The sequence below is a fragment of the Anoplopoma fimbria genome, chromosome 19 (assembly GCF_027596085.1).
Source record: "Anoplopoma fimbria isolate UVic2021 breed Golden Eagle Sablefish chromosome 19, Afim_UVic_2022, whole genome shotgun sequence".
NCBI lineage: Eukaryota > Metazoa > Chordata > Actinopteri > Perciformes > Anoplopomatidae > Anoplopoma > Anoplopoma fimbria.
In genome coordinates this window covers 17,050,577-17,194,755 of record NC_072467.1, presented here as the reverse complement: position 1 = coordinate 17,194,755, position 144,179 = coordinate 17,050,577, and the positions used below count along the sequence as shown (strand labels likewise).

The 144,179-nt window shown below is 40.3% G+C and overlaps 4 protein-coding genes across 5 annotated transcripts; 2 read left to right on the top strand and 2 right to left on the bottom strand.

Moving 5' to 3' along the window:
- The first annotated feature begins 4,687 nt into the window (after window positions 1-4,687).
- On the top strand, window positions 4,688-37,056 carry LOC129108368 (synaptic vesicle glycoprotein 2B-like). The gene is made up of 14 exons (XM_054620153.1): window positions 4,688-4,923; window positions 11,190-11,416; window positions 14,195-14,375; window positions 15,999-16,150; window positions 23,065-23,198; window positions 23,535-23,624; window positions 26,689-26,802; window positions 27,792-27,880; window positions 28,157-28,232; window positions 28,369-28,457; window positions 30,116-30,249; window positions 35,251-35,451; window positions 36,509-36,668; window positions 36,873-37,056. The coding sequence occupies exons 1-14, from the start codon at window positions 4,688-4,690 to the stop codon at window positions 37,054-37,056; spliced, it is 2,067 nt and encodes a 688-aa protein (XP_054476128.1).
- A 4,780-nt stretch (window positions 37,057-41,836) lies between these two features.
- Window positions 41,837-75,433, bottom strand: LOC129108755 (aminopeptidase Ey-like). Its single transcript, XM_054620664.1, has 23 exons — window positions 75,291-75,433; window positions 73,824-73,921; window positions 70,862-70,978; window positions 69,389-69,575; window positions 69,133-69,275; window positions 63,324-63,460; window positions 61,585-61,711; window positions 59,291-59,445; window positions 59,080-59,193; window positions 58,806-58,949; window positions 58,564-58,629; window positions 58,378-58,443; window positions 57,310-57,482; window positions 57,105-57,184; window positions 56,818-56,948; window positions 56,634-56,689; window positions 53,981-54,128; window positions 53,762-53,853; window positions 49,345-49,455; window positions 49,097-49,264; window positions 46,625-46,765; window positions 42,521-42,602; window positions 41,837-42,445 (listed from the first exon to the last, which is right to left on the bottom strand). The coding sequence occupies exons 1-23, from the start codon at window positions 75,431-75,433 to the stop codon at window positions 42,290-42,292; spliced, it is 2,835 nt and encodes a 944-aa protein (XP_054476639.1). The 3' UTR covers window positions 41,837-42,289.
- Window positions 75,434-85,329: 9,896 nt separating this feature from the next.
- Window positions 85,330-104,259, bottom strand: LOC129108756 (aminopeptidase N-like). 2 transcript variants are annotated; one of them, XM_054620666.1, is made up of 22 exons: window positions 103,959-104,244; window positions 101,772-102,078; window positions 101,085-101,227; window positions 100,707-100,843; window positions 98,445-98,571; window positions 97,636-97,790; window positions 97,229-97,342; window positions 96,977-97,120; window positions 96,816-96,881; window positions 96,285-96,350; window positions 95,985-96,157; window positions 95,520-95,596; window positions 93,882-93,895; window positions 92,922-93,041; window positions 92,752-92,807; window positions 92,421-92,568; window positions 92,207-92,298; window positions 91,277-91,384; window positions 89,588-89,755; window positions 89,335-89,475; window positions 86,924-87,005; window positions 85,330-86,012 (listed from the first exon to the last, which is right to left on the bottom strand). In XM_054620666.1, exons 1-22 carry the CDS (start codon window positions 104,242-104,244, stop codon window positions 85,866-85,868), a joined length of 2,871 nt encoding a protein of 956 aa, XP_054476641.1. In that variant the 3' UTR covers window positions 85,330-85,865. The 2 variants fall into 2 exon arrangements, with proteins under 2 accessions (XP_054476641.1, XP_054476640.1); XM_054620665.1 differs by lacking the exon at window positions 93,882-93,895 and having other exon boundaries at window positions 92,922-93,055; window positions 103,959-104,259.
- An 8,717-nt stretch (window positions 104,260-112,976) lies between these two features.
- Window positions 112,977-132,035, top strand: dnaaf4 (dynein axonemal assembly factor 4). The gene is made up of 9 exons (XM_054620735.1): window positions 112,977-113,222; window positions 114,718-114,865; window positions 128,092-128,222; window positions 128,348-128,531; window positions 128,613-128,758; window positions 130,835-130,944; window positions 131,029-131,182; window positions 131,533-131,638; window positions 131,875-132,035. The coding sequence occupies exons 1-9, from the start codon at window positions 113,100-113,102 to the stop codon at window positions 131,991-131,993; spliced, it is 1,221 nt and encodes a 406-aa protein (XP_054476710.1). The 5' UTR covers window positions 112,977-113,099; the 3' UTR covers window positions 131,994-132,035.
- The last annotated feature ends 12,144 nt before the right edge of the window (window positions 132,036-144,179 follow it).

Below are 144,179 nucleotides of genomic sequence, written 5' to 3'. Positions count from 1 at the left end.
TCTGTGGTTCACCGTGTCAAACGCCGCTGACAGGTCCAGGAGAATCAGGACAGAGGAGAGAGAGTTCGCTCTCGCAGCGTGAAGCGACTCTGTCACCGCAAGGAGGGCCGTCTCTGACGAGTGACCCACCTTGAACTGGACTGGTGGGGGTCCAAGAGGTTGTTCTGGTGGAGGTAGGAAGACAGTTGTTTAGAGACAGCGCGTTCAAGTGTTTTGGATAGAAAGGGTAGAAGAGAAACCGGTCTGAAGTTCTTGACATCAGAGGGGTCAAGTGATGGTTTTTTCAGAAGGGGGTGACTCTGGCAGTCTTGAAAGCCGAGGGAAAGCATCCCGAGACGAGAGATGTGTTGATGAGGTGGGTGAGGAAAGGAAGGAGTTCAGTGGCAATAGACTGAAGAAGAGGGGAGGGGATCGGGTCAAGGGAGCACGTGGTGGGGCGGTTAGATGTAACAAGGTCGAGGACCTCGTTAGGGGAGAGGGGAGCAAAATGGGGTAAGATTGGGTGTGGAGAGGGAAGGGGGAGCTGAGGGGGAAGAGCTGTAGAGGGTAGAGAGGGAGAGGGTGGACAGGGAGAGGGGGGCTGAGAGAAGGAGGATCTGATATCGTTTACCTTCTTGTCAAAGAAGTTGGCGAAATCATCAGGGAGAAGGGAGGAAGTAGGAGGAGGGGGTGGGGGTTGGAGGAGTGAAGAGAAAGTTTCAAAGAGTTTTTTAGGATTGGAAGCAGAGGTTAGGATTTTCGAGCGGAAAAAAGCCGCTTTAGCAGTAGCTAGAGAGGAGGAAAAAGTGGAAAGGAGAGATTGGAAGTTAAGAAGGTCCTCCGGGAGTTTGCCTGTTCTCCATTTACGCTCAGCCGCTCTTAGGCTCCGTCTATCAGTACGCACTGAGTCTGACAGCCACGGGGCAGGAGGAGTTGGCCATGCAGGGCTGGAGGTGAAGGGACAGAGGTTGTCCAAAGAGGAGGAAAGGGTGGAGAGGAGAAGATCAGTAGCAGTATCGGGGGATAGGAGAGAGAAGGATTCAGGGTCAGGGAGGGCAGAGGTAACGGAAGAGGAAAGATCAGCGGGGGAGAGGGAGCGGAGGTGACTACGGGTAGAAACCATGTGGGTAGGTGGAGGAAGTAAGGGGGAGAGGAGAGGGAGAGGGAGTAGGACATGAAGTAGTGGTCCGAGTGCTGGAGGGGAGTGACAGAGAGGTTAGCAGTAGAACAGTGTCTAGTGAAGATAAGATCCAGCTGGTTGCCGGCCTTGTGGGTAGGAGGAGAGGGAGAGCGATAGAGGTCAAAGGAGGAGAGGAAGGAAAGCAGAGGTTCTAACTTATCAGTCTGGATGTTGAAGTCGCCGAGCATGATGAGCGCGGAGCCATCGTCATGGAAGTGCGAGACTAGTGTGTCAAGCTCCTCCAGGAACTCACCAAGAGGGCCTGGTGGGCGGTACACAACAGCAATGGTGAGCTTGACTGGATAAGTGACAGTAACAGCATGAAATTCAAAAGAGGAAGGGGAGAACTGTGGAACAGAGACAAGAGAGTATTTCCATTTTGGGGAAATTAGCAGAAAGTGAGAAAGCAAAAAGGACTTCAGGGTGGAAGCAAAGCTAATATGTGTAATGGTACAGGTAATAGTAATAGTAATGTGACTAATAATAATAATGATAGTAGAAGTTGGCGTCAGCAGGGCCACAGCAGGAGGCAGGACCACAGTCCAGGTCCAGCCATGATTTATGGAAACCTGCGAGGCGAGAAAGCACAAAGACTCCAGGGTAGAAGCAAAGCCAATAAGCGTAATAGTACAGGGAATAATAATAGTAATGTGACTAATAATAATGATAGTGGTAGTAGCAGTGGGTGTCAGCAAGGCCACAGCAGATGGCACGATGACAGTCCAGATATAACCCCGATTCATGGGAACCCACGAGGCGAGAAAGCACAAGGCGTTGGAAAAACGTTGGACTCCCGCCTGCTGCTAACAGGTAGAGCTCAACCATTTAGTAGTTGTAATTAGTGCTGATAGGGTGCTTTACAAACTGTTATCAATGGGACTGGGCTCCGGTAGTGGCCGATGGCTGCACAGCCAGCACCAATCAACACAAGTGACACACACACACGGTCCTGTTGTTCTAATGAGCACAGACCCTAAAAAGGAGCTTGACATTTACATAGGCTATTATGTTGAAAACTTTGCTTTGACCTAGACGTTCATTTTAACAGTTATCCAGCTTGTACAGTGTATAATTTACTGATGGGTACTATGGTGTCAGGACTGGCTGCAGTGATATCTCGTGCCCACACCCAGAAGTGTATCGAGGAAATGTTTGATTGGCTGTATTGAAAATGGACTTTCCTGATTGTTAAACTTAAATGCTTTAATAAGATAAAAGATTTTAGTCATCTGACATCAGTTTAGATCTTGAGTTTTATGTTGACTGGCGGACAGCTTTGACCGCTACTAGCTTACAAAGCCGGTCGAGTTTTATTGACTTCTATTGTAGATCTTAAGCTTTTATCACTTTTATGGACGTTCATGGACTGCAAATATGATGTCTGAGTATGGATATTGCCACCTTACCATCTCAAAACTAAATAAAAGCGTTGCTGGAAGCCAAGCTCAGAGAGAATGATAAGCTCATTGTGGAGTGTTCCATCGTCATTAGGGCCCAAGCACATGAATAAATGTGTCTTGATCGAGTGGTCAGTGCATTCGCGCTTTTAATATTTTGGTCACTCTCTTTGGTGAAGACACAAACACATAAACATCTCTTAAATTATACAAACCCTTTTAGATATGTTTTGCTTGGTATCCACTTTTACTAGTTTTTAACTGGCTGACATGTGATCACCCATAGAAAAAGGAACTTATTACCGCATCAATGACAGTGTGGCAAAATTAAGATTAATCAACACATTAGTAGCCTGTACAGGCAGCCTTTCCTTTACCCTGGTGACTCTTTACAGCCATTGGAAGTCAGCGGATATTGCAGTGCGATTGTCATCGAAGTGATAATGTGCACGACACATCCACAAGCTTCAGACTGTCGTTACATAACCACAGAAACCTTTGTAACTATGTGCATGTGAAACGGTCATTAGAATTAATTGTTCTACAGTTCTCCTGTAAATCAAAAGGTGTGTTGGAGACAAATGCATTGAAAACAGTTCACATAGTTCCATTAATAAATATAGATAAATTCAAACTTGAACTCCAGTGATTGTCCGCTCCACCCAACCCTCAAACAGTGTCACCATACACAACAGCAGATAACCAGGGAGAACAACATCTACAGTGATATTGAATTTTAGATGATTATTGAATTGATCATTTGTTAGGCTTTTTTCCACCCTGTGCTTGTTTGGTGTTACATGATTTAGTTAGTTATTGTAGTTTCGATTATGGATTGGTGTGGCAGGAAAGCCCTGCTAGTACCCATTTTAAAAGTTATCACTGGTTATCAGTAAGATTCTAGTGCCAAACTCCTGCCACATTCTGAACGTGGAAATAGACGTTGTGAACTGGAAAAAAAACCCACTCAGGTTTTGCAAAAGATTGTGGTTTTGGTTAAAATATGTACTTAAGTACTTAATATGTACTGCTGGTTACTTGACTTGGCGTTTCTGAAGTAGACAAGGTAGGTAACAAAATTACGTTAAATTAAATCAACTCACAGTGGTCCCTGGGTGAAAATCCTGTTTGTTTGGTGGTCTTTGTTATCTTCTTGTATTCCTATTGGTGATTAACCATGTGAATAGATGATAATGGCCTTCTGAACTTCTAATAGGTGTAGCAGGCTCCCCCTTATCGATATCTATGAGACTAAAGACAGCTGAAATGCTCATTCTATCAGCCGATAACATTCAAGTCAGAAGTCAGACCCATAAAATACACACAGGCTAATCTTTATGAGGTTAATAACTAATTGACAATTCATAAAGGCCAGAAGGTCTACAACAGGAGTACATTTTTACTCCATTTTACTGTCCTACCTAGAATCAATGATAAAATCTCCCACGCTGCTCTCCCATAAAACAAATAAAAACAAATACACATTTAAACAAATACACATTTAAACAATTACACATTAAACTACATTAAACTAATTGTTTTAAGAAAATATACTTAACTTGCAAGGCTGGCAAATTTCCCCTTAAGTTTCCCCCAACCATCCCCTTGCAATAGGTGTCTACGTGTATGCTACAATTTGCAATGAAGACAAATTCATCCTGACTTTTTCTGTTTTCAGGAATGAAAATTGAAGATTCGATTTGACTGGACTCTGGAGTCAGCACCAGCACCACCACATCAACTAAGACCAGGAGCTGAGACAGATACACATCACAAATAACAGATACATTCCATCCTGTGCTAATTTACACAGAATATCTGCTCTTCTCTAGCAAATATTAACTGAATAAGCTATACCGGACAGCAAAGTGGGTGAATTAGTGAACACCATTATTCACTATTAACTTTAAAAGCCAGTGAAATGAAAACAGTTGCTGAGACCTATGACTGTGACACTGAATGTTTAGCATAATTGCCAACTTTATCTCATCATGTTAATTAAAGAGCAGGTTTATCTCTCAATCACTTATTTCTGAAATTTAACAACAGAAAAAACATTAATAATAAGCCAAACAAAAGCCCAAACTTGCTGTAAAATTAGCTGTTGGCCAAGCAAGCCTAGTAAGCCAAGATGGCTGACCCCTATCAAAACAACATTTACCACCAAGAAGGGGTTGACAGATATGGGACTTACGGAGAAGGTGGTGGCCATGATGGATATGGTTACCAGGAAGACTTCCCTCCCCAGGAAGAGGATGCAGCGAGCGATGAAACCGAAGGACATGATGAAGAGGATCAGATGTACGAAGGAGAATATCAGGGGATACCGCATCCTGACGAGCTGAAGGCTGCACAGAAAGCCGCACGGTGAGACTTAGCATATTTGTTCTTTTTGTTCTTGTGTAAATGTACCAGAAAATGTGCAGCAATTTAGCTGCAGATGTACCAATTTTAAGTAGCTTTTGAATTTGTAGTGTATTCACTCTGGAAAAGTAAAAAATATTACGCATTAGATTAAGGAAATAAAGGTGATACTCACAACTGCAAAAAGTGAATTGAAGAAATCCAAAAGTTATTAAAGCTGCAAGCAGAACACACACTAATTTTAAGTCATTCATTTAATGTCATATCATGTATACACCACACCAATTCATATAAATCAGATGATCTTTGTCACATAAGGCTAACTTCCTGTTGTCAGCAGAAAGCACTATGACTATAACTCAGTTTGGGCGTGTTGATCTTTTCAGGCCTGGACTCTAATCCTGACTTGTATCCTGAGATTTAGGTCAGATTTGACATTGTAAATTCAAGTTACAACAGCTTCCTGTGCCATGGCAAAACACTCAAATTCCCTCAACAGGACAACGGCATTCCACAAAACAATAAAAGCTTTGTGAAGGTCTTTAAACTCTACTGATCATATTTGAGATGGATCTGTTAAAAATAAATGCACAAAATATATATATTCCATATCCATTAACCCCACGAGACCCGGCAGACATTATAGTTTGAAAGAGGTTGTAGCAGGCTCTTGGGCGTCTCACAGAGCGTGGCCATGGCGCCACTGTGCTCTGAAATCCAGTACTTTAAAATCCTCCTGGCTTTTTACTGCGTGGCAAAAAGGAGCATCAGTCCTAATTCTAGAGTGAAGGTACTGGTATCACATGGAACTAGACCAAATTCATCCATTTGTGCCTTGTCGGCTAGCTTGTTGCGAAGGAGTCTGAGTAACACTCCAATATTAGGTTACATTCTTGGTGAGGGAAAAACTGGCATGGCCACATTCACTAGGAGTCCCTCAACCTCTCACTCAAGATATGTGAATGACAATAGATTCTAGGGTACCCACATGTCTCCCCTAAACAGACATGCCCACTAAATGATAATCCATGCATTTTGGGGTTGAAAACTAGCAGTTACATTTTTGCCTATTCTAAAAATGCTGCATTTTAATATTTCTGAATAGTGGGGTCACTTAACAGTCTTGGAATTGCATAATTAAGATATGACTGAAAAACTTTGATACTTGTGGATTCAATGAGCCAGATTTTAAGTCAAGTAAATTTTTTTGTCTACAGCCCAATAACACAAATCACAAATTTGCCACAGGAGGCTCTAACATCTGTACAGCATATGACGGCCTCTGTCCATTATAAACCCCTCAGTGGTTAAAGCCCATTATTGACTGTATATAAGAAGTGGATCACCAATTGGTTTATGGACAGCGGTTTTGAAGGCTCGAGTTCTGCATTTCGACCTTTGTCATCTTTGTGTTTTGCAACCAATGAATGGAAGTAACATAATTTGGACTGCATAGGACTGACGTAGAGACACCATATATGGCTCTGGTAGCAATTCATAGTTTTCAGTCACGTGACCTGCGTGGCGACGTGGAGGGCAAAAGAACGGGCCAAAATGGCGGCTAACACTGGATTCTCCATAGAGACGCAGCACAAGCCAGTCAATTTTCCTCCTGTTTCAATCCACAAATGTTTGAATTCCCTTTCCACTGAAGAAAAACAAAGATATCAGATCAAACTGCTTGTTTTGGGAACTTGCGATCTATAGACAGCAACTGTCGCCGTATTTCATATGTTTGAGGAGGTTTATTCAACACAGGACGCACACTTTCTGAAATATATACATGACTATTTTCAGCAGATATGATAGCTGATAATTACCTGCTTCTCATAACCAATACTGATAAGGTAAACGATAATTATACATTCCTGCATTATAAAAATAAGTAGACATAACCTGTAGCTTCTGCACACCTCTGGGTAGGAAAGGCTCAGATGTACTTAGCAAAGATGGATGATTTAATATTCCAAGGCTCCAACTGAATCAAATCTGACATCATTGTCGATTGTCTGAGGCAAATTTGTAATTTGTGATTCTGGGCTATACAAAATGAACTGAATTGAATTGAATTGAAAGGTTTGATATCATTTCTGCACACTGGTTAAAACCTATCTCCCTTAATACAACTGCTGATAACTCTTCAGACTGGTAGTTAACCTTTACTATTACTTTTATTATATTACAACCTCAATTCCCAAAAAGTTGAGTTGCTGTGTTAATGAAAGAACAAAAAGTCTCTATTTTTACACAAAAAAAAGTTCATCAGTCTGAGCATTAGCTTAACATTGTGTTTGTACTCTATTCAGTTGAAAATAGGTACTAAAGGATTTGCAAATCATTGCATTGTGAGTTTATTTACGTCTTAACAGAGCATCCCAACTCTCTAGCTAACGTTAGCTAACAGTCAGTGTAGCTCATCAAGGCCACTGGAGTTGGTTGCCTCGGTTTACGACAGCAACCAACTGGTGGGCAGCGGAGGACAGCAATGTTTTGCCCTCCAAAGGGCGTTCCCCTAAGGATTTGACGTCATGTGAAAACTATGAATAGGGACCTGTCAATCACGAGGTAGCCGAGCCAATCACAGGGCCCAAGTTCCATAATTGCATCAAAGTTCATTAGTGGGGCACACCTATTTCATAAGGACTTCCTGTGGTTCTCGCAATACACTTACCTCTCTAGTGGAGTCTGGGGGAATGGTCCCCCCAAGAAAAGTTTTTCCATCTAATGGTTATAAAGCAAAATTTATAGGCTAAAAGAACTGTATGAAGAACATTGTGCTCAATATGAATGGTGACGACACGGCACAAAAGTTACACCCACAAGCATGGTAAACGAGGAGGTCCACTTTTGAAGACGAGTCGGGTGGGTTGGCGACTGGTGCTGGGAGAGAGTGCAAAGCGAGCGCCAAGTCCACAGCGTCATTTTTATCGCTTTTGCTTTGTCACCAAAAGATATGGTCATTAAGTGGCGTAGTGAAGGATCAGACTGAAAACTCGAAGTCAAGCTTAACCAGCAGCTTTAACTAGTATCAACAGTTGCTGACTGAAATTAAATTTAAGATGTCAGAAGGGTATGGATTTACAAAGATTTAAAGATTAGCCTATATGGGTATTAGATTTTTGGGCATACAGGCTTGTGTCGGCGGCTGTGGCGTAGTGGAGAGCAAGGTAGTTCTCCATTCAGAGGATCGGTGGTTCAATACCCGGCTTCAGCAGTCGATGTGTCCTTGGGCAAGACACTTAACCCCAAGTTGTTCCCGAAGGCTTGCCATCGGTGTGGACTGGATGTTGTATGAATGTTAGTTAGAGTCTGATGGTGGCACCTTGCATGGTAGCCTGTCATCAGTGTGTGAATGGGTGAATGATATGTAATATACTACTGATTGTAAGTCGCTTTGGATAAAAGCGTCTGCTAAATGACTGTAATGTAATGTAATGTGTCATGCATGATGGGTGAAGAAAGCCTTTGCGTTGAACCAAAGTTCTGAAGCCCTGGTTTTGTTTACCAGACACATAAACTAACGTATGTTACTGTAAAATTATTGAGAATAGGTGTTACACTGTAGGTATTTACAGATAGCAAGGCCCAGAGTCTATGTTCGGAGGAGCAGTTTATAACTTGGAAATAACAGACCACAGACCAAGGAGTACGTTTGAACTGCCGGCTTATTTATGTAGCAAATAGTAGTAGACATACACATAAATTGGCACCAAATCACATACCCCATATACACAAATAGGAATTGTGCATTTAAATACCTTGAAACCATCCAAAGTGAAACCCCAAATCTCAGAAAATAAATATTTCTCCCTGATTTATCTCACTTTAAAACCTATTTGACTTCAAGGGAAAAATTTAAACTTAGGTTTTCCTTGAAGTTGTTATTTAGTTACTCATTTCTCTTTGAGTTTACTCAGTTCTAAGTTCTCATATTATCTTAGTTAGGCCTATTTAACTGTTTAGTTCTACCTTCTCATTATTTCACTTAACCAGTATATTAAGATTAGAATTCACAAGGTTGGTCTGATAGAAGAAGACGCATATCCAACGAGATTTTTCCCATGGGTGGCTCGCCATCTTCATTTCTAGGCTTCGGTTCTCGGCTTCAGTTCTATTTCATCCTTAATGACTGCCAGAGGCAGTGCTTAACACTGAATATCTTCCGTCTCGCACACACGCAGGTCAAGTCTTTATATCAACAAAGTCACGTGTGACCCCGGATGACCCCAGCCGGGTATAAATTCCGGTGTCATCCCTGAGCAGTCCTTTTTCATCTTCTCACTTACGCAGGCAAACTACCATGGTAGCATCAGCCTAAGCCAAGATTCAATTAAGATTTCTCAAGCTCGTTGCTTGTAGCCTTGTGACCACTGGTCGGAGTTGCAGATCTCTCGCCCTCCAAAGGCTGCGACAAGCCGTCCCTCTTAGGAGGTAACGGTGCGTTCGCCGCTCGGACCATTGAGCCCCGGACCGATGGATGCTCCTATCTTCGGTCATCACCAGTGTGATATGACCAACTTCAACTGGCAGCCATGCAGGATGCGGCAAAATTTGGCCTTGACTGTATTTTTGCTATTGCTTCCCTCATAGTTTCCCCTGAGGAGACTCTTAAGACCTTGAATACACTTCCTGTAAGTCGCTTTGGATAAAAGCGTCTGCTAAATGACTGTAATGTAATGTAATGTAATGATGCCAGGTGCCCTCTCCCCCAATGTCGGGCCACAGATTACCTGCTTTCCAGGGCTTATGACATAGCAGCGCATGGGTTGTATCGGCGATTCCCTCTCTCACCTCATGCTTGCCCTCTCAGTTTCTCTGCAGCAGGCTACTTTCAACACTTCGTCTACCAGCCTCAGCGATGCTTCATTGCAGGCGTTTGCGCTCATGTCAAGGAACTTGGGCGTCTTATGTCCACTCTGGTTCAGACTCGCCGCCAGGTTTAGCTGGCGCAGTCACCCCTGTCGGAGACAAGTAGGAGGACCCTCCGTACTCTTCGCCTGGACATGCCCCCACCACGCAGGCCTAGAGGTCCCACCTAGGGACGTGTCCCGTCGGCACTCCGGCCGACTTCTGCACCACCTGTCCCGTCCTGCTCCTGTTCCTGCTGGGCCGCAGCGTCCCCCTGCTCCTGTTCCCGCGTCGCCAGAGCCCCAGGTCCTAGAGCCCCTTGCCCGACCTCCAGAGAGGATCTGTCCGCCTGGTCGTTCCTGTGCCCGTCGTTCTGTGCCCGTCCTCCTGAGCGGCTCCGTCCGCCTGGTCGTCCCGTTGCCCGTCCTCCTGAGCTGTTCCAACCGCCTGGTCGTCCTCCTGTTCGCTCCAAAGAGGGGATCTGCCTGTCCACCTTGCCTCAGCCTTCGAGGAATTCAAACATTTCTCACTACAGGCTGCAACTGAACTCTTGTAGTACTTTTACTGCATTTATAGTACCTCAGTACTCTACTGAGACATCAGATTTCTCATATCATCTCCACCATGGAAGTGGATTATTTTCAGATTAAGGGTGCCCCAGCTAAAAGTGCATCTAGTTTTGTGGCAAGAGATAATGAAGTCTGTTTGGAAACAGAATGAGCATCTGGGACAGCTCACCATGAGCTGAAGACATGCACGGTAGCTCTGGCTTTTTGGATATACGTCTATGTGTGTTGCTGCATTATTACCTGTGTGATTGTCTTTCACAGTTTACTTATTACATATAAATACTGTTTAACTGCAAGTAATGATGTTTTGCTTTTTGATTGTGGCTCTTTTGAACAGTTTCAGCACAACAGACAATATACCCATCAATAACGTAAATGTCACTGAAATCTGAAAGTACTTTATGAATGCATATTGATTACAATTTAATGTAACGTTATAAAAGCCAAAGGCGATCCATGGTGCAGTGCATAACTAGATTAAACAGGGGCAATGATGATATGATTTTACGCAAAGAACCGAAGACCTTGTTTTATAAAAAATAAAAAAAATAAGGATAATGGAATTGTGAATGTAATACAGAGGTTAACTATCACCCTCCAGATTCTGTTCTTTAAGCCTAGACTTTGCAATGGTTAGATTCTCAGTATGTGATCCCTCAGAGCAAACACAATCCGATGATCTTCCTGTTTAAGGGTTTGAAATCCCTTGATCTGACTAACAACACCAGAAACAGACATCTTTCAACTAGAGAAACGCAGAAGTGTAAAAGGAATCTGATTTAGTGTTACAAACTCAAACACATTTTCTTGCCATCGGTATGATATCTTATTTTCTGTCTCTTTTTGTGTCAGGGCTAAAGCTCGAACAGCCGGCAGTGCAGTCTCTGAACTAGAAGAGTTATCTGAACAATACGAGGACATCATGGAGGACTGTGGCCACGGAAAGTTCCAGTGGACGCTCTTTATGGTACTTGGCCTGGCTCTGATGGCTGATGGAGTGGAATGCTTTGTGGTAGCATTCGTTCTTCCATCTGCAGAGAAGGATCTGTGTCTCTCCAACGGAGAGAAAGGAATGTTGGGTAAATACAGACTTTCTTGTTGATACCAGTGTGTTTTAGTGGTCTGTGCTGTGTTTGTCTCATTACAGTGATGTGTTGACTGAAGTACAAAGCTGCCTCTATATATTCTTCTGAAGGTCTGACTGAGAAACACAAGTTATTGTATGTTTCTATGTGAAGGAACTTGAAGAAATATATATATATACAGTATATATACGCATGCATTCTCAAATAGTGGCTTTGTTCACCTTACAGCTATAGTAGAAACATGCCTTTATGTTTTTATTTTCTAATTTTCTGATTTTGATACTGTTTCCTGTTCACGCTAACTAAATGCTTCCTCCATGTTTAACTGTTGTCTTGATACCAAACAATTACATTGCTATAGTACTGCTATTATGTCTACATATTATCTTAACTATGTGAAACCCTCTCTTATCGGACCATTACCTAATAACTTTAGAATTTTCCCAGTAAGTATGGAAGTTTATTTTGAAAAGACACTATGGCATTTAACAAGCTGAAACTCACAGCCCATCCTGACCCGTCCAAAAGTGACACTCGAGGATTACGAAGAGCGTCGGAGTTTGAAGCGTAGGAGCACTGGCCAAGCATCGCTATTTGATCAGTTGGGAGTGAAAATGTGTTGGTTAATGTGAGTGTGTCATTGATATTACTAATTATTAACATTTTAAGTTCTATACTGTATGTGTGTACTTTCCAATACTGAAATCATGTGAAAGGTAATGTCATTTAAAGAGGGGGCCTTTAGTGACCAGAAGAAACTTCGAGATATCATACATTCCACTAAACAAAATTCACATCTGGCACTGGACAGTCCCTGTGTGTTTATCTCTCCCTCGCTACATCTGGCTGTAGCAGAGAGACAACATCAATCTTGTCTCACTCCTAACCTGGGTTTGGTCCAGCGCAGGGTTTAGTTTGAGTCATCAGAGCAGAGTTTCGCAAAGTGATCGATATTTTCTGTCCTGACCTTGGGAAGAGCTATACTGCATTTCTGTGATGTTTCATCTCTCCCCTGTTGCATGGCATCTGCAAACTTGGGTGTTATGTTGCCAGGGTGCCAGTCTCTGGCACCAGTTGGGGTTAGGCCCTGTACTTGGCTGAGGCAGAAGCTCTTCAAGCTCTTGAAATTTTAAGGCCAAAATGAGCCGAGTCACACACCCTCATTGTAGGATAGTCAACCTGACTGTCTGAAAGAAATAGGACAGAATGGTTGATTAAGTTTGGTCCAGTCACACACTGTGGGTGGGGGTCCCCTTTGCAATTGTGTCTATAGTGCCCTTTTCAGATTGCGTTTTTAAATGGTACAACACAATGCTTAATGTAAACACTGTCAGGTGGAAAAACTACCAAACTAGACACTTAAGTAAGCAAAAGCCATTTTAATTAGCTTGATTCTCACCCCCTTAACATAGCATTATTATAGCAGCAAAGATATCTTCTATGTAAAGAAAGATATAGAGGATGAGGTGTGTGTTGTTATCAGAGCTACTCCGTGAATTGTTCACATAGCCGGTCGGCAGCTAGCCTTTTAGTGCATGTTAGTGCATGTGACAAGTCCCACTGGTGACTGATGACCTTTGTTAAGGTTTGGGAAACATTGTGGTTTGGATTAAAATGACTACTCATGGGTAATGTTTTTGATCAAACAATGTTGAATGTCTATTGGAGGTGAGAAACAAACGGTATCCTGAGTTCACATCTAAGGTTTGTTGACAGACATTACTTCTTTGATTCTGTTTTAATCACTACAGTCAGTAAAAGGCTTTGTCTCTGGAGCGTTAATGTATGTATGACGTTTTTTTTAAATAAATAATTTCAATGGCTTTCTAAGGCTCTAAGCAAAGACAATTTGGACATTTATTTAACAAACAAAACAACAGATTCATAATTATTTGTTTGTAGCTTGCTGAACCACTTCACAATTTGACATTCTGGTTCCCATAGTGCCTGGCATTTCCAAGCCTATCAACCTCATTACTGTGCATTGTACAAAACCCAAGCCAAGATCTGGAACTTTTTCTAATGATATCTGAGAGCCACCCAAACATTTTGTGTAATCGCCATTTTACAATAACTTAAAAGATTTCCACTTGTCCCATTGAGGTCTCAGTAAGATTTATGTAATATCCGAGTAGACAGAATGAAACATATTTTACGGTTCTGGCTTTACTCAATGTCAACATGAACCTTTCCAACACCTGAGTGAAGCTAAACCCCTCTCCCTGGTAGCCGTTTGTCTTTGCTTCTAATTTGAATTGTATTATGATTACTATTGCTACCATTCACATGTTAAACTGTTGTCTGTAGATTGCTCATTTGCACCGATTCCTTAGCTAGTACTTCAGAACCTCATACTGAGGCACTCTGTGAACTATGTCCTGTGGTTTGTTGTTGCTGTTTTTTTTGGCGATAAATGAGCTCATGAGATGTCGTCTTGGCTGTACAAGATTATGTTAATAACAGCTTGTAGTGGGCAACACAGTGGCCAACAGCAGAATAAGGTTTATACTGGATCATATGTGGACTAATATGATGCAGGATGAAATTGAAAGAATCCTCTGGTGGTAGCAGAAGAGGAACCTTCTACCTTCATTACCATCAAGTCAATAGCAATAAGTAAGCAGCTGAAGACTAACTCTTGACCTTGTTTAGGCACATCTTCATTAATTCTCTACAGAACTCTAAAAAATGTTTGTGTTAAGATTGCCATGACCATCTAATCATTTTGTTACTTCAGGTGACTAATGTGTCTTTTTCTCTCCATCTGTGCAGGTCTCACTGTCTTTCTGAGCATGATGGTAGGAGCGTTCCTGTGGGGCGGTCTGGCAGACAAAGTTGGCCGTCGGCGCTGTCTGATGGTGGCATTAGAAATAAACTGTGTCTTTGGCTTCCTGTCTTCGTTTGCCCAGGGCTACGGTTTCTTCATCTTCTTCAGGCTGCTGTCAGGCGTTGGGTAACATTTGCAAAAACACACTTTTCCCTTTATTTAGGTGATGAATGTATTGTTTCCACTTCCAACCGTTTGTGGATGGACCGCAGCAAAGAGAAGCTAGCGGTATAAAAGTGAGAGTCTGTCCCTTGGTTACACCGTTGGTAATGGTTGTTGCTATTTCATAATGAATAGGTATTACAGTGTATCTGTTCTGCTGTTTATTTACCTAAACTTCCGACTGATTTGTTGACCTATTGTACTGTTAATACAAATGCATTTAAAATATTTTTGTGCTTTTTCTGAAAAATTCTGTAACTTGCCTGCTTCCAATCCAGTACTTCAAATTTTTTAACTGTTTGGCTGAGACTTTAACATACATCCACCCAGAGAGACTGAAAAAGTGGACGAAAATGTACATAGTGCTAATTAGTTATGCTAATAATCGTTTTCTATTTTAGGAAATACAGTAATGTATATAATTATTGTTGTTCAATTTCATTCATGTTGCCCAATATTACAGTCACAAATTTGCCCCAAGGGAGCATTACAAGCTGTACAGTATAAGACACCCTCACATCAGAAAAGGAAAACCAACTTCAACAGGGAAAAGACGAAAGAAACTAGGAGAGACTCCGTTCTAATCAAGTCTTGTAAACACATGTTATCATGAACCTTACGTACCATAAGAAAAGGAATCTATTTATACAATATAACAAAATGCATTTTTGTAGAATGCCATTTTGTTTTCAGCCATCAATACCATTTTTAAATATAGAGAACATACTATAAATCAAGCTTCACACAGTCCACTTTGCAGTATCTGGTTAGGGTTTCATTGCAGTTACACAGCAGAGTTAATGTAGTCCAAAAAATAGCCACACTGGCCCCGAAATGAGGTAACATACTGAGCACAGCACAGTGAATGTGATGCATAACCACTCGCAGTTTGCACCACACTGCTCTACTCATTGGTAGATATAATTTTGCATGCATACTCCCTCTACTGCATGTAAATATTAATGTGTGTTCTTGGCATGTTATATAAGCAAAAGTCACACCAGAACTCACTTTTAACCTCCAAAAGAAGCAAAGCCTTGGTTCATTAATTTATTGTACATTAATGAGCTTACAGGCAGGTTCTGGTCCTGGTTGACAAGCTGACAGGCAGAAACAGATTGGTACAACTAATTCAATTCAATTTATATGTATAGCCCAAAATCACAAATTTGCCTCAGAGGTCTTTACCATCTGTACAGCATACGACATCCTCTGTCCCAGGACACTCACATCGGAACTGGAAAATCTCCCAAAAAAGCTAAAGTATCTTAAGTTTGTTTCCCATGTTTCTGATCCTTTTTGATAGTTTGACTTAGAAATAGTCCTTTTGACATGGCATCCATTTAATGAATTGAAGTAAGTGGATGTACTTTAACAATGAAAAAGCATGTATAGCATATTTTTTTTATAGCTCAGTGGACAGTGAATTTACTTCACAGGACAGCTGAAATGCCCTGAAATATACGTCATCTTACAGTTTTGTAAACTTATTCCTCCATATTATTATTATTATTATTATTATATTCCTTTAAATTGTTGTTACAACTCTCTTTGTCCTTAATTATTTTCTCATTATCCCTTTCTCAGTATTGGTGGCACAGTGCCGATCGTGTACTCATACTTCTCAGAGTTTCTTCAGATGGACAAGAGAGGAGAGCATCTGTCCTGGTTGTGTATGTTCTGGATGATTGGTGGGATATATGCTTCGTTCACTGCCTGGGGAATCATACCCAGATACGGTAAGAGCCTAAAAGAATTCAGTTAAGATAGAACAGTGTACATTATTCCTGTAATGCTGCTTGGAGGAATATATGTCACTTATGTAAGGTTTTAGGGGGCATTCTTACTAAAATCACCTCTGCTCTGATTGGCTGGAGAGAAAAATTTAGAGCCCTTTTGCAATGGTAGAGATTTTTTGACCTAACTCTCACCGTCACTTTGATCTTATTAGCATGATAGCCTTCGTTCCGCATACTTTTAAGCCCTTGCGCACGCAAAGTCAATACCACAACCCAACAAGGTAGAGATTTCTGCACTATAAAAGCAGGGTAGACTTCCAACTTTCTCTTTCATGCCTGAGAGACCAGGTCTACTTTTGTTAATTACCGTTAAATTCATCGCTGTAGTGCTAAGCTGACAATTGCATTGTTTTTTTATTAACCAGAAGCTAGTTTAACTAGCATGTAAGCTGGCTTTAGAGTGTCTGTGGTAATTTATGTTTCTTTCACTGGAGAAACAAAGTGAAATATAAGTTTGTTGCTAAGTTTGACGGTCACAGGCAGTGATGTTGAGTTGGGCCCTTATCCTGCTTTGTCGGGGGCATCATGACTTCCCAGTGCTGCTGCTTTTTTCAGTCTGGGCTAGAACGTGGGTCACAATGAGTTGAAAACCACGCGAAGCAGCCTGGACTGAGGATAAACGGCTTCAGACGTCCAGAGACAAGCTGTTGACGCAGAGGAAATCAAGATGGCAGAAGACGCGCTGGGGAAGACGGTCAAGCAGCTCAAAAGAGAGAGGACCACTGCAAAAAGCAGCTTCACCAGACAGGCCAACTTCATTTCCAGAGGGGTAAGCAGCATGCTTGAAGTCTCCTGGGTCACCCTTTGGACTGGCCCGTCCTAGCAACAGAGAATTGGGGGTGATATACTCCACACATTCTTCCCTGCTTTGAGTTCTGGCATCGATGGGTCTCTCATTTGTGAGGTTGGCTGCCATGAAGAGAAATGTTTGGAATTCCCCCCAGGTGAAACCTCCATCTCCACCAAGATTGCTCAAGGCCCGCTTCACGATCTTGACAGCTGCCTCAGCTGCCCCATTCCTATGGGGAGAGTCTGCAGGGTGGATCCGCCAGGACCACTCCGTTCCATGCTTGGCAGCGTTTTCTTCAAGCTCAGACTTGTTCAGTTGGTCCAGAAATTTGTGAAGCTGCTCCAGAGCAGGCTTGGCCCCAACAAAGTTAGTGCCAGGGTCTGACCACAGTTTCCTGGGGTAACCCCTCAGTGAAGTGAACCTCTGGTAAGCCAGCAGGAATCCTTCCGATGACTGGTCACTCACCACATCAGTGTGTATGGCTCTGGAGGCCATGCAACAGAACACAATTCCCCACACTTTAAGTCTGACTCTTTTCTTTACTTCATCCCTCACTTCATAAGGGCCGAACAGGTCCATGGTTGTGAATTCAAATGGTGCAGCTGTGCCTGTTCGCTCTGGTGGAAGTTCACTCATGATTTGTTGACACTGCCTTGCTTTGTTTCTCCTGCAGACCACACAGCTGTCTACTATTTTCTTGGCATGTCTTCTTCCTTTTATCACCCATGCTTTTTTCCTCGTTCTGAGAAGGGTCCCCGCCACTCCCTCATGGTTTGAGTTGTGGGCTTCTTGCGTCAACAATGTAGACACCCATGCTTCATATGGTAAAACTGGCACTGCAGTCTTGTCGTCATCAAACATCTGAATCCTACCTCCACAAACCAGAAGTCCAGAGTCCAAGTCTTTGTACACTGCCAATCTGCTTAGCGTTGTGTCTGGAAAAGTTACACCTTCCTGAGCTGCGAGAAAGAGGTCTCTGAGTGCATCCTCAAGTTCTTCCACAGTCAGCACAGCTCCACTGGTTTTCAACTGTCAAGTTCCCAGGTGTTTTTCAACTCTTGCCCAACTTGAAATGGCCTGGTACATGAACCTCAAAGGACGCACAGGACAACTCTTTCCAACACAGCTCAATTTTTATTTTATTTTTTCCTTATTTGTTTCTTGTTGATGAGTGGTTGGTCTATCAGGTTGAAAACCCTCAAAACACAAAAAGCATAAGTTATCCAAACATGCAAATAAATTTTAAACAATTCTCAGTACCAAAGTACCAAGGTGGAATTTCTGAAACAATCCCAACTAATGACTAAGAGACTGTTGAAATGCAAACAGTATGCAGCATTGGTGTTTTTAAGGAAAGCTCATCAAACATTAACCTAAGTTGAACAATCAACAAAATACACTCAACCAAAAAGCCAAACTCATATGCATGCAGCAAACTGATATGCATGCTGTCTGTATAAATGATTACTAAATAATCATCACAATAAAAAGTCTTGTTACCGTACCAGTGGCTCCTTTGGTTGTACCACGAGTTGAATCCTTTGTTTGTTGCTCTCTCTGCTGATATGTTTGCTGAGAGACCTTCCATTCACAGGTGTTCCAACTTAAAAGGGTAATGAGCAGCCTGCACTGGCCTGCCGGTGGTGCATTGTGGGACTTGTAGTTTTTAAGGCAAAGTCATGTGAGCTGATATGAACTGAAATTAATCTTTACCTCAACACCTCCCACTTGAGCTCCTGGTTTTTTAAATCCAGGGAGGTCACACCAGTCTTTCAAGCTCCTGGTTGTTCTTCAATAGGTAGTAGGATTACTAGGCGTCTGACATCCCTATGCAGAATTGTCGCAGGGATTTTTGTTAAGAGCCTCTTGGTTCCTTTCTTGTTTGTTTTTGTGATCTCTCCTTTGTTTGGCTTTGTGACTGGGACGGGGTAGCTGGGAAAGGTTCTCACATGTACATCCCTTACGATGCCTTTCCTATCAGCGTTGACACTGACCACTCTAGCCAACTTGTATTGACCTCTCAGGACATTTTGGTCAGCCAGCCATACCAAATCTCCTACTGCAACATTTCTCTCCTTGGTGTGCCACTTGTTTCTTATAAACAGATTAGGACCAGCCAACTGGCACCACTTCTTCCAGAATTTGCTGACCTCTCCTTGAATACTTTGAAGTCTTTTGTATGGGTAGCCGTCAAACTTGAAGTCTCCTGGGTCACCCTTTGGACTGGCCCGTCCTAGCAACAGAGAATTGGGGGTGATATACTCCACACATTCTTCCCTGCTTTGAGTGGGAGCGATGGATCCCTGCATTATCAAAGGATGAGCTAGATAACAGAGTCAAGGATCTGAGAACAGCTAGCAACAGGCTTGGACATAGAAAAGCTGAATTCGTCACTGCACGGAGAATTGCAGAACAAACGCTAGCCACAGAAGCTTCAGGAAGTGGGAGGGGAGAACACTGCCCACACCAGCAACACCAATCATGAAGATCAAGCCAACCACTCTGCCCATCTTCAATGGCTGCAAAAGACAATATCACAGATGGAGAAAAGACTGGGAGAGCCTACAAAGGCAAGGAGAGCCAACTGGATCACCTGAAGTCAAGAAAATTCAGCTCCTGGATAGTGTGGAGGCCAAGATTTCAAAGGACCTCAGACTTTCAACCTACAACACTGCTGAGGATATATTCAGAGTCCTGGAGAACAGGTATGGCAACAAGTCAACCATTGCCATAGAAATCCTTGAGGAGCTGGAAATGATGCCACATGTGAGGGGGAACCAGCCAAGGAAAGTCATTGACCTCAGACAGTCTGTGGAAAGGGCCCTAACAGATCTCACAGAGCTGGGAAACTCCGGAGCCATAAAGAACCCACTGGTAATTAAATCTATTGAGAGTAAGTTACCTGACTTTATAAAAAGAGACTGGCTAATGTTTATGGTCAACCCTGCAAATGATGTCACTTCAGACAACCACTTTGACATGCTCTTAAAATTCCTAAAAAACCAGGAAGAAATCCTAGAGAGGCTTGAACAGCTAAGGATTGTGGAGAACATGGAGAAATCAGACCGTCCAGAAAAGAAATATGAGCGGAAATATGCTTCAACAAGAACCACAAAGAAAGGAGAGCTGGAGGATGTGTGTGGTGTGTGTGGTGATAGTGGACACAATAACAAAATCTTCTTCTGTAGGAAGTTCAAAGGGCTGAAGCTACCTGAAAAGAAATCTGTCTTAAAAAAGCTGGGAGCGTGCATAAAATGTCTTGGATGCCATGATGACGATGGATATTGCAGAGGTACCTTCCTATGCAGAAATAAAGACTGTAAAAAGGGAGGAGGCACCCCAGACCACCATTACTTTCTCTGCCCAAAAGGAGAACTAAAAAGGGGTGAGGAGGAAAAGAGTGGAAAAGGCAGCAGAGGTAAAAGCAAGCTAACAGAAGAACAAGAGGAGTTCTTGTCTGAACTTTCCCCAGAACTAGCAGAACGGTGCAAAAAGGCTTTCACCAACAAAACTGCAGTTACAAACAATGCTAAAGACCAGTCAGAGCTTTTAGAGAAAAAGGGGCTGTCTGAACTTCCTGTCATCATGATGCTGATGGAGGTCACTGCAAATGCAGGGCAGAAGATTGCGACTCTAGTTGACCTTGCATCTGACACAAACTACATTACCCATAAGGCTGCTGACAGGCTGAAGTTACAAAGTGAGAAAATAACCTTAGTTGTGCACGGGGTTGGTGGAATGACCATGAAGGTGAACACTGAAAGATATTTCCTCAAAGTCAGAGTCAAAACTTCTCAAGGAACAGAGAGGGCACATGAACTTGTCTGCTACGGCTTGGATGAAATTGCCAAAGTGCACAAAGTAATTGAACCTGAGAAGTTGCAGAAATTCTTCCCAGAGGTCGAGCTTGAGGAATTGAGAAGGCCAGAAGAAGTTGAACTCCTCATTAGCCACCGAGAGGGAAGACTCGCTCCGCAGAGGGTGAGAGTTTTAGGAGATCTTGTCTTGTGGGAAAGTCCATTGGGTAAGACAGTGGGCGGAGCACACCCTGACTTGTTTGAGGAAGTAGAAGTGGCAGCACACGAGTCCAAAACACACTTTGCTCGCTCCATGAGGACAGCTGCTGTCAAGTATGAGGAAATCCTCAGGAGTTCAACAACTGAGGCAGCCCAGTTACAACAGGAGGATGTGGCTCAGGCCAAGTTTACAGCTGCTAGTAACCGTGACTTCCTGGAGTGGTGGAGGTGGGAAAGCATCGGAGCTGCATGTGAACCAAGATGTGGAGGATGTCGATGCGGACACTGCCAACCAGGAGGAAAAGAAATGACCTTGGCAGAGGAGAGGGAGCTTAATAGCATAAAAGGAGGCCTCACCTACATCAGAGAGGATGCTCACACAACATCTCCACACTGGGATGCAAGATATCCATGGACTGTAGATCCCACCTCTCTCCCCAACAACAAAGCTGCAGTGCAGGCCACGTTCTTGAGGACCGAAAGGCAACTGAAGAGGGAACCAGAGTGGCAGGATGCATATGTAACCCAAATCCATGAGATGGTTGAACGAGGGGCAGCCATAAAACTCACTGAAGAAAGCATGAACAAGTGGAAAGGACCGGTGTGGTACGTAAGCCATCTGGTGGTGCCAAACCCTCATTCAGTGACAACTCCAGTGAGAATTGTATGGAATAGCAGTCAGAAATTCAAAGGTGTAAGCATGAACGATCTTCTTCTAAAGGGACCAGATGTTCTCAACCCTATCAGAGCTGTACTGCTGAGGTTCAGAAGGGGTGTGCATGCAGCTTTAGGGGACATCAAGAAAATGTACAACTCAGTATGGTTAGAGGAGCGTGAGATGCATCTGCACAGATTCCTTTGGAGGGACAGTCCAGATGAAGAGATAGGTGAATATGCCATCACAAGAGTCAACATTGGGGACAAACCAGCCGGCTGCATTGCACAGTTGGCTATGCGGTTAACAGCAAGTCTACCCATGTTTGCTAACTTCGAGGAAGAACGGCGAGTCCTTGAAGAGGACAGTTATGTGGATGACCTCTTAACTTCCCACAATGACCTGCAGAAGCTGGACAAAATCACGGCAGGAGTTGAGGAGATCTTGAGAGCTGGAGGATTCTTTCTCAAACCTTGGGTCCGGTCAGGGCAAACTGGGAGGCGATCCTCATGCTTAGTTGGGCACATGTCTCCAGTAGAATAGGCAATTTGTACAGCGCTAGGTTCAGCCAGTGAGCAAGCTAAATCTGAATGGCTTGTTGATTCAGTTTTTACTGATCTCGGCAGCCTACAGTAAACTGAGTTGGTTGTCACTTCAGATATCCAAATGTACTGAAAAAGGGAGTTTTTCTAAATGTGTCCCGTTTCAATCCAAATACGTTATAACCTTGCTCTTGTCTGTCTTTATGAATGCGAACAGAGCCCTATACATAAGAAGATCCAGATATTTTCCTTTTACAATTTACATATTGGCCACCATTATTAGTTGTTTGACAGAGTTACTAGGCCAATCAAGAACAGGAAATAGTCAGAGCAGTTGCTCACTCTTTCCAGCCATTTGTTAGGCCAAAAAAAAAGGTTCTGATTTAATTAATGTCAGTTTTAGAATGTTCTGCGGATACTATTTTACCATAGAGCTATGCACAGGAAACAATGAAACAGCTGCAGAAAGAACATTGAAATAAGTTATCAATCTTTAGAAAGATATTTGGCTTAAGTTTAAGTTGCAGGCAAAGTTTGATGGAAACCTGTAGCAACACATTAACAAATTTTCTCTTGGTATAAATCATTTAAGTATGTTGATTTTTCTGTGAACTAACTACTACAACAGTATACTATGTTGATTAGTGTGTATTTTTCAGTATACTGTATAGAATTATGCTGTATGTCGGAATAGTATTAATAAATGATACAAATAAATTGATATTTAAAATAAAAAAAACATATTTTTAGTTAACGTAAACAGTCTGTGTGTGTGTGTGTGTGTGTGTGTGTGTGTGTGTGTGTGTGTGTATGTGTGTGTGTGTGGGATTGTGTGTGTGTGTGTTGTACAGGATGGGGGTTCAGCATGGGCACAGAGTTCCAGTTCCACAGCTGGCGGGTGTTTGTCTTGGTTGCAGCTCTTCCTGCTATCACCTCTCTGGTTGGACTCACCTTCATGCCTGAGAGTCCTCGCTTCCTCCTGGAGGTGAGACTGCACACAAACTAAATAATGTAAATGCAAATTAAAGTGCTTGTGATTTCAACCAGGAACAAACAACCCCTATGATGGTGAACAAATTAACATTATGCTTGTGTTGGAATCTTTGGGGCCTTGCTTGAGATGCCTTCAGAATCTAGGTTCACTGCTCACTGCCTTTAACATATGTTGGTTTGAGAGTGGAGTCCGTAACAAGATGTACAGGATTCTTCAAGGGAAATGCAAAGTGTTTATGGAGACAACATTGAAATTTAGGTTTAGGATTATTTTTACATTGCTGTGTGCATGCCTGTATGTTCTTGTGTTTGTGTGTGTGTTGAGCAGAATGCCAAGCATGATGAGGCGTGGATGATCCTGAAGCAAGTCCATGACACCAACTGGAGGGCCAAGGGTCAGCCAGAAAAAGTCTTTACTGTGAGTATATGTTGCTATCCAATATGCATGTAACATTGTTAATATGCGTTCTAATATATTATATACATATGAATGGGTGTATGGGCTAATATAAACAAGCATCCATCAATTTAAATATAAACACACATTATAAAAACTTACAGTGGTCAGAATCTCAACCTGATCTAAAATACATGAATCTGTATAGAAATTACAATAAAAAAAGTGTTGACATTTACACACGTTCTACCTCAAATCTGTTTAGAACAGAATGAATGAAAGAATGAATGGATGAATGATGAATGAATGAATTAAATGATGAATGATTGATTGAAGGGATGAATGAATGATTGAAAGAAAGAAAAAAAGAAAGGATAGATGAATGAACGAAAGGAAGGATAAATGGATGGATGGATTGATGGATACATTAATGAATGAATGAATGAATGAATGAATGAATGAATGAATGCATGAATGTATGAAATGGAAGAACCACTTGTATGAACAGGTTCCTTCTGAAGTGGCTTGTATGAGTAATTAAGGAAAACTTGCCTGATTCACCAATGTTATCGTATTTTGAGTTATCTGTCAGGTACGAACACAATTTATAAGTGTTCCAGACCTGTGGTAGGACTCGTGTGACTTTAGTCTGCTGTTATGCAAGCCTACGCTTTACTAATGAATTGTATATTTAATTACATTTGTTTGTGGAAGAAAATCCTTTTATAAATTACACTTTTTATAATTATGTTGACATTATCCTGTTTGGCTCTGCATATTGAATTTTGTTGCTCCCGAAGGCTTGCCATCGGTGTGGACTGGATGTGAATGAATGTTAGTTAGAGTCTGATGGTGGCACTGCATGGTAGCCTGTCATCAGTGTGAATGATATGTAATAAACTGTAAGTTCTGCTAAATGACTGTAATGTAATGTAATGTAATGTAATGTAATGAATTATAAAAGAATTCAGAGGTATTCGATTAAAACTCAACAAGGTCCATTTAGAGAGAATTTCATAATGCAAAGGTCTGGAACATCACAGTAATGTCTAACTTGTGCTTTGTTTTAGTCACATACATATTGTAGTAGCCTAGCAGTTGTATTATCGTCTGTATGTAGTGAACAACTGATCAAAATCAAACAAAGAAAGTTCTATTGAATAATATCTCAACAATGTCTATGGTCAGTTATAAATTGAACTGGATGGATTATAAATAAGACATACTCTTATAAAAAAAGAAATATTATTCTCTCATTTCAAGTAAAATAAGGGCTGTATTTAATAATAAATTACATGACAGAAAGCTTTCAAAATGTGAGCATCTTAAAATAAAGTACTTCATTTAAGAAAAATTAACTGAACTGAATCTTCCTTGCCCTGCAGCTTTAATTCTGATCATTTAAGTGTTAATTGATTTCAACCAAAGAAGCCACGATATTATATTATTCTCATCTTCTAAAAAGAGAAAAATGTGTGCAGGGACTTTATCTTTGGTTATAGAAACCACTTGTTTCATCTCTATTCCTCTCTCTGTTAACATCATTGCTGGCCAGTGAATTCATGTGTTTAGATTCTGATCATTTTGGGCTCTTAGGTTTATTTCTCTGTGAATTCCTTTCTGATGTGAGTGGGTACATTTACTCAAAGGAGTTGACACTCCTGTCATCCAAAGACAAAATAGACTTTTTCAAGCTGAGGAACAGTCAACATATATAAACTGCAATATGAATTCTTTGTAGTTCTGTTGTGGATAAATCGCAGTGCATTAAGAAATGTTCCTACCTGACATTCCATGCAGTACCCTATGTGTCTTTCCTCGGAGCACACTGAGAGGTCACTGCACAGTTAGATGTAGAAAGACGCTTAGTAAATAAAGGGCTGTGCTGTATAATCCACAAGCTGAACATTCAACGTTCAGTATACATGTGTGTTGATAGAGATGTTGTTACTCTGATTTATGCCCAGAAGATGTTGAAATACATTCCTAGAGCTTGAAACAAAGTGAGCATATTAAGAGAGAGAATTAGCGAATTAATAAATTCTCACTAGATTGACACTTTTGCATCAAATATGTAGAAATGCTGGTGTATAGACAAGCTGAGTAGACCATTTATCCGTACAGATACCAAAGTGCAGACATGATCAAAAGCCCCAATTTGCTAGGATGAGAACTATGGTCTTTGTCATCAGTTTGAGATGAGCTGCGGTGATTTTAAACTGTTTAAAACATGTGATTAGCAAACAAAACCAAATAAACAATTCTACTCAACTACTTGGGTAGGTTTATTAAAAATCATCATCATAACGACTAAAAGATGTTGAGGTAACAAAAAGCACTTGTTCCACACTTGACACGGACAGCAGTCTCCTGCCTGAAGGCTCTGTGTTTTCCTACCTACTCTATAGGGCAAACATAATCCACGAATAAATGCGTTTCTCTGGAAACATAATTCACTATGCAGTTTTGTTGTATGGGAACGTCATTTTTGGGAGACCTGAGGCCTGTTTTTCACGAATTAGGATTTGGGATTATCCAGGTTACTTCAGGATTAACTCTGGGTTTTCTGTTCCACAACGGAGGTTAACTTCTTAACGGGGTAGATCACCATAGTTACTTATGATGAACACATAACCTGCTCCGGAGCGGCTATGTTGGAGATAAAAGATTAACTCGTATAAAAGTACCTACTACTGATCAATCAAACCTTGGTACTTAGATCGTAAATCTGTCCCTGTCCATGATTATTAATAATGCACAATCATTACCCTTTTATGTGAACACGCTCACAGCCAAATTGCTAAAACCTGGGTTGAATATCTGACTTGATAACCAGCTTTGTGTGACTGTTTAGCCAGATCATGGTTGTTTTGGTAGTTATACCAGATAACCAAAACCCTGGTATGTCTTTGGATGAAAAGAAGGAAACGATTAAAATCTTCCACTGGGATGTGAGTGAGACAGAAGGGTTGTCTTTGACAGAAAGGTTCTCATACTGATGTTAAAATATTGTATTACTGTTACATCAGGGAAAGCCGTTGAGACAAAGACAAAATCCTCTTTTAAAATGTCCCTGTCTTTTCAGGTGACTCACATCAAGACGCCTAAGACAGCAGAGGACGAATTCATTGAGATCCAGAGTGCTACAGGAACAGCAGTACAACGATGGGCTGTACGCTCACTAACACTCTGTAAACTGGTATGTAGTAACACACCCAACACAAAAAGAGATTGGAGCTGGAAACCCATTGGCTCAGTGATTGAGACTGAGGCTCAGAGGAGGGTGGATGTGGGTTTGTTTTTGTACCTTTTCCCTCCAGATTCTTTCCTTCCAAAGACTAGCAGACCACAGGAATACAAATTGTGTTTACCCAGTGATGGACTGTCCTTACTGTTGCAATCTGATTGTTATTGCTAGGCTTCCAGAATCAACTACCACGACCTTAGTTTTTCTTGGGTCTTGATGGAAATTCATCAATCTAGGTAGAAGACTGTAATTTTGGTTCATCTGGTCCAAGTGAAAAAATAATTAACTGTTGCGCTTTAGTACTGGTCCAGTTTCTGTTCACCTGCTAGCTTAGCTTTTGAAATCATGTTAAAATCTCATATTTGCTATCATTAATTCCTCGTTGGTTGGTTTGCTTTCACACCACAAACAAACCACACAAGCGTCCACTTCGAGGCGAAAAGAGACTCACCCTTTGATAACTATTGTAGTGTGCAAGCTAACCCCTAACTCACTAGTTAGTCACAATAGCTCCCGGAGATTTTCTCTACTGTTCGGTTTACTCCTCCTCCTATTTTGTTCACTATTGTACACCATTTCATTCAATGAGGGAAAATAACGGTTTGTTTGCAAGCTTGTTAGCTTGGGAGCTTAATTTGGTCACCAACAGTTCTTTCTACTAGTGTGCAACACTGCAAATAAGCCTCCCACTCTAAGCTTTACAATGGCTCTTCAGAAACCTACAGTATATTTTACAGTGTATATCAGACACCCAAACTGCAACACCTTGAAAGGGTCAAGCTTGGGTTCATCTTCTAATGTCCTGACACCCGGACATAGGGGTTCTCACTGTACTTTAACTGTGGATATAAACCTACACCAACTTAAAAAAATTGTGGAATTCTATTGAGAGGAGTTAGCATATAGCCACTAGCACTTATTGTAGTTTTATTTTATCCCAGGTGATGAGGAACGTTGCATCACTGTTTTCTGCAGAACTGAGGTTTTCTACACTCTTCATGGCCATCATCTGGTTCTGCATGGCTTTCAGGTTAGTTCATGATGTCATGTGTAATCATCTAGGCTGATAAGGAACAGCAGAAATACATAGATCAAGATTTAACCAGGCATGTGGCACTTACAGTCTTACAATCTGAAGGTTTTTTTACACTCCAAAGAGCAAGGCTGTATTGAAAATAAAACTCAAAAACCTGCTGATAAAGCAGTGGAACAGTCATTTTCTAATGTGATAGATAGTCTGCAGTCTTTCTGTCTGAGTTGCAATTGTTTTATGCACCTTTCACTGATCTTCTTTTGTCTATCACAGTTACTATGGTCTGTCTGTTTGGTTCCCTGACATGATCAAGCACCTTCAGTATAACGAGTATGAGTCCAGGGTCAAGGTAACTCATAGCAACGCACATCATTTAGTCCTGCTTTTGTGACAGCAAGACATTTGTCTTTGGGGTTTGAATTGACATTGTTTGATTTGAAATACCTGTACAGAAAATTGATTTATGTTGTTTTTTCTCTGTTTAGGTGTTCCATAAAGAGCGAGTGGAGAACTTCCATTTTAACTTTTCTTTAGAGAACCAGAGACATGAAGAAGGGGAATACATCAACGACAAGTAAGTCTCACTGTATCACCTCCTAGACACAAAGCAAACAGAGATATTCACTCCAGGTTTGAGGTATATACCGTTCTTGAATATTCAATAGCAAATAAAACATTCTCTTTTTGACTGATTAACAGTGTGAAGATCGGTGTAGACAATCATAGTCGTATCTTTTGAGACAGCTACTTTCCGTTTAATGCTTAGAAATGGATCACCAACACATCACCCCAGTTAACCTTGGAGTTATTTGGTCAATCAATCATTTCATTCTCAGCTATGTTTTTATATGAAACTGTGCTTTGCATGCTGACTATGTTGTATGTGTTGTTGTAGGTGATTCCATGGAGCTCATAAAACATTAGCAATATGTCTACAGGTCACAACTGACTGCATATGCTAATGGTCAGGACAAAAACATTAAATCACATTGTGAAGACATTAAACCTTGACAGGTTTATGAAGGCTTCACACTTTTATGTTATCACTTTTTAAGATACTATAAATAGTATAGTTTAATTTTGTATACATGCATATGCAAGAGGTTTACTATCCATAAAGGTGAAGTTAGTAAAGATACACACACCAATTTTGTTACAGCTCCCACAAATCCCACTAATTCCTGGTAGCTCAATGTCTGAGAACTCAGTAGTTCAGGAAGGTGTATGCAGCAGTTGACAGGACAAAATCCCTGTAGGGCATAACATTTTAACTGTAGTAAACTAAAATACATAAACCACTGAAAAAGGTAACATCACAATAACTCTGAACAATCCAGAGGCCCGTACTACGAAGCAGGATTTTGGGTTGGCGAGGCAACATCAGGGTTAACTCTGGATTTTCCGTCGAATGACTCTTACAGGGGAAAATCGCCATGGAAACTATGTTTTCACTTCCTGAAAGTAAATTGTAAATATTGGTCCCTAAAAATGTCTTATTCATTGTTCGGTTGCACATAGCACATCTTTTTCTCAATTCAGTGCCTGACTGATATACATGCAGTAATACACATACTGTCTTTATGAAGCTCTATATATCTGTGGTACTTTGCTGACGTATGTTTAGATGACCCCAGGGTTCATTCAGACAGAATGTTAAGTGTATATGTTTTAGTTTTTTGTTGATTTGTTCATAATCAGTCAATGGAGTTCCTCTACTGTCAGTACAGACATTGTGCTGTGTATGAGGAGTGTGCCTCACATATTTTAGGTTTTAATTTTAGCGCCTGAGTAAATGGCACTCAAGGCTTATCCTTGTTGTTTCTATTCTGTTCTTAAAATTTACTTTGCAAACATTTATACCTCGTTCAATCTGAGCACAGCTTTTGCACACAGATTGCACCACGGGACAGTTGCACGCACTTTTGCATCACAACATAAACATGGTGAGCTGGGAGGAAACTCCTGAACCTGGGGTTGCTGTGGAGTTCTATAACAAAATGAGGGAGTGTACCTTTAAGGACACTTCACTTCTGCAAGAGAATGTTTTCATTTCAGATATACAGTATGTTACACTGCCGTATATTATTTAACTTCTATGCTTTTTGCAGAATTGAAACAGAATGGGCTTTAGATGTCAATCCCATTCTTACCATTCTAATTCTGTGCTGCAACGGCAGTAGAAGTCCATGCCTTTTTGTCTGTTGGTTTGTGTGTCCCATCCCATTCTCATAGGTTCATCAGTATAGAGATGAAGTCAGTGAAGTTTCAGAACTCACTGTTTGAAGACTGTCGCTTTGAAGACATCAAGTCCACAGACACTGTGTTTGAAAACTGCACCATCCGTTCCACTGCCTTCTATAACACAGGTAGGTCCAGCTGGAGCAGGGCTAGGAGCAATTACAACTCCGCTTCAGAGAATAAGAGTCAGTTCAGGTTACAGGTCAAATGTTTGGTGAGTTAAACCAAAAGCTTTTACTCTCAGGCGCCAAATGGCAGCCCATAACTGTCCAGTTTGGGGTTACATGGACCACACTTGAACCAGAACTGTGTGAGCTGGCTCAATCTAGACCTTATTTGTCTTTAAGTGGGTTGCCTAATGGGCCAAGTGGGAAACAAGTCTGCCCCATATGAGCTATCATTATCAGGCAGAGAGTCGGTAGGAATCAGAACAAAACATTGATCCCGTTTTGTTTGACCACTCAGAACCAGACAGTTGAACCAGTATTAGCAATGGTCACATCCTACTGAAAATAAAACATGATATGATGATTCTATATTAGACATGATATGTTGACAGCACTGCGTTGTGAAGTCACAATACTGGTATGAGGGCTGCTGATGCAATAGAGGTTATCTAGCCCACAATAAATGTATTGATAACGTATTAGCATTTAGCATTAACATACTTTCTAGTAAAATTCCATTACATTTTCACTATTCAGAGCGATTCACCAAACCTCAATGAATCGGACGATGCAAGGTTGTGGCACCTCGCCCGGAATAGGGAAACCGGGGCACCCTCCTGGAGCCAGACCTGGTAGGGGAGCTCGCCGGCGGCGTCTGGTGGCCGGGCCTTGGCACATGGGGCCCGGCCGGGCCCAGCCCGAAAAAGCTACATCGTGCCGCCACCCTGTGGGCCCACCACCCGCAGGGATAGGCATTGGGGTCGGGTGCAATGTGAGCTGGGCGGCAGGCTGGGGCGGAAACCTGGGCGTGCTGACCCCCGGCATCACAGACTAGCTCTAGGGACGTGGAATGTCACCTCTCTGGCGGGGAAGGAACCGGAGCTGGTGCGGGAGGTGGAACGCTACCAGCTAGATATAGTTGGGCTCACCTCCACGCATAGCACCGGTTCTGGAACCAAACTCCTGGAGAGGGGCTGGACTTTTTCCTTTTCCGGAGTTGCCCAGGGTGAGAGGCGCCGGGCGGGTGTGGGGATACTCACAAGCCCCCGGCTGAGCGCCGCTGTTCTGGAGTTCTCCCCGGAGAACGAGAGGGTCGCCTCTCTGCGACTGGGAATCGCAGGAGGAAAGTCTCTGACTGTCGTTTGTGCCTATGCACCAAACGGCAGTTCGGAGTACGTGGCCTTCTTGGAGTCCTTGGGTGGTGTTCTGGAAAGGGCGCCGACTGGGGACTCCATAGTTCTTCTGGGAGACTTCAACGCTCACGTGGGTAACGACGGAGAAACCTGGAGGGGTGTGATTGGGAGGAACGGCCTGCCCGATCTGAACCCGAGTGGTGCTTTGTTGTTGGACTTCTGTGCTAGTCATGGACTGTCCATAACAAACACCATGTTTGAGCATAGGGAGGTTCATAAGTGTACTTGGTACCAGAACACCCTAGGCCAAAGGTCTATGATCGACTTTGTAGTTGTGTCATCAGACCTGCGGCCGTATGTCTTGGACACTCGGGTGAAGAGAGGAGCAGAGCTGTCAACTGATCACCACCTGGTGGTGAGTTGGATCAGGTGGCGGGGGAGGCTGCCGGACAGACCCGGTAAACCCAAACGTGTAGTGAGGGTGAACTGGGAACGTCTGGCTGAGGATCCTGTCCGCAAGGTCTTCAACTCCCACCTCCGGAACAATTTCTCGTGCATCCCGGGGAGGCTGGGGACATGGAATCCGAGTGGGCCATGTTCAAATCCTCCATTGTGGAAGCTGCTGCTAGGAGTTGTGGTCGGAAGGCGATCGGTGCCTGTCGTGGCGGCAATCCAAGAACCCGCTGGTGGACACCAGCGGTGAAGGAGGCCGTCAAGCTGAAGAAGGAGGCCTTTCGGGCTTGGTTGGCCGAGGGTCTCCTGAATCAGCAGGCAGGTACCGGTTGGCCAGAAGGGCTGCAGCTGCGGCGGTTGCTGAGGCAAAACCCGGGTGTGGGAGGAGTTTGGCGAGGCCATGGAGAAGGACTTTCGAATGGCCTCAAGGAAGTTCTGGCAAACCGTGAGACGACTCAGAAAGGGGAAACAGGGCTTTTCTCAGGCTGTGCTCAGCAGGGGGAGAACTGCAGACCCGGACTGGGGATATTGTCGAGCGGTGGAAAGAACACTTTGAGGAACTCCTGAACCCGACCAACACGTCCTCTGTGGAAGAGGCAGAGTCTGAAGACTCAGGGGAAGTCTCGTCCATATGCCTGGCGGAGGTCGTTGAGGTAGTTAAAAAGCTCTTCAGCGGCAAAGCGCCAGGAGTGGATGAGATTCGACCAGAGATGCTAAAGGCTCTGGACATTGTTGGGCTGTCTTGGTTGACACGTCTCTTCACTGTCGCGTGGAAGTCGGGTACAGTGCCTGTGGAGTGGCAGACCGGGGTGGTGGTTCCCATTTTCAAAAGGGGGACCGGAGAGTGTGCTCCAATTATAGGGGTATCACACTGCTCAGCCTCCCGGGAAAGTTTACTCCAGGGTGCTGGAAAGGAGGCTCCGTCCGATTGTCGAACCTCAGATTCAGGAGGAGCAATGCGGATTCCGTCCTGGACGTGGAACAGCGGACCAACTCTTTACCCTTGCAGGTCTGTTGGAGGGTGCATGGGAGTTTGCTCATCCAGTCTACATGTGTTTTGTGGACTTGGAGAAGGCCTTCGACCGTGTCCCTCGGGGAGTCCTGTGGGGGGTACTGCGGGAATATGGGGTACCTGGTTCGTTACTACGAGCCATTCGGTCCTTGTATGACCAAAGTGAGAGCTGTGTCCGGATACTCGGCACAAAGTCGAGCTTGTTCCCAGTGCGTGTTGGCCTCCGCCAGGGCTGCCCATTGTCACCAATCCTGTTTGTGATTTTCATGGACAGGATTTCAAGGCGCAGCCGGGGGAGGAGAGTTTCCGGTTTGGGGACCTCAGAATCGCATCCCTGCTTTTTGCAGATGATGTGGTTCTGTTGGCTTCTTCAGAACGTGACCTTCAGCACGCACTGGGGCGGTTCACAGCCGAGTGTGAAGCGGTCGGGATGAGAGTCAGTACCTCCAAGTCTGAGGCCATGGTTCTCTTCCGGAAAACGGTGGATTGCACCCTCTGGGTTGGGAGTGAGTCACTGCCCCAAGCGAGGGAGTTCAAGTATCTCGGGATCTTATTCACGAGTGAGGGTAAAATGGAGCGGGAGATGGACAGGCGGTTCGGTGCAGCGTCAGCAGTGATGCGGGCGTTGTACCGGACCGTTTTGGTGAAGAAGGAGCTGAGCCGAAAGGCAAAGCTCTCGATTTACCAGTCCATCTACGTTCCAACCCTCACCTATGGTCATGAGCTTTGGGTAGTGACCGAAAGAATGAGATCGCGAATACAAGCGGCCGAAATGAGCTTCCTTCGTAGGGTGGCTGGGCTCAGCCTTAGAGATAGGGTGAGGAGCTCAGACATCCGGAGGGAGCTCGGAGTAGAGCCGCTGCTCCTTCGCGTCGAAAGGGGCCAGCTGAGGTGGCTCGGGCATCTGATCAGGATGCCTCCTGGACGCCTCCCTTTAGAGGTTTTCCAGGCACGTCCAACTGGTAAGAGGCCCCGGGGTAGACCCAGAACACGCTGGAGAGATTATATATCTCGTCTGGCCTGGGAACGCCTCGGGGTTCCCCAGGAGGAGCTGGAAAGTGTTGCTGGGGAGAAGGACGTCTGGAGGACCCTCCTTAGCTTGCTGCCCCCGCGACCCGGCCCCGGATAAGCGGAAGGAAATGGATGGATATTCCTTTCCATCCAGACCATAAGAGTTAAACACTTTCTTTAAACGCAGTTTAGCACCTTTACTTTTTGTTTTGAAGCTGGGGTTAAAATACCAACTATGTTTTAATATTTAATCAATTTAGGTACATGTTTAATTCAATTCAATTCAATTCAGTTTATTTTGTATAGCCCAGAATCACAAATTACAAATTTGCCTCAGAGGGCTTTACAATCTGTGCACATGCGACATCCTCTGTCCTTCCCTCACATCGGCACAGGAAAAACTCTGTCCATCCTGGGAGAGGGATCCTTCTCCCAGGATGGACAGAATGCAATAGATGTCATGTGTACAGAATGAGCAGCATAACAGTTCTTATTTTAAACTGTTTATATTTGGTTGGCAACCAAACTCATAGATATACGTGTGAGAACAACAAGCAGTGATGGAACTGTTCTCATCCGTAAAACACAGAGCTAAAGGGGGCCATGAGCCCATGGATGTAATGCTGGTGCCTCTGTATCAGATGTCCATGGACGTGAAAGAGTGGCGTTTTTGCTGACCTGAATCTTCTGCACACACCGAACAGTAGAGCAGCAGAGAAGGATCACCACTCAGGATGGACAGAAGTATAATAGATTTCATGTAACCAGAATTAACAACATAATGGAATTACAACATAATTGTTTCATGTCATAGAAATGATACAAATGATGACGGAATTCATAGCAGTATAGCAATAATAGTACAGAATAATAATATAAAAATTATGAATACTAAAAATAGGAGCAGTCGTGGATATATTAGAATATTGATTATATCAACAATAGTGTCAGTAATAGTTATAGAAATGTGACTGACAATAATAGTAGTAGCAGTGGTTGTCAGGCCAGATGTGGTCCAGGTATAACCATGATCCAAGTCTGGGTAGAACCACGATCCATGGAAATCTGTGAGGAGAGAAAGCACCGAGTCACAAGAACACGGCAAGTTAAGAAGAAAAGCGAAGAGCCAGGCAGAGAGCAGAGTCTCTGCAGATGCAGACACCACACACACTTCTAGTGGGTCACAAGTAATGAGGGAGAAAATCTCAGCATATTATACCTTTAATGTTGAAAATGTTCCATTTAGGTCTCAATTGAATAAAACCTTGACTGTGTTTTTAGGTCCAAGGCTTGACAGTTGACCCTCTTCTATCAGTTCCATCTCATATTTCCTGGTCTCCCTGTTCTCTGTAGACCTGTGGGAAGAGAAGTTCATCAACTGTAAAATGGAAAACACCACCTTTGAGCGCAACAAAAATGGCTGCCACCTGGACACTGTCGAGGAGAACGACGTTCTCATTTACCTGGTCAGCTTCCTGGGCAGTCTGGCGGTGTTGCCAGGCAACATCATCTCAGCCCTCTTTATGGACAAGATCGGCAGGGCCAAGATTATAGGTGATATTTGGAAGTTGGTTACCATTTACTGATGTTTGTTGATATGTACATTCTGAAAATGTTCACAATTAATGAAAAATGCATTTTAAAAACAGATGATGAACAGCCTGAGATGTCAAGCTATTACAACTAAAATAGGAGCAGTGGGCTGCAATGAAGCACCCGGGGACAGATTGTGTCCACAAGCCTGCCAACAATTAATTCATTTCTTATTCCAGATCATGTTGGAACAACAGTAAAACATGTCTCTTATTTGAAATTGCAGGGGTTTTAATCAGTAATGAAGCTTAGTGTGCTGTGATAGCAATGTTGTTAAAATGTCAGATTTAACCTCCATGACACTGCTTAAACATTTTAAATGATTAATTTCCATAGACAAGATTAAGCCATGTAGCGCAATTAATATGAGAAACTGGTTCCAAAAATGTCTACTATTTTGACCCTTTGTTAGTTTAAATGAGCTTTTTTTATTAGTGACTGAGATGTTTTTGTGTGATTAAAGAATGATAAATGTTCAGGCTGCTAAAGTACAACTAGCATGACTACGTTGGTAGCTGCCGCACCCTCACTGAGTATTAATGGGTGAAAAACCAACAGCCATTTTACCAGTCATTTCCATCATAAAATGAACCAAAAAAACAAAATTATTACATGTTAATATTAAAAATTCAAAGTAGCCAAAATTCTGATACATCAAAATTATGGGAGTGATGACTTAATGATTGGTAAATATCATTAATAATCATCCCTTTTATCTCTCATGCTGGAGATGAATTTCCATGGTTCATCTCAGTGCTAACGGTACAGCACACTGCTGTGTTTCTGTAAAGCTCCTCCCAGTGATCAGCTGTCAGCCTTTATAATAACATAATCTGTTAGAGGTGTTCCCTTCATTCTTCTGGTCAGTTATGGTGGTTGTTGTAGCTTCATTTTTGCTAGCAGGCTTATGTTTCGGCTTTTCTGTCACATCAGTCCGCAAAAAATGAAGAGAGAAGTTGAAGAGTACATCCATTGAGACTATACGTGATATAATCTAGGGATTCTATGATCTCCTCAGGTGGTTCCATGCTCATTTCAGCGGGCTGTACCTTCTTCCTGTTTATGAGCTTCAGCCAATCAGCGATCATCGCCTTGCAGTGTCTGTTCTGTGGCGTCAGTGTAGCTGCATGGAACGGCATGGAGGTAGTGACCGTGGAGCTGTACCCTGCTTCTAAAAGGTACCACACTTTACTGTTACAGCTGTGATGATATTCCTTATTTTCATAATGGAGTTGCAGGAAAATAATTACACCGAACAGTTCTGTTAAGTGTTCCCTTTCATTGATCAAACTTGGCCAACCTGACAAAAATATCACGTTTGAAGATCTTCAGAATCACAGTTGTGTAATTTCTCTGTCTCTATCTCTGTCTCTGTTTCTCAGGGCCACAGCGTTCGGCGTGCTGAACGCTCTGTGTAAGCTGGCGGCGGCGCTCGGCAGCTCTATCTTCACCAGCTTTGTTGGCATCACCAAAGCCGTCCCCATCCTGTTGTCCTTCACTGCATTAGTGTGTGGTGGCCTTGTGGCCCTCAAACTGCCCGACACCAGAGGGAAAATTCTCCAGTGAGGTCATGTGAAATCGGGAGGGATGAGAATCAGTTAGGGAGAGAGAGGCCAAAATATTGAACGGTTTAATGTTGGAATCACTTTCAATTGATCTGACTTTACTCTGCATTTAAAGAAAATAAGAATGACAAAAGCTTATACCTAATAATGTAAAATATTTATTATTATTAATTTAGTACAGGCGTCAGAGAGGGAGGGGGGTCCTTCCACTGATGATGATGGGTAGCAGAGTGTATGAGGATATATCACACTTATATATATGTATAAGTGTGATGTAGAATAATGTGAATTTGTGTGACTTGAATCAAATGATGTAACTAACTGTCATGTCCTCTGCATGTGGTCTTTCTACCAGAACTTCCATGCATGATGGGAACTCATGTAAGATGTCAGAACTTGGCCAAATGTTTTCTGTGGCTTCTTCATCAAATAAGCTCCTGTGTGTTAAAAGTATGAAGGAGTCCTCTGGAGTTAAAGTTCCCTTCTACTTATTCACTTCTAATACTTGATAACAGTGTATGGTCTTGCAATATTGTCATTTACAGATGTGATTGGCAGGTATCAGTCTGGAACTGTTGCAGATGTCTTCTAGTTCTGGCTTGATGATGATTCTGTAGTCAATTTAAAGAGTTATCATATGTCATTTTAAGAAAGGACCTATTTTCAAATTATTTCGTCAATTTGGAAAAGCTTTGAGCCTTTTTCTCAATTTTTCAAGTCCATAAGGTGTTGGTTACATACTGTTAGCAATTTTAAGACAATCAATTTTGGGAGCACACAATTAACTAAACTTTAGTTTATTTTTCTTGGTCATTTTTAGCAAATAAGTACATAAGTAAAAATATACAGCAAGGAGATATATTCACATTCACACACACACACACACACACACACACACACACACACACACACACACACACACACACACACACATATGAATATATATATATATATATATATATATATATATATATATATATATATATATATATATATATATGTGTATATATATATACAGTGCCCTCCAGAATTATTGGCTCCCTTTAGTAAAAATGAGAAAAACGAGATGCGAAAAAAAATCTTTATTGTTTATCCTCATGATCTTCCATTCAAAATATTCACAAAAATGTAACCTTTAGCTGAAGAAACATAATTGAAAGAAACATTAAATTCTTATCATGAAACAAATATTTTTCTCAAAAATATATGTGCCACAATTATTGGCACCCCTTCATTTAATATTTTGTGCAGCCTCCCTTTGCCAAGATAACAGTTCTGAGTCTTCTCCTATAATGCGTGATGAGGTTGGTGAACACATGGCACTGGATCTGAGACCATTCCTCCATGCAGAATCTCTCCAGATCCTTCAGATTCCGAGGTCGACGCTTGTGGACTCTCCTCTTCAGCTCATCCCACAGATTTTCTATGGGTTTTAGGTTGGGGGACTGTGATGGCCATGGCAAAACCTTTATTCTGTGGTCGGTGAACCATTTTTGTGTAGATTTTGAGGTGTGCTTCGGATCATTGTCCTGCTGGTATGTCCAACCACGGCCCATTTTAACCTTCCTGGCAGAGGCTGTTAGGTTTTCATTTAATATCTGCTGGTATTTGATTGAGTCCATGATACCATGTATCCTAACAAGATGTCCAGGGCCTTTGGAAGAAAAACAGCCCCACAACATCAAAGATCCGCCACCATACTTCACAGCGGGTATGAGGTGCTTTTCTGTATGGCTCTTTCTGTCTACGCCAAACCCACCTTTGATGTTTGTTGCCAAAAAGCTCTATTTTGGTCTCATCTGATCATATAACCCGGTCCCATTGAAAGTCCCAGTAACGTTTGGCAAACTGTAGGCGCTTTAGTTTGTTGTTGATTGACAGCAGAGGCTTTTTCTGGCAACCCTCCCAAACAACTTGTGGTGATGTAGGTGGCGTCTGATGCTAGTTTTGGAGACTTTCTAACCCCAAGACTCAACTAACCTCTGCAATTCTCCAGCTGTGATCCTTGGAGATTCTTTTGCCAGTCGAACCATCCTCCTCACGGTGCGTGGGGTCAATGTACACACACGTCCTCTTCCAGGCTGATTCTTAACATCTCCTGTCGCTTTAAACTTCTTAATTATGCCCTGATAGTGGAAATGGGTATTTTCAACTGTTTAGAGATTTTCTTATATCCATTTTCTGATTTGTGCAGCTCAACAACTTTTCGTAGCACATCGTCACTGTGTTCTCGGGTCTTTCCCATAGTGATGAATGACTAAGGGAATTTGGCCTGTGTCACCTCATATTTATACCCCAGTGAAACAGGAAGTCATGGTTGACCACTTAAGAGTTCCTAATCAAACAGGTGAATTTAAAAATGTAAAATATGACTGGAATTATACTTCAGTTAGATTGTAATCATGAGATTTTCTAGGGGTGCCAATAATTGTGACACATATGTTTTGGAGAACATGTCAACATTTATTTCTTTCAATAATTTTACTTCAATGAAATGGTAAGATTTTTGTGAATATTTTGAGTGAAAGACCAAGAGGATAAACAGCAAAGACATTTTTTAACAGCCTGTTTTGCTCATATTCACTAAGGGTGCCAATGATTCTGGAGGGCACTGTATGTATATATATATATATATATATATATATATATATATATATATATATATATATATATATATATATATATATATATATATATATATATATATATATATATATATATACATATATCTCCTTGAATGAATGCTGAAAAAACGACTTATTTGTGAAGTATTTACATTATTGCACCATCTTGTGGAAGAAACTGAACATCACAGTTTATTTGGACTTGTGATGGTACTTTCATCATGAAGGTGTATGACACAAAATTAACTGACAGAAGAAAAATGAAGGTGAATTATAACAGATAAAGTCAAAAGGAGATTATTGAATAACTGTTTGATAAATGTGTCTTTCACTGAGCACTACATAAAGAGTTCATCTTTTTGTTTGATTTTTAACTACTGCAGTTTCTTTTAGTTATAGAGAGATATCAATGTCATGTGTGTGTCTCTGGTACAGAGAGGTGAGGAACGTGTGTTTTATTGGCCCTTTAGGAATGACAGCAATGGTAAAATGACTGAGGTAGTATTAAATAGAATAAACAGGCAGTCAGAGTAGTTCAGGATAGTTTTGATGATTGATGATTGAAGTCAACTGTTTTGCTTGTACTGTAATGTATCTTTTTAAATTGATACTTTTCGACTGTTTAGTCTTGAAGTCATCAACTTGTGGTGGGAATTACATTTGCAAAGTAACATTAAAATGAATGATAGATGATGACAGTACCAGTGTGTGGATGATGGATGTGTTCATTTGTTTTCTCCTGTCCAGTTGATGTTGATTATGTATTTATTAGAGAGGGTTGTGTAAATGAATGCATGTTTATGTTATGTATCCTCTATGTTTTGATGAGTCTTCAACAAAATGTGTAAGTTTAAAATGGTCAGATTGTGTTTTTTTATTATTATCACAAAGCAAAAGAAACAGCAGCACTTTGACACAGATAACAGTGATCACAGGTTGGATTTACAACTGTCTATTGATACTGGTAAGGTTAAAGCTAAGTGAACTGCAGTTCCCACTCGAAGGGACTGGCGCCGGGCTAGTTTTCCTATTCCATCCTAGTTGAGGACAGATTCTGTCCTCTTGCGCTTTAACAACCTTCCCAGAGTTTCAACATAGGACCTTTCGGTTTTGACATGAGCTTTTTTGCAGAATGAGGATGTAAGTACAGTACCATTTTTCTAATAACAGTAAAATGGCTTTTTATTAATTCATAATTTTATGTGTTTGGACCTGTTGTGTTTAATATTTGCTGTAAAGCAGAGATTTAAAAAGACAACATTTGCTCTTTGCATAATTTAAATCATTGTATTCATTTTCATTGCTGTGGAGAATCCCTTCAATGTTTTATGGTCTGATTAAATGTGTGTTTTTGTGGCTGTGACAAACCAATCCAATAAAAGGAGTTCATCAATCCACTTACATGTGTCACTTACATAAACAGCTGTATTAAGACCACAACTCTGATCATGACATCAAAGCACATAAAATCAATAAAATATCTTAAATCTTTTTTTTTTAAAACCACATACCCTTTGGATGAACAGACATCTGGATTGATCATGGTTGACATCTGCTTTGAGAGAAACAAATTTATGAAGTTACGTCTGGTTCCAGCCTCCACAGGATTGGTGGAGGTTGGACAAAGTGTCACAACAACCCAACATTGGTGTTTAAGTGAAACTACGATTTGTTACAAGTGGGTTTTATTTGTGGAGTCCTGGATATTGTAAGATCTGGGACATAGCCAATCTGACATATTGTCCACCTGAAAAGGAAATACCAGCAGTCAGATGATTGTAAGCAATCGGTCTCATTAGCCATGTCTTTATTTGGAGGGAAAAATATCAGTAATATAGCAGAGTTTCCTAGCTTACAATTATGTGAAAATAAACATTGCAATCTGGGATTTATGTATATCAATCCAAGGAAATATATAAATTAATGCAAATCTGAAATATTCAAAATTGTAATTTCTTGTTGGAAGGAAACATGCAGTATGCAGAGAATGGTTTCAAACGGAACATTAGGATTTCATGGATATGTATGAAAACATTTTATCGCAACAGCTGCTCAGCCCATAAGCTCCCTTTGTTTCTATGCAGTTAAAAAGATATGTAGGAGTTCAAACTAGCTACATTTGGTTGAAAGTCTTTAGTCACACTCTAACCATTGTTACGATGGCATTTCAATGACTACATTTTAAAATAGCAGTTTCCAAGTGGTTATAAAGTGAAATCTCTGCAGTAAAGTGAGAATGTTACTGTGTAAGTGTTCAGTGTGGTAATAGCAGCTTTTTTACTGCCTCATGCAAACCAGTTTCATGTATAGGAGTGCCTTGTGACATCAATTCAATTCAGTTTATTTTGTATAGCCCAGAATCACAAATTAGCCTCAGAGGGCTTTACAATCTGTACACATGCGACATCCTCTGTCCTGGAACCCTCACATCTGACTGTTACTATAGAAATGTAGCTGAAATGAAGCGTTTTTTATGATATTCTTTCTTGATGTCTTTCCTACCTAATTCCTCTAAACTCTGGTTGCTTTTAATCAAATATATAGAGACACTTTTCATATGGGAGATAAGTCCTAGCTCCAAGCTCTCTCGCTCTGCCTATGTTAGAAAATCTAATGTCCAATCTGACTGTTGAACCAGTCCAAGATCTCCTGTTTGTTCTGTTGCTGCCAGTTGATGTTAGTTCTGGTCCTCTCCAAAGCCTGCTCCACAGCCAGGGTGGCGGGTCCAAACCCTGCTGGTCTGTGCTTCTCCTCAAACTCCTCCAGCTTGCACAGGAAATAAGAGAATTAGCTCTGACATGGTTTGATATTCATAAGGTTACGTTCTTTATGACGGTGTACCTCTTGTAGTTCAGCAGGTGTAGAGAACCTAGCAGTGACTCCGCTGATCAAAGAGGCAAAGGAGAAAGAGCCAACGCCATATCTGAAAAAATAAATAATTTAAACTCAAACTAGAACTGATCTGATACTGATTTAAAGCACAGTTGTTTTAGCTTGAACAAGCCACCTTCGTGGTGTTGCAATAATAACGTTAAGCTTATCTAAAGAGATGATTATAAACTTTGGGAGAAAACTACATTTAAAACTGAAAGAGTTTGAAATGTAATCTCTGCTAAAATTAACTGAGAATATAAAGTTTACAAAATCACCAAACTGGCTTATCAGGGACATTACTTTTGAGGCTGTTTATCAGTTGTAGAAAATGCGCAAACTTTCTCTGTCACTGTTTAGTTCAAGAGTCTGACTAATGAAGGCCTTACAGAAAATAGTTTATAGTACATCTAAAAAAATCAGTCACATCCTCCCATCTCAACCAGCATCTCCCTCTTGGAAAAACTGCCCTCTGAAAAGAGATTGAGGTATTACTATTGTTTTTCGATACTGTTTAATTGTGGTAACATGTATTTTCATGTATATTTGTAGAATGCTGTTAAATGCCATAATGTCCATTGTATTTGCACTATGGGCAAACCAAAGTTAATTCCTAATTTTTGTTGTAATAGCAACCCTGTCTAAAATGGACTTAAATATAGCGATGCTGCATCCTGTGCATAGCAAGTGAAAACCATCTGACCTGATTGTACAATGTGCAGTGACGACACCTATGGCCTGAGTTTGAAATATATCTCAAAGCATCATGTTGAAGTGGGTCAGTTAAGGCCAAAGAAGTTGGACACACTAATCTGTAAATGGTACCTGCATAATCCAGTTTGGACAGGAATAAACCTATAAACATGCGTTTATGTGAGGGTGGAGTGAAACCTGACTTTAAGCTAGAATTTTTTTTTTTGAATAACCATAGTTAAGTTTGCATTTAAAAATCCATGGGCTTTCTGCAATGAGTTAAAATCAGACTGTAAATTGGCAACCACAGTCTCAAAAGGAGCAGGACTGATACAGGACTGTCTCATCAGCATAAATGTGGACTGTTGGGTGTTTCATCTGGTCACCATTCATTATACATGTGGAGTGTTGAGCATTTCATCTGGTCAATGTTCATAATTGTCATAAATATATAATAGAGAAAGTAAAAGGCCCCAAAATAGATACTTTGGGAACTCCCTTTGTCAAGACAACAGAATCAGAAACAACATTACCAAACCTGACAATTACTTGCGGTCTGTTGAATGGCTGGGATACTAGCTGGCCACATTACTAACAAAAAGCAGCCTCCACCAGGATGTTAATTAACATGTGGTGATCTACTGTGTCAAATGCCTCGGTAAGATTAATAAACAAAGCAACACATTATAATTTTTTTGTCAATAGCAGCATTTATGTCATCAACTTTCAAAGTAGCACTCACAGTGCTGTTTCTAGGTCTGAATCCAGGTTGCAAAGGATTTAGGATATTAACTGACACTTGGAATAGTTTCAGCTAATCTGAAACTAAAGAATGTTTAATCTTAGCCAAGGCAGAGAGATGTGGTATTTGGGTGGTAGGTATAAAAGATCTAGGAAGTATAGCGGTATAAATTTGCCCTACAGTATTTTGACTTTACCTTGTTGACCAGTGGCTGCTGATTGAAACAGGCTGTTTTTTTGCTCCTCATATTTACACACCCGTGTCACTGCGTGCTTCTTCGACATAGGCACACAGCGTCACAAGGTTACAAGGTAAAAAGGCTTTCTATTTGTCATTGTACAAAATTTAGTTTGTAGTCACAATTTGCAACATAGGAAAAAAAACAAACAACAAAAAAATATATATTATGTAGGGAGGGTGGAGGATGAGTTAAGGAGTCTCACAGCCAGAGGAAAGAAGCTGTTCTGAAGTCTGGTGGTTTGGTAGCTGATACTTCAGTTTATCTTTCCAGGCGGCAGCAGGGTGAACAGGTTGTGGCTGGGTGTGTTTTGTCTTTTCATTTCTCTTAAGCTCTTCGCAGGCTCCTCTTCTCACCAATAGATGTGTACCGATGATCTTCTGGGTGCTTTTAATCACCAGCTGTAGAGCCCTCCTGTCCCATCCCAGTTTGTAATGTTTGAGTTAATGTCAGAATGGGCTGATATGGTGAATAAGTCAGTGATGACATCTGCTGGCTAGTTGTTACATGTTCTCAGTAGATGACCAGGGATGTTATCAGACCCAGCAGCTTTTCTCATATTCACTCTCATCAGGGTTTTCCTCGAATCCTCTGTGGATACTGACAGTGGCCATTCCTTTACTTCAGCGGTCCCAAACTTTTTTTGCGACATGGACCGGTTTCATCTAAGACAATAATTTTGCGGACCGGCCTTCAAGGTGTGGCGGATAAACACGACGAAATAAAATGATACGACCGGCATTAACACAAATGCATAAAAAATACAACTCACCATAACGCTGAATCATACCCGAAGTGTGTTCCTTATGTCCAGTCTACTCCGTAATTTTGTTTTGATTGTAGTCACTGCAGAAAACCCTCATTTTCGCTAGTTTGTGGGCTTAGTTTTTGAGGTAACGTATCACATGACCGAGGCAAGCATCTTGACATGTGTGAAGAGGCACAGGCGGATGTAATTGTGAAAGAATCCGGTCATTTTTCAAAATAAAACATCTTTCAGACTCTCATAATCAAAAAAATGGTAATAATATAAGTTGTTTATTCTTTCTGTGCGGAACGGTACCAAATGACCCCCGGACCGGCACCGGTCTGCAGCCCGGTGTTTGGGGACTGCTGCTTTACTTGACAGCTGACTCTTTGTTGAGGAGATCAAAGCAAGCAGGTGTTTAGCTCATCCAGCTGCATGGCCTCACACATGATAGGGCGCTCCTGCTTTTATAGCCTGTGACACTCTGGATTTCCGTCCCCATATCTTTAGTGTTGTTGGTGTTGAGGCCTCTCTCCAGTCTCTTTTGACTCCTCCTCTTTTCCTCCTTGATGCTAGCTTTCAGTCTTGCTCTGTCGATGCTGTATACTTCCTTGTCACCTCACCGAAAGGCAGCTTTTTTAGCTTTGGACAGAGTCCTCACCCCTCCAGATTGATTTTGCCATCGAGCGCTGGCATGTTCCAGTCATTACATTCAAGAGTCCTGTAGAGCAGCTGTAGCTTCATCTGTCCACACTTAAACTGTTTTTTCTGATTGTTTAGCTCGTTTAATCAGCTGGGCGTATGGAGGCAGAAGGTACAGGGAAATACAATCTGATTGTCCGGTGTAGGTGCACGGGAGGGCTTTGTAACTGCCAGGAATAATTGTTGGTCCAGTGTATTATTTCCTCTGGTCAAAGTGTGGACATGCTGGTGGAATTTAGGTAAAACAGGTCTCTTTATTTGATTAAAAATCCCCAGTTTTCATGTGTCTGGTGATGACCACATACAATTCCTGTGCATCAGGAGGAATGTAAGCGGCAGCAGCAAAATCACTGGTGAATTCTCTAGGCAAATAATATGGCTGGCACACACACAAACTTAATATAATATAAACACATACACAGAGACACAGAGAGAGAGAGAGAGAGAGAGAGAGAGAGAGAGAGAGAGAGAGAGAGAGAGAGACACATGGTGTGGGAGCAGATGCTAAACATAAAACTATTGATACACCATAGCATCCGAACACTTTAATGGAAAATATGGCAGATATCAACCAGAACCAGTAATTTTTTTTTTGTTGATTTTGTTTAAAAAACAATGTTGACTGTCTTTAGCAAACAGGTAACAAAGATGGTGTTCTCCCATGTTAAAGTCCCATGTTTTTGACTTGTCCGTTTGGCATAACTAAGTAAATTCTTCTTAAATATATAACCTTGGTGTCTTAAAAACACTTTTTTCACCAAAAAAAATAATGAATAAAATTTCATCAGCTTCTTTACTTTGATACCTTATTATTTTCATTAAAATACTTGGTTAGAATCTAATTTCATGTTTAAAGCCCATTTGTAGGCTAAAACTAATATGTTATCTTTCTGTCTCTTCTCACATATACACATACGTTCCCCCAATAATCTTTATGAGTGTAATACTCACTGTGTGAACATGTATTCCCACTGATCCTTGACAAAGTCCCATGCCAGACTTTGTCCCACTCTGTTGCTTGCGACAGATGTGATGACGGAGGTAGCGTCCTGTTTACGGATCATAGATGAGTTAAGGGTATAAGACAGATACCTGTGAAAACAGAAGAGACAGTTATTTCCAGTATTAACTGTTCTCTTTCAACTGGCTCGTTCCCATTTAGTTTTAACCATGCAACAGTCCAGCTAAAGCCCATACTCATTTTATTGGTTTTGGACAATTGAGGGCTGAGATTTCCAAAAAAAACAAAAAACATTTACAATAAATGTATTTATTTTATGAAAAACAATAGTATTTTTGAAAAAAATCCAATTTGGCTTTCATAGCACTGAAACTGCACTCATTGAAGTAAATAGTAAATGGATTGACTTGTACTTGTATAGTGCTTTTCTAGTCTTCAAACCACTTTGACACTACATGTCATCATTCACACCCATTCATACACTGATGGCAGGAGCTACCATGCAAGGTTCCACCTGACCATCAGGACTATCTGACCAATCATGCTCATTCAAACAGCAATGGCACAGCCTTTGGGAGCAACCTTGGGTTAAGTGTCTTTCCTTAGGACATTGACATGGGCTATCGTAGCTGGGAATCGAATCGCAGATCCTCTGGTTGGAGGACGACTTTGCCACTGAGTCACAGTCTGAAAAAGGATTGTTTTAAAATCTGTTTTAATCCAACTTGATTTGAGTTCTGAGTTTGACACGTCTGACCTCTCAATTTGAATTGATCATCTGGAACAGTGGAGTGCCATTTTGTGCAACAATCGCATCACAAAGTGTTAAAAACACAACAACTCTCCATTCACATGCTGCCACATTGTAAACAAAACTGTTTTGATTTTCATGTGTACGAGATGGGAACTTGTACTTGGGACTTGGACTAAGGTCGAACTTAAGTCGCACACACAGGGACTTGAGACTTGACTTGGACTTGAAAAAAAAAGAATTATGAGCATCGCTGCGTTTGAAAGGCTAAAGGGAAGTGTTTATTTATACTACATTTCTGTCCTCAGTAGGAGACCCGGTGTAATCACACAATATGGTTGTACTCTAACTGTCACAGAAAAAAAGGTTACATTTATTTTTGCATGCCAACCAAAGTTTTCAAATGTGTGTTTTTTCATATTGTATTGGTATAGCCTCATCAAAGAGGGTTAGGTTACTCACAATACGTTTAGCAGGATCCATAGAGAAAGGCTGGGCTGTTTTTTGACATAGTGTAACCAGGTGGAACTGATGTTGAGCTATGGTTGGTTCAGCCGGACTGGTAACGTAGTGCACAGGGATTGATTGAGTGATTAAAGGCACCTGTTGGCGAGCCGCAATGTCAGAGTCTGTCCTTTGTCTCCGCCGCGATGGGCTGGGACGTTGCGTTTGGCGACTGAAGTTGAGCACGGCTGTATGCCGAAGTTGCCGTCGGGTGTGAGGGTGACTGAAGTGACTGGCCGAGAGCAGCCGTGGACGTTTTTTGCTTTATTGAGCTCCGTGTCTAGGAGGCATCTTGCCCGGATGTGGTGGATTGCCTGAGTACCTTAAGAGGGGCGGTTAGATGGGGCAGGGAATCCAATTAAGGGTTACTGTATTGCTGTACAACCGTGATTTCTTTTTAAGTAGTTCTAGCTCATTTTGTGTTTCTTTGGGAGGAGTTGCTGTTAGTGATTAACATGTTTCGTTTTGTTTCTTTTGCAGCAAGTGAGACGCTGCCCTGGTGGTTTATTTATTTTCTTTGGTTTTTAATTTTATTAATGTTGCCTACCCTGGGTTGTTGTGAGTGCATAGTTTGTGAGTTCCTCCTGCACTAGGTTAATCATTCTTCATTTGTGCCAACCCCTTCTGAGATGCATGACTTGAAGTGTGTTTGATACCAACGATGCTGTTAAATGAACAACATTAAAGATTTATATTTTGCTTACTCAGCTTCCTGCGTGTGCATGCCTTAACGGCGTCCAAACCTGATCTCTTTGGCTTTGGACTGCGGCTGATTGTAACTACAGTGTGAGTAAGTGCACAAACATCTGTACTGTATTTGTATAGCGCTTTTCTAGTCTTCCGACCACTCAAAGCACTTTTGCATTACATATCATTCACACCCATTCATACACTGATGACAGGGGCTACCATGCAAGGTGCCACCTGCATATCAGGACATACAACACTCACACACCGATGGCGCAGCCCAAGGACACATCAACATGGACTGCCGGAGCCGGGGATTGACCCTGCTCTCCACTGAGCCACAGTCGCCCACATCTGTAGCTCAGGCCAAAGTCTGTATGATTGCAGCTAGCTAGTTAATTTCGCTATCTCACTAAGGCTAATTGACACATGTTGTAGCTGTGATTATGACTATAGCCCTATCTGTGCTTTGGCTCTGCAACGTCTTCTTCGTCTTGAAAAAGGATGGGAGGATACACACCTTTTCAGCAGTTGTGTATTGCTGCTACATGCCAGTGCAGACATGAGTTTGCTGGCCTCGCTGGCTACAGTAGCATTCTTGAACTGTGACCAGCCAAACTCCCACTCTGCCTCACCACCTGCTGCCATGGCACTGCAGTACACTGCTGAACGCAGGTTGGGATGGATCCTGACAAAAGAGTTTGAGTCAACTATTTGTTTGACTTTAAAAATAGTGACATGATCAAATGGCCTATAAAATAGACCAACAAATTATGTTGAGGGTTCTCCATCCATTGTTTGAACCATGTGGTGGTCAGGTTCTGGCATTCTGTTACTCCAGTCCTGCAGGCCATGTGGATGGCATTCACCTCGTTATACCTGCAAGAAAAGTCAAACATGTTACCAGCTGACATGACAAAGGTGCTACATTTTGTTACTTAAACAGAAAAAAAAGTTTTGACCAAAAGCATTAAATGTATGTCCCCCTGCTGGTCCAGGTCTGATAAATGGGGTGAAAGAGACCCAAATTTATCTTTATGATTTTTTTTATTGGGTCAGGGCTTGACAATGGTTAGAATGCAAACAACATGAACTGCAATATCCCTGAATAAGTCTGACTGACTTTTGCAGCAAGGCATCCCCCTCTCTCTTTGTCAACATTTCCTACTTCTACACTAAAAAAATCTATTAAAGGCTAAAATGCCTAAACAATTATTTTACATACCTAATCTTTATGGGGTTCGATCTGTCCCAATATCAATAAACACACACAAAAGGATTCACAAATTTATTATGTGATTAATATATAAATGACACTTAATAAATTATCATTATATATAAATGTAAATTAAATCCACATGTAAGAAAATAAAATTCTAAAATATATATATTCATGTGGATGTCGATAATGATAGTCTTAGACCTGCGTTTATTTCAATATTAGATTCAATTGGCTTCTGTCAGTGTGTACATAAACCGACTCACTGTTTTAACCACACCCTCGAACCTTGTTCTGCTATATGGCATTGAAATAGAAAATGTAATTGTCTCTCAACAGAGCCCTCTTTTATCGGACCATTACCTAATCATTTTTGTATAGTTAGGGCTGGCTCAGGTTCGCTTTGGTCCAGCCCCTAGATATGCTGCTTTAGGCCTAGACTGCTGGGGGACTACCTAGGATACACTGAGCTCCTCTCTCCACTCCCTCCATCTTCATGTATTAATGTCCTATTTATGCACATTACTGACTTTGCTTCTTCCCCGGAGTCCTTGTGCTTTCTCGCATCGCAGGTTTCCATAAATCATGGCTGTACCTGGACTGTGGTCGTGCCTCCTGCTATGGCCCTGCTGACACCTACTGCTACTACCATTATTATTATTAGTCACATTACTATTACCTGTACAATTACGCATATTAGCTTTGCTTCCACCCTGAAGCCCTTTTTCCTTTCTCGCCTCGCAGTTTTCCACAAATCGTTCTGGTCCCTGGTCGTGCCTCCTGCTGTGACCCGGCTGACACCCACTGCTACTTTGATTATTATTATTAGTCACATTACTAATACTATTTCCTATATCATTATTTTAATTCCACTATAGTCCTTGCTGCTTTTATAAGTAGTCTTAATTTTTTCCTTCGCTACTCTGCTTACTACTGTGATTATATGAATAATTTATGTCATATACATTGAATGTGTTGTATCTCTGTTATGCTGTTCATTCTGTACACATGACATCTATTGCATTCTGTCCATCCTGGGAGAAGGAGTTTTTCCTGTGCCGATGTGAGGGTTCAGGGACAGAGGATGTCGCATGTGTACAGATTGTAAAGCCCTCTGAGGCAAACTTGTAATTTGCTATTTTGGGTTATACAAAATAAACTGAGTTTAATTGAATTTAATAGATCTTTCCTCTATTTTCTCCCAAATCAGCGTGCCCCACTACAGGTAAAGTGGGAAGAATGAGGGCGACGTTGTCTGCTTACTGTTAACTTTCTTGTTTGATATTTTGGCTTTGACTACTAGTCAAACTACTAGACTACTTTTTCTAGATCTTAGGTTTGGCCCTTGGCGTGAACTGGTTTGTGACTGAATTAGAATGTTGACTCAGAAAATGGATGAGGGTCCAAGAAGAAGAAGATTCAAAGAAAACAGTTTGGATTAAGGGAATAGAGGTTTTCACAGGAGGATGTGAGGTAGGAATTTTAAACAATTAAATTGAGAAACGAAGGGGATGGCGTTGTCTAGGTAATTCAAAAGGTGAAAGTGGCTAAATTCTTGAGAGATGAGATTGTAAAATATGTAAAACGTCAGAAAAGCAAAACAAAACTCTGCATATAGAAAGTATCTGCCTTATACCCCTCCCCACTTAGCTACAAATATATAGTTTTTGGGGAAAGGAACAAAGCTGGAATATTTAATAATTAAAAGTTTGGACAAGAGTAGGAACTATTAAAATCGCTGACTTTCATAGCCCATGTAAGAGACTTTCCATATAATTACTGGATGAACTTGATGTACATTTGGAATGGAAAGTTGTATGTTGTGGAGATTTTAATGCACATAGCACATTATGGGGTAGTGGAACCGACGACAATGGAATGGTGATCAGCCATTTATCCCACTTTAGTATCTGATTCCTTGTCAGGTCTTAGCTGAATCATCCAATAATGGTTAAAATTGAGTTTAGAAGAATATGAAACAAAATGAATACAGAAAAGGTCTTTCAGCAGGCTGACTGGAAGAAATTTAGAAGTATCGGTGATCAAGAAATGGAGAAAATGTGTATTAATGTGTTGGAGTTTGATCTAATCATAATAGATAACCACTATTGATTATATCAAAATGTTTGAGTATTCCTAAATGTTACAATGAAGATTACATATATGACATCTTCATACTGAATTTAGTATGAATATAGAGTGGTTTGAATGGTTAAAGATATAACCTGTTTGATTAAGTAAATGACAAATGGTATTTAAAAAGCACATAGCCATGCACTGAAGAGATTGCAAGTCAGGAAAAGAGAAAGCATTTGGAAGCGCAGATGTGAGCATGCTGAGTCAAGGACTTTCCATCTCAATTAGAAAATATAGAGAGATATCATGCCAGGAAGAGAAACTCATGAAAGACTCACCATACCCCAATCAGAAAAGGCAGAGAGAGATAATGCGAGTACAGTAGGCATTAAAAAGACAGAGAGATGTTATTCATGAACAGGTGGTTGTGATAAGGGACAGCTCAGCTCACCTTCAGATCAAAGGAAACAGGGAAGTGCTTCCCTATCGAAAAGGCAGTGACACTATATAAGATAATGTTAAGGACAGACCAAATCAGTTCACTCTCCGGAGAGTAAGCTCGGATTTAATTCTTTGCTTGAAGAATAAACGCTATTGCATTGAACTCTGTCTGTTTACAATTCAATTCAGTTTATTTTGTATAGCCCACAATCACAAATTACAAATTTGCCTCAGAGGGCTTTACAATCTGTACACATGCGACATCCTCTGTCCCGGACAGTGCTTTCTTCAAACATCATCGGGACTCCGATAGGTATTGAGTATAGAATAAGTATAGAGTTGGAGCAGTAATTTGTCAACTGGCCCAGTCCAAACTTACGACAAATGAGGATGTAGATAATTTAAATGACTGGTTTGCAGCAAAGCAGTCCATGCAGAACAAAGGAGGTAAGCACAAAAAGAAGATTGTACTTTGGTGGACAAATTAATGTGTTGAAGCAATTCAATATTGAAATAAAGCTTTTAAAGTATCAATAAAGAATCATAGTTGTCAGACTCTTATTGAATATAAAAATTTGCAAGCAAACATAAGGAGGATCAATAAAAACACAAATAAGGACTTTTGGAGGAAGTTTTGCAACTCAGTAGGAAGGTAGAGAAAAATTGATAATGAAGGGAAAATGAAGAGGACATATATCAAAATAGCAGATTGGCATGAGGAAAGGGAGGAATACCATACATCCAGCTTATATTCGGAACTTGAAATCAAGAAAGCACAGATAATCAAAGAAAGTATTCAGGCTGTTTTCTTTGACATAGACAAGGCATATAATACGATTTGGAGAGAATGGTTATTAATTAGATTTTATAAGTTTGGTATTAAGGGTGGAATGTATAGACTTTTTACTTAAAAGATTAATACAAGTTGAAGCAAAGTGATGGTCAGGAACAAATTCAAGGTACCAGACAGACAACAAAGTGGTAACTAGAATGAAAAACATAACGGCCAATGCATAGCCCACTGCATTATATCAAATCAGATTTGTTTTCAATATTTTTGCCGAACAGAATAATTGTTATTAAATAGTTTGTATTTATTGTTTGAAATAAAAGACAGAAAAACAGTCAAATTAAACTCATTGTAAAAAAAAAGAAAGTAGGGTGTGATCTTATGGGCTCCTTGATGGAGCCCCTTGGTGAATGTGGACCAGAGGTCGGCCAGCCCTCTTACTTACAGTAAATCCAACATGTAGCAGCTGGTTAAAGGGTTTCATCGTTTTTTACAAAAGTCATATACAGGAGTTATAGGCACAGTCTCATTTCCCAGATCAATACATTGATCATTACCCATTACCACTACCATTGACCACTATCCATTAGTGCTTTAGTACATATACATACAGTATATTGTTCATGCATATATTTTTGTATCCAGGTGAGAATACTCACTGGTCAGTGTGTCTGTCAGGGACAAGGATCCAGTCTGAAGTCATGTTTTTGAAGTACAGGAAGAGAGGCGTCACAAGCTTCTTCATGTAGTCCTAGAAGAACCATAGACATGAGTAAAGGATGCTGGTTGCCTACATAAAGACTTACCATGGATGTCTAAATGAACATGTTGTAAGTGAGCTAAACATTGAAGAATTTTACACAGATAGTGTAGAGTACCTGCATCGGCTCATAGACTTCAGTCTGGTCCAGCATGAGGTAGTAATAGCCCAGATTATCCAGAGCAGACTGCCAAGGCATGTATTCTGTCTCCACAGACAGATAGAGGGTTGTGTTCAGAGCAAGAGTAGTGGAGACCATCTGAGCCCTGCAAAGAGAAGGAGATGTGTTTTGGATGATTTAATGTAACGTTTGGAAATGTTTCTATTGGATTTCAACCTGCACAGCAACACAATGGAGGTGAATAGGTTCTGTTTTGTATCCGTTTTTGGTGAACTGACCCTGAAGTATGGTATCACATTCAGTCTTGAAATAAATCCTCATGGACCTTTCCTCTTATGGCACTATTAGGACAAATTTTCAGTTTGTCCAAAAGACATATCATAGCTAGTGACGGAACTGCCAAGAAATTTATTGAGCACTTTCATGCGTTCAGTATTGCTGCTTTTAGCGCTGTCTAGAACGGGCCGATAGCTGCTGCTTGCAGCCTTGTTAAATTTCCAAATCTAAGTCTCAAAACTCCAGCCAACTCATAATTTAGTTTCTTTCATCTGTCCTGTATTCCTGCCATTATCACTATCCCTCAAGTCATGTCAGATCCTGCCACTTCTACTAGCAATCCCCTTACCTCAGATTCCCTGCGTATCTCTTCGCTTGCACCTTATTCCCTCACTATATATACTGGCCCAGACCAATTGTTCCTCTGCCAGATCTTCAAAGGTTTTCAGCAAAAGTGGCCCAAATCTGATTTCATAACACAAATCACATGGAATCTGATCCTTCAAATCGGGTCAGGATCTTTGTGTGTGGTCCTAAATTAGATACAGGTCTGATTTTTACAACACATACACTGGTGGCAGGAGCTGCCATACAAGGTGCTACCCGATTGTCAGAATCTAAACTAATCATTCACTGATAAACCTTCAGTCTCATCTGTGGAGCCGACACAGATGTAAAAAACAGCGATCAATTCAGAGGTTTTTGACAGCTGTGGGTACAGGACTAATTAACAACAATGTAGAGTACCGTATTTTCCGCACTATAAGGCGCACTTAAAAGCCTTTAATTTTCTCAAAAAACTACAGTGCGCCTTATAATCCGGAGCGCCTTATATATGGATTAATTCTGGTTGTGCTAATCGAAGCGATTTTGTGTGGTACACGGCGCTCTGTCAACATGTTTTAGTACGACTTTGGTAAACTACAAAGCCGCACCGCAGCAGCATTACGGCTACCGTAGTCAGGAGCGTCAGGAGTAATACATACTGTGCTTCACCATAATATTACAGTGTGTGTGTATAAGGACCCAACATGGCTCCTGTCAAGAGACACGCTTACGACGCGGACTGAAAACTCAAGGCTATCAGTCACGCAGTAGAACATGGGAATAGAGCAGCTGCGAGAGAATTCAACATTAATGAATCAATGGTAGGAAGTGGAGGAAGTTTGACTGACTGACTGTTTTGTTTCGCTTAATGCGCCTTATAGTCCGGTGCGCCTTATATATGAAAAAAGATCGAAAATAGACCATTCATTGACAGTGCGCCTTATAATCCAGTGCGCCCTATAGTGCGGAAAATACGGTAACAGTTTAAGAGTTACCTGGAAGACCCGACAGTCTAATCGCTAAATGTAATCGAGCAGCCAGCTTTGAATGGGCGGCACATTTTCTGAAAGAACAGTTAAGAACTCAAATTGTGGAAGAAAGAGCAGAAGCTCTGGTTCAAAAGGCAGCAGTAGGAGCAGTTGTTGGGCCAGAAAAGTCAACCTCTACATCCTCAGAAATCAAAAGTGTTAAAGCACAGACAAGAATCTGAGCTCTTGACATAAACAAACAACTAAATGTGAAATGGAAGAAAAAAAAAAAGTAATTCATGAGCTTCCTTCTTGCAGCCTGCAGAAGCAATATGAGGGTCACTGACTTGCCATTCAGAGTGGAGGTGCCAGGGATTGGACCAATGCGCTCCTGGTTAATTGACGCCCGTTCTACCTCCTGAGCAACAGTTTGCTATGTGTAATGCCACTTCACACAAATCTGATATTTTACATTTAGAAAATAATGCCAAACAACAAGTCATATGAATGGAAATGGAACACTAAGACTTGCAGTGTTATGGATACCTTGCCTGTCCTTTGTGAGAATAGTTTGACTGTTCTGGTTTAGCTCGTGGCTTTAACCCCTAACTGTTCTTTTGATTCATAATCAGACCTTCTTTTGACATTGATTGCTCTCTGTGTTGTGCTTTTGGGTTTTAGTCTGCCACGGAAACATTACCAGAAGATAGATTGCTATGGAATTTCCATAATATTTTCAGATGCTTTCAAGGGGGATCAACCGTTTTAAATTGTACTGATCGAATCGTCTTTCATCTAGCACCCTTACATAAAGACTTCACTTTAGCCCCACTGGTTAGACTCTCTGAATAGCTAGATTGATTTCCTTTTAAAATGCTTAGCCCATATTCATAACAGTTTCCTTTTGAAAGCCAAGTATACTGATCGTGGGCTTTTTTGTTATTCACCGTGGCAAAAAGTAGTAACAAGTATGTTTCTTGGTTTTACTTGGGTTCTAACTCTTAGACACTAATAAGACCAAGCTTGGTAATGGGCTGAAAAGACTGCAGAGAAAACTCCAAGAAGCTTAACTGACATACCTGGCCAAATTGAAAGCATCATCCACAAGCTGGGCTCTGTTTATCAATGGAATAACCTGCACAACAGATTTTATGTGTCAAACAGGATATGAAATTCAAACCATGATTTTACATTCTGCAAACACTCAACAAAGTAATGGAATACAGAACCAAAACCAAGACAGGATGAACAACCTGACTGTACCTGGTGCTCTGTATTAAGCTGAGCGAAGAGCCTTTCCCAGTTTCCCAAGTCATAGTTTACCCGGTAATATCCAGTTACATTTATGTTGGCCAGAACCCACAAACCACCTCGACTCATCTCCAAGTTTACCGCTGAGAAAAAAACCCGGAACAAGTAAAACATTAAATAGCTATTTGAAAAAAGTAATTATGTATTTATAATTAACACTGTCACATAATTTACAAACTGGATAGCACTTAGCAGTTTTAAACAGAAGTTTTGTGGATTGCTAGCATATTATAACACACCTTCTTTTTCCAGCAGCCACCAGATATTTCTTTGGCCCCCGCCGCTCTTCATCCACCCAATAGGAATCAGCCACTCAAAGCTAGGGAAGGCAATACATTCTAATGATCAATCCTGATTCATTCTCAGGGAGGATTCATAGTTCAGAGGAAAATAAATTTCCTGCAGATATTTTGCAGAGAAACGTTATAGTCTTGGTTTGCTTACTTGTAAGGTGATTCAACTGTGATGTTAGACTCTGCATCCAGTAGAAAGTGCTTCTGGGATACCTTTCCTGTGGTGGTATCTATTGTAATCACTGGGAAGCCCATCTGGAGCACCCAGCGGTCCATGATCTCACGAACTGGACGAGGTAGTGAAACATTATTAGCTTCCACTGCCTGTTGACAAGGATGACAGAAAAACATTTTGAACGCTTCCATGTGTTTAGTTTAGGGTATTTATATTAAAGAAACAAATATGTCAAATACAACACAACTAAATTCTTCAAAGGTACAAATGCACATGGGTGTGACCAAAACATATTTTGTTAATTAAATATAGAATAAATTAAACAATTAAACAGCATAGACAGACATTGTTATCATGACACAAACAGACCTATATGCATAATGAATGAATGGGTACGATTAATCTAAACATTTCAGCATAAATTAGTGTCCTGGATGAGAGGCAAAATAGGGAGCGAGAGAACATTCCTCACCCCTCTGGTGGTCTGAGCTATGGTTGAGATAAAAATTGCAGGCAGAACAATCAACATCTAGTTTTTTATGGCAGGACACTAAAATAATTGTAAACAGAGTTGGTTATCATTACCTTAACTGTATATCATTAATATAAACTTAGATGTTTGTTAAACTTCAACCTTGCATAATTAATATATAAAGACACAGCATGGTGAGTCATTAATGAAAGATGAGTTTTGTATGACTACAGAACAAGATTACAACAAATACAAACAAAACAGTTAACAGAGTCAATTTGTAAATAGTTTGAATATGAAGTGAATTCGCTCTCTGACTTTTGCCATCAGCAGGCCCCATTTAATTTGTTGATCCCCTTAGGGTACTACACACACATAATTCAGTTTTGTCTTCCGACATGTTTTCTTTATAAAAGGGTATTAAACCAAGTTGAATATTCTGCGCCAAAGCCAATGGGTACACAAGACTGCAACAAAGCACCACATGTTGCAATTGCAGCTAATGCACTAAAAAGTACGTAAACATCAAATAACATTTTTGCAATATAATAAAAAAAATACTTCCATCTTACCATTTGTAGGTGGTGCCACATGTCATTCCCTACTGTGTTACTGTAGGTAAAGTGTTTGAGGTATCTCTGAAGATAAAAGAAAAACTCAATCAATTTGGGGTTGTGGTATAAGGACAACCTACTGTATCCACTAAGACACAGCCACCCCATATGATGTTATGCCTACAAAAATACAGATAGACATACACTGAGTCCCTGGACAAAGACCGGCTCTGAGAGAAAATCGGACAGCATCCTCAGCACTGCTGCACCCTGAGGAGCCGCAGACGATAAATCAATTTACAAGAGCAATAAGTATATTTTCTCTTGTATAGAACAATATATATAATAAAATGTACAGCAGCCTGTACTGCATCCTGTGACAGGCAATGTAGACGTGTTTATGCTGTAATATATTACATAAAAATATTCTTCTGACGTCTGTGTACCTTGCTATATGAGATGGTATCAAACTGCTCACTGATCTGGACTGGCAGGATAATACTGTCTTCTTCAGAAGACAGGGGATGAGAGGAGGTCAAGGCATCGACTGCAAACACCTTCTGGACGTCATCTAGTATTATCAAGTCTTTCTGAAACAAAAAGACAAACAGAAGTGTATTAATATTTCTTATGATGTGCGAGGGTGATGACTAATATGTATTTATGTATTAAGAGGCTAGCAAGAGTCAAGTCTAAACGCACAGAACATTCTGTTCTCACCACATTCCATGCAGGCTCAGCATGGTCTGCTCCCAGGTAAGATACATATGAAGCAAAGCCCTCGTTCAGCCAGACCTCATTCCACCAGCGCAGAGTAACCAGGTTACCAAACCACTGCACCAGAGATGACATCAGACCATTTGTGATGTTAATCAGACTATTTAATGAGTAAATCAATCAATAGATACAATTCATAATAAAATCTATTCACCATGTGTGCTAGTTCATGAGCAATTATGGTGGCAGTGGTCTCTTTATTTCTCCTGGAGGAGGTCACAGGGTCATAGAGAAGGTTGGTTTCTCTGTATGTCACCAAACCCCAATTTTCCATCGCACCAAAATAGAAGTCTGGCAGAGCGATTTGATCTGTAGAGAGCAGGTTTAATATAGGTGAGAGGAACTGAACTTAAAGTCCCGGCAATATACCCCTAACCTTTACAATGTGGTTCATCCATACTTTATTACAAAAAGCATATCCTGACTTCCCTCTAGTGTTACTATGCTATTTAGGGAGAGCAGAGCAACAGTATTCCATCAACCCCTTTGTACTGGGATGGCGGCAGAAATCTCAGTGAAATATATATATATTTTTTTGTAATTTGAGTTAAGGAACATCCTTCTTTGTTACTTAAAGGGATACATCTCATCATATCATATCTCATTTATCTAGCAGTGGGATATTGGGATGGGTCATGTTGCAGTTTAAAAAAATCTTAAGAGGCTAGCAAGAGTCAAGATTGTGGTTTGGCATACAACAACATATAAACAATATCAAGTATTATAATGTGTAATATGCCAGTGAGCATTTTTCCATTGAAAAGACATTTAAAAAACAACTATTGTCACCGGTGAAAAGACGTTCAGGACTGGTTCAAGAGTGAATGTTTTTGTAATGCTTGTTTCATTTACAGATATCCATCTGAATTATGGCAGATCATCTGAAACTGGCTCCTGGGAGGCTTTGACAACGACATTTATAGAAGAAACGGGAGATTTTGTTGTCTGTATTTTTTATTTCATTGTAGTTGTATCAATAAAAACAAATGAATTGTTGCCTGTGTCAGATGCTCTTCTTTGTCCTGTCAGTGTAAACTGTTAATGTGTTCCTATTACTACGTATTTAATTGCTACATATTTTACTGTGAGCAGTTTGAGGTTCAAAAGACGTTTAAAATAAGGTGATGGTTAAAAGATGTTCAGAAGTGGTTCAAAAGTGAAAGTTCATTCACCGACTATGTGAAGACGTTGATTATACGTTCACGTTTAGACCATATTTCCCCCGGATTTGAAATTTTTACTTTCAACTAAGAAATGTGGACGTCGTTTCTGAGTTGGGTTCTAAAATGATGATATACCATTATTAGCATAATGCAGAGAATTAAAAATATCATTATTGCAAATCCCGTTGAAATATGGTCTAAACATGAACGTTCAATCAACGTCTACAAACAGTCGATGAAAATGTTTTCATTTTTTAACCAATTCTGAACGTCTTTTCAACGGTGGCCATAGGCCATTAAATGTCTTTTCAACAGAAAAAAGCGCACTGGGAGGGATCACAAATCAGGTTTCCAAACCAAATGTAGTGCTCATTTAAACAAAATTTCAAGAAAATCAGCAAAATAATATTCTAAATAATGTTGATTCCGGGCTGCACGGTGGTGTAGTGGTTAGCACTGTCGCCTCACAGCAAGAGGGGCCCGGGTTCAATTCCCGGGCCAGACAACCTTCTGTGTGGAGTTTGCATGTTCTCCCCGTGTCAGCGTGGGTTCTCTCCGGGTTCTCCGGCTTCCTCCCACAGTCCAAAGACATGCAGCTAAGGTTCATTGATGACTCTGAAATTGCCCATAGGTGTGAATGTGAGTGTGAATGGTTGTCAGTCTCTATGTGTCTGCCCTGTGATAGGCTGGCGACCTGTCCAGTGTGTACCCTGCCGTTCGCCCATTGACAGCTGGGATCGGCTCCAGCACCCCCGCGACCCTTAACTGGATAAGCGGTTACGGAAGATGGATGGATGGATGTTGATTCCAACCCACTATTATTTTTTTGAATGTTAGGAGTGGCACACATCGAGATAAACAGGCAGTAATTCTTCACTCAGGTGCCAATTAAAAGACCACCAAAAGTCAAACAATGGAAAAATAATGGACATTTGTGTTTGTTGCTGCTCTCTTTTTGTCTTGTCTCAGCATTGTGAGGCTGTTCTTGATTGGTAGTAGTCCTGAGAGTTAAATCCTAACGTCAGCATGCTAACATGCTCACGATGGCGGTATTGACGTGCCATTTTCACCATCTTAGTTTAGGTAAGCACGCTAACATTTGCTAGTTAGTAGAGAACACAAACACAGCCAAAGCTGATGGGAATGTCATTGGTTTTGCAGGTATTTTGAAATAACCCCCTAATATAAAGCATTGAATAGAAATAATTTCTATAATTTTGAAATCTAGAAATAATTAAAAATGCCCATTTTGGTTCTGGAAAGTAGATTATGAAAGCAGGCTTACCTGATTTGCTAAGAGGGTAGGAAACGTTATAGTACAACTGGAAGAAGTCCAGTATGGGTCCAGTCACATTGAGGGCATAGTTTCCCTGTCCCTGCTCAATGGCGGTCCTGCGAGCCCAGATACGGATCTGAACACAAAGCAGCAAACTTTATGTGAATTATGTATTATCGTGCATAAAGGTTCTAAGAGACTGACGTTTGGAAATTTCTTATAAATGTACAGGCTAACCTACAGAATATGTATAGTACACACATTTTTGACAATAAAGTAGATAGCAGTAGAACGCCAGTTAACCAAATTGTATAAGATTGTTAAAATATTTATTTTCAAATTTATATTATTCATATATATTCGTAAAGCTACTATGCCAAACCCTTAAATAAGAGGTTTTATATCATAGTAACTTGAATATATTTGTGTCTTAGACTGTTAGTCAGACAAAACAAGATGACACCTTGGGCTCTATGAAGTTTGTGATGGGCCTTTTTCCACATTTTATATAGATGAGAAATTCATCTGTGGTTTAAAATAATCAGCAGATCATTGATAATAAAATAGTCATTGCTACAACTATAACAATGAAATAAATGTTTGCCTCACAATATGAAGCTTTGGCACAAGTTCAATGAAGAAGATTTCTTCACTCTCACTTTTCTATCTAATGGGAATTCCTGCTGTTTTGCTGCTAATTATACAGCTCAAATCTACTCTGTCACTTCCTCTTTTTCCCATGCCTTCAAATCCCTTTCACAATTCTAAAGTCACCATCTGGTCAATGATCTTTTCACATTCCTCAAGCCCATGAGTCCTTGGACGCTGTAACAGGAAAAAAACAAATAAAGAAGCAGCAGGAACAATTCAAGGGTTTATTTGGAATGGCTTACAGCCGAAGTCTACTGGAATGAAGGTGTAGGCAGTCATGAAACAGGTATTAATAGACTAGAAATACCAGGCAGTTGGACCTGCAATGCAAAATATGTGCATCTCTCTTATCCTGTGCAGTTCTCCCAGTTTAATTCTCAAATTCTTTGTGATTTCAAGGACATTTGTTGAAATTGCCAATGTCCCTCTCAGTTAACCTCAAGAACTGTTGTTATACAGTTCAAATTGATCTCTACTTAATGAACTATGCTGGCAGTGATTGTCAGCTGTCTGTCTGTTATATCAATCAATTTGATCTGAGGCAAAATAAATCAACAACTACTGGCAGGCCAGATCGTGTTAAATTGAAATATGGTATGTATACTCCACTTCCCCAAAGGAGAAGTACTGATTATTCTGGTGGCTTGTTTTACCACTTTTCTAGCTTTATATTATACAAAGCTATATTTACATTATATTTTTTTCTCGTGAAAATGCAGGTTAAACTTTGCCTAAACCACCAACTTCACAATAAAAGTCACAAAGGCGAACATTTGGACTTGACCGAGATGTTCTCTCAGTGAGCATACTCAGTAATACAACAGTGCTTGATACCAAACTAATTAGATTCAAGTACCTTTTTCACTGCAGACATTTTGACTAGTCATAGCAAAGAAACAGGAGGGATTGATAACAAAAATGACAGCTCTGCTCCAGCAGATATTTCATTGCAATGCAGAAATTTATATCGGAATTAGGCACATGTTTGACTGGTCATAATGTCTGCTGTGAAAAGGTTCTATTTATCTTTGGTTGGTTTGGTTTAGTTTAGTTTGGCAGCCACCGCATTAAAGTTATGAAATGTAATTGACAGATACCAGAGTGTCTCCTTGTGTAGCATTGAGCTGTGTGTAGTCAGAGATGACAATGGCCAAGAGATAGGTGGACATTTTCTTTGTGGGCTCAAACTTGGTTTGTGTCACAGCTACTCCATAACTAGTGGTGTTAACAATATCTGAAAAGACACAAACACACAGTTAAACAATAATACATTTATTTAGATAGCAATGGGATGTAAATGAAGGGATTTTAGGAGAATTAGACTTCATGTACATTGGTTTATGTCTTTGATTCTCAGACAGCCCCTCTGTGTCTCTGCTAGCACATAGAGTGGGACTTACTCATGTGGCTCTTTGCCTGCTCCTTCCTTTACCCATGTGTTCTCTATTTACAAGTAAGGTGAGCACAATACATTTTTTATCTGATTGGGAGGACTTGTAGTTTTTTGGGAAACACTCGTGCTTGATATGCCAGATCAAAAAGACATGTAGTAAAGGGGAATTGTGAAGAACTGTTGTTGCTATACTCTCTCCCGCAAATAACAGTTGTGAATTATTCAGTATCAGACCTGCATCTGTCTTGGCATACTGTTGAACAGAGAGTATCAGATTTTAACAACTCATATGAAACACAGTTCTACACAGATCTTAAGATATGATATAGATACATATTTAGCATATACATATGCTGGGATCTCAGCATTGCTACAGATGAGTGGTGCAAGATGAGCCACAGTTAGCAATGCTTTTATGGTCTATGTCGGAAGACTGCACAATTAAGGAAAGTCTGTCAAAAGCTATTAAAACTTCTTCCTTAAACAGTTTGTCTGACCCCAGGATACCAAGGTACTGAGAGAACCCTCCATTTAACCTTCTGGCCTGGATAAACTCACAGAGGAGAGACATCAGAAACGTCAGGTGAAACAAAACACTTTCAATTCTCTGTGCAGTGAATTTACCAGCTGTGTAATATAGGTAGGTTGGATGTTTTGTAAAAGCTTTTAATCTTACATTTATCATGTTACGTGACCTAAATAATCTTCAGTTACTAGAATATTTTGAGAAATTAATAAATGTTAATCGATAAGCCTAAATCCTAAAGTAAGATCTCTCTTTAATCAGAAAATGAAATTGCTTCACAAATTTCCCTGGTGCTTCTTCTACTCGAAACTGCTGAACAATGCACTTATCGTCAACCAACAACCTAAATTGTTGACATTAGTTAATGATACCAGTCACTGACGCTACCTGATCACATGTTATCCTTTATACATAAACGATTAACTGTACTCTTTTATGTTTATTGGATGTATTCATTTGTTCTTTATTCATTTAAATCTGTATATGTATTGATGAATTTGTCTGTTTAGTAGTTTAGTATGTAGTTAATAGTTTAACATTTCATTGATGAAGAATTTGATCATTTGATTTCCGTGTGTATGAAATAAGCAGATTACTGATCACCATGACAAGAACTCTGTAGCAACCCTGAGATTATGATACTTAATTGATTGATAGTTTTCCCTTGTTTTTCCAACATTTGGTGGCGTCCTAAGTTGAATTTTCTAATGTGAAATTCTGTTACTTAAACGTATTGTGTCTGATAGTTGAAGCTAAGTGCCATCGCTCCCCTTCACTTGTTTACACCAATGGGTAAGTGTGAATTAACAAGTGAATATCCCTGTTAAGGCCCTGTGTTGAATATATGCGTTTGTTGCTAAGAATAAAAAAATAGAAAAATGTCCTCATGGCCGTAATTCACAGAAAATTAAAGATTTAAAGGTCTTGGTTTTTAAAAAAACAATAGCAGAAAAATTATATACTCTAATAGGGGCAACTCAAGTTGATGTCCAATGAAGAAATAAAAGTGCTTTTGTCCTTTTGAGGACATATCCCCGTAACTTGCTCGTGCTACTCTTTGACTGCAAATACGTTCTCAAAGGCTTTTATAGCCGCTTCCAATACCTGCACCATTGAGGTGGAGAAGTCCAAGCAGGCAGGGTCGGCAACGGGAAATCAGTCCGGGGAATAACGCTGGAAGGTCTGGCATGAATGCGGAGAACGATCTGGCAGTGAGTGTGTGTGAGACTGGGGTTTAAATACTAAGTGAGCAGGTGAGAGTGATTGTGCTGATGAGATGGGTGTGGCAGACAGGTGCACTGAATGAGGCTGATTAGGTGAGTGAGGGAGAGTGTGGTGAGAGAGTGGGGGCTGGGCTGTGAGCTGAGAGAAATAGACAGAGTGCAGGAAGAGTGAACAGGCGTGACTGTGACACTAACCTTCCATTGAACAGGTTGCCGGTCATGTTGAAGTTATTCTACTAGGCCCTGAACACCTAAGATCAGATAATGATATAGTTTCTCTAGATGGAATTGCCCTGGCATCAAGCACTACAGTAAATTATCTCAGTTATCTTTGATCAGGATCTGTCCTTTAACCCCCTGATAAAACTAATTTTCAGGACAGCCTTTTTTCACCTACATTACATTTAAAAATCAAGAACATCCTGTAGAAAAATGATGTAGAAAAATGAGTCCATGAATTTCTTACTTCTAGACTATTTTACTGCATTTCCTTACTACCAGGCTGCTCTAATAAGTATCTGAGAACTCTTCAGTTTATCCATAATGCTGCAGCATGTGTACGGACATACAACTAAGAAAAGAGATAATAATTCTCCTGTATTAGCTTCTCTGCACTGGCTCCCTGTTAAATCACTAATTTCATTTAAAATCCTTCTCCTGACCTACAAAGCCCTAATTGGCCAGGCACCATCATATCTTAAAGAGGTAAGAGTACCCTATTACGCCACTAAAGATCTTTGCTCAATGAACGCAGGGTTACTTGTGGTTCCTAGAGTCTCCAAAAGTAAAGCGGGAGCCAGATCCTTCAGCTATCAAGCTCCTCTCCTGGAAACATCTTCCAGTTTGAGTTTAGCTTCACTTCTCTCAAAGAGCCTTTGTCCTTTCTCGCTTCGCAGGCTTCCATGTTTATATCTGGACCATGGTTTTGCCTTCTGCTATGTCCCTGCTGACACCCACTGCTTCTATGATTATAATTTGTATTAGTCATGCTCCTATTACTGCTACTAGTTGTTTTATTATTATATTAGATGAAGAACTTCACAGTCATCTGCTCACATTCCTCATCAACCCTTGAATTGCATAACTGGACTTTTAAAGCCAGTCTAGTGGCAGATGAAGCAACATCTCAGTTGGAGATGATTGAACTTGTTGAGGATGAGAGGAACAATATAGCTTTGGAAATGTATATATCCCAATGTCTAACAGGCTGCACTTAAACTGATGTAAATGTTTGGTTCAACTTATGTCTGTGAATCATTTTTTCTTCACAGAATGAAGTCAAAGCATCGCTCTGTTCTCACAGACATGGAGGAATTGCTTTGAGTGGCAACACAAGAGAACAAGCCAGATCTAAAAAGTAATACAAAAAGTGTCAAGTAAAAGGAGGTAAGAAAAAGGTCAGACCTTTGAATACTGTTCGGCTCTTTACAGTGATTGGCCAGCTAGGACATAGAGGATGCCTTATAGGTTTAACTTTATCTTCTGTGTTCCCACTTGAGTTATTTTATAGCATTTGTTTTTATTGCAAATTTAACCATACATATCAGTAACTCCCATATAAAGGTGTGTAAATATATAGAGGAGCAATGTGTACCTGAGCAGAGAATGAAGTCTCTCCCTCTGTGTGTGTTGTTACCAGAGCTTCTCTCTTCGCTTTGTTGAGGTTACAGTTGTTACGCCGTCCAAACTGACAACTTTGTACAAGCGTAGCACCACTATCCTGTTGCCCTTTAGGTAAACACTGTTACCTCTGTCAGCACTTATATTTAGTTTTGAACTGCTGGCACTATTAGCACCGTTAGCTGTTGAGAGCCATTGTGAGGCAATCAAAATTCTCCAAATTTTGTGTGTTGCACCTAATCTTACTCTTACTAAGTCAACTCTGTGTAGTTTTGCACCATAGCTCTACATTTATGTTTTTTCATTTATATTTTTTCAATCATTTCTTATTTTTTTATTTTCATTCACTTTATTTAACGTCTTGCTTTGGTTTTTTATTGCAAAACACTGGCTTTGATGCAAGAAATGAACTTTATAATTGAACTTTTAATATACCTTTTTTTTAAGTTGAACTCCACGTCACAGTTCAGGGTACAAAACAATGTTTTTTACTTTTCAGTGGATAAAGATTCAAAATTGCAGTTGTGTATTGATGATTTTGATTTTGATTTTGATTAATATTACCTGTTTCCACTTTTTGGTCAGGGCTAGAGAATGATGTCACCAGTCTTGGGGCCCAGTAAATCAACCCAGTCAGGAAAATGATTGTTATTTGATAATAATATATTAATGTAGGTGGATGCTGGGCTACTACAGGGATGCTCATCATGTTTTAGACTGTATTGATTACTGTGTTGCTGGAGGGCATGGACCAACAACTGTTTGTATATATTCCATATACATACATATGCATATGCGTATATTTCATTTGTTTTATTTGGATGTTAATCAATTTTTTTTTTTAAATAAATTAGATTGTGTATCTCAATTTTTACACAGTTCTCCTTAACAAAGTAGAACAGATACGTTTTGGTAGTAGCCCAGGATCCAGTTGATACTATATTTTAGTGGTGCAGATTCACCCTATAATTTGCATATTTTCTTAAATTACCAAGAATGGGAAATGGGAAAAGGACTATACTTGTATAGCGCTTTTCTAAACCATTTCACGTTTCAAACCGCCGGGAGGCTGGGTGACTGTCCGAAGGAAGCATAACTCTATGTCGAAGCACACGGTTCACCACCAACCACTTCTGAGAAACGTGAAGTTAGCGAAGACGGGCCATAGCTACTTGCATCCCCGGGGCCAGAGCGGGCGACATTGAGTCCCACCTAAAACTGCTGGCTAAGGGTAAACGTAAATACAGTAAGATTGTTATTCACGTCGGTGGTAATGACACCCGATTACGTCGCTCGGGGGTCACTAAAGTTAATGTGGAATTGGTGTGTTCATACGCAAAGACAATTTCGGACTCCATAGTCTTCTCTGGCCCTCTCCCTAACCTGCTCAATGATGAAATGTTTAGCCGCAGGTCATCATTCCGCTGCTGGCTGTCAAGGTGGTGTCCAGCACACAATGTGGGCTTCATAGACAATTGGCAGACTTTCTGGGGAAAACATGTTCTGATTAGGAGAGACAGCATTCATCCCACTTTGGATGGAGCGGATCTAATCTCTAGAAATCTGACCCAGTTTATTAGTGTACCTAATCCATGACAACCCAGAGTTCAGACCAGGAAGCAGAAATGCAGTCTTACACACTTCTCTGCGCTTCCATTAGAGATCTATAGAGATCGTGTCTGCCCCACGGCCACTTCAGTTATTTAAATCAAAAGTAAACAGAAGAGGAGTTATACAAAATAACCTAATAAAAGTTAAGGCAACCAACGCAACAGTGCAACAAAACAGGACAATTCAATGTGGACTCTTAAATATCAGATCTCTGTCATCTAAGGCTTTACTAGTAAATTATTTGATTTCAGATAATCATAGATTTATTTTGTCTTACTGAAACCTGGCTGTGTCATAAAGAACATATTAGCCTAAATGAATCAACTCCTCCAAGTCATATTAATACTCATATTCCTTTCAATTGAATTGAATAGTTGCCTGCCTGAAATGATCACAGCTGGTTATTGAATTTGACTGGAAAAATCTCTGTGGATTTAATCGCGGCATATCTGTTTGCAAAATAGTAATTGATCATATTGACCGTTGATTTATGCAAATACAGCTCTGTTTTGATACATGCAGACTCCACTAACCTCTTTCCATGCCATTGGACAAGGCTACAGTTCCAGGGGGATGGATGAGAGTCATATAGAAAACAGCTTTCATTGCTGGCTCATCAAAACACGGGAAGGTCTTTCTGGCATGAGTTGGATGCATCTGAGAGGTGGCAACAATCCTGAGAACGAGCAAAACATTCTGAACGCAATGCATACTAGCACAATGTAGAGATTTGAAATTAGCATACTAAAACAAAATATAGATATCAGGAACACAGAATAGAGAACTTACTTTCGCACTCCACCTTCTTCATATTCACTCCTGTAAAAGCCTTCCAAGTCATCAGCTAGTTCTCCAGTGAACTCAGTGTACAGCTGATACTTTTGTTTTTGAGTTAATTTACTGTTCAGCTGGATAACCAAATACTGGGTCTTAGGCTGCAGCCAAGATAATTTAATACTGGGAGCAGAACTGCCATCTGGGGAAAATATTATTAATGTGGAAAAAAAAGTGACATGGGATTATTATGCAAAAAATTCCACCAAAAATATAATAAAAACAAAACAAAAAACAAAACAAATATAAATAAAAAAATATGTTTTTCTTTTAATTTGTCTGAGTTTAAATATGAAATGGCATGAGGTAGAGCGCTTGTCCCGTAACCACAAGGTTGGTGGTTCAAACCCCTCTACCGGCAATATGCCGAGGTGTCCTTGAGCAAGACACCTAACCCCAAGTTGCTCCCCGGGCGCTTCATTGCAGCCCACTGCTCCTCCGGGATGGGTTAAATGCAGAGAAATAATTTCCCCATTGTGGGACTAATAAAGGATTGATTATTATTATTATTATTATTAAAGATCTCAAAGCAAATAGCCTTAATGAGGGGATCTCCAGCTTTCTATCGGCCCATCCATAAATCCATCCGTCCATTTATTTTCTACCCCGATCTCCCTTAGGATTTGTCTGAGTTCTTCATTATTATGAGACCAGCTTTACTACATAGGAAACTAATTTTAGCTGCTTGAATCCATGATCACACTCCTGAGTAGTGACCTCAGGAGTGACCAGGAGGACCAACCTAGGGTGAGAAACGTAGATGAACTGGTAAACTGAAAGCTTTGCCTTCCAGCACGGCTCCCTCTTCACTTCAACAGTTGGGTACAATGCCCACATCACTGCTGATGCCACACCAACCTGCCTGACTATCACAGTCCATTTTACCCTTACTCAGGAAGACTACTACTCCCATGATCACCTGAGGGACATAGTTGTAAGCCTTTTCCAAGTCCACAAAACATAGGTATACTGGATGGGCAAACTCCCATGACCTCAAAGCAACCATACAAGTCTGAAGGGCTTGCCAGGGCCAGGACAGAATCAGCATAGCTCCACCTCGATCTGAGGTTCGACAATCAGTCAGAGCCTCATTTCCAGCAAACTGGAATAAACCATCCAGGTGTGGCTGAGCAATGTGACACCCCTGACCTCCATGCAACACTGAATAGGTGTGGCAGCAAAGACAGCCCCAACAATGTCCAGAGCTCTAAGCCTCTCAGTACGAATCACATCCTCACCTGGAACCTTGCCACTGAGGAGCTTCTTGACTGTGTTCTTGTTTTCCTTGCTAGCTTTAGGCTTTCTCCGTGTGTGTTTCTGTGTGTGTGTGTGTGTGTGTGTGTGTGTGTGTGTGTGTGTGTGTGTGTGTGTGTGTGTGTGTGTGTGTGTGTGTGTGTGTGTGTGTGTGTGTGTGTGTGTGTACTGCACCTGCAGCGATGAGCCTGGCAATGTGTGTGTTGTCCAGCTTGGTGTAGTTGAGTTTGTTAGAGTGGATCAGGATCATATTTGTTTCTTTCACGCACTCAAACTCCATAGTGGTATGGCCTGGTAAAAGCAAGGAATTTGCAAAGACATTAATGGTGACATATTATGCAGAATGCACTTTGAATTTAATACAATTTGATTTGATTTGTATTCCTTTACAATCTGTTTAGCATTCAACAACATTTGTCCCTAGACCTTTATCTGGCTTTGTTGTTACATGTAGGGATGGGTACTGAAACTGGTTAAATTTAATTCATAATTAACATTAAATGAGCCCTTTTGCTATTATATGTTATCAAAGATCTGAGTATTAATAACCTCCAACGCTATCATACTTCCAACAAGCAAGTTTTAAAGGTTTGACTAAGTATTTAAAAAGTAAAAGCGCTTCATTGCAGCCCACTGCTCCTCCGGGATGGGTTAAATGCAGAGAAATAATTTCCCCATTGTGGGACTAATAAAGGATTGATTATTATTATTATTATTATTAAATCAAAAACAGACATTGTTTAATAGATGACATTTTTACTTTTCACAGTAAGGAAAGCAATGGTGTAAATAGTGAAATGAATGATGGCTGTACTCCATTTAGCTGCTTTGGCTCCTATTTCAGGCTCCTACTATTGTGCCTATTGTGAACAGTTGAATAGAAAAAGCAAGCCATTGTTCATGTTATTAGTAACATTTGTGCTTGTTTTTTATACTGTTGCACTACAAAATGTCTGCAATAAGAAAGGCCTTGGGGAATCCAACCATGGATTTATTCAACTTGAAATTAAATCTGTTTTAATATGTAACACATGAAAAACCAATATTGACACAAACATTTATGTAGTTTGAAATAAGTGAGTTGAACTTTAAAAAATAAATAAATTGAAAGTACCAAAAAGTACTTAATTTAATTTTAGTTCAAATGAAACAAACAAAAACTCCTTCCCTCTAAGGTTTTAAGTTAGAGAGATAAATTGAATGTTAAAAGGTATTGAAAATGAAAAACAGGGGTTTGCATTAATAAAAACGTTTACTTGCTGGGGGTATTATACATACATTTAAATATTTATATATCTAGGCAAGCCTGATCTCACAGAAATACACACATTGACCACAACCTGTTAAATTGCATTACATGGTGGTGTAACGTAATGTGTAAAAAGTAACGCGTTGGCACCATGGAAACAATGCCAATTAACCTTATGTTGTGTTCCTCTGCTGACCAGAAATGTATGCTCTTGTTGGGGTATGCAACTCTACCCAAGCTTCTTTAACTGTTGGCTTGTTGGTTTTTGTACAATGCATAAAGCTGGCCGTAGACTGGCAAAAAGCTGTGTGTTTTGCAAACTGCTTAAAAAAAACCTATTGAGACACATACTCGCTGTATACATTTACAAAGAATGCTCCTAAAACCAAATAATTTTGTCATATCCCTCGTGTCCTAATTTAAGGATGTATCCGGAATCATCAGAGTTAATGTGTCAATGTACAGCAGCTGTAGAAGTCCCACTGTATTGTTGTGCATCAGGAAAAGCTCCAATTGACATTTTTATTTCTGCGAGTGGGAACATGCGATCAGTCGCCTCTGTACTGGCATGTGTGCATGGGTCTGTGAAAGAGCTAGTGAGTGAGCGTGCACCTATGTGTTAGTCCACGGTCAATAGCGCATTTTGCTGCAGAAAAGTGTATAATATTTTGCGTGTCCAGTTATGGCTGCATGCTCCTCTGGTAAACCTAACGTTCATTTTCAGTCGTTATTTTAAGCCCAACCATGATGTTTTTCCTAAACCTTACTAAGAAGTTTTGTTGCCTAAACATAACTTCCTTTTGTATCGTAATGTTGTCCCGAGCAACTGGAAAAGAAATTGACAATTCGTGTACCTGTACTTAAATCCAATAGATTTTATTTTGCGACGATTTTACAAACTGGCGTGAGATAGTGTTGGGAAATCTGCACTCTACTGAGAGTACCTTTCTACTTGGGAATGATACTTAACAATAAATAAGACTGCAGCTGTAGTAATAATGACAGGGACGTTTACTGCTGCAGCAGCACTGCACAGAACATGAAAGGTCAAATATCCATGATAGCTTATACATCTTTGTGCATAGCTGCAGATCTACAGCGCTAAATAAAAACTTTTCTTGTGAGATGGGTGAGTGGGCTTGGCCAGCAAGCTTTTGGTTTGATGGGTTCTCTCATGGGATATGTTGTTTAATGCTATAAAACGTTGTATTGCTTTATCTTTATCTAAATAATGAGATTTGTTTACATTTTATTGACATCCACAGTGAAAGACTCAAAAGCAATGCTTTCACCAGAATTACTGTAAATAGGTGTAGAGGAAAAATTATCATTTAATGTATAACCTTTGTATTAAGTGTGACTCTCTGTTTTTGTGGCCTGCGCGAAAGCATGACTGGCTGTCTTTCAGTTGAACTATGCTCGAACCCCTGACGTCTGGCTGTCTTTCAGTTGAACTATACTTGAACCCCTGATTTTATTATATGAACTGTCTTCCTTAATACAAAATGCCTGATCTGTATACCACACTGACGTGCCAAATGATGGAAGGTTAAAATATAGCCTAGCCTGCACATTAACCTTTTCTTATCTGTCTGAGAGTGTGCCTTCATTTGGGAAATTCCCTTTTTTTTTTACTAAGTATTGACTCTCTGTTCCATATTAAGTATGTCTATCCCTTCATTGAATGTAACTATTGACTCTTTGTTCTTATGCATATAAAAACCCTGGTGAAGATGCACTCAGTACCGATTCCTCGGCAGTCGCTGACTGTCACTTTGTTGGTTTCAGTCCTTTTGCCCAAAAGCTTATAAATATACAAAGATAAATTTCTCTTTGTTGGTCTCCCTTATTCGGTCAACTTCCACCACAATAAGAACTGTTAATCACCTGTAAAAATGTAGAGGCCAGTGTTTGGGTCACAGCTGAGACGAGGCCACAGGGTGATGTTGTAGTAGTCAGGGACCAAATCAGTGGGGAGACGAAAGCTGCAGGGGAAAAATTCTAAGATCATTGAAATGAATCAAACAATGTATTTTTTGTATGTATTTGTGTGATAACAACATCCTGCAAAGTCCACCTCATTCAATTAATTCAACCTTGGGAGAGTGCTGTAAAGATATTTGAAGATGGGTTGAAGAAGAAACACTTAATATATAACATCATTTTTTCATCATTTTGATTCAGTAACATAAGGCTGATAACTCCTGAGCGTCAGGTTTGATGAGTTATATAATTTAAATTTTCCACTAAACATTTAGCCTAATAAATAATGTCCAGTGTTCAAAACACACTGTAATCATATTCTGGGTTATTAAATAATGACACCGCAATCGGATTATCAATAAATACAGACGCAAGTAATGAATAAATAATGCTAACGCTTTCTGCCAGTAAAAAATCAAACCTGTGCCTCTAAGCGGGGCACAGTATAAATACAGTGTGAATACAGAGTGCAGTTGTTTGTTAAACAAGTAACACGTTACAGAGAGAAAACTCTGCTGCTCTAACAAAAATTATTAGAAATAAATGATCAGAAAAATAAGTTTTACTGAAATAATATACATTCCCTCACACTTTAAGTTTTACATTTAGTTTATAATTCATTTTTGTCTCCATCAAATCAACTAAACTTTGGATCATCTTATCTAATTATCTTAGTAATTGTGTCCATCCTATGGCAAATAGTTTTGCCTAATGTACGTAAGTTGCATGAACACAAATAATACACGTAATGTAGTTCCATATTGTATTATAGTGTAAGATACAAATTGTGCAATAGTATGCAGAAATACCATTTAAATGCAAATGCAGAACATATATATTGTACATATTATCTGTAGACAAACAAGGTAAACCTGTTCTATATATTTCCGTTAGGGTGACCGACCGCACTGATGGACAGTTGAATCAACATCTCTCTAAAAGGCTTCAAAAGGAACAAATTACACTTGTTATTAATATGGGTACCTCATAAACTGACGACTGGGTCAACCTGCCTCTTTTAACTTAAGTCTTTGAGATTTCGTTGTTATTAGAGTAAAATAATATTGACTTGATGATGTCTCACTTAGTCATGGAGAAATACTGATGCTCAGGACTAAAGACAATTTAGCTTTCATTCAATGGCAGATCACTGTCTTCAGGGATACAAATAAACCAAGATTAGACTTAGCCTAGGATTTATTGATCCAATTTTATTCCTCAATAATGGTGTATTGCATAATTTTTCATTATACTGTGAGGCACATTGGATCTGTGTATTCGTCTGCAGTTTTACCTATAACTTTCTGCAAATTTTGCATTTCGTATAATCATCCTTCAAGTGTCAAACATTTTGCTCAACCAACGTCCTACCTGTCCCAAGGAGCTGTGACATCATTACCATCACCTCCTCCTGTCAGGGCAATAGTCCACAACGTGACAATGGTTGCCACGGATACCAGGGCTAAGACTACGGCCACAACACACAGCCTGCTAACTCTGAACCGTTTATCCATGGCCTAAAAAAACAGCACAGACGTTCCACAGATAGATCTATAAAGAATCACTGTGAGGAAAGCAGTTGTCTAAAAGTACTCCCCCCTTTAGTGGCAGACTGCTGCAGGCACATGCTACTTAAAACTAAGTATGTCCAGTTCGCTTAGTTTCAGATCACACAGAATGAGAAACAGAAGATAATGCCAGCATTTAACTGCTTACACGCCCCACCACCACCACACACACACTACCTCTCACCACTAATGGATGACATATTAGGACTTAACAGCTCTTATGGGAATGGTGAAAGTGGAGACTGTTGATAACCACCTGCTCAGAAGTGAATGATAAGAGTGATGAATTACCTACAATAATGTAAGTGGATGTTCACATATCAGCCATAAAACACTGCATGTGTCTGCTGAGAATTCATTGAGATTTTATTGTCTTTCTCTCAGTGTCCATAGGTCATCCATCTGTCAATGAGGCGGCTTTATTTCAAGATGGTTTACTTCATAGATCTTATAATTAGATTGTATACTTTAAGTGTTTCCAAAAGCTGAAAGGTATGATGTTATATTTGATGTTAAACCATTTCTACATACATAGTAGGATGATTAATGATGAGATTAAAGATGATGCAGTTGGGTTGTTAAGAAAGGGGAAGATCACATAGAACATTAACTTAGGTCTAATCTTTCAATATGTTCAATTCAATTCAATTCATTTTATTTTGTATAGCCCAAAATCACAAATTACAAATTTGCCTCTGAGGGCTTTACAATCTGTACACATGCGACGTCCTCTGTCCCAGAACCCTCACATCGGCACAGGAAAAACTCCCCTAAAAAAGGATAGAAGAAAAGCCAATAAGCGTAATGGTACAGGGAATGGTAATACTAATGTGACTAATAATAATAATGGTAGTAGCAGTGGGTGTCAGCAGGGCCACAGCCTGTGCCTCGAGGAATATGAGTATTAATATGACTTGGAGGAGTTGATTCATTTAGGCTAACATATTCTTCATGACACAGGCAGGTTTCAGTAAGACAAAATAAAACAATATGATTATCTGATATTAAATAATTTACTAGTAAAGCCTTAGATGACAGAGATCTGATATGTCCACATTTAATTGTCCTGTTTTGTTGCACTGTTGCGTTGGTTACCTTAACTTTTATTAGGTTATTTTATACTCCTCCTCTGTTGACTTTTGTTTTAAACAATTAAAGTCGACGTGGGGCAGACACGATCTCTATAGATCTCTAATGGAAGCGCAGAGAAGTGTGTAAGACTGCATTTCTGCTTCCTGGTCTGAACTCTGGGTTGTCATGGATTAGATACGAGATCCGCTCCATCCAGTGGCGGGCCGTCAGGGCCAGCAAGGCCTTCTCTGCTGGCCTAAACATCATCAGAATATAAATTATATATTTTTTCCACAAATATGTATTAAATTATTCCCCATAGTCTATTCTCTTCATTTCATAGCTTTCTCTTGGTTGCGCTGCTTCCAGCCTCAGGTCGAGATCGGAGGGCTGGCCTTTACGTTAGAGCTTTTATCCAATCATATTTCAGCCATCATGTGTTGCTAGGATCCAATAAATCTGCCCTTAGGCCTTCAGAATCAACAGTGCGGGCGCCTGTAGCTTAAACAGGAATCGAAACTGTGGTGTTATCCAATCAGATTTCGAGTTGGCCACACTGGGGCCAGCATGCAGGCGTACAATGACGTCAGCACGGGCACGTCTTTTGATTGGATGCGCACTAGTGAGAGGCGGAGCTATGCAGAGCTAGCAGAGTTAACCTGTGGCGACATGAATGAGCTAATTCGTGTAGATCTACAAGCTGTTTTTTTTTTTCAACCCACAATGGCTGATGGAGGAGAAGAGATCATTTGGTCGCAGATATACTTACAACGCCATTTTCAAGACGGACTGTTCAAGAAAAGCTAGACATTGTGAGAAGAGGTCGGCCAACCCCGATGCTAGCGAGGATGCTAGGATGGATTTTGTGTTCAAATCATCAAATCAAGTCATTTTGGTGAGTTCAAAGCATTTTTTTATTTTTTTATTAAGTAAATATTAACGAAATAAAATATATAGACAAATATATAAAAAATAAATGCTTGATGCTTCTGCAAGAGATGATGTGTGTGGCGCGCTGGCTCAGCTGTGCCTGCAGGGAAAGGACTCAAGGAGACTTTTTGAATTGTTTTGGTTTAACCTATATCAAAGTTTCACCACTGTCGCAAACATATTCTCGAGAACAACTGCAAATTATTTGTTTGTTTTCTTTTATTTTCAGTGAATAGTTTGTGTCTTTATCATCACGTTTCTTAAATGAAACAATGCGCTGTTTCGTGAACACACTTGTTAAAGCTCACATACTGTTGGTGTTAATAAAACTTCTTAGACTAATCCCTTAAAAACGCCTTTTATTTTAACGTTTTGACAGTATCCAAGCGATCTTAAAGCTGGTAGTTTCTCTTAATTGTAAATGCGGATTTATTGATTTTAAATGCTTCGGAAATATTAATATAACTCTGTTGTACTTGACTATGTTAAGGTGATGCAACGCCCAGTTATAATGCGTTTCTGTCTAAATGTATAGTTTCTAGAGCCATGGCGTCATAATGATGGTATTAAGAGGTGGATTAATTCAGGTAGGACTGTCTAGGACATCACTGAAGGCCTAGGTGTGAAATGCACGGCCCGCTACTGGCTCCATCCAAAGTGGGATGAATGCCGTCTCTCCTAATCAGACGAGGTTTCCCCCAGAAAGTCTGCCAATTGTCTACAAAGCCCACATTGTTTGCAGGACACCACCTCGACAGCCAGCGGCGGAATGATGACATGCGGCTATACATCTCATCATTGACCAGGTTAGGGAGAGGGCCAGAGAAAACTACGGAGTCCGACATCGTCTTTGCGTATGAACACACCGATTCCACATTAACTCCGAGCAACGTAATCGGGTGTCATTACCGTCGACGTGAATAACAATCTTACTGTATTTACGTTTACCTTTAGCCAGCAGTTTTAAGTGGGATCCAATGTCGCCCGCTCTGGCCCCAGGGATGCAAGTTACTATGGCCCCTGTCTTCTTAGCAGAACTGAACAACGTGTAAACAGCTGTTCGATTAAGCGAAAAGTCGCTGAATTAGGATGTGAGCTATGAGTGTCCAAATGTTTAAATGTAAAGCAGGTAATTAGCCGCTATAATAAAGAATATCACACAATTGATTAGTTTTCGCTGGAGCTGCGAAAAGTACGCTATCAAAGATTCACTGGTAGCAGGAACAGGAAGTGAGGCAATACGCTTACCGTAGCACATCAGCCTACACCATGGAGAAGAAAGACAGGCAATCATCTGAGTGACGGGGTTCACAACAACAGCTATGTTGATGAGTTAAGTTTGTATTTTTTCATGTGATTGTTTCAGAAATTCCTATAGAATGGCAATCTACTTCTGTAAGGAAGGAAGAAAAAAGTAAAAAAGTAAAATACCTGGTCAGGTATCTCACGCAATGTAGATTATATATAATCTGGAGTAGAGGTAGGCCGGAGTCTGAGAATGGCACACCATGCAAGAGAGTTGCCGTTATGACAAATTGTAAATTTTCAATTTTTATCATATATATATATATGTATAGTTATGTTTACTAATATATCTATAGAGCCCCTCATGAAGTTTAGCAGAAATTCAGTCAGGAAGACTATCTTTATACTCCTTTTCATTCATAATCTCTGTCTCTCACCCTGTGACTACGCTATCAATTGATTGTGGGTATTCACCTTAAAAATAACCAACCAGATTCTGCCTTGGTGTCCTTAAGCCAGGGGTGTCCAAACTTTTTTCACTGAGGGCCACATATAGAAAAATATACGAAAGGCTGGGCCACTCACTAGAGGTGAGGTATATCGCCTCACTTCTAGTGTCAAAATCAATCAAATGTAGGTAAATTATGCTTGATATTTGAATATGCTTAAAGAAAAAACTTTCCATTAATGGATTTTCATTTATTTTGTTATAAAAATGGTTGGCAGCTCATTCTCAAAACAGCAGCCTGAGATTGCTTCTTACTCAGGATGGTGATCCTTCACAGCCCTGGAGAGGGGGCGGGGCTTATCTCCATGGAAACCTCTGTCAACAAATCCATTTATTTCACCATCAACCATGCAATAAATAAATACTAATTCTGCTTTATACTTGTTGTGGCAGTCCCAGATATCCTGGGAAACTAAACGCCGTCTTGTCTGAGTTCATAACATCATCTGTGGATTTATTCGAGCCGTATGAACCGAAAATAAACAATTTTACTGTGATTTAATTGCAATAAATGTACAAAAAGGGACGCTGAAATAACAACATAATGATGGTGGTTTGTAAAAAGTCAGAATTCATGTTTTGTTAGTTCTCTCTGCAGGAGGAGAAGGAAATCACTTTTAAAATGCCTGTTTTGTGAACGGAGCTCGGATCGATGACAGAGTGACAGGAGGAGAAGCTCAACGCTGATTGGCTGATCGATGACAGAGTGACAGGAGGAGAAGCTCAACGCTGATTGGCTGTCGCAACACAGCGTCCCGCGAATATTTCACCTGATTCGCGCCGCCAGGCTCGAGTTCGCATCTACTCACGAATATTCGCGTCTGTGCATTGACTTTACATGTAAACTAGACGCGCAAAATATTCTGTGTGTGCCTTCATGTGCTTTTGCATTGATGTTTGCATTTTAAACCTCCATATATTTGTAGTTTGACTGCCGGCATTCATTTTAATATAAGATGTTACGAGCCTACTTCATCAACTTTGTTCGCTAATTCAGCCATCAAATTACTGCAGAAGAGTACTGTTTAGCTTCTTTCCCAGTTAATGAACTCAGACAACCTATTACTTTCTTTATTTGCATAGGATGCTGACAGAACTTAGTGCTGGCATTTTTCCCTTACATTGATGCTCTGTTCGGTTCTGTTTTCTATTAACCCTCTATGCTTTGCTCAGATGTGGTGGATTTACAACATCTTCTAAATCCTTCTACCGTAATAGAGACATCACATTTTCCAATCTGGCCTTTCATCCTAGGAATTATAGTTTATGTCTTCAACATGGGAAATGCAGAAGTGCTCTGTGGTGGTTTGAACAGACTCTCTTTTTCGCCCTTTTAAATCCATTACTACCTACTTACGTTTAAGACCCACTACTTGCTCCACTTCTCCTTATTTCTTACCCCAGATAATCTTCCTTTGTCTAAAACATGCTTTACCTATTATTTAGAGTTAATCCTCACTAGAGCAACTAATCATCTCAGCATTAGTCAGGGCTTTCCTTTAGATTAAGGGCTGCTTCTTCGGACACAAACCAAGGCATTTCATCTACAACAAATGGGACGTTGGTCCATCCTCTGGCTTCACTTCCTTAAAAATGTCTGGTTAGTATAACTGGTGGTGGTGTCAGTTTCATGTTGTGTCTTGTATTATGTATTATCGCATTTCATTTAATTTGTCCCATAGCATGGAATAACCTTATCTCATTCATGTATAATGTTCTGTATATATCACTAAAGCAACTTCTTGCAGTCTGTTGTTTAAGTGAATATTCTCTCATTCACTGTATAATGCATTAGACCTTTGTCTGTTCATTTGTGTATCATGTTCCTGGTCTAACGTGACCGTTTTCCATTTCCTTGGTCTAAAGTGACCAATTTTCGCATTTCCTAGTCTAACTTGACCTGGTCTGAGGGACCAACTTTCTCATTTTCTGATCTAACATAACCTGCTCAAAAAGGACCACTTTTCTCAATTTGTGGTCAAAAATGACCGGGTTTAACTGGACCATATTCTCATTCCCTGGTATAACGTGACTGTCTTCTCCTTTATCGAGTCTCAGGTGACTCCTACAATTTTTATTCTGTTTTAACACAACCACAACTATCATGTTTTGCGTTCTTAACTATCTGTGCTGCGGTCTAACTCCACCACAATCTACTTTTCTGCTGTCTAACATGACCCCCAACTACTCTGTTCTGAGGTCTAATGCCGTGTTCACACCAAAAGCGAAGCGAATATTCACAACACGTCTTCGCATCAGTTTACTCGCAGGTTCATTTGTGTTTATTCGCGCTAGACTCGCTGGAGAGGGTGAGGGGCTTATCTCCATGGAAACCGTTGTCAACTCATCCATTTATTTCCGCCATCAACCATGCAAGAAATAACTAGAAATAACTACTATATCTGCTTTATACTTGTTGTGGCAGTCCCAGATGTCCCGGGAAACTAAACGCCGTCTTGTCTGGGTTCATAACATCATCCGGTGGCGCCGCATTCACTGAATCCAGCAAGCCACCCGTCGGCTGGTTTACTACAGCTGTATGGACCGAAAATAAACAAGTTTACTGTGATTTAATTGCAATAAATGTACAAAAAGGGACGCCAAAATAACAACACAATGATGGTTGTTTGTAGAAAGTCAGAATTCATGTTTTGTTAGTTCTCTCTGCAAGACGACAAGGAAATCACTTTTAAAATGCTTGTTTTGTGAACGGAGCTCGGATCGATGACAGAGTGACAGGAAGTGAATCTCAACGCTGATTGGCTTCCGCAACACAGCGTCACGCACATTTTTAGAATGAAGCGAATGAGGTGAATTTTGCAATTTTGCCTCATTCGCGCAGCCAGGCTGGAGTTCGCGTCTACTCGCGTATATTCGCATCTGTGCATTGACTTTACATGTAAACTAAACGCGCAAAAAATTTGCTTCGCTTTTGGTGTGAACACGGCATTACATGAGCCCTACCTATCCTTTCCTATGGTCCGTCGAGGCCCCCTACTAACAATTGTGTGATCTGTTGAGATCCCACCATACTTAACTGTGGTCTATCGAGACCCCCCTATATCCTGTTTTGCGGTCTATCTAGACCCTACCCTATCTTGTTTAACTTCACTTCATTCAAGCTTCCCTAACCTACCTTTCTCTCATGACTAATCTTCTGTTTCTGCTTAGTAATTCTCTGTGGCAGTAAGGTAAGGTATTTATTTAATATATTCATTTAAAATAATTCTCACTTTTTGGGGGGATAATGCCTTATCTGACCTCGGCATCACTACCCCTTAATTATATTACTTCAGGATGGAGTCCAATCACCAAAGACTTTGCATTCTTCATTTCTTATACATGTGTAATAAATTAAAGTCTCTCCTGATTGAACTGCATTTATCTTGAAGATCAAAATCGCAATTTTTCTAAAAGGAAAACTTTACTTATTTCAATTTATATATTTTAGTTTCAATGTACCAATGTTAGATGCATTTCTGTATTCAGGTAGATCTTAAATTAATTTATGTAATTTTTACACTTGCTTTGGCAATGTAAATGTACGTTTCCCATGCCAATAAAGCCCCTTTGAATTGAATTGAATTTATAGAGAAAATGACTGACAATATAAATAAAACCAATTATTTAAATGATAAATTGTAAATAGACTGTACTGGAATATCTCTTTTCTACACTTCCGACCACGCTAAGCACTTGAACACTACATATCCTCATTCACCCATTCACACCCATTCATACACTGATAGCAGGGGCTACCTGTAAGGTGCCATCTGCCCTATTAGAACTATCTAATAATTCATACCCATTGGAAAAGTGGGGTTAAGAGTCTTGCCTTAGGACACTTAAACATGGGCTAGTGGAGACAGGGATCAAATTGCCGATCCTCTGATTGAAGGACGACCTTGCTCTACCACTGTGCTACTTTTGCCTAATGTTGCTTGGCTTCTATCCACAGTTTTTTTTAATATTCTGTGTATTTACAGTCTGTAGCTGTCCAGTCTACAATACACTTCACCAAGTACCTCAAGGCAGCGCCCATTCTGATTGAAACTTTGGGTCACTTCAAACCTTGCTAGATTTCCTTACACTCATTGGGTGAAGATATCGTAACAGGGGACATTAAACATCATACAATGTCAAGTAAAGCATTTCACTTCAAGTGTATATTCTTCAGATAGTAGATTCCAAGAGCAGCAGAATGTTCTGTTCTTATGCCGTGTTCACACCAAAATATTCGCAACGCGTCTTCACGTCAGTTTACTCGCAGGTCCGTTTGTGTTTATTCGCTTCATTCGCGCTAGACGCGCCACAGAGGGGGAGGGGCTTATCTCCATGGAAACCGTTGTCAACTCATCCATTTATTTCCGCCATCAACCATGCAAGAAATAACTCTAAATAACTACTATATCTGCTTTATACTCGTTGTGGCAGTCCCAGATATCCCGGGAAACTAAATGCCGTCTTGTCTGGTTCATAACATCATCCGGTGGCGCCAGCAAGCCACCCGTCAGCTGGTTTACTACAGCTGTATGGACCGAAAATAAACCATTTTACTGTGATTTAATTGCAATAAATGTACAAAAAGGGACGCCGAAATAACAACACAATGATGGTTGTTTGTAAAAAGTCAGAATTCATGTTTTGTTAGTTCTCTCTGCAAGACGACAAGGAAATCCCTTCATAAAAGCTTGTTTTGTGAACGGAGCTCGGATCGATGACAGGAGTTGAGATTCACGCTGATTGGCTTTCGCAACACAGCGTCATGCGAATTTCGCAATTTCGCCTCATTCGCGACGCAAGGCTCGAGTTCGCGTCTACTTGCGAATATTCGCGTCTGTACATTGACTTTACATGTAAACTGAACGCGCGAAAAATTCACAACGCTTTTGGTGTGAACACGGCATTAGTGTGCGATAGATTTGGAACCAGTCAGGCAGTGAGTGAAAGCGCTTTAAGGATGTAAATCAGGGGACAGACTTTTGCGTCTGAAGTGGTGGCCCTGCTTTGCTGCGGTCAATCTAAAAGTTACATATAATTAGAACCAACTTTAGCTGCAACAAAACAATTATGCATAATGTAATTGGTTTTGATTATTACGGACAGTCAGACATCTGATATCAAACATATCAAACAATAGCGCTGGCTTATTAGAAAATGTTGTGGTGCTCAAGTCCATCAGCAGGCACAAAGTCGTTTCCAGCCGCATGATGCTGTTACATGTAAATTTACATGGGAATTACATATATGTGATAGTACAAGCTGTACAAAATGACGGGATACAGGAAAATAATGAACCAGAAATACCAAACATTCAACTAACAGCAGAACAGTATTTATTTAAAAGATGTTTTTATTCTTTCCATTGCCTTTAAATATGTAAAATCTTAATGACGGCACAAGATAAGATTGTCTTTAAAAAGTTAATTTTCTAATTCATTATATAAATCTGCTTTCAACCTGTGATGCTAGTTATGTATGTTGTTATTGTTGTTGTTTTGTTTATCATTGTTATAATGTCATCTCTCTGCCTTGTTTACATTGCTATTGATTTTATTGTTCCTGTCTTTACAATGCAAAGTGCCTTTGAGTACCTTTTTTAAGTGCTATAGAAATAAAATATTATTATCATTTTTCAAGTTGTATTCTCAATGCATAACAATGTAGATATAAGAAATTATTAGTTTTTCATTTTTAAAGGTGAACAAATTTACACATATTAAGTTTACAGAATTGTACGTAAAGATGTTGGTGTACTATAGTTGTTAAGCAAATGAAGTTTGGATGTATTATACAAGACACAAGCTATAGAAATCTATCAAAGATAGAAACAGAATACAACTTGTGGAGACGGCTGTCAAAACCAGGACAAAATAAAGTTTTGCAGAATCTGAACAAAACATAAGTAAATGTCTTCAATAACAATTCAGTTTTTACCATCCATTATTTTTGTGTTGTTTCTGGTTTGTGTCAAATCGAGTCTTAAAATATAATACGGAGAAAAATAAATAATAAAGAAATGCATTTTTATGTTTTTCTTTGTTTGAGCTTATATTAACGGGAACGAAGAGCAGGCTTTTTTCAGTTGTATCTTAATTATCTTTATTAATGTTATGTGTTATAGATTTATCAAATAATCATCTTATGATCATAACATCATTATTTTGTTAATGCAAAGCCACTAAAAATTTGATCCTGACATTACAAGAGAAAACCAATTTTGGCACGTCAAGTTTCAAAACAACTCTCAATCACAAAAAATAAATACACAAACTATTACTCTATAATCATAAAATTGTAATTTTGTCATTTCAGGAGCCTAGGTAGATACATTTAAAAATGTGATTAAAACAACAAAAAAACATCCTTACCCAAGTCCTCTCTGACTAATTCATTCAACATAAAGTATTATATTACATTTATAGTTAGTACTTCTACTTTCAGGGATTCATTATCTTTTTTTCAGTTTAACCAAATGGAGGTTCATCAAAGGTTCAGCAAGTAAATTTGTTTTGATTGATATTGTTGAAGTTGTGGGAAATATCCTCCACCTCCATGCAAGATTTATTTGGATGAAATATGAACCTCTTTAAATTGCATGCCGTACATGTAAATACAGAGCTACTAGGCTGTATCGAACCAATTCAGAACATTCTCCTTGTTCTCTGTAATCCATTTTATGTTGCTGATGGTTCTCTCAATGGACTGATCCACTGCCAGCGTCCCAGAGCCAAAACCGATCTCACTGTTTTCTGCCTTAAACTGCTTCAGCTGTCACAAAAAACAAAACACAAGTGAGAGTTGTTGCTGAAGTCAGGCAGCGGCAAAAAATAACACTGGGTCAGGCTGGTTTGTAACAAAGGTCAAAAAGTGTCCTAAGTGCAGTTGGAGACCCAGAGGGAATGTATTTTCTCTGCAAAATCCAGGACACCAAAATATCCAGGTTAGTTCAGCAGGCACTGTTAACCCAGAGTAAACAAGTTTACAAAGGAATCATTTTTGCCCCATGGTCCTGGTAATGTAACTGGGCCTAGCACAGCACAACATTAGCACAGGGATGTCACATGCAAGACTGTTAACTTCAACTTCTGTCAAAATATAATTATTGATTTGATTGAATGCTTTTAACTTACAATTTATTGTGGTATCTTGTAATTACTTTTAATAGTAATTTAAACACCTTTTTGAAAATTTTGTGCAATTTTTTAACAATATCTAGTGATATTGTTATCGTTAATATTTGCTAATAACCAGACCTGCACAGGTCATACATTTAGATATAAATAATTACTAGCTTTGTTTTAAATGCAAATGTGAATTAATAATTTCAATATATGGAGTGATCCAAAGCTTGACAGACCTGCTATGCCTAGTTATGTTTTCCTAAGCCATTAACAATCAATTACTTTGAAATAACCTTGGAATAACTAGTACTTTGTATTAAACGACTGACCCATAAAACAGAGACTTGAGACTCTTAGGATTATTGGTCACATATGCTGTTAACTACATACTGTATATGCTAGTATAACATAACAAAAAGAACCAGGCAAACCACAATTTCAACACTAAAACATGAAAATCCCTTAAAATAGAAATAGAAATTAGTTTGATTCTGGAAGAAATTTGGCCAAACCAATTTTGAAGAAGAAATGTGGACAAAAAGGTAGAGAATATCTGACCTGTTGAAGCTCGAATTCAGTGGAAAAGCGCTTGGTGACTCCATTGATGAGGTTGGAGAAGGAGAATGATCCACCACCATACCTGTGAGTCAAGACATGACAGATAATTAAGTCAATTTGTATGCAAATAAAAGCTTTTACAATTGATGAAACACACTCCTCGATACTGACAAAACTCCCCAGAAATGTGATCTTTGCAAAATGTACCAATGCAGCCAAAACACCTGTTACACATCTCAGGCAACCTGGTTCTGAAAAGTGAAGCCAATGCTAAACAAATCTATGTAATTACCATCAGGGGGCAACTCCTCTGGTTGTATAGACGTCTATGAGAAAATGACTCTACTTTGACTACCGTCTTATCTAAACTAGAGAGCTGCGCTCCATCAATGCATTGTTACTTGTGGTTCCTAGAGTATATAAAAGTAGGATGGGAGCCAGAGCATTCAGTTAAGAGTAGGCTTAAGACCTTCCTTTTTGATAGCACTTATAGTTAGGGCTGGTTCAGGTTCGCCTTGGTCCAGCCCCTAGATATGCTGCTATATGCCTAGACAGCCGGGGGACTACCTAGGATACACTGAGCTCCTCTCTCCTCTTCTCTCCCTCCATCTTTATATATTAATCTCCTATTTATGCACATTACTGATTTTGCTTCTCCCCGGAGTCCTTGTGCTTTCTCGCCTCGCAGGTTTCCATAAATCGTGGCTGTACCTGGACTGTGGTTGTGCCTCCTGCTGTGGCCCTGCTGACACCAAATGCTACTACCATTATTATTATTATTAGTAACATTACTATTACTATTACCTGTACCATTACGCATATTAGCTTTGCTTCCACCCTGAAGCCCTTTTCGCTTTCTCGCCTCGCAGGTTTCCACGAATCGTTGTGGTCCCTAGACCGTGGTCGTGCCTCCTGCTGTGACCCGGCTGACACCCACTGCTACTTCGATTATTATTATTATTAATCACATTACTATTACTATTCCCTATATCATTATTATAATTCTACTTTAGTCATTGCTGCTGTTATTATAAGTAGTCTTAATTTTTTCCTTCGTTACTCTGCTTACTACTCTTACTATATGAATAATTTATGTCATAAACATTGAATGTGTTGTAACTCTGTTATGTTGTTCTTTCTGTACACAGGACATCTATTGCATTTCTATCCATCCTGGGAGAAGGATCCCTCCTCTGTCACTCTCCCATAGGTTTCTTCCTTTTTTCTCCCTGTTCAAGGTTTTTTTAGGGGAGTTTTTCCTGTGCCGATTTGAGGGTTCCGGGACAGAGGATGTCCCATGGTTATACAAAATAAACTGAATTGAATTGAATTAAAACTTCTCTCTTGATTTATTACCTCAGTAAACATCGTACACATCAGTTTATGGTCTCAATCTCTAGTTTAGAGTCAAATAGACCATAAAGCAGAGCATGCTTTAGGGCAGGGCTACTGTCATTGAGAGGTTGCTATCATGGCATTGTCTGGTCTGGGAGTTGTCTGTGTTTTTGTGTTCCAAAGTGTGCAACATCATTGAAGTGAATTTTGGTTTCCTAAAAATGCTTTATTCAGTGTTTGTTTGTACTTAGCTCCACCCTCTCGAGTCACTTCTGGTTATGAAAAGCCAATATTGCTACGAACAAAAAACATCTGAAGAAATGCTGCAATATGCTTCAATTGGCTTTTTTTGTTTGCCATTTTTGCAGGGAGTAATTCCAAGGGCACCAACTGAAACAAAAGTAATTCCAGCATGATCATGTTTCTTTAGGTCGGACCCAGAGTGCTGCCTGAGACCAAACACCTTTATCTTAATCCATCAAAGATGTTTACTTTTTGTTGGTTGTACGGTTAAAATAGAGGGTCCTTGAAACATCTAATTATAGATCTACTATAACCAAAGATAATTGGTTGTTGTATTAGTTATGGGTTTTTTTTAAAAGAAAACACAAAACAATCGACTACCACTGAAACATCAAACTCCTAGCTTAATTCAGCTGTGGTGAAATTCGACCAGCACCCGTATTATGCTCTGTCAAGGGAAGGCCTGCATGTTTTATGAGGAGTCAAGACCAAAGGTCATCTGATGCAGTATGCTTGGTCAATAAAAGCTGTCTCTGATAATAAAACTGAATGTAAAACTGCCTTCCTGCTGTTAAGGGATTATGTGACAATTGATCTTTTATTATGTTACTGTGCTTCAGTTGGGCATGTGAAAATCATAGGTCACAGAGGCATGTTACCTAACACATCAAATAGCCTATCCGTATTCATTACAGCCTTTTACTCAGTATCATTAAGCCTATTTTAGCGGCTTTAAAATTGACACTTGTGAACAAATTGTGATGCTTAGCAGGTTTGACTATAAATCGTTTGCCTTTATATGTTTTAGGGGAATGAAGTATTGAGTTACTCACTCTTTAAAAATGTATGACCATTGGGCCCTGACAAAGTCCCACGCCAGAGACTGTCCAACCACATTGTTAGCAATGTAAACTATGGTGGAGGTGGCATCCTGTTTTCGGATCATGTCTGGATCCAGAGTGTACTCCAGGTACCTGAAAAGTGAAAGCAGAACAGCAAGCATATATGTTTATACTGGTCATTAATCGACAATTATATGCTGTTGTACACTGTAAAACAGTATTAACAAGCTGTCTGTGAGCACACCTGTTGAGCAGCCATGGTTGCTTCGTGCAGGCCAGGGCAGAGCGGAGTTTGTCAGCTTCAATAGCAATGGTTGCATTCTGAAACTGTGACCAAGCAAATTCCCATTCTTTAGCGCCACCTGCTGCAATGGCATTACAGTACACAGTGGAGCGCAGGTTGGGGTGGATCCTGAAGTAGGATGACAGTACGACATAGTTGATGGACAGATAGATGCACTAAAAACACAGTAAGTAAGTCATTAAAACAGTGAAACTACAATATACAACAAAACTAAGAAAAGAGATCATATTACTCCAGTATTAGCTTCTCTGCACTGGCTCCCTGTTAAATCAAGAATAGAATTTAAAATTCTTTTACTTACCTACAAAGCTCTAACTGGTCAGGCACCGTCTTATCTTAAGGAACTTATAGTTCCATATTACCCAACTAGAGAGCTGCGCTCAATCAATGCAGGGTTACTTGTGGTTCCTAGAGTATATAAAAGTAGGATGGGAGCCAGAGCCTTCAGTTATCAGGCTCCTCTTCTGTGGAACCAGGTTCCAGTTTCAGTCCGGGGGGCAGACACACTCACCACTTTCAAGAGCAGGCTTAAGACCTTCCTTTTTGATAGCGCTTATAGTTAGGGCTGGTTCAGGTTCGCCTTGGTCCAGCCCCTAAATATGCTGCTATATGCCTAGACAGTCGGGGGACTACCTAGGATACGCTGAGCTCCTCTCTCCTCTTCTCTCCCTCCTTCTTTATGTATTAATCTCCTATTTATGCACATTACTGATTTTGCTTCTTCCCCGGAGTTCTTGTGCTTTCTCGCCTCGCAGGTTCCCAGGAATCGGGGTTATATTTGGACTGTCATCTGCAAATTTCCCCGTGCCTTACCTACTGAGGCCCTGCTGACACCCACTACTACAACACTATCATTATTAGTCACATTACTATTATTATTGCCTGTACTATTACGCTTATTGACTTGCTTCTACCCTGGAGTCTTTGTGCTTTCTCGCTTCGCAGGCTTCTATAAATCGTGGCTGTACCTGGACCGTGGATGTGCATCCTGCTAGGCCCTGCTGACACCGACTGCTACCACCATTATTATTATTACTAGTCACATTACTATTACTATTTCCTGTACCATTAAGCATTTTAGCTTTACTTCCACCCTGAAGCCTTTTGCTTTCTCGTTCTGCAGGTTTCCATGAATCGTTGTGGTACCTGGACCGTAGTCGTGCCTCCTGCTGTGAGCCGACTGACACCCACTGCTACTTCGATTATTATTATTAGTCACATTACTATCCCTATTTTCATGGCTATAATTCTACTGTAATAATTGCTGCTGTTATTATAAGTAGTCTTATTATATGAATAATTTATGTCATATACATTGAATGTGTTGTATCTAAGAACTGTTATGCTGCTCATTCTGTACACATGACATCTATTGCATTCTGTCCATCCTGGGAGAAGGATCCCTCCTCTGTCGTTCTCCCATAGGTTTCTTCCTTTTTTCTCCCTGTTAAAGGGGTTTTTTAGGGGAGTTTTTCCTGTGCCGATGTGAGGGAAGGACAGAGGATGTCGCATGTGCACAGATTGTAAAGCCCTCTGAGGCAAATTTGTAATTTGTGATTCTGGGCTATACAAAATAAACTGAATTGAATTGAATTGAATATGTGACATGATGGGAGAGTATACACTCACTGGTTTTTATCAGTGGTCCTCCATTGATTGAACCATGTGTTGGACAGATTTTGGCATTCCTCAAGGCCTGACCTGCAAGCAAGGCTGATAGCATTCACCTGGTTATACCTGGAAGAAGGAGAAACATGAAGGAGGATGCATAGGGACAGATGAAGGAAGAATGAGCCTTAATCAAATAAAGGGAGCAAAAATAACAGCAAGTGCAACACATTGTCACTCCAAAATTGTCAAATAATCAGTGTTGGTCAGTGCCCCTTGGTATAGGAGATTAAGCACTAGGTACCCCTCTCGTATACATTTTCAACATGACGGCGTATCAATATATGTTAGTTGCATGCATAGTGTCCTTTCAAAAAAAACTTTCATCTCCACAGGAAGTTAGATTTAGGCAACAAAACTGCTTAGTTATGTTAAGGATAAGAGCGTGACTTACGACTCACGGCACGACCAAGTGACTAAAGACTTACTTCAATATCAAGTGATTAATTACTCACGTCACCGCAGAGTAAATAAAGACTCACGTCACTACTTAGCAATAAAGATCAAGTCCGTACTGAGTGACTTAGACTATCCCACTACCAAGTGAGTAGCAACTCACATCACTACTGAGTGAATACAGACTTATGTCACTACCGAGTGAATAAAGACTAATGTCACTACTGAATGACTGACGAATCACGTCACTAGCAAATGACTAATGACTGACGTCTATACTAAGTGACTTAAGACTCATAACTGCATAACTGTAAATGTGAAGTGAACAACAGATTTGGTTGCTCAAGAGCTTGAGATCTTCAATGTTGCTCCAATGTCTAACGCTGTTCTTTAATGTTTAACTTGCTAGTTTGAAAATGTCATATTATGTTATTGCTTCTCTTAAAAAGTAGGATCTCTGGAACAGTAAATGCCCTTGTGTTTTCCAATACTCACTGGTCCATGTGTCCATCAGGTACTTTGTTCCAGTTGTCAGTCATGTTCTTATAGTATTCAAACAGAGGGGTGACCTGTTTCCTCAGATAATTCTAAAAAACAAGCAAGACAGAGCTAAAGAAATGTGATAATTCCATTTAGATGAGATCCATCAAATTTGTGTTCTGGCACTTTTGATATTTATGCTGATATGTTTGGCTGGAAGGAAACATACCTGCATGGGACCATAAACCTCGCTGCGGTCAAACATGAGGTAGAAGAAGTCCAGGTTACTCAGGGCTGACTCCCAGGGCATATAGTCTCTCTCCACGCTCAGGTACTTGGTGGTATTAAGGGCCAGTTCTGTACGGATGATCTTTGCTCTTTTGTGGTGACAAATTTTGGACAATGAATGGGATATCCAACTTGCTCATTGTGTTTAATGGTGTTGCTGCCTGGACCATCTTTAATAAAGTATCTCGGCTTTACTGAAGGTAACAAACAATTTAGGTTTTTTTTCTACATCTCAGTACTCCAGATGATCTTTCTTTTCATTTCTGACTTACCTGGCTAGGTTGAAGGCATCATCCACCAACTGAGCTCTGTTGATAACTGGAATAAGCTTAAAAACAAGCGCAATATCTCTGTCACTACTACTACAAAAACTCAGATCATGATAATAATCAGTGTAGGAAAGCAGAGATCAAGAATTATTCTAAGTTAACTTCAAATATACCTTATGATTGATCCCCAGCTCATTTATTAGTCTGTTCCAGTTTGCCAGGTCATAGTTGACTCTGTAGTAACCCACCACGTCGAGGTTGGCCAACACCCAGTCAGCCCCTGATACCTTCATCTCATTAATTGTGGCTAGAGAAGAACAAGAGGTCGAAGTTAGTCATTAATGTGTTGGCACTCAGCACTGAAAATGGTGGCTGAGCCATTGAACTCAGTTGCTCAGAATCCTCGCCCATCGACTCAATAGGCCGGTTGAGATGAACTGTGCCTCGCCTGGAAAGTGAAAGTGATCAGGCGGCAGCCCCCGGGGAGCGTTTGAAAGAGTTGTCGGACAGTTTTCATCTGCCTTCAAAGAAACAGTTACTTCCTGTTTCTTTGAAGGCAGCTGAAAAATGTGTGTTTGTAAAAATATATTTATGTGGAAATATGTGTATCTGCATTGAATGCTATCCTAGTTATTTTTATATCTGCCTGTGAAACATTTTGCTACTTGTTTTGAAATGTGTTATTAAAATTAACTTTATTATTATCAACCACACAAGATATGTTTTTAGATGAAACCTTTCTTGCACAACATAGAGAGCAACATAGACAACAATCGAGCGTTAAGTATTACAACGATTTTCTTAAAACAGGGTGTTTGTTGTCAAACTAAGAACCAGTCAATTCTTTGATTTGGCGACATGCCCAGATCATGGTGATGGTGGAGAGCAACTGTGGGGCCTGGCTCTAAAAATTGATGCTGCCTCAATTTCGTGACCACGTGTGCATGACGTCAGAGCAAGTTGGGATCAAGTGGGACACAAACCTAACCGGCGTGCATTGTGTGATCTATTCGGTGCAGGACTGGCTCATCTCGAACTAGCTTAATGCTCACAGTAAATACAAAGTCTAACCCGCAGACATAAAAATAGCTAGGATAACTACAGTAACTACAGCGTATGACCCATGACGTCACCGGGTCATGCATTACTGCAGCACTGCTTCCCGCTGATGGATGTCTGACCACCTGGCAATCTGCAGACTACACAATGCACCGAAAGCAACGCAGCCTGCCTGAGCATGGTCCTGGTTAGCTATGTGCATTCTGCTAACAGTGAGTAACCAAGTTTTGTAGCAGCTACAACACAGTCTGCCCGCTGACTGTAAAACAACACGAGCCACAAGCAAGTAAACGCAGAGCTAACTGGACTCTGCAGGGAGAACAAAAGACTGGAGTGACCAGTTTTCTTCCATCTGCACCATCGGAACACAGCACAGCAAAGACTTGTATTTGAAGCCACAACTCTTTCCTGCTGAATATCCTGGTAAAATATGATTTGGCTGGTAAAATATCAACTCGGGATTCTGAAGCATGAATTAAAAAAGTTATTTTATGAGTGAACTATCTGAGAGAGCTGTAATTGTTCGGCACAACGTGCAGGCACAAACGCAAGTTTTACATAACCCTCATTGCTCTGCTGTCCTTCTGTCTTGCATGCATTCATTTACTTCTCTCCTCTCCTTTTTCCTCTTCTCTCCAAACCCATCTCCTTTCTATAATCCTAAAATCCACTTCTGCAGATTCAGTCTCCATCTGATGTTCATTTCTTAGCCTGGAGGCGGCACATGTCCAGGCTCTTGTAATCTAGACTATTGTAATTTGCTGGTGGACCCTTCTTCACTGTTCCTTCACACCCTGCACTGGCTACTGGTGACTGTTCAAATCCAATTCAAGACGCTGGTACTTCCTTACCTTGCTGTAAATGGCTCAGGCACATCCTACATACAGGACATGGTCAATCCATGCATCCTAGTCCTTCAACTACGCTCTTCTACTGCCGATCGGCTTGTTACTCCATCACTATGAGGGAGGCCCAGCTACCAGCCTAATCACGACTGTTTGCACTCTACATATCTTCTATTGCAGACTGAAAGCTCATCTGTTCAGACTGCAGCTTAGTCCGTTTAAAAAAAGTTTTTTTCTCTATTGCTTATTTTTGCTAAATGTAGCACTTGACGTTCAGCATGTTTCACGAAGTTGATGTAGTTGCATGATTCTTTTTATTTTTGGGTTGTATCCTGGTAAATGCACTTATTTTAAGTCCCTTTGGATAAAAGCTTGCTGAAGTTCCTATAGACTTTTTTAAATTAAAACCTTCAAAATATATTGCTCACCTTACAGTCAATACTACACGTCATTTCTGTATTTGCATCATAAAAACATGTTTGTTGCAACAGGAAACATGTTTATCTTCATTGATATAATGCAGTCATGAAAAATCCCTTGGCCCACCCACTCATTTTTGTAGGGTTTTTCCTACACTTGTTGAGGTTCTTTTTATGTATTTTGCAAAACCCTATTCTCTGTCTGGTGCTTAGTTTTATGTTTCTACCGCTGCATTTATTTAATTTGACTGATAGTTGAATTAGTCAAATAGTGAAGATGTGTTTCTAAAGTCCTTAGACACTCATAGTAAAGGAATATATAAATAGATTGTCACTTGTCTTGACCATCAACAAAAGCCTATTTTTTATTTCCACTTATTGTCAGCAAAAGTCATTTAATTTGTCAGCACAAAAGCACCATGTTAATGTTGGTGTCTGTACATCCTACCTGATTTACTCTTCAGCCATTTTGGTTCCTGGATGGCTCCAGGTTTCATCCACTTGATTGGAACAATCCATTCATAGCTGTAGGACAAACAACTGTTTTATTGCATCTATATGTAGATTATTCTTTTTTTTTCTTTGCCTTTCATAAACTGGAAAAGGGAGACTGTATCACTTCAAACCTAATGATATCAAAATGAAAACTGTCTAAGTTGCATATTTGAAAAAGTCTAAGTTGCATATTTTTTAGTGACAATACTAGAATGTATAATAGTATTGAATATAATAGTATTACTATACATTCAGTGGTAATACTAGTTTAGTAGTATAAGCAGGAGTAGAAGAGTGTGGTAAATTGAGTTGTCCTATACTGTAGATTTAATGGTAAATAGCAGCAAGACAAACACAAGATTTACTGAATTATTTTGTCAAGTGGGAGGGAAGTATGAAAGAAAGGCAGTGTACATACTTGAAGGGAGATGCCGCAGTGACCTCTGCGTCTGGATCCAGGAGAAAGTGCTCCTGGGACACAACCCCAGTCTGGGTATCTATGGTAACCACAGGAAAGCCCATCTGCAGCACCCATGTGTTCATGATATTTTTGACAGTGTCAGGAAGTTGAGTGCCATTAGCAGTAACAGCCTGTGGAAGCAGACAAACAAGAAATATGACGCAATGGCCAACAGTAGATTGGCAGGTACTGGAGATCCTTTTGATTAACACATCAGCTTAATGTTCAAATCTAGAGAGTAAATAAAGATGAACATGCCATCTGCAGTTGATCCCATAAGTCTGTATAGACTGCATTCCCAAAAGCAAATTTCTCCAGGTAAGTCTGCAGGGTGGACAGAGAAAAATTTGTTATTTTCACTTTGGAGGTGTTTCTGACTGCTTCACCTGAAAGCTTTGCTGCTCACAAAGCATTTCAAATTGTGTATTTCTTCATTCAGATATTAATCAATTTCTAGTGGAGTTGATTGACTGAATTACAATTACAGATAACAGATTGATGTTTATGTTTTCAAGGCACATTTGAAGAAAATCATCCCACTGAATGGGCTGGACTGTGCTGGTTGAAACTCTGAAATAACTTGCCTTTGCAGATTTTTTCAGAATAATCACATGCACACTACCTGGTTTCTAGTAGAGGATTAATTTGTCAATACCCTGTCTTCTCAAACACTGTCAAGGATGCATACAGAACAGATTCTTTACTGTGTCAAAGGTGAATACGCTTCACAATAGCATGATGTATTTTTCAGGGGAATTATTGGATAGTATTTCTCCATGAGGTCAATACCTGGAGTCCCTTTGTGAACACTTCTTCAGTTAGGAAGTCCGACAACATCCTCAGAACAGATGCTCCCTGAGAATGCGCAAACATATTTTAAATGCTTTCCAAGATCATTGAAAGACAAGAGAAAATAGATTTCTTTCTGATGCTCAAGTGTATGAGGTTACCTTGCTGTATGAGATAGCATCAAACAGCTCACTAATCTGTGCTGGTTTCTGGATGTCCTCTTCTCTAGAGGACAGGGGGTGAGAAGAGGCCAGAGCGTCAACGGCAAACACTCTGTGGACGTCACTGAGCACGATGAGGTCTTTCTATTATGAGACAATTAAGACAGTAAGGCCAAAACGCCATCGTTCTTGTCAGCATCATCCTACATTTCACTCATTATTGAAGCCATGAGGTGTGAAGGAAATTCTTACCAAGTTCCAGTCGGGCTCAGCCTCGTCTGCTCCGAGATACTCAACATAGGATGCAAAGCCTTCATTCAGCCACAAGTCATTCCACCACCTCAGGGTCACCAGATTACCAAACCACTTAAGGGAAAGCACAGAGAAAAGATGTGAATGCTATAAGAAAGAACTGAAAATAAACAAGACATAAGCAGCTCTTTACAAGCTCCCAGACCTGTAGACTTGGGAGTTGGACTTGAGACGCTACAATCCAAAAAAGGCAGTTTTGAAAACTGCAGTTTTCAAATCCACCCTGCTATTTTGCTATCAAGAATGAATTTGCCAAGAACATGTGTACCCAAACCTTGTCATGGATCTGTTATGCAAGAATCAATAGACATTGTGAAGTGTTACAGTTTGCAGTGTTAAATCCAAACCATGTGAGCCAGTTCATGAGCGATGATGGTCGCAATCCTTTGCTTGTTGGAGTTGGAGGAGAACTCTTCATCGTAAAGCAGTGCTGTCTCTCTGTATGTGATCAGACCCCAGTTCTCCATGGCTCCAGCATTAAAGTCTGGTAGAGCTATCTGATCTGCATTATGCAAGATATTATTAGTTAACCTGTGGAGTTACTGCTTACAAGTTGACTAAGTAAGTTCTTATTGCACCAGTGTTTAAACATTTGATCTGGAGGGATATCACCCAGAAATTGAAATGTGTTACAGTAAAACTAAATGAGGGAATGTACTGCATGAGTTGGCCAACAAAGATTGGATGACAACAGATTTCAACTATCATGGAAGACTGTGTAACATTCAAGTTATCGAGTTATATCAGGTAATAATTAATACTGTATGGAATCTTCTCAGATTGTCTTGCCATAGCCCTGTCTTAAATGTAAAATCTGAAAGACACAAGCATCCTTGTAATAAGCACATACGTCTTGCATCGATGACAAAAGAACAGATGAAGGGATAGCATTTGATATGGTGGTCAGAACAACTGATAGTGCTGTTTTATTGGAAGTGTCAGCCAATGGCTACAAAAAGAGGTTTTTGTGGTTGACCACAAAAACGCACACAAATACCTGAATAACTTCATAGGTGTACTGTGCCTACGTAATACAGCAAAAACAGAAAAGTATCCAGGAAACAAAATTGATAGCATACATTTAACAAAGGCACATGAAAAAAGGAGCATATGAAAGTAAAGTATTGCCTCATATAATCATGTGTGGTGGACTTACCAGACTTTGGCAGAGGGTATTTGGAACTGTAATACTTCTCAAAGAACTTAAGGATGGGTCCAGTTTTGTTAAGGGCATAGTCCCCTTGACCAGCAGCAATAGCAGGCTTCCTGGCGAAGATGCGGATCTAAAACCATAACACATAATACGCACAATAAAACATATTACACAGTCTCATTATGCACATTGCTGTAAGTTTTAATGTAATTGTCAAAAAGCCATGGGCTTTTCTGTAGTGGTAAATTGATATGACCTCATTGATTGCATAAGATCAGCCACTATCTGACTTGGGCCCCTGTCTGCAAGGTCTTCGACTCCCACCTGTGAAAGATTTTTTTTTGCATTCTGGGGGAGGCTAGGGTTATGGAATCCGAGTGGGCCAGGAGTTGTGGTTGGAAAGTCGTTGTTGCCTGCTGTGGCAGCAACCTAAGAACCTGCTAGTAGACACCAGTGGTGAATGAGTTTTGGTTGGCCTCAAGGAAATTCGGGCAAACCACTGGCCGACTCAAAATAGGAGAACTGCAGACCAGAACAGGGGACATGTTGGGTGTTGGAAAGCATTTGAGCAACTCCTGACCCCAAACAATAATGTCCCCAGCCTGAAATGATGAATGATCTGGACATTGTTGCGTTCTCTTAAGAGGCTGAAATGCTCCTTCATTGTCACTTGGAGGTCTGGTACAGTCCCTTTCGAGTGGCAGACTGCGGACTTGGTTCCCATTTTTAAAATGGTGGGCTGGAGAGTTGCTGTAATTATCGGGGTATTACACTGCTCAACCCCTATTTTAGGGTGCTGTACAGGCGGCTCCAACCACTGTGTTGACCCTCAGATTCAGGAGGAGCTTTGCAGATTCTGTTCTGGTCATGGAATATATATTTTACTAGATTTAAAGAATGTCTGAAATTGATGTAGAATAATGAGAAAATCCACCTGAAAAGTTGATGTGTTGCTTCAGCCCAATCACCTTGGATTTTATATCTTTCAGATACTTCTACTGGATGGCATTACAGTCACACATGTTCAAACGCTGCACCTAGTGGTGCTTAATATGGGGAGCATTTCTATTGCCTCTCAACGGCTCTCAACATGGTGACGGCTGAGCCGGCCACTTGCAGCTAACTATGCTAACAGCACAAACAGTGCAAACTTGGAATAGAGCTGGCAGAATGTTTACGCTTATTGACTTTGCTTCTACCCTGGAGTCTTTGTGCTTTCTCGCTTTGCAGGTTTCCATGAATCGTTGTGGTACCTGGACCGTAGTCATGCCTCCTGCTGTGAGCCGACTGACACCCACTGCTACTTCGATTATTATTATTAGTCACATTACTATTACTATTCCCTATTTCATAATCATAATTCTACTATAATAATTGCTGCTGTTATTATAAGCAGTCTTCATTTTCTTCCTTCATTACTCTGCTTACTATTCTTATTATATGAATCATTTATGTCATATACATTGAATGTGTTGTATCTCTGTTATGAGTTTTTCCTGTGCCGATGTGACGGTTCCAGGACAGAGGATGTCGCATGTGTACAGATTATAAAGGCAAATTTGTAATTTGTGATTCTGGGCTATACAAAATAAAATGAATTGAATTGAATTGAATGTTTGCGTGAGTGAGAAATAATAATAATAATTAAGCCTTTATTAGTCCCACAATGGGGAAATTACAATTCTCTGCATTTGACCCATCCCGGAAGAGCAGTGGGCTGCTAAGAAGCGCCCGGGGAGCAACTTGGGGTTAGGTGTCTTGCTCAAGGGGCCTCGGCATGTTGGCTGAAGAGGGGTTCGAACCACAAACCTTGTGGTTACAGGACGAGCGCTCTACCTCGTGTGCCACAGCCGCCACAATGGAGTGTAGATGCTACATCTCTGTGACATTATCAGCTGTAAGTGCAGTGCAGAGCCAACTAGTGGGGCACGCTCACATGCACAAACATTCATTCAAAACAAACACGGCCAGCCCGGCTATCTCAATAATATTTGGCACAATAGCAGTATAAGCTTGTGTAACTTTAAGCTCTAATGTTACTTAATAATAGGGTTCAACTAGTAGGTTGCAACACAACATTTATTTTCCAATTTCATCAAAAATCTTCTTGCAACAACTGGAAATATCTTGTCCATTGGGAATAAACACTTTAAATAGATAACCAGTTCAGGAAAAATAAGGCTAGCCGGATATATTGTTGTAGCATTCTGCAGATAAAAGACATCACATGATCAGTTTGGTAAGATTTAAGTTAAAGACACTTACCAAAACTCCATCAATGGTATTATTGATAAAGGCAAAGTCACTGACAATGAAAGCCAACAGGTAGGTGGACATTTTTTCAGTTGGCTCAAAAGTTGTCTTCTGCACGCTGTGACCTTCATTGATGACATTGATTGTATCTGTAGAAGAGAAATTAAATTGAATAGACCAACATGTTTTTTTACTTGAAATTTTAATCCCTTTCACTTAGTTTGAATTTAATTTAATTTCAAACATGTCACTTTAACACACCCTGCTGTCCACAGTCATAAACCACCCTAGAAATTATGTAACATCCACACAAAAAAGGACCAGTGCTGTCCCCTTCATATATTCCATTGATTTAGTCAGAGATCACATTATTATTGCAGTGCAACTAACTTTTCACTTCGCCATTGGACAGGGCTACAGTTCCATGGTCGTGGATCAGCGTGATGTAGAAAATAGCTTTCATAGCTGGCTCATCAAAACAGGGGAATGCCTTCCTGGCATCTGTTGGCTGCATCTGAGTAGTAGCAACCACCCTGACAGGAGATAGTCAAATAAAACTTGATGTTAAAAGAAACAACCAAACATCCAAATGCTTATGTCAAGTTTTAGATAGAGCCAGATGATAAAATGCATATAATTTGTATCCCTGCATCAAGCACAGAGCCAGGCCCAGGATATGTTCAGCCTACATTAGTACAAGAACTCAAAGTGTTGTTTCGGTTGTTATTCATGTGACTCTGTCGCTTCTCAGTGAAGTTAACGTCAACCATGCTCTTATCCTAAACCTAACTTCCTGTGAAGAAACAAGTTTACTATTGTCATTCCCAGTCAGACCCAGCTCTCTACGACTGTCTGGTCAGGCTATAATCAGGCTGATATCATGTAATCTGAATCCAGCATAAATTGATGAAGTAAGTTTTAATATGACTCCAGATACTTGAAATGCTATTCCTCTAAAAGGAATTTCTTGTTGTTCTTATTTCTAAGTGCTGGTAAGTGCAAGTTCCAAAACATATAGGTCTCACTTTGGCCCAAGTCATGTTTCAAGCTGCAACATCTGACTCCAAATACACATACTTTTTTACGCCATTCTCCTTATATTCGCTCCTATAGAAGCCTCCCAGGTCATCAGCCAGCTCTCCGGTAAATGTTGTGTCGAGGTGGTACCTGTTGTCCTTAATCAGTTTACCATCCAGCTGTAGGACCAGGTACTGAGTCACATCCTGGAGCCAGGAATACTTTATTGAAGGGGCTTTGACCCCACTACTAACTGATGTGAGCCTCGCCAATTGGTCATTCTCCAATTTGGTGTAGTTCAGCTTATTGGAGTGGATAAGAATCAGGTCAGTCTCCTCAGTGCACTCGAACTCCACACTGGACTCACCTAAAACAACATGAAATGTTTGTATCTGTGATCAGCAGTAGTAAGAAACCCAATGAATTTTTTGAAATGATTCCAACTGAGATGAAGGGCAGATGGTGGACAGCTGCAAATGGATCCCATCGTTCATAAGTCCTCTTCCTTTCCTGTTCATTAAGACAGCTTTATAGCTATGACATTCATAAAATTATTATGGAAAACTGCCTCTCTGTTAAAGTTTAACTACAGAATGGAACATGAAATAAACCGCTTGGAGATTATGTAATGATGAAGGGAAAAACAATGTTTTTATCAGTATAATTATAAGAAAAATAAAGAACAAGACAATCTTTGAGCTAAGAACGACACAACCATTTAACCAGTATTTATTTCTCATCTGATCATAAGTTTGAATTGCCTCCTGTTGCTTCCTTTTCGGCCAGGTGGTCATTGTAAATGAGAACTGGTTCTTAACTGAATTCACAGGTAAATAAAGGTAAATAATAATATTAATAATAGTTGAAAGTCAACATTAACTGCTACATAGCAACCAGTAACTCCCCACTTTGATCAGTTGCCCCATCTCTATGTGAGCTATAATTAAGTCAACCATAATCAAACATCATCGCAGAGACACCGTTTCCACCTATTTCCAGTCTTGGTGCTAAGCTAAGCTGACCGCCAGCTACATATTTAACATACAATTATAAACCTAAATGTCATACTGTTGCAAAAAGTGCATTTTAGATTAAATACATAAACACAATAATAGATATTCTTTAAGAAATCTATAGTCCTTCCTCTGAAAACCTTATCTCTGCTGATGTACTTGCATTTCTGGGCTTTTATTTTCAAGAAGTTAAGAGTAAAATTTAGGAACTATCAGTCTCAAGATATCTGACAGAGACAATTTTGTCCACACCAGGTGAGGCTGCTATTTACAATCCCGCTGTTAATGTATCACCTGGTGGAGTGAATGGGAGGGGAGATGCTACCCATGGCTACATATAGAAGTTAAACCTTCCACCTTTAAATTAATTGTGACAGTCTGGGGCTCCAATACAGGCAGACAACATGGGGAAGGGTTTCTATATCAGTAAAGCTGCTGGGATAGTGGCCAACATCCCGTGTGCAGTAGCCCTGGCTACGATCATTGCTCTATCTGTTGTTTACTCAAAGGAAAAGGAAAAAAATAATAATCAGGATGGAGGAACAACATCCGAACCCCCTGTCACACCGTCCCCGTCCAATGAACCTTGGGACAAGTATCGGCTGCCCAAGAGTCTGATGCCCCCCCCCAGATCTGTCTTGCAACCAGTCGTGGAACTTCAAAATCTCTTTTGAAGTTCATAGGTCTAGGTAAGATAAGATAAGATAAGATAAGATAATCCTTTATTAGTCCCGCAGCGGGGAAATGTGCAGGATTACAGCAGGTGATCTAGGCTGTCTGTGTGTGTGTAGAGACCATCGCTCTCCTAGGTTACTGTTGTAACCATAGTTAACAGCTGTGACTTATTGGCCTTATATGAGTTTCTTACTATTCTTTCAACCACTCAAAGTACTTTACATGTCAACATGTAAATGACTGACATACATGGTGCCACCTGCACATCAGATTCTAATCATTCACACACTTCAACATGTAGGCTGGAGAAGCCGGGGATCACACCGCCGATCTTCTGATTAAGTAGGATGACCCGCTCTGTTTGCCGAGCCACAGTGGTCTATCATTCTTTATTGTCATCTATTTTCCTCGCAAAGTAATGCCTTCAAACTCCTGCTGGTTTTAATCCTTGTTGACTGAGGAGGATACATTTAGACCCTGAAAACCAGGTGAATGCAAATAATTTGAATAAAGAAATGATCTTGCTCCAGAGCATCACAGATGAGTAAAAAAGCCTTACCAGTAAAGATGTAGAGTCCAGTTGTATCTGCAGTCAGACGCGGCCACAAGGTGACATTATAGTGGTCCGGCATCAGACTCTTGGGCAGCCGATACTTGTCCCAAGGTTCATTGGACGGGGACGGTGTGACAGGGGGTTCGGATGTTGTTCCTCCATCCTGATTATTATTTTTTTCCTTTTCCTTTGAGTAAACAACAGATAGAGCAATGATCGTAGCCAGGGCTACTGCACACAGGATGATGGCCACTATCCCAGCAGCTTTACTGATATAGAAACCCTTCCCCATGTTGTCTGCCTGTATTGGAGCCCCAGACTGTCACAATTAATTTAAAGGTGGAAGGTTTAACTTCTATATGTAGCCATGGGTAGCATCTCCCCTCCCATTCACTCCACCAGGTGATACATTAACAGCGGGATTGTAAATAGCAGCCTCACCTGGTGTGGACAAAATTGTCTCTGTCAGATATCTTGAGACTGATAGTTCCTAAATTTTACTCTTAACTTCTTGAAAATAAAAGCCCAGAAATGCAAGTACATCAGCAGAGATAAGGTTTTCAGAGGAAGGACTATAGATTTCTTAAAGAATATCTATTATTGTGTTTATGTATTTAATCTAAAATGCACTTTTTGCAACAGTATGACATTTAGGTTTATAATTGTATGTTAAATATGTAGCTGGCGGTTAGCTTAGTTTAGCACCAAGACTGGAAATCATGTTGACTTAATTATAGCTCACATAGAGATGGGGCAACTGATCAAAGTGGGGAGTTACTGGTTGCTATGTAGCAGTTAATGTTGACTTTCAACTATCCATCCATCCATCCATCTTCCGTAACCGCTTATCCAGTTAAGGGTCGCGGGGGTGCTGGAGCCAATCCCAGCTGTCAATGGGCGAAGGCAGGGTTCACCCTGGACAGGTCGCCAGCCTATCACAGGGCTGACATATATAGACAGACAACCATTCACACTCACATTCACACCTACGGGCAATTTCAGAGTCATCAATTAACCTAAGCTGCATGTCTTTGGACTGTGGGAGGAAGCCGGAGAACCCGGAGAGAACCCACGCTGACACGGGGAGAACATGCAAACTCCACACAGAAGGTTGTCCAGCCCGGGAATTGAACCCAGGCCCCTTTTGCTGTGAGGCGACAGTGCTAACCACTACACCACCGTGCAGCCCACTTTCAACTATTATTAATATTATTATTTACCTTTATTTACCCGTGAATTCAGTTAAGAACCAGTTCTCATTTACAATGACCACCTGGCCGAAAAGGAAGCAACAGGAGGCAATTCAAACTTATGATCAGATGAGAAATAAATACTGGTTAAATGATTGTGTCGTTCTTAGCTCAAAGATTGTCTTGTTCTTTATTTTTCTTATAATTATAATGATAAAAACATTGTTTTTCCCTTCATCATTACATAATCTCCAAGCGGTTTATTTCATGTTCCATTCTGTAGTTAAACTTTAACAGAGAGGCAGTTTTCCACAATATTTTTATGAATTTTATGGTCACATAGCTATAAAGCTGTCTTAATGAACAGGAAAGGAAGAGGACTTATGAACGATGGGATCCATTTGCAGCTGTCAACCATCTGCCCTTCATCTCAGTTGGAATCATTTCAAAAATGTGTTAAAGAAGGTGAAATAATTTGATATAGCATTGCTACATTAATGCCACCATTTAAGGTGACACTAAAACAGTCTGAAGTCAGCCAGTTCAGGCTTTATGTCATCAAAATTAATATATACCCACATCTTTTCCTTTCTATGTGGTTCATACATGTTCAGAAAACCTGAAGAAATAGCTATTCCTGAAGAAATGGTTTTGTTCCGAATGTAACTGAGTTATCACACAAACCCCTCACAGCTCTCCTGAAATGGGAAGTCCTTGTTGTATATACATCAATACAAAATGTGTTTCATTAATACATTCACGCAGGAAAATGACAAAGTGAACTTTAATTAAAGCTTCACTTATCCATCAATTTGACATTGACAATGGATGAAGTCACATAGTTTAATGTAAAAGTGGTCACTTGAAAGAAGAAACTTAAAGGAATGATCCCTCAACTCTATTGTTCCCTTCAGCTGGACGAAGCAAAAATGGAACCACCACATCACTTGGCGACCGAGACAGAAGGTGGTCTTTATGAAATGCTGCAATCATTAAAACAGTAAAAGCAGCATGTGTAAACATTTGGTATACCTTCAGTAGCATAGAAGTTCTAATGCCATAGTCAAAGGGATTGTTCGCCCTATAATCAAACTACATATTTTGCCTATACCTCCTATTTATCAGTCTAGATAGTTTTGGTGTGAGATGTAAAGTGTTGGAGATATCAACCATAGAAATGTCTCTAATGGGAGTATATAACACTCGTGGCACTCAAAGTGCCAAAACAATACATTTGAAAAATTCAACAGCGATGTCTCGTTCCAGAAGTCATAACCGGGTTACTCAAGATAATCCTTGTTAGCAGTTTCATGTAGGAAATATTTTCTTGCACAGCTGTATCCACAGAGGGAAGTGTGCATCTGCTCATTGATTAAAGACTTTTGCTTGTAACAGTGCAACATGTAAATAATGACATGTCCTCTTCGGCTGAGCTGTAATGTTAGATACATGACTCCTTCTGCGCAGTAATATGGTTGGCGGCAGTAGTTCGGTAGAAAGACATTCCTACATAAAACTGCTCACAGGTCTGTGGATTGTTTCAGTATCCGGGTCATGATTTCTGGAAAGAGACAGCGCTGTTGAGTTTTTCATATGTATTTTTGGGCACTTTGAGCACCACGAGTATCATATAGTCCCATTATATTGAATAGAAGGGAGATGTCTCTATGGCTGTTATCTCCTACACTTGGCAACTCACATCAAAACTATGTAGATTGACAAATATCACTACAGGTAAGAGGCAAAATATGTAGTTTTGATTTGGGGGTTTTAACTTCCCTTTAATTATGTGTCAATGTACTCAAACAGATATATGCCTATTACAATTATGTAGGAGTACTGAGTAGCGTTACAAAAGACTTCACCCAGTCCAGGCATCAGCAGGAGGTGACTGATCTACTGTTTCAAAATCAATCTCTCTCTTTACAACCACGGAGAGCAAGCAGGCTAAGGAACCAAACTACAATGCTGTGTTCTGTCACAAGGTTGACCAAGTCACATGTCGATGGTATCGTTATCCGTCTTCGTGTTACACTAGTTTGTGAAACCAGAGATTTTCTAGCACCTTCACCTTGACAGCATTGTAAAACCCTAAAATAGATTTTACTGTAGTGACAGCGAGGAACTCTTTGGGGTCATCAGCAGTTTATTGTCCTTTTCAGGCATTAAGGAACAATAAAATGCATGCACGAACATGTGCAGCATTTCCTTAGATGTGATAAAGATCTGTAAATTCTCAATGTTCTATAAAGCTAAGAATGGGAAGGACAAAGGTTTCTCTCCCATGACTTACACTCTCCTTTGAGATAGACTGCATTATTAACATCCTACCAAGAACAATATGTTCAATGCTTCAGAGGGTTTTTATGGTTTTACAAGTTGTTGTTAAAGAAACATGATATGAGTTTACGATAGAATCCAGTAAGTGAGCAAGAATAGGTATAGGTATAGAATAGACAGGTTCACAATAAAATGTCTCTAAATAATCACCTTCGCTATTGTGATACTATCTGTGGCCTTGTTTCTTTTTATCTGTAATCTGATAAAAGCTGACTTTGATTGTCAGGTCACAGTCCGAATGAGAGACTAAGCTAGTTTCCAAAGCCTTTTATTAACATACAGTGTTTGTACTTGTAGATTTAGAAATGCAACTTTACTGCCAGGAAAACTACAGATATGATATCAGAACAGAGGAATGACACTCCTCTATTTACCCCATCCCCAATAAAGATAAACCTGGGGATAAGGTCTGTGTATGCGATTCAATTTATTACCCATGTGTAACATGGACATTTGCTAATGCCTTTTGTTATGCTGTGTTCTGTCAATAAATTCACACTCACAACTTGTCATATACTGAAGCTTGGTCAGTGATCCACTAGTTACCCCTCTAGCGTTAGTTTACAACGTGTCGGGGACGGCGTTAACAATGTTAACTTGACTCACCAGTCAAGGAACTATCCGCTCACATGACTAACGAGTCATTAGCCACTCATGTGACTCATGTCACCAACCACTCATGAGACAAAATGTAATTCTTTACTTTTAGTCTCACGTGGGATAAGAACATGGTCTTTTTAAAAGTCCCGTTTATTAACTTGTGCTGTAGCCAATTGACCTAAGACTGGAATTTCTGATATAATTGCAAAAACTAATTCAGGATTTCTACCAGGAGGAACCATGCATGATAGAATACAATTGATTTGAGATCTTTTCGACTATGACTACTTGAAATGGCACATAGTCTTATTGAACGACCTGAATGCATCTGTGGAATTGTACACTGTAGCTCCTGAGAGTTTAGTTCAGAAGTTGATTAAGCCACTCAACTTGTTGCACCTATGTTAATTGTTTGCTAAGGAGGGTCACACTGCATCCAAAAACATGTTTGATTTTCAGTCTGTATGTAGTCAGAGTTGTCAGAAATGATGGAGTATGTGGGGTATACCGGCCCTTCAGGCTGTAATGTTACTGCAGAGCACAATTAACTACACAGCTGCAGGCCAAAGATGCTTAGAGGACATCAAAACAGAAAAAATGCATGACAAAAATTGCTTTTGCATTGAGATCGTTTCAGTTCCAGTGCTGCCATCAGATTGGGAATCCTGAGTTGTTGCAGTTAAATGGTCTCAGCAAGGGTTCTATAAACTGGTTACATTTAAAGCTTGTTATGCTGCCCCCAAGTGGCTAAAATAAAGTAATGTTCAATTCAATTCAGTTTATTTTGTATAGCCCAGAATCACAAATTACAAATTTGCCTCAGAGGGCTTTACAATCTGTGCACATGCGACATCCTCTGTCCTTCCCTCACATCGGCACAGGAAAAACTCCCCTAAAAACCCCTTTAACAGGGAGAAAAAAGGAAGAAACCTATGGGAGAACAACAGAGGAGGGATCCTTCTCCCAGGATGGACAGAATGCAATAGATGTCATGTGTACAGAATGAACAGCATAACAGAGATACAACACATTCAATGTATATGACATAAATGATTCATATAATAAGACTACTTATAATAACAGCAGCAATTATTACAGTAGAATTATAATTATGAAACAGCAGGAGGCATGACTACGGTCCAGGTACCACAACGATTCATGGAAACCTGCAGAGCGAGAAAGCAAAAGGGCTTCAGGGTGGAAGTAAAGCTAAAATGCTTACATGGTACAGGTAATAGTAATAGTAATGTGACTAGTAATAATAATGGTGGTAGCAGTCGGTGTCAGCAGGGCCGTAGCAGGATGCACGACCACGGTCCAGGTACAGCCACGATTGGGTGTCAGTCGGCTCACAGCAGGAGGCATGACTACGGTCCAGGTACCACAACGATTCATGGAAACCTGCAGAGCGAGAAAGCACAAAGACTCCAGGGTACAAGCAAGTCAATAAGCGTAATAGTACAGGCAATAATAATAGTAATGTGACTAATAATGATAGTGGTAGTAGTAGTGGGTGTCAGCAGGGCCTCAGTAGGTGGCACGATGACAGTCCAAATATAACCCCGATTCCTGGGAACCTGCGAGGCGAGAAAGCACAAGAACTCCGGGGAAGAAGCAAAATCAGTAATGTGCATAAATAGGAGATTAATACATAAAGATGGAGGGAGAGAAGAGGAGAGAGGAGCTCAGCGTATCCTAGGTAGTCCCCCGACTGTCTAGGCATATAGCAGCATATTTAGGGGCTGGACCAAGGCGAACCTGAACCAGCCCTAACTATAAGCGCTATCAAAAAGGAAGGTCTTAAGCCTGCTCTTGAAAGTGGTGAGTGTGTCTGCCCCCCGGACTGAAACTGGAACCTGGTTCCACAGAAGAGGAGCCTGATAACTGAAGGCTCTGGCTCCCATCCTACTTTTATATACTCTAGGAACCACAAGTAACCCTGCATTGATGGAGCGCAGCTCTCTAGTTGGGTAATATGGAACTATAAGTTCCTTAAGATAAGACGGTGCCTGGCCAGTTAGAGCTTTGTAGGTAAGTAAAATAATTTTAAATTCTATTCTTGATTTAACAGGGAGCCAGTGCAGAGAAGCTAATACTGGAGTAATATGATCTATTTTCTTAGTTTTTGTTAGAACACGTGCTGCAGCATTCTGGATCAACTGTAAAGATCTAAGAGATTTGCCTGATTTTCGCAATGTTACGTAAATGAAAAAAGGCTGTCCTTGAGATCTGTTTTATATAAGAGTTAAAAGACAGATCCTGATCATATACATATACATATACATGTATACATATACATATACAGCTTTACATAATTTCTCACACACCAGTAGTGGTAATAGAGCCATTTTATTAGCATGTAAGAGAAGCAGCTGTGTTAAATATTGATGTACAAATACATTCTTAGTTGATAAGCTTTTTGTTGAAATTACACTCAAATATATTTTTTACATTTCAAGAAAATTCACCCTGGTGTTCATATGTGGCCAGCAGCCACTTAATCCAACCTGCCTGTTGTAAATGTCATCCAGCTGTCTGACCTCTGGTTCTTTCTGCAGTAAACAAGAATTCTAACTTTGAGCTTTTGGAAATCTGCCTCATGCCCTCCAGAACAAAATCATCAGTCCACTGCTTGTATTAAAGTAATATTTAAACATTAGATTAATGATTAGTCCAACTGTTGATTCCAGGAGTCCTTGGTGATTTGAATTGAACAATAATTGCACTTATCTGTTATCAAGTTGTAAGATTCGAAGAAACCCTTAGAGTTTTTCAATACTGGTAAACAGGTGCCCTTAATAATTGAAGTGAAGTGAAATTATATAATTCAATATTTGTTACTGCTATGCCGATGACACCCAGCTGGTTTTGTCATTTCCCCCCGGTGACACTCAAGTCATTGTTGCGTGCTTGGCTGACATCTCGAAGTGGATGGCGACACACCACCTGAAGCTCAACCTGGACAAAACCGAGCTACTGTTCCTCCCGGGGAAGGGCTGCCCGCACCGAGACCTGTCCATCACCATGACGGCGCAGGTGCTCATCCAGGCTCGTCATCTCCCGCCTAGACTACTGCAGCTCACTACTTGCTGGAGCCCCGGCGTCGGCCATCAGACCTCTGGAGCTTGTCCAGAAAGCTGCAGCTCGTCTGGTGTTCAATCGCCCCAAGTTCTCCCACACAACTTCCCTTCTCCGTTCTCTACACTGGCTCCCTGTAAGAGCTCGCATCCAGTTTAAGACTCTGGTGCTAGCCTACAGGGCAGTGAAAGGAACAGCTCCTTCCTATCTCCAGGCCATGGTCCAGCCCTACACCCCCGCCCGACCACTTCGCTCTGCTGCCTCGGGGCGATTGGTTGCCCCGTCGCTTACAGGTCCCTGCGGCCGATCGACCCGGTCACAGCTTTTTTCTGTCCTGGCCCCACAGTGGTGGAATGAACTCCCCACTGACATCAGAACAGCAGAGTCGCTGCCCATCTTTCGGCGCAGGCTGAAAACTCACCTCTTCAAGAAGTGCTACCCTGAGCCTTCCTCGTAGCACTTATCCTATTCGTATTAGTTTGTAGCACTTATTGTATTCATATTAGTTTGTTGCACTTATTGTCTTCGTAGTAATTTGCTTCTGCACTATACTTTTGCTCTGGTTTATGCTTTTAGATGCTTGTTTAAGAAAGGAGATGCACTTATGACTTCTGGTGACTAGTAGTTCTCTTGAATACCTATGTTGAATACACTTATTGTAAGTCGCTTTGGATAACAGCGTCTGCCAAATGACTGTAATGTAATGTAATGTAATAATGCCCTGAATACGTTGACGGGAGAGAGATTAATATGAATGAAAAGGAGGAAGAGGAGATGGCATTTGCTGCTCAAACACCCTCATGTCTTACACTTGGATTAAGCCCACTTTCAAACCCTGTGAAGCTCTACAGACAGTAATGATCTGTGAAAGTACATTGTAGACTGTGAACTGTCTACTTAACATATCTAAGAGCAAGTTAAAAAAAAAGCTTATGTGACCTGCTGTCTATTGTGCTTTTGTGATCACTTTTTATTTGTTCTAAGGAGAGTTTTACCAAAATATTTAAATATGTCTCATGTCAGTTCATCTGTAGATGCTAACACACTACTACATTGTGTGTTAGCATTCCTTTTATAAACCCTCATCTGACTTGTTAACCTTGCGTTGAAAAGTGTTACTTAATGTTGTTGGTATTAAATCAGAGCTATTGTCTTATTTTCACAATTAGAATAAAGGAGTTTTAAACAGCACCAAAGCAGTAGCCAACCAATTACAACTGAAAGTTAACTGAGAAATATTATCTCTGAGTGAATACCTCCTTTAAAGAAGTAGTTTTAAGATTGATTGTTTGTATTGCTAGACTTCACCAATAACTTGAGTCTAAAAGAGTTATTTCAGACAACATACTGTTATGGTTATTAAATGAATCACATGTGGGAAAATGTGCCCAGGGTCATTTGATATTTGATATAAGAGAAAAAAAGAGGAACCGAACTGTGTCTATGTTCTACTTGATACATTTACGACTTGTGTTGAAACTTGATTTATCTAACCTCCATAACACACACAGAGGACAACCAGCCCCACTTCTCACTTTTTTTTTGAGAAAACACCTCTATCAGGTTCACTCTTTAATGTGTGTACCTTAGTGTGCTGCACTGAAGGGTACCAAAAGAGAGCGCATTTTGATGTTGCAAGAAACTATTATGTTACTAAAGGTTGAGAACCCCTGTTGTAGCCGATTTCATCGGCAATGGGCCTATATGTAACTCTTAACACGGATTTTTCCGACGAATTTGAAGGCAGCATGCTGGTCACCATAGCAACAGGACGCCATGAGTCAGCAGAACTGCATTTCGCTATTCAGGAGTCTTCAGCTTGTGTCGCAGGAGTTCGTTCGGACGTGGCTACATCGATATTTCTGCTCAGTTTGAGAACCACAAAGGAAAACTACAACCACAAACAAGAGCGGGACACCAAAAGACCGCTGTGCCGAAAATGCCGCTGCTAGTAACGGACTACTCGTGGACACAGACGGACTCCACGGTCTGCTTAAGTGTGCCACTAAAAGGAACGAAAGTCAGTAGAGTGGACATCCTGTCTACGGAGGAGTACCTGAAGGTAGCGTTAGCTTACAGTAATACACGTTGTGTTTTTTTGTGTTTTTTTTTACTGTATGTTGCACTCTGGCACATGTTGCAATCTGTTTAAAATAAGATTATTATTATTATCTTTCTAAATGTATCGAAACTAGGCTTTGGAATATTATTGTTGAACAAAATATTGCAATAGTCACCAATATCGATAACCTTGCACAGCCCTAATGCGTACATTGATGGCATCAGGCTACCATACAAGGTGCCACCTGCCCATCAGGACTAAACGTATTCACATTCACACTCATCCATACACCGATGGTGAGCTATTGGGGGTTAAGCATCTAGCCAAGGGACACATAGACATGGCCTGGAGGAGTCGGAGTTGGAGATCGAAACAGTAGATCTTTCGATTGGAAGAAGAGCCACTCTACCTGCTGCCCCTTGAACTACTTTTGCTTAGGTAGAGATCTGAGTATTTCTTATAGTAACGTTTCTTAACATTAGTTTCTTAAAATATTAAAAGGGCTTTCTTTTACTTAAACACATAATTTTCTGTTACAGTTTATATAGTGTTGTGTGTGCACTGTGCACCTCTCAAATCATCTGGTGTCTGTCTGTCTGTCTTTCTTTCTCCACTGAGACTTTAAGAAAGTGCATTCACACACAAGTGTTCACCTATAGTAAATTATGCCATAACGTAATGTTGTATGAGGTTTGTAAAATCAAACTAAACGGCACATACAATCATGATGAAGAGAAATGCAGCCTACTTCATATTATAAATCATACAACAAAGGCTCACTTCTAAGCTTAAACTGCATCCTCTATTGAAAGATTGATTTTTTTTTTCACCTGGCAAGGGCTTGAATGTTACATTCATTTATTGAAAACATTTGCTGGGCCCCCACCACATGCCACTGGTGCCCCTTTTTATTTTTTGCCCCCGCCTCCCAAACAGCCGAAGTCTGCCCTTCTCGTCTGTATTTTATAATTTGTAAAGTTTAGTGTTTCTACCACAAACAGTGCAGTTGCAAAAACTCGTTAAGCTGGGTTTTTCCTTTACCCCCTATTTCAATGTCTTATTGTTTTTACCACACAGAGAGTTCGGGTGCAGTTTGTCAGACTCGCAGCCTTGTTGCCAAAAATAAATCCAGAGGGAGCTCTTTGGTCACAATTGCTTGGAGTTTATTGCAAAATAAACATAATAGGAAAATAAGATACAGTTGTGTTTAGTGTCCTTAATGTTTCACTGTGGCGTTGCCAATGCCATTCACCAGCAGACGCTCTCACAGGGCTGAGGCTGATGTCAAAGACGGTATCTGCTCTCACCCGCTTTCCCCCCTCACCATGCGCCATCCCACCAACTTATAGTAGTGCCCTCCTCAACTGTGGGACGTGCACAATTTGCTTGCAAACACAAATATAGAAAAAACAACGTAAATTACATACATTGAAATAAACTTAAATGCGGCTTCTACAAACAGTATAAAATGTTTACTACTTTGTTTTCTGCACAGGTGCATTACCCACCGTATCTGTTTGAAGCCTTCCTATTTGAACCTGTTGACGATGACAGAAGCACAGCGAAAGTTGGAGACGGAGTTGCAGTTTTTAGTTTACCAAAGAGGACCAATAAAGTGTGGGAGCACCTGATGATAACTACAAGTAAGAGCATCTAGCTGACCTTGTAGACATTTCACGTACCATCTATCTCATATAGCCAAGATGATGATTCCTTTGTCAGTGGTGCTGCAAGGATTAGCCCGGAAATTATTTAATGAGTCTGGTGTCACGTTTTGATAGATAAATATTAACAATTATTCTGACAGTTATTATCATTATTATTATCTTTGCCAAGATGATCATGCGATTTGTTGCATGTGTGCCTGCGTTTGTGAGTGAATCTCAATATTTTCTGTCTTAAACAGGCCCTATTATGCTATTTTCCGGGTGCATATTTTTATCTCAAGTTGCAGTTACAACATGTTTACATGAGTTACTGCTCATAATCAGTTTTTCTCATCCTGGCTGTCCTGCAGCTCCTCTTCTCACCCTCTCTCTAAAATGTTCCATTATAGCACTTGCACCTCCCTCCAGAAAGCCAAGTCTGCTCTGATTGGTCAGCTAGCCCACTCTGTTGTGATTGGTCAATGTTTCACATGATAAATGAATAACAGCTCACAGTTGGGTTTGAACCTGAGTCTCCTGGGTGATAGACTGCTATCTTAACCACTACACCATGGTAGATGTGAACTTTAGCTCTATCTTTTTCTTTTATCTTTGAGTGCGGGCCTAACTAGCCGGAGAGTTTTACGTGACTTCCGTTACATTGTGACCACATAAAGTTACGGAAGTGAAGGAGATAATTCAATCGAGCCGTTTCAGGCAGCTCAGGAGCAGTTTTTCTGAGGGGCAGGGTAAAACTCCTTTTAGGTGTGGACTTCAGGTTTTACACTAGGGACCTTTTACATGTAAAAAAATATATATAACACATTAAAGAGGGAAAAAGTGGAAAAGCATAATAGGGCCACTTTAAGTTATAGCAGCATGCTGTAGGATCTTGTAGTAAAAGAGACTCAAACTTGTTTTCATTCAATCTTACAATACAGTAGTGATGCTTTCTAGTGATTATTAATATTATGTTTCTTCTTCTTCTTCTTAATATTATTGTTATTATTATTATCAAGTCACACCTGTGGTACCCAGGTGATTCGGTGTTTGTGAAGGGTCAGTTTGTCTTCTGGTTGGACTCATTTCAGTAGCATCATTATAGGGTCAGATCAGTCTCAATACTAGCCGGCATCTGTGGCTTCATGTAGCTGATTACATTTTCATGAACACTTATTTCCACTATAATTAAAAATATGACAATATTTTAAATTTAATACGAGTCATGTAAACAGCATTTACTGTTAGGATATGGAGCAATTTCTGAGAATTCCAATAATATTCAGGTTTTAGGAGCATTCTTTGGACATATATACAGCCATTTAGAACCGGAGCTGGTGCGGGAGGTGGAGCGCTACCAACTGGATATAGTTGGGCTCACCTCCACGCATAGCACCGGTTCTGGAACCAAACTCCTGGAGAGGGGCTGGACTTTTTCCTTTTCCGGAGTTGCCCAGGGTGAGAGGCGCCGGGCGGGTGTGGGGATACTCACAAGCCCCCGGCTGAGCACCGCTGTTCTGGAGTTCTCCCCGGAGAACGAGAGGGTCGCCTCTCTGAGACTGGGAATCGCAGGGGGAAAGTCTCTGGCTGTCATTTGTGCCTATGCACCAAACGGCAGTTCGGAGTACGCGGCCTTCTTGGAGTCCTTGGGTGGTGTTCTGGAAAGGGCGCCGACTGGGGACTCCATAGTTCTTCTGGGAGACTTCAACGCTCACATGGGTAACGATGGAGAAACCTGGAGGGGTGTGATTGGGAGGAACGACCTGCCCGATCTGAACCCGAGTGGTGCTTTGTTGTTGGACTTCTGTGCTAGTCATGGACTGTCCATAACAAACACCATGTTTGAGCATAGGGAGGTTCATAAGTGTACTTGGTACCAGAACACCCTAGGCCAAAGGTCTATGATCGACTTTGTAGTTGTGTCATCAGACCTGCGGCCGTATGTCTTGGACACTCAGGTGAAGAGAGGAGCAGAGCTGTCAACTGATCACCACCTGGTGGTGAGTTGGATCAGGTGGCAGGGGAGGCTGCCGGACAGACCCGGTAAACCCAAACGTGTAGTGAGGGTGAACTGGGAACGTCTGGATGAGGATCCTGTCCGCAGGGTCTTCAAAAAAAATTCTGGTGCATCCTGGGGGAGGCTGGGGACATGGAATCCGAGTGGGCCATGTTCAAATCCTCCATTGTGGAAGCTGCTGCTAGCAGTTGTGGTTGGAAGGCGATCGGTGCCCGTCGTGGCGGCAATCCGAGAACCCGCTGGTGGACACCAGCGGTAAAGGAGGCCGTCAAGCTGAAGAAGGAGGCCTTTCGGGCTTGGTTGGCCCAGGGGTCTCCTGAATCAGCAGGCAGGTACCGGTTGGCCAGAAGGGCTGCAGCTGCAGCGGTTGCTGAGGCAAAAACCCGGGTGTGGGAGGAGTTCAGCGAGGCCATGGAGAAGGACTTTCGAATGGCCTCAAGGAAGTTCTGGCAAACCGTGAGACGACTCAGAAAGGGGAAACAGGGCTTTTCTCAGGCTGTGCTCAGCAGGGGGGGAGAACTGCAGACCCGGACTGGGGATATTGTCGAGCGGTGGAAAGAACACTTTGAGGAACTCCTGAACCCGACCAACACGTCCTCTGTGGAAGAGGCAGAGTCTGAAGACTCAGGGGAAGACTCGTCCATATGCCTGACGGAGGTCGTTGAGGTAGTTAAAAAGCTCTTCAGCGGCAATGTGCCAGGAGTGGATGAGATTCGACCGGCTAAAGGCTCTGGACATTGTTGGGCTGTCTTGGTTGACACATCTCTTCACTGTCGTGTGGAAGTCGGGTACAGTGCCTGTGGAGTGGCAGACCGGGGTGGTGGTTCCCATTTTCAAAAAGGGGGACCGGAGAGTGTGCTCCAATTATAGGGGTATCACACTGCTCAGCCTCCCCCAGTTTACTCCAGGGTGCTGGAAAGGAGGCTCCGTCCGATTGTCGAACCTCGGATTCAGGAGGAGCAATGCGGATTCCGTCCTGGACGTGGAACAGCGGACCAACTCTTTACCCTTGCAGGTCTGTTGGAGGGTGCATGGGAGTTTGCTCATCCAGTCTACATGTGTTTTGTGTCCCTCAGGGAGTCCTGTGGGGGGTACTGCGGGAATATGGGGTACCTGGTTCGTTACTACGAGCCATTCGGTCCTCGTATGACCAAAGTGAGAGCTGTGTCCGGATACTCGGCACAAAGTCGAGCTTGTTCCCAGTGCGTGTTGGCCTCCGCCAGGGCTGCCCATTGTCACCAATCCTGTTTGTGATTTTCATGGACAGGATTTCAAGGCGCAGCCGGGGGGAGGAGAGTTTCCAGTTTGGGGACCTCAGAATCACATCCCTGCTTTTTGCAGATGATGTGGTTCTGTTGGCTTCTTCAGAATGTGACCTTCAGCACGCACTGGGGAGGAGGACCCTCCTTAGCTTGCTGCCCCCGTGACCCGGCCCCGGATAAGCGGAAGGAAATGGATGGATGGATGGATGGTGAATATCATCTTGTTTTTGGCTATGCACACAAATCGCAATGCCGACCTTTCCATGAACATGGTTGAAGGAATGAAAGAGGAAGGCGTTTTTCATGGTCAAAACTCTCGTTTTCAGTCCTATGACGGAGGTTCACTTCTTACCTGGTAAATCACCATTGTAACTGATGCTGAACAGCTAAACTGCTCCAGAGCAGGTGATGTTCTGCATAATTCAATTCAATTCAATTCAGTTTATTTTGTATAGCCCAAAATCACAAATTACAAATTTGCCTCGGAGGGCTTTACAATCTGTACACATGTGACATCCTCTGTCCTGGAACCCTCACATTGGCATAGGAAAAACCTAAAAAAAAACCTTTAACAGGGAGAAAAAAGGAAGAAACCTATGGGAGAGCAACAGAGGAGGGATCCTTCTCCGAGGATGGAAAGAATGCAATAGATGTCATGTGTACAGAATGAACAACATAACAGAGTTACAACACATTCAATGTATATGACATAAATGATTCATATAATCACAGTAGTAAGCAGAGTAACGAAGGAGAAAATTAAGACTACTTGTAAAAGCAGCAATGACAAATTTAAATATCTCTCAGTTTTTCGTGGTTTCCATGGAAACCGCTTGCCGAATCTCTGAAAAAAGTCATAGCACATGATTCCTGATCAGGCCGCACGATTTGATGTATTTTTCACGCATGTGGTGGCAACGCTGCAGGACGAGTTACGCACCAAACTTTTGTACAGAAGATGAAGAATAAGAAGAATACTAGAAAATTTTGCAAAAGAAAGAAATTTTGACTGTGTGGCTGCTACTGAAGATGTTGCATATATTAACAGTTCTGAGACAGCTCTATCAATGAGGTTCATTTACGGTTAGTTTGGGGTTCATTTGAGGTACATTTAAAACTAGAAAATGCATTTCCTGCTGAAAATGCGTTGGAATGCTGAAATTAGTCACAGAGCATTGCTGAAAATGTGGAAGTTTCAAATGACTTTCCTGAAAAAGCCCAAAAGCCAAGAACTGCACTGTTGAAAAACCTCGTAGTTGAATTGTAAAACTGGCAGAGATGGAAATCGAACTGCATCATCAAAAGAAGCAAAGAGCTGAAATACAATGCATAAAAATCTGGAAGCTGAACTGTTAAACTGTAGGTAGGTAGGTAGTAGTGTAGGTGGTAGTAATAGTAGAAGTAGTCATAGCAAGAGTAGTAGTTTTAGAAGCTGAAGTTATAGTAGAAGTAGCAGTAGCAGCAGTAGTATCAGTGGTTTAGTAGAAAAAACTGTTTAATCAGCAATAGTAGTAGAATAAGTAGTATTATTAGTAGTAGTAGTAGTAATAGTAGTAGTAGTAGTAGTAGTAGTAGTAGTAGTATAAGTAAAAGTAGTAGTAGTAGTAGTAGCAGTAGTAGTAATAGTATTAGGAGTAGTAGTAGTAGTAATAGTAATAATAGTAGTAGTAGTAGTAGTAGTAGCACTAGTAGTAATAGTAGTAGTAGTGCTGAGTCACTGTTGGCCATAACTGGTGATAATGTTACAGGTCTCAGTGCTAGAGAGCCTGAATACAGATGATGTGTGCCTGTGAAAACAGGAATAAATGAGGAAGCAGGCAGTTCTGTGGCGTCTTCATTGAAAGTTTTCCCGGGCTATGTTTATTACATATTTTTTTCAAGTGCATTGTCTTTCACAAAATCACATAAATGTACAACAACTTAAATAAGCAACATTCACACTCTATATTCACTATCCCACTTAATCACTCCATCCAATCAATATAACTGGGACAACTGGGCATAAAACCCTCTCTAACCATTCCACAACAGCAAAAATGGACCCACAGCTACTGTGGCGTAGGTGACGACAAGGATCTTTAACAATGGCGGCGCCGCTCTAACAATACGACGAACGAGCGCTAACACAGGCTAACAAACAGGCACAACACTAATATACATCTTTCGGTCACATTTAACCAACATACTCAGTGTGACACAACTCATTGAACATACAGATTTATATCACTTCATTATTTACAAATATTATGATGTGCAGGAGCCAGAAAACCCAGGGGAATGTACTGCTATTCTATCATTCAGCTAAGCTAACGTTAGCATCTGACAGTCAGTCTTAATACCAAACTCACGTTGCTTCTAAACAAATAAATGAAACACAAATTTTAACAATTGTTCTATAAACATTGGTCTCTATTTAAATCGTGTTTATTTTGTATTTACATATATTACTAACCTGTGAAAACAGGAATAAATGAGGAAGCAGGCAGTTCTGTGGCGTCTTCATTGAAAGTTTTCCCGGGCTATGGGAAGACGTTGCGCACACACATACAACTCCAGAGACTAAACCACAGCGCTGCACTGCCACCTATTGGCCATAGGTTGAAATATACTTCTGAGGAAGTTAGTATAATAGATTATTCTATTTCATTGAATATTTTAACTAACAGTACATTTGACAGCTCTTGAAATTTCCAAATAACAAAAAAATCATCAAATGATATTAAAGTACATTACATCATATCAAATATTAATCAAATCAACAAAAATGTGACCATACATTTTGTGTGCGTCACACAAACACAGGGAAGGTTCTACCTGAACTTAAAATCTGTAAGTCATATTGATTTAATAACTTCATTTTGAGAATCCCAAGAATCTTCTGAACACGTAGACGTGTCATTTGTGTGGATAGTGTAAAAAATGAAATTGGGGCTGTATGAATTCAATTGAAATGAAATTGGAAATTATGTGTGAGAGAGAGGAAGAGATTGAGAGAGAGTGAAAGAGAGAGAGAGACAAACATACAGAGAGTGAGAGAAAGAGAGAGAAACAGAGAGAGAGAGACAGACAGACAGACAGACAGACAGGAGTTATAACAATTCCTTTGCCTCAATATCTCCAAGTAATTTGTGTATAGGTGTGCGTGTGTCATTGTCTGTGTGTGACAAACTGCACTAATTCGCTCACATCAATCACCTGCCAGCATCAAAGGTTACCATAGCAATATGTCTTCAAAGAGACTCACAGGTACATAGGCTTTAAATGGAGTTTAAGCTGAGGCGCACCTCTCAAACTACTGCTGAAATCTCCCAAACCATAGCTCCTATTTCCCTAAATACCAGACCATCAGAGGCAGAACGACTTGATGAACAATAATATGTAAAGATTGTGTCTGTAGTGTTAAAAATTTGGCTGTAGTGGCAATTTAGAAACGTGGTACGGTTCTCTGTGCAAGATTCTTTTGGAGTCTGAATTAACATGGGTCACTATGGAGTAGATAGCTGGATTCCTCTCACTTTTCAGGCTGCTGTGACCAAATGTATAAGTCTGTTGGATTCCATAGTGTTATGGCTGCAACTAGGACAAGTTTATATACAATTTGACCCAAACAATTATGCCTGAAGAGTGAAAATTGTGGGAATTCTGGCAACTTTAAAATATTTTTTTCACAAGATTCTGAAGCTCCTCTCACTCTGGCGATGACATCACCCACTCTAAGTCTGAACATACCATCTAATACACAACCATTATAAAATCTGAAAAAGGCTTAAATTATTAAGCCTTTTTAAAGTATGACAAGTAAGTCTGGGCCCCAAGTTGAGTGTTTTTAAGCTCTCTCCACGCCCAAAACACATTCATCTCTATGGGGAAATTTCTCGCCGTTTTTCCCGGTTCCTGTAGAAACCGCTGGGCGAATCTCTTAGAAAAGTACTTTGTGTAGCAACAAGGCTTTACAGCCTTGTTGCTACACAGCCACACAGAATAATGATATAGGGAATAGTATTAGTAATGTGACTAATAATAATAATCAAAGTAGCAGTGGGTGTCAGCTGGGTCACGGCAGGAGGCACGACCACGGTCCAGATACCACAAGGATTTGTGGAAACCTGCGAGGCGAGAAAGCAAAAAGGGTGTCAGGGTGGAAGCAAAGCCAATATGCGTAATGGTACAGGGAATAGTAATAGTAATGTGACTAATAATAATAATGGTAGTAGCATTGGGTGTCAGCAGGGCCATAGCAGGAGGCACGACCACAGTCCAGGTACAGACACGATTTATGGAAACCTGTGAGGCGAGAAAGCACAAAGACTCCAGGGTAGAAGCAAAGCCAATCAGCGTAATAGTACAGGGAATAATAAAAGTAATGTGACTAATAATAATAGTGGTAGTAGCAGTGAGTGTCAGCAGGGCCACAGCAGGACGCACGATGACCGTCCAGATATAACCCTGATTCATGGGAACCTGTGAGGCGAGAAAGCACAAGGACTCTAGGGAAGAAGCAAAGTCAATAATGTGCATAAATAGGAGATTAATACATAAAGATGGAGGGAGAGAAGAGGAGAGAGGAGCTCAGTGTATCCTAGGTAGTCCCCCGGCTGCATATAGCAGCATATCTACGGGCTGGACCAAGGCGAACCTGAACTAGCCCTAACTATAAGTGCTATCAAAAAGGAAGGTCTTAAGCCTACTCTTAAAAGTGGTGAGTGTGTCTGCCCCCCGGACTGAAACTGGAACCTGGTTCCACAGAAGAGGAGCCTGATAACTGAAGGCTCTCGCTCCCATCCAGCTTTTATATACTCTAGGAACCACAAGTAACCCTGCATTGATGGAGCGCAGCTCTCTAGTTGGGTAATATGGAACTATAAGTTCCTTAAGATAAGACGGTGCCTGGCCAGTTAGAGCTTTGTAGGTGAGTAGAAGAATTTTTAATTTTTTAAATTTTATTCTTGATTTAACAGGGAGCCAGTGCAGAGAAGCTAATACTGGAGTAATATGATCTATTTTCTTAGTTTTTTTTAGAACACGTGCTGCAGCATTCTGGATCAACTGTAGAGATTTAAGAGACTTATTAGAGCAGCCTGATAATAACGAATTGCAGAAATCTAGTCTAGAGGTAACAAATGCATGATCTAGTTTTTCTGCATCGGACAGGATTTGCCTGATTTTCAGAATGTTATGTAAATGAAAAAAGACTGTCCTTGAGATATGTTTTATATAAGAGGTAAAAGACAGGTCCTGATCAAAGATAACTCTGAGGTTCTTAACGGTAGTGCTGGATGCCAGAGCAATGCCATCTAGAGAAACTATATTGTTAGATAATTGATTTCGAAGGTGATCTGGGCCTAGTAGAATAACTTCAGTTTTGTCGGAGTTTAACATCAAGAAGTTGCAGGTCATCCAGGTGTTTATGTCCTTAAGACATGCTTGAAGTTTAGAGAACTGGTTTGTTTCGTCTGGCTTAATCGATAGATATAACTGGGTATCATCTGCATAACAATGAAAGTTTATTGAGTGTTTTCTGATAATATTCCCTAAAGGAAGCATATATAAGGTGAATAAAATTGGTCCAAGAACAGACCCTTGTGGAACTCCGTGAATGACCTTGGTTTTCATCGAGGTTTCATCGTTTACATATACAAACTGAGATCGGTCTGATAAATATGACTTAAACCAGCTAAGTGCGGTTCCTTTAATGCCTATTATGCCTATTAAGAGATAGGATATCTACTCGTATAAAAGCACTTCTTACTAACCAATCAGAGCTTGGGCCATTGATCATAAATAAAATAGAAGAAAAAAATCTGTATTTATTCTTTAATCATATATTCATATCATGTATTCACTTATGTGTGTCATCTTCTTGAGCTGTGTGTTGCACTGTGACATGTTGGGGTCGTGTCTCACAGTCACAGACTGGATGTAGCGATACTTTGCTCTGGTAACTTCTATTTAGGCTGTGGGTGATTATAATTTATGGAGGGTAACATTTCTACTGCTTTGAATAATGTTTCAATATTTATTTTCTCTGACTTTTTTTTTACCATTTGGACTTGAGGCAGGCAGGGTCGACCGGGTTATTGTTTTTGTTTTGTGGGTCAATGACGTATAAGGATTTTCAACAGGCCAATTTTAAAATACAAAAAATATTAATACCTATTGCAATTGTTCAAACATTAAGAATGTGGTGTACACATAAATTAACATACATTTTTTTAATGACGTGATTTTTGTGTTTTTTCATCTAGATTAATTGGCGTCAATGTGGTGCGACCGTGATCTATCTTAAAATGTATAATCTGTGGGCTGGTTGCCCGAAGCTCTTTCAGTATGGGCTCCAGGTGTGCCCACACTGCCCGCTCATCATGGCGGAGGCTGTCTGACAGTGTTGCATATGCTTTGGTGCCATGGACTGGGTAGAGGACAGCAGTGTGTATTGTGGCCTGCTTTCGACTGCCTCCAAAATGATAAGCTTGTATTTCTGTACTCAGCTTGCAGGCATAGTTTTCAGCCTCAGATTTAGTCAGATTTTGTTTTAGGTTACGGAACTGTTCTGTTTGGTGGATCCAGTTTAATTGATGTATGGCTAAAGCTTCTAGCTTTTTGTGGAACAGCTCTTTTAAGTCCTGGATTGTCCCTGTGTATGTTTGTTTTAAAACATTTGCAAAGGTTTTCTCTCCGTTCGTTGAAGTTACCCGCTCCCATTGTTCCCAAGAAACCTCCGTACAGTCTGTCTCAGGAAATTCAACTTCGTCAAAGCAGCACTTTGGACATACACGATCCATGCATTCTTTGGTTTTTGGGTCACACACAATCATACTCACTAACTCTGAGATGCTGGTTGTCTTCAACAGCCCTCTCTTGGCGAGTTTGTTAACCAATAGCCGGAAATTCTCATGTTCCACACATGCACATGTATCTCTATCCCTGGTCTTCGGCTCTGTGATATAAAAAGGCCTTCTTCTGGCAAATTGTAAGAGAGATGCTGTTCCACCCCTGTTTGATACTGTCCATGGAGCTCAGTGAGGGGCTTTGTTAGAACTCTTCTTTGCATTTTCTGTTTATTTTTGGTGATGGTGTCTTTTTTCCCAGCTAAAAGACGACTGTTTTCATCTCTGGACAGAAAATTGATGACAGCTTGCTTTCTCTCTGCTGACAGTTTCTTGCACCCCCTTGGCTTAAATTTTACACTTAGGCCTACTCTTTGTCTTGTCATTAACCTCTTCTCACTCTTTCTGAATTTATCTTTTAGTTTTCTCATCTCTGCTAGCTGTTTCCTAATATGTAAGACCTGCTTTTTCAGTTTACACTTCTCTTTTTGCAGTCTTTTGCAACGTCTCTCTGCTGAAGATGTATTCCTTCTCTTATCTCTCTCTGGTGTGGAGGTGACAGGTGGATTAAAATCCTCATTCAGAGGTATGGGGTCTACCACAGCTTGACCTGCATTTTCTGGCTGCTCTTGTGCTACATCAACCAGAACTGGTGGAATGTTCTCCATAAATGGCGGTGTAAGGTCTAACACAGCATTTGCCATATTTTTTCTTTCCCTGTAGGCATTGGATGCAGCCCTCCATTTCTCTTTCTTTTCCTTTTTCTCTCTCTCTGGCAGCTCACTTGACTTTTCATATGGAATCTTTCCCTGCTGTTTTCTTCTCTGGTAACTGAAACAGTAATGTAATATAGCGTCATGCCATAAATCTATGGTGTAAAGTCTATTTTATTTTGGACAGAAAGAAAAGATGACAGCAGATGAACATGTTAATGAAAAAATGCATTTCTTCCAGGTAATGAAAAACATACAGGGGCAATATGTACTTGATGTTGCTTTATTTATAGTTTTCATTTCTTAACATACCTTTCTCTTCTCCTAGAAAGGTACTCCGCTCTTGCTGCAGGGTCAGAATTAACACGCTGCCTATGGTGAGCGGTTTTTACTTTGCTTGGCAGTGGCATCTAGTAAAATAGATTAAAACAATTATAAATACATTTAAAAATAAATAAATTACTAATAAATGCACAATAACTAAAGTGAAATTTATGCTCTTAATTATTTCTTTATATTTTTCTCATTATATTGTACGAAGATTAAACATAAACCGTTGTTTCTGAAACGTTAGGGAAAAAATGACTAAAATTGCATAAAAATCTATTCCAAATAATACTAAAATAAAGTACTTTATTTATATAAATCATCAATTGAATATAAAACCACAAAAACTTCCTATCTAGGACATATATCATTCATGGAAATTACTCTGCAATGGTCGCACCACATGATATTTGGTCGCACCACATGATATTTGGTCGCACCACATATATAAGTTCAGTCAAAATTTACAGGTCCAGAATTAGCCCCCTAAACAAAACAAGCTAGCTTCCAACAAAAGGTCACTATGAAATTTATAATCAAAATATAAATTTGTAGAAATAACTTAATATTCATTGCTTTTTTGAGGTCATACCACATGATATCCAAATGTGACAACTACATACCAGCCGTTAAAAACTTTATTTTTTTTCCAAATTTGAGAGAGAGTAACAAACCTGCTTGCTGCTTCCATGGGTCCTTGGGTTTATGATGCAACTTCCTGTCTTTGAATGGATGTCAACATAAAAGTCCCAAAGTGGTCGTTTCTTGATGGTAGCACCACATGATATTTCATAAAATTGACATCATCGGACAAAGTTTGTTTGTATATTATGATGGAAATATAAATTAAGGAATAGAATAAATAAAACAAATAAAATAAAGTTGGTAAAATAAAATAATAATATCAATAATAAAACAAAGCAGTAAAGCGACGACATCACATGAAAGCCATTCTGTAAAAATAGGTTTTAAGAAGTGATTTAAAGAAGATTACTGATTCTGAAAGCCTTATCTCCTCAGGCAGGTCGTTCCAAAGCCTAGGGGTCCTGATGGCAAAAGCACGGTCACCTTTTAGTTTTGAGCCTCTACTTTGGAACAGCAAGAATGGCCCCAACAAGGATCGGAGGGGTCAACATTTCTTCTGTAACTTTTGTGATTTGTGTTTTGAAGCTTAAATGTGAATCAAATATTACTCTTAAGTTCTGGCACTTTTGATCGAACACACACACACACACACACACACACACACACACACACACACACACACACACACACACACACACACACACACAGGGAGAGACAGTGTCAAAAGAGAAAAAGTCAGTCAGTAAGAGAAAAAGATCTCGGCTTAGTATAGATGAAAAAATGTTCGCTCACATGTGATTTAAAGCAAAAATAAAGAGCATTCTTTTGGGATAGTGCATCATCTCGGGAAATCTGGACTTCTCAGGGTCTGCTGCTGGTTGCAACTTGGAAGAGTCATCACAGTGTGTTGCAATGAGCGCCTGTACTCCTTCCACATCAACAGAAAAAGAGTTTGAGAAGAGTTTAATGTCCTTTCTCAATGACAACTAACTCTTGAAAGTGCTGGTTATTTTTTTTTGTGAGCATGATCACTTCTGGCAGAGTTGGGTACTGTTCAGTATTGCAGTCATTGATTTTTCTTCAAAGAGTTGAGGCTATACAACCAATGATTTTAAGTGTGCATCTTTTTCCTTGCAAAATTTTGTTCAATGTGCTCTGATGGTCAGTGAGATAGGTCTGTCAACCTGCTCAGCTCAACAAGGCTGGGACCTTTCCTCGATACTTCACACGACTCAGTCAGTGCTCATAGTGATGGATTACGTCCCCGTATTATGTCAGTTTCTAACAGGAAAGCCCAAAAGCAAGCAGACAGACACACAGACATAGGCAGACAGGCAAACAGACACAAGCAGACGGACAGAGATAAGCAGACAGACAGTCATTGAGACATAAGCAGACAGACGGACAGGTAGACAGACAGACAGACAGACAGCCAACTGCTACTGCATTCGGTGTGAACCTGTATTTTTACCATTTTAACTCAATGTTTCAGATGATAAAGAAAAAAAGGAGGTCAGAGAAAAGGCTCTGTTGAAATACCAGGAAAAGCTCTCTGCAGAATCCACATCCAAGGCCAAGAAGCAGCATGCAGAGAAAAAATATGCACTGGAGACAATGATGAAGGTAACATACTCACTGACAGCACACTCTACTTAAATTTCACATCATCAAGTTTCCAAAATGACCATCAGAAATCTGCTGTGCACATCTGGAAGGACTCATTCATAGTGTGTTTAATTTGAGCCCAGCTTGAAAAAGAGAAAAGAGACAGTATCCAGAAAATCAAGGACAAAGAGCGAGCGAAAACCACAGCAGAGCTGGCAGCGTGGCAACTGGGACAGAAGCAAAAAGCAGAGGAAGAACAGCAACTAAAACTCCACATTCAGAGAGACAGTCACAACAAACTGAAAGATAGAGCAGATGTCAAACTGGGTAAGTCATTTCTTGTGTGATCGAATCTTCTCCTACTCTAGTTGGTTTTTGCACTTTTAATGAAAACATTACTGCATTTAGATCAAGGCGGCGACAGTGAAGCAACGAGCAAGAGAAAACAAGAGAACCTGCCTGCTCCAAGACTCGTTGGAAACATTCAAGTCACATTTACCCCGCGACTTTTTCCAACAGCCCTCAGGGAATCAAGAGTGCCAGAGGAGGAAGAGGTGAGAGTTTCTAAATTATTTTTTTCTGTCATCTTTTTTTCTGTCAACAGCAACATTCACAAACACATTATCCAGGATCCGAACTTCCCCACATTCAATTACCCATGACATAGCCTTACGGGCTGAGTGTCTTTCCAGGACACTTGGACCGAGCCGGGGATCGAGCCACCGATCTTCTGTTTGGTTGACGAGCCGCTTTGCTTTTCAATGACTGAATGATTGCATGATTTAATCTTTCCTCTTCCTATTCTGTCTCTTTAAATGTGCATGTGGAACCCTTTTCACTTCAATGATACATTAAATAATGTCACATCATTAATCAACCTCTGGACTTTAGAACACATATATACCTCATATGTGTTTAACATTCAAAACACCCACATATTCTCAACACATTGGAGGTAAAAACTGAAACTACCTGACTGGTACTAGAAACTAATGGTCCAGTTTTTGTTTTCGTGCAAAGAACTGTTAGTACAAGGACGGTGTCTTTTTACTGAGACAATAGTGGTTATATTGAAATGTTCCGATCAAAGTTATTGCCAGAGACAATTCATTTGTCGCCGGGTATCCCTACCAAATTCTACCCCCTTGATAACAAACAGTAAGAGACAATTCCAGTTTCACTTACGAAGACCACACTAATAAGGATATGGGTTTCAAATGGTATATTACATGTTGAAGTGAGAGGGATTGGCTTTGATAGTGGTTGAGGAAGAAAAGGGATGAGAGTTATCGAATGAGGGGATTTAGGTTAAGGGATGAAGGGATGTAAGATAGGGGATGAAGGGATGTTAGGTAGGGCATGAAGGGATGTTAGTTAGGGGATGAAAGAATGTGGGGTAGGGGATGAAGTGATGTAGGGTAGGGGATGAAGGGATGTAGGGTAGGGGACGAAGTGATATAGGGTAGGGGATGAAGGGATGTAAGGTAGGGGACGAAGTGATGTAGGATAGGGGACGAAGGGATGTAGGGTAGTAGATGAAGGGATGCAAGGTAAGGAATGAAAGGGTGTAGGGTAAGTGAACGAGGAGGGTAAAGAGGGTCATTGAGTATTGGATGGATGACGTCCGGTGATTGGTGGGAACTGGGGGAGTGGAGACTCTTTATTTTTATTTATTTTTATTTTTTATATTTTACATTAAGTACACACAAAAGACTTCCCGAGTCCAAATGTAAAGCCTCATGCCAACAGCAAGGTAGAGGATGAGAGAAACATTTTTTATATATAAAAATACATATAAAAGATTAAAAAGCAAAGTGAACTGGGGCTGCCAGAATATCACTCATGGAGAATGAAGTCGAGTTTGCACAGAGTAAGGGTACAGTATAGCAGCAAAGCTCATGAGCTTTACATTTAGTCTCATCAAGCGATGCTAGAAATGCTAGAAATGGTTTCCACACCTTCAGGATGAAGTTTTGTGATTTTCATTTGCTAAACCGAAACTGTTCCATCTTAGCAATAGAAAGTTTTTTGTTAAGCTACCTCCTGAACATGGGGACGATGGAGATTTCCAATTTAGTAATATTATTGTTTTTTGCTGCAACCCATGCCTGCCTTGAGAGCCTTTTTTTGATGGGAGGGAAAATCCCTTGTCCTGTCAGGGCATCCAAATATTGCCAGATTACAGTCTTGTTGGATGTTTATTTTATATTTCACACCAGAATGCATCCGGTACTGGACAGTGCCAGAATAAGTGCGATAGTGATCCTTCGGTAATGCCACATCTATCACACATAGGTGAAACTGATTCAAATATTTTTTTTTATATCTTAACTTTTTCTATAAGTTTTGTTTTAGATTAATACAGTTTTTGTAAAACTTTAAGTTGAATTAATCTGCAACGAGAATTGATAGGACAGCTCTTTAGAGGCTTTCCTCCCACAGTTCATCTGACACTGTAACGCCCAATTCTCCGGCCCAGGCCTCCCTGAGATGATCGGCATTCACTGGTACCGTAAAAGCAGTGACAAAGTAAATCATAAAAAATGTGGCACTTTGATTTGTTTGTGTAGTTTGGGATACACTCCCGTATTAAAGGAAATTTTTGAGTGGAATTACAATTTAACCAACAGTGGCTCGAGAAGCAAGCTGAAGCCAGGCGTGCAGTGAATGCACACGTGGACGAACTGGAGGACCTGAATGAGGAGGAGAGGAACCCAGACTGGTTAAAGAACAAAGGGGAGTAAGTGAAGACTTCTCTCAAGTCCATTTAACAGCATGTGTTTTTGTGAACGATTGGAATCACTATATTGACTCTTTCTTTCAGCAAATGTTTTGTGACTGGGGACTACCTGGGGGCAGTAAATGCCTACAGCCTGGCCATCAGGCTCAACAGAAAGATCCCAGCTCTGTATTCAAACCGTGCCGCCTGCCATCTGAAGTTAAAAAATCTTCACAAGGCCATTGACGATTCCTCTCAGGTCTGTACTATCCCCGCGTCTTACATGTGTTCATCTGTACACTACTGCGTGTGGCAGAGCACATTGGATTAAATCTGCACTGCAAATGTTGGTGTCTTGAAATTGTACAAGGTGAGAGAGGCAAAATTATTCTACCACTGCAGCCTCTGCACCGTCGATACAGTTCTTTGGACACATAATAATCATGTTGAGATTGAGTTTGACATCATGTTTAATATTCACTAACTTTTTTTTCAGTCTGATTTTGTTTCCACTGGCATGAGCTCTGTCTACTTCAGTTTGCAATATCATTCTGACAGTAAAACTGCATTAAGCCATTATGTAAAGTAGGAATAAACACGTTTCTTCAGGCACTGGATCTGTTGACTCCACCAGTCGCTGCCAACGCAGCTGCCAGAGCCAGAGCCAATGTCCGCCGAGGATCTGCTTTCTGCCAGCTAGAGCTCTATGCAGAAGGTTTGAACAGCCACAGTAACTTGTTGAATTTGGAACACTGTAACTATGCATCTCTGAATTTAAAGTTTTGGTTAATGATACACACTCAATTTTGTTTTTTGTTTAAAGGCATTATATTAGCTAAACAATACATCACTGTAGCATCTCTTTCAGAATGATAGGTGAATGGCTGAATACATGACCATGTCCACCTGCTCTGTGCGGTCAGCTGAACTGCCTGTGGCATTTTTTCTCAGGGCTACATGACTACCAAGCTGCTCTAAAGATTGACCCTCACAACGAAGCGCTGCAGGCAGACACAAAGAGAATCAGAGACATTATTCAAGGCACTGCAGCGAACCCCAAGACACAATGAAACACAGGCTACTGTACCTGTGTAGGTTGTGGTTAAATGTTGCACCAGCTAAAGTGAAATGAAAATATTCGATTTTTGTCACCATGTAAACTAATGGAATTAAATATTTATAAAACTTATTTTCACATTGCAGCTTTTTCAGTATCAGTATGGAGGTTTACACTGACTCACAGTTAATACAATAAAATAAGTCAACTTTAAGCTACAGTTGGCAACTTTAATACAAATAACATCTTGTCATAATGGCTCAAACTGTCACTATATCCTGACAGTAGTACATGAGACAGATACTCTGATAAAAAATCATGCTCTATATCATATAGGCTCCGCCCTCTAACGCTGTGTCTCTCATGCGTGTGGTGTTCACACAGACAGCATGTTGGAGTTTGATTTAATCATAATAGACTATCATTATCGATTATCTAAATATTTGAGTATACCTAAATGTTTGAAACTTATATATATATGGCATCTGCATACTGAAATGAGTGAACATGAGTGTTTTGCATGGTTTAAGATATAACCCATCTTAGTAATTTTTTTGTAAATGACTAAGAGCTGTTGGAAAAACACACACACATACACACACTTCAGCATATAAGAAGTGACTACATGCAGAGAAGATTAGACACAGAAAAACGCAGGTGTGGGTCAAGGATGTTCCAAACCAATTAAAAAAGACAGATAGCTTGCACAGACATTTTAATGATCGATGGCTCAGCGCACCTGCAGATCAAAGGAAGCTGTGACACTATTTAAGACCATGTTAAGGACAGAAGCAAATCAGTTCGCCTCCGGAGAGCCAACTCAGGTTTAATTATTTGCTTAAAGAATAAACTCTATTGCATCAAACTCTGTCTGTTTCCAGTGTTTTCTTCAAACTTCATCGAGACTTCAATTCGGGCTTAGTCAACTGGTCCAGTCCGAACTTCTGTTACCCAACAAGCAGACAGACCTTTTTGCCTTTCATAATGACCAGAATGTGTCACTCCTGCCATTAAGTAATTTCGATTTATTTTTAGACAGAAAAAGGTTAAGAAGCATGCATTCAGTTTCCATAACACTGTCCTGCAAATATTTCAGCATAAAAGCCTTGTGGTAACAATTATTTAAGATAAGATAAGATAATCCTTTATTAGTCAGCTGGGAAATTTGCAAATTTAAAAACTGAAATAGAGTGTTGAGTTAAAAATAAATACATTATTACATGTCTGTGACATGTAATTCTGTGATATAGACATTGAAACTGGTAATTTTACTGGTTTGATATCAATAAGCAGTCAAAAGATAATTTTCACTCACCATTCCTGCAGTGATCCTTGAATGGCTAGACCTGCTCTGACCTGTTTACATGGCCACCAAAAAAAAGCAAGAGGTTCTGCAGCACACACTGCTCATGCAAGTAGCGTAATATTGGGTCAAGGTGTAGAGGACTAAGACAGAGGCACATCTTCACTGATGACAGTCAGCATCCCAACATTTTATAGTTCTCAGGCCTCATCACTGTCACCATCCTGTGTAAAACCAAACAAAACAACATCACAATAGGGATCAATTGTCCACTTAAAAACTGGAATGACCTTTGTTATTTTGTTTTGGAAAAAAAATTAATGAAAAGGATAAAAAATAAAGCTTAGTGGTTCGGTTATACATTCAATTGTCTTTTTCACTATGATTGTGTCTATTCCATCACTATCTGTTAATGTTTCATTTGTTGATGTCGCTATGAATCTTATTTCAATTTCACTCATCTCAAGAGACATAGATTGCCACACCTTACTTCGCCCATTCCAGCCAACCCTCTGTTTGCCGATCATTATGTTTTTATTAGCTTATTTAGGCCCAATATTTACAAAAATCAATTAAATTGATTTGACACTTCATTATTGTTCTTAATAATCTAATTATTGTCAACATTGTCATTCATCAAATGACTAGGCAGACCTGTTTTACCTTAAAATTGTTGAGGTTTCTTGAAATATTTGTATTAATTTTAACATTTGATTATAATAATCCTTTTTGGCTTGTCTTATTATAATTGTCAACATATTTGTATAAATAGTGTATTGCTTCTCAGCTGTCTTTGTTCTAAAGTTCATGAAGTCTCCATAAAAATGATTTTTATTTCTGCATGCATTTTGTTAGCCCAATTTTAATGCAAGGCTTTTTATTATAAATCTATTTGTTTACACAGTAGAGCTGGACAATGTTTGTCATACAGTGATAAGTGGCTGTTTAGAAATGTTTTATATGTAGCATTTACCTCTTCAACATAAACCCTTTTCCACTCTTATACCTGAACTTGTTTAGTGCATCATCATCAGTTCTTACCCATACATATATATTGCAGTTTTCCTCCTTGTTTCTTTTTATTTCACAATCATATGCTACTAATACAGATAAAAGGTCTCTTATGTCATTTATTACTGTCCACTTTTAACAGCGTTCTGCATGATATTTACAAAAATATTATGAATAAATGCTGTCAAGCTAAGGTTATTCTACTGGTGTTGCTGATTAATGGGTGAAGCCCTCTGCTCTATAATGTATCCAGGAAGTCTGGTGTTTTTTTATGTTTAGATACATTTAGGAGGTCAATATTGAAATGGTTTGATTGAACTTAGCCTTTTCATTCATTCTTCCAAACTGTCTTTAAATGTTTCTACATTTGACCCTGGTATGCTGTATCAACAAGTCACAAAAACTTCTCATCCTTTGGATTTCAGTTTCGCATTCCATGAAATCATCAGTTATAGCTGTCAAATATTCAACTGGTTTGTACTTCAATTAAAAAACAAGTTTCATAGAGCTATCAATTTTAATTTTAAATGTATTAAAATATAGTATTATTAATAGTATTAGTGTCAGCTTTGTACAAGGTGGTGGGAGTTTGTGCTTGTTACTACGCCTTCTGTGTGTGTGTGTGTGTGTGTGTGTGTGTGTGTGTGTGTGTGTGTGTGTGTGTGTGTGTGTGTGTCAGGCCATGCATTTTGATTGCTAACAGGTAGTAAGATTGATAGTTTCACATTGATCTGAAGTAAGCTCCTTTCTAATATCTTCTCCTTTTTAACATGTGGTGGCAGGCCCCTTAACTTTTTGTAATAAACAGATGTAAGTTGCTCTGGTAGGTTTGTTTCAGTGTCCAATTCAAATGCAGAATCTGTATTGCTGATATTATACCATACTGGTGAGAATAGCTGCATAGGGTGCAATGCCTCTAAGCTCCCTTAGATCATCAGTGAGCCTTATTATGCATTAAAAGATGGCCATTAGTCTTAATTATAGCAGTTATATGCACATGTTAAGTCCTCTCCTAAATGCATATATAGTATTTTTGAGAGAAAACTATTAGCAATACTTTTTTGTAATGATAAATATGATGGAAAATGAACTTGATAACCCTAAAATCAATTGATTTTAAGGCTTTTCACATTAAGCTTGCAACTTTTCTCAGGAATGTCTTTGAGCTGGCCTCCTGAAATATATCTGACTCATGGGTGCAGGCTTGATCTGTCCACACATGCAGGGCCCTGATGTACTGGTTGTGTCTGTTCTTCCCATCGACATTAACCTTAAGAAGCAGTGTGGCTGCTGGACCCTAACTTTCGATGATAGCCTTCATTGATTTGATGTAAACAATATATAGATAGCCCTGCAATAGTCTGGCGACAACCCTGCCTTCGCCCAATGACAGCTTGGATCAGCTCCTGTACTATTACGCTTATTGACTTTGCTTCTACCCTGGAGTCTATGTGCTTTCTCGCTTCGCAGGTTTCCATAAATCGTGGCTGTACCTGGACTGTGGTCATGCCTCCTGCTATGGCACCGCTGACACCAACTGCTACTACCATTATTATTATTAGTCACATTACTATTAATATTACCTGTACCATTACACATATAAGCTTTGCTTCCACCCTGAAGCCCTTTTTGCTTTCTCGCTTTGCAGGTTTCCATGAATCGTTGTGGTACCTGGACCGTAGTCGTGCCTCCTGCTGTGACCTGCTGACACCCACTGCTACTTCGATTATTATTATTAGTCACATTACTATTACTATTCCCTATTTCATAATTATAATTCTACCATAATAATTGCTGCTGTTATTATAAGTAGTCTTAATTTTCTCCTTCGTTACTCTGCTTACTACTGTCATAATATGAATCATTTATGTCATATCATTGAATGTGTTGTATCTCTGTTATGCTGTTCATTCTGTACACATGATATCTATTGCATTCTGTCCATCCTGGGAGAAGGATCCCTCCTCTGTCGCTCTCCCATAGGTTTCTTCCTTTTTTCTTCCTGTTAAAGGGTTTTTTTAGGGGAGTTTTTCCTGTGCCGATGTGAGGGTTCCGGGACAGAGGATGTCGCATGTGTACAGATTGTAAAGCCCTCTGAGGCAAATTTGTAATTTGTGATTCTGGGCTATACAAAATAAACTGAATTGAATTTAATTGAATAATATTATATTCAAAGAGCATACCGTTTCTGCCCTACAGTCACAGCATGAAATAATAATTAGGCCTATAACTAGAATTAACATATTTTTTACATACACCTATGGTAGTAACAGCAGTAGTTTTATTGATTTACAACATTTTAAAATACATAAATCAATGAAAAAGAGTTAATACTAACTCAGCCATACAATTGCAGTTTGCATTAGTATATTGTATTTGACCTATTTACAACAACTCTTGACACTGGCTTGGCAGGACATTGGTCCATATGGTTAAATCACACTTTTTTCATTTGGACAGAAAGCAGGAATAGAAGTTCTGACGCATGATATACTGTGTGTATATGTTATTAAACGTATTAGTATTAAACAGGCCCTATTATGCTATTTTACGGGTGCATATTTTTATCTCAAGTTACAGTTACAACATGTTTACATGCATTAATGCTCATAATCCGCCTTGTTTTTCTCATCCTGGCTGTCCTGCAGCACCTCTTATCACCCTCTCTCTGAAATGCTCCGTTGTAGCGCTTGCTCCTCCCTCCAGAAAGCAAAGTCTGCCCTGATTGGTCACCTAGCCCGCTCTGTTGTGGTTGGTCAACGTTTCGCATGCATCAGAAATGTCCCGCCCCTTACAAACAGAATTCAGCCCCGTCATCCAGAGCGGTTCAAAATACTGTTGAAGCCGTCCTCGGCGAAATGCAGCACACACATCATTACGTTTTCGTTGTACTGCTCTGGCAAAGTGTTGAAAATGTAGCCACTTTTTCTACATTTCATGTGCCTTCAGAAGTCCAAACAAAGGACATTTCCCCTCGCAGAGCAGAGCACAGCGTCTTCTCAACATGATGGCAGCAAAAAAGAACTCCACCTCCTCCGGAAACCGCTTATCCTGTTAAGGGTCGTGGTGGGGCTGGAGCCGATCACCCTGGACAGGTCGCTAGTCTATTGCAGGGCTGACATATATAGACAGACAACCCTTCACACTCACACCTACAGGCAATTTAGAGTCATCAATTAATCTAAGCTGCATGTCTTTGGACTGTGGGAGGAAACCGGAAAACCCGGAGAGAACCCACGCTGACACGGGAAGAACACGCCAAGGCCGTCAAGCCTGGGAAGGCCCCTCTTGCTTTGAAGCGACAGTGCTAGCCACTACACCACCGTGTAGCCACTCTTGCACAATTTGCGTAAAAAGCATAAAGGTTTAGCTGCTGACTGAGATGTAGTTTGCCAGTGAACACCAGTGTTAGTGCTGTTTTTTTGAGTTTACACAAATATATATATTTTTTTTTATTGCATCAATGACTCAATTTATGTTGTGATGTGTGTTTCTGTTGTGTGTGGCCACCTTAAGGCTCAATATAACATCTTGCTGCTGTCCCCCGCTGTCTCAGCCATGGCTCTCTCCCTCTGTTAGCAATGATTGCTGTGGCTATCCTTACCCTCACCTCGGCTTCTACAGTGCCGGTTTCCAGAATTATGGCATGGCAAACAATGATGCAGCCTAACATTTTGCAGAATGGTCCCATATCCCCTAATATAGACCACTTCAGCCTTTTGCTGGTTAGTTCCTGTCAGTTTGAAAATATTGTTAGAAGAGGTGGTATTTGTATCTTTGCTTTTGGGATGGAAAAAGGTTCCTCCATCACTAATAATTTCCTAAGAAGGTTCTTAAATTAGTTCTTACGAAAAATCCTTAGAAAAGACTACATTAGATTCACGTCATGTTCTTTAAACCGCAGAATCGTTCGCACCTGTGTTATTATAATGCTGAATCGCATTGTCATGTTTTTGAAGGCATGTGTCAGTTAATCCTAATCATCATAGCTAAACGCCCTGACAATCCCCCTAAAATGGCAATATGATTGCAGGGTCGTGTGCTCACACAGAACCGTAAAAAGAGACTTGTACTTACTTAACCCAAAGAAGTCAAATGATCTAATGTTTATTAAAAAGCAATAAGAATAAAGTCCAAATAATAATATATCAATTTGTGAAGCAGAACTTTGCTTTTCTTTATACCTCCTTCAGATTTAACTTGTGAACATTTGAAGAGGCCTGACCCCCGCCTGGGATACACTAGACAAAGTTGTATATAAAGTAGTTAAAACTATCTCCATCTCAAGTAGCTACAACACTGAAATGCTTCTTACATATTTATACTTCAGTATTTACAACTTTATATTGTCCTATATGAAAATATCAGTCGCAGGAGCCATATTTCTGACAAACAACTACTGTTACTTTTTATACTTTATATTGATGATAATACTGTACTTTTTTACTTACTACGTAGGATTTTGGATGCAGGACTTTGACTGGCATTTCTGTTTTGGTACTTTTCCAAAAGGATCTGATTTGCTCCACAAAGTACAACAATATTTGTTGTTGAGGGACAGAAGAAGATGTTAACAGGAGACAAGAATTGGTGTTTGTGGTCATTGAACCTCCCTGATCATAGGCTTTTATTAAGTTAACATCAGATTGACCACTCAATGCCCATCCTCACTTCACACGACTAACCCTACAGTATTTTCTGAAGCTGAATTCAGATTTAAGGGATTTGGAAATTGACACCTTTCTTTGTAAGCAGACTTTCTGTGAAGGCTGTGAAGGCTGTAGCTCTTATTTGCTGTGAATGTGAAGTGCAAATTGAGGTCAACTGGTCAGACCACACAGTGGGTCAGGACCCGATGCTGCTGGGTCATGGGAAGGCTGGTGTGAGTCACCGGAAAATTTTGGAAAAAGTGGTGGTTTGGTGCTAAATACAGATCTGTTATTAGCTGCTGGTTCTAACATGCTAGCCTTGCCTATTTGAATTATGTTAGCATGACATAATAGAGTCATAACTTAATGCAGAGTTTACCAGCTTTAAAATGAATGTCCACAGAAAAGATTTTTTGTCAGTCCACTGATCTATGAAGATCAGAGCTCCAATCCTGCCAAATATGTGAGTGTGACTGTGAAGTAGCACTTGAATACCCCGACCACACACCCTGCCCTCTGTCAGCGGACACAATTGAAATCTGTAAACACCCTGCAAAGCCCCTTTTCTTATTTTTTTCATCTACAAATGTTCAGATTTTGTTCTAATCTCCTAATCAAATGTGCCAAAAGCTTACTAAAGAATTAGGAATGGTACAAATTCAGCATTAAAAGAATGGTATCATTAAGAGGCTTTGATTTGTAGAGGAGCTTCATTGTGACAATGCAGTCTTAGTGAATGACTGTCAGTGAATGACTTGGCTAAGCGTTTGTAAAGATAAACACAATTCCAGCACAGACGAGCAATTGCGTTGAAGTGTTATTACAAAAGATTAATGCCAGTCTTTGCAAAAGAACAAGAGGACAAGCATGCTGGGAATTCACTGAGAGACTTATCTGTGGTACAAAAAGTAGAACCTTTTATTCTGATAGGTATCTGGTTTAGGAGGCAAAACACAAATACCCACACCAAAATATAATTTTTTCTTTTCTTTATATCATATTTACAAATTTGTAGTTCTGTATGTTTGGGCAAGATACTTTACCCCAAATTGTTACCGTAGGCTGTGCCATCAGTGTATGAATGGGTGTGGATGTTAGTTCTGATGGTCAGGTGGCACCTTGCATGGTAGCCCTAACCATTTGAGTGGTAGAAAAACTAGAAAATCGCTATACATTTATCAATCACCATGGCATGCTGTGAGTGTTTTAGTTATGTTTTTACAACCAAACCTGTTTCAGCTTACTAAGGCTACTACTAATTGCAAGGCTTCATTGATATTGGTTTGAAGTAGAAATTAAAATGTTCAAATTAAAAGTCTGCATTTTCTAGGCCTCAATTTGAAAAGACCATTTGGTAGAAATAAATATATATCTACTCTGGCCTGGGAACACATCAGGGTTCCCCACGAAGAGCTGGAAAACGTTGCTGGGCAACAGGAGGTCTGGAATACGCTGCTAAGCCTCCACCCCCCCCAGACCAGGACTGTTTCTCATTTCAAGTGCGTCACCACTTTCTTTTAGCCCAAATACAGCCCATGCTTGCCAACCCATTTGATTTTCTTGTCTTGAGAGTGATGGTCATTATTCCAGTGAAAATACTTCCTTCAAAACACTATTTGAATGGTGTTAAAATAGGTTAAAAATTAAATTTCCACATGTCTTCTATAGATAAATCTTCAATTTCTTTTGAATACTTCCTGTAAGTCGCTTTGGATAAAAGCGTCTGCTAAATGACTGTAATGTAATGTAATGTAATGCAGGGCTGATCTCTAACTCATCAGTGCGAGCCTTTCTCTGTGTCCGCTGCCGCAAGCGGGAGGGCAAACATTTTCTGACCGCGGTGCAAATGTTTTTGAAAGGCTAAAAGCCAACAGATATGGACTGAAGCACAATATTTTGTTTGATAAATCATGTTGGGATTTTTGGAGGTGATTGCATCTATAATTTCTCAGTAAATGTTCCCTTTTGGCCCTGTGATAGTCTGGTGAGCTGTCCAGGTTGAACCCTGCCTTTGCCCAATGACCGCTGGGATCGGTTCCAGCCCCCCCGCGACCCTTAACAGGATAAGCGGTTACGGAAAATGAATGGATGAATGTTCACTTTTGGACTCTCTCAAATTATTTAAAATGTTTGGATCACAACCATTTAGTCTTACAATCCTAAACATCCACCACTATAATCAAATTCTACTTGTAGTAGGTTATATTATTCACTACCGAGCCTGTTTGTAACTGGTACAAACAAGTTTTCTTTACTTTGCCTCTCCTCTGCTTATAAGTGCTGAATGCCCAGGCTGCCCTGGCATACTCGGTGAAACACAAGAGGAGTGCAGTGTGAAGCTGGCAAATGGATGTAGGGAAAATGCGAAATTGGTGTGATTGGAGAGTGAGTAGACATGCAAACATGTAGATTTAGGATTCAAATGTCAAAGTTGCAAATTAAGCTTCAGGCTATTAAATCAAACTGTTGATGACGTTACTTCCAGCAATTGATGATCGGCCCCAAAAATCCTGATCGGAGCATCCTTAACCCTGAGGCAGCCCGTCCTGACAAGATGTAAACCTCCTCAGTCAGGAAGGGAGTCATTTTGCTACCGTCAATCACATACAGTGCAAGAACAAATAAATAATTTATAAAACTAACAATGGCATAACAATTGTGACAGTGGTAAAAGTGATAAGGTATAGTATTAGATAATTGAGATACAGACCTACTGTTACTCACAACTTGGGTGTTTAAAAGAAACAAAGAAAAATGAAATAAATAAAAAAGAGAAAAGTGAAGGTGGGGTGTTGTGTGGAGGTATAGATGGAAAGTGAATAATGTGCGTGTGCGTGTGTTTGTGTGTGTGTGTGTGTGTGTGTGTGTGTGTGTGTGTGTGTGTGTGTCTTGCATGCATGTGTGTGTGTGTGCAGGCTCAGGCTGACTCCCACCTATTGTTGTATGAGCTCTGCTTGATTGGCAGGTGGTCGGCCCTGCTGGCTGGGTGCTGGACCTGACTGACCAGTATCATACGGAGGTCTTTATCCCTGCACACTGAGCAGGACACACACTGCTGCTCCTGGACACTACTCTTTAACCTATTTAACACACTTTAACAAAGGAACTGGACCCCCATGTGAAAATGTCCCTACACACCATAGAACAGCTTGGAATTTAAGCAGCTCCTAGGGTCCAGAGTTAGCGCCAGTTGGACTCTACATGGTCCTTTGAAAGTAACACTCATTTATAAAGGGGAAATATGTTTCAATTTGAACTAAATGTTCCTATTAATACAACACAACATACTGAAGAGTTAGAAGACTATATTAACTGAGTTTGCGTCTGTGGTCCAGGGTGTGATTTGCCTGGCTTAAAGCTTGAGTAGGTAGCATTGAAAGAATCGTACAGTGTCCACTAGATATTTTTTTTTAAATCCAACCAAAAACCCAGCCCTGTGTTTTCAACTTTTTTCCTATGAAAGCAGCTACCAGCAAGTGGTAAACATTGACAGACACTCCCCCAAATTGATCATTATGAACGTTATCAACGACCATGACAATAGTTAGAACTCACAGCTGTCAAGCTGGCAGCTAGTGGAAGACTCGGACGGCAGTGACGCTCGATGAGTACACGGGCAGAGTGCACGCCAGTAGCTCACCCAACCATTGGATTTTGGGACAAATCAATCAAATCCAAAAATTATTGGATGGGATTATTACAGGCCTGTCACAGCAACAGATACTAGATTTTTTTGTTTTGTCACAAGATTTGTTTTATTGATTGCTGTCGAGATGTAAAGACAATTTTAACAATAATAACAAAAATGTTTCTTAAATACTTTGACAAATGCTTTAACAACAGAATAGTAACACATCTTTCTCTGATTACCTTTCTTTTATTTGAGGTGTTTTTTGGAAACAATTCCATTATGTACAGCCACAGAGAGAAAGAATCCTTCTCTCTGATGATTCAGAGAAGTTCACATTGACAGCTTAAACTGTGTAGTCCTTTTTTCCAAACACTGTAATCCAGAAATTGTGTTTCTTCATCAGTGTAATGAACGTATGCATGTATGCACAAGTTCCCCTCAGATCTGGACCATCCTCCCTCCTCCCTCCTCCCTTATCCCTCCTCTTCCCTCTCTTTCTGCTCAGCTGAATAACCACTAAAGGTAAATTAGATCACAATGACCCTGCACAATCCATACAAAACATGATTAGACATGCAACCCTCTGCCTAATGAGCTGAAAAACTGCTGTGTAAGTATGTGTGTCGTGTGTGTGTGTGTGTGTGTGTGTGTGTGTGTGTGTGTGTGTGTGTGTGTGTGTGTGTGTGTGTGTGTGTGTGTGTGTGTGTGTGTGTTGTTTGTGTGTATTTTGCTCCTTTAGTCACAGCTCTGTGTGGTATCGTCTAAACTCAGTCTAGTAACAATGTAAACACACACACATATCAAAAACAGTGTGTTGTTTCGTGTCAGTGATCTGTCATCTACATACATGCCATCAGGGGGCAGAAAACATCAAACATAACTGACAGAACTACCACCATAGTTTGCCTAAGTTCTACACAACCAGCAGACACAGATCAACATTAGCATTCACTTGGAGTTGAGTTTGTGTCCACCTGATAAGGCTCAAAAAGCCTGGAATAAAAAGGTTTGTTTTTTTATTTCAATTTTTTATTTTTTATTTCAAAGAAGTGTCATAACTACAAAAATTAGGTGAATTAATCAAATGAGAAACTGAACAAAAAATAATAATTGTGGATAATCCTCTACTCCTCTCTAAACGCAGCGATTTATAATATTACAAAAGTTATCTCTATTCACTTTTTAGATTGAGCAGGTCTAAACTTCTCTATAATGAACAGAAACCCCACCCTCCCCCATGAGTGAGCATGATCGTGGCAATAGTCAGAGTAGAACCAGGCTTTGGGTGGGATGCCATCTGCCTCAAGCACTTTGGTTGAAAGAGCGAGACAAAGGCTACATCCACACTACTACGTTTTTCATTGTGAAACTCAGCCCAGACCAGTGTTTTTGTCCCGTTTCAGAAATAATCTTTCTATAATAAAGGGTCTTGTTTGATACTAAAAATCAGGCTCTATCTTTACCACACTCAAACAGAGACAAATGTGTCGGGACGTTTTGTTTTTTGAACGCAGTTACAAGGCTGCTTCTAGGTTATTATCATCTAAGTTGAGTCTTGCTATATACCTCTCTCACACACATTCAATTTACTTTTAAATTGAAAAG

Excerpts from the sequence above, each read along its gene's own strand:
- LOC129108756 (XM_054620665.1), bottom strand. The coding sequence starts at position 104,244 with ATGGGGAAGGGTTTCTATATCAGTAAAGCTGCTGGGATAGTGGCCATC. Across the intron at positions 96,158-96,284 it reads TATGGGATCAACTGCAGATG|GCTGTTACTGCTAATGGCAC; the intron begins GCATGTTCATCT and ends CTGCTTCCACAG. Across the intron at positions 93,056-95,519 it reads ATGGCTGAAGAGTAAATCAG|CCACAATTAATGAGATGAAG; the intron begins GTAGGATGTACA and ends GTTCTTCTCTAG.
- LOC129108755 (XM_054620664.1), bottom strand. The coding sequence starts at position 75,433 with ATGGATAAACGGTTCAGAGTTAGCAGGCTGTGTGTTGTGGCCGTAGTC. Across the intron at positions 69,276-69,388 it reads GAAGAAGGTGGAGTGCGAAA|GATTGTTGCCACCTCTCAGA; the intron begins GTAAGTTCTCTA and ends GCTCGTTCTCAG. Across the intron at positions 49,265-49,344 it reads GAGAACCCTCAACATAATTT|GATCCATCCCAACCTGCGTT; the intron begins GTTGGTCTATTT and ends CTCTTTTGTCAG.
- dnaaf4 (XM_054620735.1), top strand. The coding sequence starts at position 113,100 with ATGCCGCTGCTAGTAACGGACTACTCGTGGACACAGACGGACTCCACG. Across the intron at positions 128,223-128,347 it reads CACTGGAGACAATGATGAAG|CTTGAAAAAGAGAAAAGAGA; the intron begins GTAACATACTCA and ends ATTTGAGCCCAG. Across the intron at positions 128,759-130,834 it reads GAGTGCCAGAGGAGGAAGAG|TGGCTCGAGAAGCAAGCTGA; the intron begins GTGAGAGTTTCT and ends TTTAACCAACAG.
- LOC129108368 (XM_054620153.1), top strand. The coding sequence starts at position 4,688 with ATGGCTGACCCCTATCAAAACAACATTTACCACCAAGAAGGGGTTGAC. Across the intron at positions 4,924-11,189 it reads GCTGCACAGAAAGCCGCACG|GGCTAAAGCTCGAACAGCCG; the intron begins GTGAGACTTAGC and ends TTTTTGTGTCAG. Across the intron at positions 23,199-23,534 it reads GTCCTCGCTTCCTCCTGGAG|AATGCCAAGCATGATGAGGC; the intron begins GTGAGACTGCAC and ends TGTGTTGAGCAG.